Here is a 124,438-nt window from a genome sequence, read left to right as displayed (position 1 = left end):
TCCCCTTCCCCCCCCCCACCTCCCTTCTCATCTCCCCTTTCCCCCCCACCTCTCCTTCTCATCTCCCCTTCCCCCCCCACCTGCCCTTCTCATCTGCCCCCCCCCACCTCCCTTCTCTGTCTCTCCCCCTCCACCTCCCTTTCTCATCTCCCCCCCCCACCTCCCTTCTCATCTCCCCTTCCCCCCCCCCCACCCTCCCTTCTCATCGCCCCTCCCCCCACCTCCCTTCTCATCTCCCCTCCCCCCCAACCTCCCTCTCTCATCTCCCCTTCCCCCCCCACCTCCCTTCTCATCTCCCCTTCCCCCCCACCTCCCTTCTCATCTCCCCTTCCCCCTCCTCCCCTCCAACCTCCCTTCTCATCTCCCCTTTCCCCCCCTCACCTCCCTTCTCATCTCCCCTTTCCCCCCCCACCTCCCTTCTCATCTCCCTTCCCCCCCCACCTCCCTTCTCATCTCCCCTTCCCCCCCCACCTCCCTTCTCATCTCCCCTCCCCCCCCACCTCCCTTCTCATCTCCCCTCCCCCCCCACCTCCCTTCTCATCTCCCCTCCCCCCCCACCTCCCTTCTCATCTCCCCTCCCCCCCCCACCTCCCTTCTCATCTCCCTCCCCCCCCACCTCCCTTCTCATCTCCCCTCCCCCCCCACCTCCTTCTCATCTCCCTCCCCCCACCTCCTTCTCATTCCCCCCCACCTCCCTTCTCATCTCCCCTCCCCACCCCACCTCCCTTCTCATCTCCCCTTCCCCCCCCACCACCTCCCTTCTCATCTCCCCTTCCCCCCCACCACCTCCCTTCTCATCTCCCTTCCCCCCCACCACCTCCCTTCTCATCTCCCCTTCCCCCCCCACCACCTCCCTTCTCATCTCCCCTTCCCCCCCACCACCTCCCTTCCATCTCCCCTTCACCCCCCCACCTCCCTTCTCATCTCCCCTTCCCCCCCTCCACCACCTCCCTTCTCATCTCCCCTTCCCCCCCCCAACCTCCCTTCTCATCTCCCCTTCCCCCCCCAACCTCCCTTCTCATCTCCCTTCCCCCCCCCCATCTCCCCTTCCCCCCCATCTCCCCTTCCCCCCCCACCTCCCTTGTCATCTCCCCTTCCCCCACCCCCCCCACCTCCTTGTCATCTCCCCTTTCCCCAACCCCCAACCTCCCTTCTCATCTCCCCTTCCCCCCCCACCTCCCCTCTCATCTCCCCTTCCCCCCCCCACTCCCTTCCCCCCCCCACCTCCCTCTCATCTCCCCTTCCCCCCCCCCCCACCCCCTTGTCATCTCCCCTTCCCCCACCCCCCCCCACCTCCCTTGTCATCTCCCCTTCCCCCACCCACCCCCCCACCTCCTTGACATCTCCCCTTCCCCCACCCCCCCCCACCTCCCTTGTCATCTCCCCTTCCCCCACCCCCCCACCTCCCTTGTCATCTCCCCTTCCCCCACCCCCCCCACCTCCCTTCTCATCTCCCCTTCCCCCCCCCACCTCCCTTCTCATCTCCCCTTCCCCCCCCCACCTCCCTTGTCATCTCCCCTTCCCCCCCCCCACCTCCCTTGTCATCTCCCCTTCCCCACCCCCCCCCCCACTCCCTTGTCATCTCCCCTTCCCCCACCTCCCTTGTCATCTCCCCTTCCCCCACCTCCCTTGTCATCTCCCCTTCCCCACCCCCCCCACCTCCCTTCTCATCTCCCCTTCCCCCACCTCCCTTCTCATCTCCCCTTCCCCCACCCCCCCCACCTCCCTTCTCATCTCCCCTTCCCCCACCCCCCCACCTCCCTTCTCATCTCCCCTTCCCCCACCCCCCCACCTCCCTTCTCATCTCCCCTTCCCCCACCTCCCTTCTCATCTCCCCTTCCCCCACCCCGCCCCACCTCCCTTCTCATCTCCCCTTCCCCCACCCCCCCCACCTCCCTTCTCATCTCCCCTTCCCCCACCCCCCCACCTCCCTTCTCATCTCCCCTTCCCCCACCCCCCCCACCTCCCTTCTCATCTCCCCTTCCCCCACCCCCCCACCTCCCTTCTCATCTCCCCTTCCCCCACCCCCCCACCTCCCTTCTCATCTCCCCTTCCCCCACCCCCCCACCTCCCTTGTCATCTCCCCTTCCCCCACCCCCCCCCACCTCCTTGTCATCTCCCCTTCCCCCACCCCCCCCACCTCCCTTGTCATCTCCCCTTCCCCCACCCCCCACCTCCCTTCTCATCTCCCCTTCCCCCACCCCCCCCACCTCCCTTCTCATCTCCCCTTCCCCACCTCCCCCCACCTCCCTTCTCATCTCCCCTTCCCCACCCCCCCCCACCTCCCTTCTCATCTCCCTTCCCCCCACCCCCCCCACCTCCCTTCTCATCTCCCCTTCCCCCACCCCCCCCCACCTCCCTTCTCATCTCCCTTCCCCCACCCCCCCCCCACCTCCCTTGTCATCTCCCTTCCCCCACCCCCCCCCACCTCCCTTGTCATCTCCCCTTCCCCCACCCCCCACCTTCCTTGTCATCTCCCCTTCCCCCACCACCTCCCTTGTCATCTCTCCTTCCCCCACCCCAACCACCTCCCTTGTCATCTCCCCTTCCCCCACCCCCCCCACCTCCCTTGTCATCTCCCCTTCCCCCACCTCCCTTGTCATCTCCCCTTCCCCCACCCCCCCCACCTCCCTTGTCATCTCCCCTTCCCCCACCCCCCCCACCTCCCTTGTCATCTCCCCTTCCCCCACCCCCCCCACCTCCCTTGTCATCTCCCCTTCCCCCACCCCCCCCACCTCCCACCTCCCTTGTCATCTCCCCTTCCCCCACCTCCCACCTCCCTTGTCATCTCCCCTTCCCCCACCTCCCACCTCCCTTGTCATCTCCCCTTCCCCCACCCCCCCCACCTCCACCTCCCTTGTCATCTCCCCTTCCCCCACCCCCCCCCCCCTCCCTTCTCATCTCCCCTCCCCCCTTCTCACCCCTCACCCACTATCTTCCCCCTCCCCCTGCCCTGATCCCAGGTTGTTGAGCAGCTCTGCCATTATTGGAGCCGGTGTGTCTTTAAGCAGCAGCAGCGGCGGCGGCTGCTGTTTGAGTTTTTCTGAAGGTCAGAGACAGAGACACAGAGAGGGAGAGAGAGAGGGAGAGAGGGATCGGGATCGGGATCCGGAGCTGCGGCCCGGGGATAGCGCATGCGTTTCCCCCCGCCCCGCAGCGGGCGGACCGGGACCGGGACCGAGCTGGAGCGAGTGGCAATGGCGAGGATGGCTGCGAGTGGCGAGGCGGCGGCGGAGGGCGGCCTGGCTGCCCCGCAGTTGCGCCGCTGTTTCCGCCAGCGCCGCCAGGAGGAAGCGGAGGCGGCGGCGGCGGAACTTGCGCCGGGCGCAGGGGAAAATCCGCCGCAGCCGAGCGGCCGCCTGAGCGAGAACACCCGGCTGGCCACCCGCTACGCCGTCAAGATTTTCCGGGACTACCTGAGCGAGAAGGAGCAGCCGGCCGAATTCGAGAGGCTGGGCAAGGAGGAGCTGTGCCGGGCGCTGCGCTCCTTTTACGCCGAGGCGAGGTCCAAGAGCGGCCAGGTCTACAGTAAATCCTCCCTCATCAGCATCCGCTCATCCCTCAACCGCTACCTGAACGAACCTCCTTACAGCCGCACCCTGGACCTCACCAAAGAGACCCCGAGCTCCGCAGCGCCAATCTTACGCTGGCCGCCGTCATCAGGAAACTGGAGGAGCAAGGAGCGGGACCAGTCATCCAGAAACAAGCCATCAGCAGGTAGAGAATGCGGCCAGGAGCCAGAGTGTAGGGCAAGCCCCTCTTCCTTCATCCCAAAGCACCTCACTCCATCTCCCTGAGGCCTGTCTTTCTTGAATAGATAGAAAAACAAACTACTTTTTAACAAAAAAAAAACATGCAATTTTTCATGTGTACTTCACTCATAACAATCAGAGATAATTCTGGAAACTTCTTTTATTGACCCTGACAGAAAAAGTATCCAAATTGATGTTTTTAAGATTGGCAATTACATGCTTTGAATCTGTTTGGGTGCTGCTTTCATTTTTAAATCACCCTGACTTGATTGTGTATGTATAGACTATTAACACACACACTAATTGCTAACTTTGAACTGTGCAGTAACTCCCCAACCGTAACATTCCTCTATCTTGGGTGAATCTACTCAATTCTGTGCCAGTGCTTCACTCTGAACTTTGTCCCCGGCAAAAAAAAAACTATGACACTGATTGCTACGTCCCTGGATAACCCAGCCCTTTATCCTTTCATTTTTCTTTGATTCTGCTCTTTTCAGACCTTTCGATTCGTTACATGATGAGCACACAACCCCTTACATCTCATCCAATTCACGTTTCGTAAAGTAGGTTCCATAGATTGTAATTTGGAAGGGTTTTTCTGCCCCCCCCCCCAACTGAATCAACACACTTGCTATTTTTATAATAGGAAATGCCAAATTAATTCGTCTGCTTTGTCTCCAGGCGAGAGACAGCAAAACAAAAACATTAATGGTTAAATATTTTGGATATTTTCAGTATTCATATTTGAGAATCTGACCACCTGCACAGTTTTATAACAAGTCTTTAAATTGTCATAGTTTAAGTCCCTCCCAGAATGGTGTCAAGAAGGGAATAGACAGTCTATACTTTTGGCCTTACGGGCGATAGAATGTAAGATAGTATTGCAGGGTCATTTGTACAAAGTAATGTACTTGGAAGTTAATAGTTATGGAAATTATTATATTGCAACTGTTGGTGAGGTGTACCCACAACAGATGCCTAAAATTGGTTGATTATTGATTTTTTACAAATGTCCCAGTAAAATCCATATATTCCAAGATTGTGAAATGACATCTCAGGCTAAATCTTGCTTTCATATTGTGATCACATTTTATGATTAAGATGCCTGATCAATATGAGGTAATGTGTGAAGTACCATGATTTAAAAGTATTCTTTTTAACCCATTAGCACCTGGCCAAATGCTTCTGTTCCATAACTGTAAAATGCAGATGTTGCTGGGAATTCTTGCGAAACTGTGAGGGGTGTCCGTCTATGGTAGCTATTTCAGGTGCTAATTGGTAATATGTAGAGAGTTCTGTTATCATGGCCGTATCACCTGATTGTACAGATAAACAATGCAGTAGTTTAGGCAGAAGAATGCAAAGCCATTTGCAGTACCGTACATGAAGCATTATAATGTTTCCTTTCTACCTGAACACTACCTGGGTCATTGCAGGACAATGAGATGGTGGCAGCCAGTATTGATTAGCGCCTAGTGATTATCTTTTTTTTAAGAAAAAGAAATCATACTCTTTTTCCCAACAATTACTGTATCATGTCGTCAAGAGAAATCATATCGTGACATCCCTATCACCAGGTCCGATCTGAGGAAACTCTACACATCCAGCGCCTTCGATACGAACGCCCCCTTTGGATTACTCAATAAGGTCTGGTTCGAGATCTGCATGTACTTCTGCACAAGGGGGAGGGAGAACCAGAGAGAACTGGAGGAGGACTCCTTTGGCTTGGCCACAGATGAGGATGGGCGAAGATTTGTCTGTTATAAAGCATGTGGACCTTACCATAAATCTCGTTCGGTAACTTGGAGCAAGAAGAGAATGGTTAATGATGAGGAGAACTTCCCTAGGATGTATGAAACGGGCACAGAGTTCTGTCCTTACGCAAGTTTTGTTAAGTATATTTCAAAACGTAACCCTCTCTGTAAGGCTTTCTTTCAAAGACCTAGGGATCATTGCAGTGAAAGTGATGTGACCTGGTATGAAAACAAAGCCATTGGCAAGAACCTGCTGGGCACACGGATGCAGATGTTGTCCAAGGCCGCTAAACTTTCCAAGACTTACACTAATCACTGTATAGGAGCAGTTTCCATTGCCACCCTGAGCAGCATTGCAGGTATCGGCAGCAGGTTGGTCCCTCACAGATCTCCCCAAAGCACAAACGGGTCCCATCAGCATCTCCAGCAATCATGCCCATATACACTCCAAAACCATGACGGAGCGATTGTAGGGGTGAAAGTGGAGCAAGCCATGACCCCCGCTCTTTATGAACCTATGCATTCAGATGAAACCTGTCCACCTTCACCAAAAAGACTATGTATCCGGTCCTCTGATCCTGTAGATTCCCAGACTGTGATTTCAAATAGAAACAACCCTCAGGAATCTATGCTTCAGGAATCCAGTGGCCAGCTTGGAACCATTACGTCAGTAACCATATCAACTAACCAGGTAATGCTTTGCAATCATAGGTTTATTAGATCATCTGATTTCTAAAACCATCTCTTGTACAGTACTTGGAGTTTTATAAAAGTCACTGTCCAGATTTGAAGCAATTTAGGAGGTGAACAAGTATGTTTATGTTAGGGTAATCATTTTGAAGTTTTAAGCTTAAGAATGAGATTGCTTTATTCCATCCTCTGTCAGAATTCAGTTTAACTTTTTCTCCAAGGGGAATTTTTGATTGAAAGCCTTTTCAGAGGGTTTGAGAATATCATAAGTACTGTGTTACATTTTGTAACAATTGGTAACTTGATCGGACAAATGTATTGTGATTTAAATTTTGATGAGATTCTATTTTCAGCTTGTATTTAGATTTGCATGAGGAGAACCTTTTTATTCTGGCTGAGAATACTTGCATAGTAAGTAACAGGAGTAGGCCATTCAGCCCTTTGAGACTGTTCCCCACTATTCAGTTAGATCATCAACCTCCGTTCTGTTTACCCGTCTTTAATCCATATCTATGGCAACCCTCACCTAATTAAAAGTATGTCGATCTCAGTCCTGAAAATGTCAATTGATCCAGCATCCACAGCCATTCATAAGAACATAAGAACTAGGAGCAGGAGTAGGCAATTCAGCCCCTCGGGCCTGCCCCACCATTCAATATGATCATGGCCGATCTCATCTCAGCCTCAACTCTACTTTCCTGCCCGTTCTCCATAACTCTTCAACCCTTTATTAATTAAAAATCTGTCTATCTCCTCAAGTTTACTCAATGTCCCGGCATCCACCGCACTCTGGGGTAGTGAATTCCACAGACTCACAACCCTTTGAGAGAAGTAATTTCTCCTCATCTCTGTTTTAAATCTGATACCCCTAATCCTAAAACTGTGACCTCTTGTTCTAGATTGCCCCACAAGTGGAAACATCCTCTCTACGTCTACTTTGTCAATCCCCTTAATCATCTTATATACCTCAATTAGATCTCCTCTCATTCTTCTAAACTCCAGAGAGTAAAGGCCTAAACTGCTCAATCTCTCTTCATAAGACAAACCCCTCATCTCTGGAATCAATCTAGTGAACCTCCTCTGAACTGCCTCCAATGCAACTACATCCCTCCTCAAGTAAGGGGACCAAAACTGTACGCAATACTCCAGGTGCAGTCTCACTAATGCAGTTGCAGCAACACTTCCCTACTTTTATACTCTATTCCTTTAGCAATAAATGCCAAAATTCCATTTGCCTTCCTTATTACCTGCTGTACCTGCATACTAGTTTTCTGCGATTCATGCACGAGGACACCCAGATCCCTCTGCACAAAGCACTCTGAAGTTTCTCTCCATTTAGATAATTTGCCTTTCTATTCTTCTGACCAAAATGGATAATCTCACACTTATCCACATTAAACTCCATCTGCCAAATTTTGGCCCATTCACCTAACCTATCCATATTCATTTGTAACTTTCTTATTTCTTTATTGCAACTTACTGTCCCACCTATTTTAGTGTCATCTGCAAATTTGGCCATAGTACCTTCTATCCCTGCATCCAAGTCATTAATATAGATTGTAAATAGTTGGGACCCGAGGACCGAACCCTGTGGCACCCGACTAGTTACATCTTGTCAACCAGAAAAGGACCCATTTATCCCGACTCTCTCCTCCGCCTGGCTGAACTTGTTCTCACATTGAACAACTTCTCCTTCAACTCCACTCACTTCCTTCAAGTAAAAGATGTTGCTATGGGTACCTGCATGGGTCCTAGTTATGCCTGTCTTTTTGTGGGATTTGTCAAACATTCCTTGTTCCAGTCCTACTCAGGCCCCCTCCCCCAACTCTTTTTTTCTGGTACATTGATGACTGTATCGGTGCCGTTTCCTGCTCCCGCCCTGAACTGGAAAATTTTATCAACTTTGCTTCTAATTTCCACCCTTCTCTCACCTTTACATGGTCCATCTCTGACACCTCCCTTCCTTTCCTCGACTTCTCTGTCTCCATTTCTGGTGATAGGCTCTCTACTAATATCCATTATAAACCCACCGACTCCCACAGTTACCTCGACTACACTTCACACCCTGCCTCCTGTAAGGGCTCTATTCCATTCTCCCAATTTCTCCGTCTCCGACGCATCTGCTCTGATGATGCTACCTTCCATGACAGCACTTCTGATATGTCTTCCTTTTTCCTCAACTGAGGATTCCCCCCCACTGTGGTTGACAGGGCTCTCAACCGTGTCCGGCCCATTTCCCGCACCTCTACCCTCACCCCTTCCCCTCCCTCCCAGAACCGTGACAGGGTTCCCCTTGTCCTCACTTTTCACCCCATCAGCCTCCATATCCAAAGGATCATCCTCCGCCATTTCCGCCACCTCCAGCGTGATGCCACTACCAGTCGCATCTTCCGCTCCCTTCCCCTGTCAACATTCCGAAGGGATCGTTCCCTCCGTGACACCCTGGTCCATTCCTCCATTACCCCCACCCATCTCGTCCCTTTCCCATGGCACCTTCCCCTGCAATCGCAGGAGGTGTAATACCTGCCCATTTACCTCCTCTCTCCTCACTATCCCAGGCCCCAAACACTCCTTTCAGGTGAGGCAGTGATTTACTTGTACTTCTTTCAATGTAGTATACTGTATTCGCTGCTCACAGTGTGGTCTCCTGTACATTGGGGAGACCAAGCGCAGACTGGGTGACCACTTTGCGGAACACCTCCGCTCAGTCCGCAAGCAGGACCCTGAGCTTCCGGTTGCTTGCCATTTCAACACTCCCCCCTGCTCTCATGCTCACATCTCTGTCCTGGGATTGCTGCGGTGTTCCAGTGAACATCAGCGCAAGCTCGAGGAACAGCATCTCATTTACCGATTAGGCACACTACAGCCTGCCAGACTGAACATTGTTCAATAATTTCAGAGCATGACGGGCCCCCCATTTTACTTTTATTTTTAGTTATTTTTTCTTTTTCCTTTTTTAAATTTTTTTTCTGTGTTTATTTTATTTTATTTCATCTTAGTTTGTTTTTTTTTCATGTTTGTTTGTACTTGCGGCTGTTCAATTTAAGTCCGTTAACACCCTACCTGTACTAATGCTTTGTCTTTCAACACACCATTAACATATTGTTTGCCTTTGCTCCACGACATTCTGGTCAGCTATTCTGTGACCTTGTCCTATTTACACCTCCTCCTTTGTTATATCTTGCCCCACCCCCGCTTTACTTGCTTATACATTTACTTTCTTTACTTTTACATTTCTAATATTTGCTAGTTCCGTAGAAGGATCACTGACCCAAAACGTTAACTCTGCTTCTCTCTCCACAGATGCTGCCAGACCTGCTGAGTATTTCCAGCATTTCTTGTTTTTATTTCAGATTTCCAGCATCCGCAGTATTTTGCTTTTATTATCCCGACTCTCTGTTTTCTGTTGGTTAGCCAATCCTCTATCCAAGCTAATAAATTGCCCCTAACCCCATGTGATCTTACCTTGTGTATTAACCTTTTGTGCGGCACCTTATCAAGTGCTTTCTGGAAGTCCAGATATACTACATCTACAGGATCTCCATTATCCACTTGTTACATCTTCAAAGAACTCTAGCAAATTCGTCAAACACAATTTACCCTTCATAAAACCATGCTGACTCTGATGGATTGCGTTTTGACTTTCTAAATGTCCTGTTATTACTTCCTTAATTTCCCAACGACAGATGTTAAACTAACTGGTCTATATTTTCCTATAGTTTCGGGGGAGAGAGAGCAATAGATTTCCACCACCCTTTGTGCATGGAAAAACTACTTCCTGATTTCACCTGCGAGGTACCACTTGGAGAGGGGAAAAGCAAATGAGCATTGATTTGTATTTAGAATACTGTTGACTGTCTGAAATTCTAATGCTTGTGTTCATACTTTAAAAAATGTGTATTAAAGTGTTCACTCTTCAGACTGTAGAGAGGAGCATTGTTGTTCTAAATGTGAACATGGCTTCGAGGTAGCAGCCTCTTAAGTCAGAAGGTTGTGGCTTTGAGTTCCACTCCAGGACTGCAGCATGTAATCTAGCCTGATTCTTCAGTGCAGTATTGTGGGAGTGCTGTAATGTAAGATGTGCCACCTTTTGGAAAGAGATGTTAAAGCGAGGCCATGCCTGCCATCTCAGTTGACAATGATCTCATGAACTATTTGAAGGGCTGGATGATGTAGAGCGGGAGGAGGCTCGAGTGGAGCAGAAACACCAGGATAGAGCAGTTGGTCTGAACAACCTTATCTTCTGCCGTAAATTCTAATTATCCTGGCCAACATTTAGAGCACATAAACAGATTACCTGGTCTTCAACTCATTTCTGTTAGTGGAGCTTTCCCATGACACTCATTGGCTGCCTCGTTTGCCTACATTTAAAGTGATTACATTTCAGTGGTAATTTTTTTTGGGTGTGAATGGTTTTAGGACATCCTGAGGATGTGAAGGGTGATATATTAATGGAAGTTCTTTTTACTTGTTGCATATGATTACTGATGTGATCATACTAGATAGGGTACAGAGGAGATTATCTAAGAATTTGCCAGGAATGGAGAATGTTAGCCTGAAGAAAGATTGGATAGGCTAAGGTTATTTTCTTTGGAACAGAGGAGGCTGAGGGGAGATTTAATTGAGGTGTATAAAATCATGAGCCTCGATAGAGTGGATAGGAAGGACCTATTTCCATTAGCAGAGAGATCAGTAACCAGGGACGTAGATTTAAAATAATTGGTGGAAGGATTAGAGGGGAGTTAAGGAGTAAGTTTTTCACCCTGCGGGTGGTGGATGTCTGGAACTCACTGCCTGAAAGAGTGGGAGAGGCAGAAACCCTCATCGCATTTAACAAAGCATACTTGGAGAGTCGCTTGAGGTGCCGTAACCTGCAGGGCCATAGATCACGAGCTGGGAAGTGAGATTCGGCTGAAATACTCTTTTTTTCAGCTGGCACAGACACGATGAGCCGAATTTCTATAATGTTTAGGAAAAAAGATTTACATTTATGTAGCGCTTTTCACAACCACTGGACGTCTCAAAGCGTTTTACAGCCAATGAAGTATTTTTGAAGTGTAGTCACTGTTGTAACGTAGGAAACGTGACAGCGAATTTGTGCACAGCAAGTTCCCACAAACAGCAATGTGATAATGACCAGATCATCTGTTTTAATGATGTTGATTGAGGGATGAATATTGACTGAGAACTCCCCTGATCGTCTTCAAAATAGTTCCATGGGATCTTTTACCTGCACCTGAGAGGATAGGCGGGGCCTTGACTTAACGTCTCATCCGAAAGATGATACCTCTGACAGTGCCGCACTCCATCAGTACTACGCTGGAGTGTCAGCCTTGATTTTTGTAATAATGTTTAGGGCCTGTAGTACAATGCAACTTGCATTTATATAGCGGCATTAACGCAGCAAAGCGTTCCAAGTACACCCGAGTGTAAACTCCAGGCCTGATACTATAAAATAACACAGACAGGAGAATATTAACCTTCCAATTCATCATCTGCTTGTTGTTTTACATGATGAAGAGATGTGCAGTTGACTTGTGTCTCTTAAAGTGGTGTTTTTTAACCTTTGTGAAGTCTCTTCCTTCCTAATCATTAAATATGGAGAAAGAAATGTTATTTATATGCCCCCTCTCAGGTTTTGTGTTATATTTTTCCATCCATTGTCAGTAACAGGCATTCCCAGGTGTGGGAAGCTCCTTTTTCTGCAATGGCTAAGACACAGAATATAAGCACGGCCTCAGAGCGAAGAGCAGCGCCAACCAGGCCAAACTATGCCGCTTTTCAGCAATTATCTTTTCCCCTCTGAGAAACGTATGATCGGGTCATCATCACGTTGCTCTGTGTGGGATCTTGCTGTGCGCAATTTGTCTGTTGTGTTCCACTGCATTGCAACAATGTCTACTCTCCAAAATAGTACTTTGTTGGCTGTAAACGCTTTAGGACGCCCTAAGGTCATGAAAAACGCTATATAAATGCATGCTCAGTTTATGGGGATGGGTGGGTCCCATGCTTTAACAGCTATGCTATAATCACTGACAACTTTTCTAAGGCATGCTGAACTGAACTCAATTCAAAGATTTCTTTTCATATCATTAGCGTGGGCTGGATTTGAAATCAAGTAGCAGAAGAGGAAGAAGTTTATTCACTGCAACAGTTAGCCTCTGGACCCATTGGGCCTGATTTTAACTCTGCAAGCGGATGGGTTTTAAAATGGTTAAAATCGGACTCATTTTCTTTCTGGCATATTATTTATCTGTTGCAACAGCTCAGACTGCCATTGAAAGTGTGGGCAAATGTAACTACGCTGAATACTTGAATGAGGAACTTCCTAGAAGTGACTCTGAAAAGGAAGGTGGAATTCCTTTATCCAGGGGAAAAACCCTGTGAACCGAGTGCATGTAATTTGTTCACTTTGTTAGTGATAATGAAAGCTGATAGGAGAATTGGGCATACTCTAGTTGTACAGTGTATTCTAGGATCAACACTTACTGGATGTCACTACTTCAAGTGGCATTTTAAGAATTGTTCCTTTTAATGCTTTCAATAAATACTGCAAATATTGTGAGAATCTAAGTCGGTATAAAGGAGTGTTTTTAATTGGCTGAGGGTCAGTTATCATGTGGAGCAATTGCAAGTTTTATGTTTACTGTCAGCCATGGCTCAGTGAGTAGCGCTCCTGTCTCAGAGTCAGAAGATTGGAGTGGAACTTAGCTCAAAAGTCTAGGCTGGTGCTTTAGTGCCAACACTGAGGGAACTGGGCATCCCCCCGTGCCTGGAGTTGCTGGGCCGTTTATTCATAAATAATGGCGAGCGCCATTAACCTCAGTTATTTGGGCAACCAAATCTGCTTTCTTTAGTTGACTGTTTGCAGCAGCAGATTATAAGGACGTAATTACTTTCAGTGGGGAATATTTTTTTTCTCTCGGTCAGCAAGTGCATTTCACAACCAGTCCTTTTATTTCGAGGGTAATTCTCCTGGTTTTAGATAAGTGACCTCAGCAAAACATCCGTGGACCTTGTCCAACAGAAACTCTTTAGATGTGCAGAGTCTATGTAGTTAATGTGTAACCAGAAGCCATGCTGTTGTTCTTAAAGCAGTCCCCACCAAGTTAAACTCTATAAGCCCATCTACTCCCATAGCTGCCTTCACTAGACTTCCTCCCACCCTGTTTCAGTAAGGACTCTGTGCCAATCTCCTAATTTCTCCATCTCTGTTGCATCTTTTGTCATGATGCCACCTCCGATACCAGCACTTCCAAAATGCCTTCCTTTTTTGTCAACCAGAGATTCCCCTCCACCGTAGTTGAAGGGCCTTCAACTATGTCCGTTCCATTTCATGTACTTCGGCTCTCACCTCTTCCCTCTCCCTCCCAGGATTTCCCTTGTTGTTCATCTTAAATCCTACCAGGCTCCATATTCAACAGATCATTTCCGCCACCTCCAGCATGATGCCACCACTAAACACTTTTTAAATAAATATTCATTCGGGGGATGTGGGCATCGCTGGCCAGGCCAGCATTTATTGCCCATCCCTAATTGCCCTTGAGAAGCTGGTGGTGAGCTGCCTGCTTGAACTGCTGCAGTCTATGTGGTGTAGATACACCCACAGTGCTGTTAGGAAGGGAGTTCCAGGATTTTGATCCAACGACAGTGAAGGAACGGCAAAGTAGTTCCACGTCAGGATAGTGTGTGGCTTGGAGGGGAATTTGCAAGTGGTGGTGTTCCCATGCATCTGCTGTCCTTCGACGTGCTGAAATCATAGGTTTGGAAGGTGGGGGTGGAGGCAGTCGTGTAGTGGTAATGTCACTAGACTAGTAACCCAGAGCCCAAGACTAATGCTCTTGGGACATGGGTTCGAATCCCACCACAGCAGATGGTGGAATTTGAATTCAATTAATAAATCTGGAATTAAAAAGCTAGTTTAGTGATGACCATGAAACCATTGTCAATTGTTGTAAAAAAAACCATCTGATTCACTAATGTCCTTTAGGGAAGGAAATCTGCTGTTCTTACCTGGTCTGGTCTACCTGTGATTCCAGACCCACATTAAATGCCCTCTGAAATGGCCTAGCAAGCGACTCAGTTGTATCAAACGGCTACAAAGTCTCAACAATAACTTGCTCACTGATGCTCAGTTTGGATTCCGCCAGCTCCTGATGTCATTACAGCCTTGGTCCAAACATGGACAGAAGAGCTGAACTCCAGAGGTGAGGTGAGGCATCAAGGCAGCGTTTGATCGAGTATGGCATCACGAAGCCCCAGCAAAACTGGATTCAATGGGAATCGGGGGAAAAACTCTCTGCTGGTTGGATCATACCTAGCACAAAGGAAGATGGTTGTGGTTGTTGGAGATCAATCATCTTCAGTCCCAGGACATCACTGCAGAAGTTCCCCAGGGTAGTGTCCTAGGCCCAACCATCTTTAGCTGCTTAATTAATGACATTCCCTTCATCATAAGGTCAGAAGTGATGTACATTCAGTGAACAATTCGCAACTCCTCAGTTGCTGAAGCAGCCCATGTCCACATGCAGCAAGACCTGCACAACATCCAGGCTTGGGCTGATAAGTGGCAAGTAACATTCACGCCACTCAAGTGCCAGGCAATGACCACCTCAAACAAGAGAATCTAACCATCTCCCCTTGATGTTCAATGGCATTACCATCGCTGAATCCCCCACTCTCAACATCCTGGGGGTTACCATTGACCAGAACCTGAACTGGACCAGTCACACAAATGCTGTGGCTGCAAGAGCAAGTCAGAGGCTGGGAATTCTGCAGCGAGTAACTCCCCTCCTGTCTCCTCAAAGCCTGTCCACCATCTACGAGGCATAAGTCAGGAGTGTGATGGAATACTTTCCATTTGCCTGGATGGGTGCAGCTCCAACAACACTCAAGAATCTCAACACCATCCAGGACAAAGCAGCCCACTTGGTTAGCACCCCATCCAACACCTTCAACATTCACTCACTCCACCACTGACGTACAGCAGCAGCAGTGTGTACCATCTACAAGCTGCACTGTGGCAACTCACCAAGGCTCCTTCGACAGCACCTTCCAAACCCGCGACCTCTACCAACTAGAAGGACAAGGGCAGCAGATGCATGGGGACACCACCAACTGCAAGTTCCCCTCCAAGCCCCACCATCCTGACTTGGAACTATATCGCCATTCCTTCACTGTCGCTGGGTCAAAATCCTGGAACTCCCTTCCTAACAGCACTGTGGGTGTACCTACCCACATGGACTGCAGCGGTTCAAGAAGGCAGCTCACCACCACCACCTTCTCGAGGGCAATTAGGGATGGGCAATAAATGCTGGCCTGGCCTGCGACGCCCTCCATCCCCAGAATAAATTTTTAAAAATCATAGAATATTGTCCAGTTGGTCAAGCTGTCAGCTGTGGGTCAGTGAGTTGCACTCTCACCTGAGTCAGAAGGTTGTCGGTTTGATTCCCACTGCAGAGACTTGAGCACAAAACCTAGGCTGACACTCTGCACTTTTGAGGGAGGGCTACTCAATTGGACGAGTCCTCTTTCAGATGAGACGTTAAACTGAGGCCTTGTCTGCTCTCTCTGGTGAATGTGCAAGTTCTCATTGCACTGTTTCAAAAAGGAGCAGGGGAGTTCTCCCTGGTGTCCTAGGCAATATTTATCTCTCAACGAACATCTCTGGGGGGTAAAAAAAGGTTATCTGGTCATTATCACGTCGTAGTTTGGTGCGAGCTTGCTGCACGCAAATTGATTGCTGCGTTAAAACTGTTACTGCACTTCAAAGGTACTTATTGGCTGTAAGATTCTTTAGGACATCCTGAGGTCTTGAAAGTTGCTATAGGAATGCAAGTCTGTTTTTTAATTGTTTTTAATGATGTGAGTTCATTAATCTCACAATTATACAAGAATGATTTACTAACAGAATGAGGATGTATAAAGTTCCAACCCAGTACAGGGGGCCTGAACTAAAGTTATCCATTACCTCCCGTTCAAATCAGCTTCCAGTATAAACACTGGTAAAACTGCTTAAATCATTGCAGCAAAATAGTGCCTTATCCTTTTTTTAAAGTCAATATTTCAATTAGATTTCACACATTCGAAATGCTCCAGGTATTGTCAAAAGCACCAAGTCTTTGTTGATGCACCAGTAACTACGGGGACTGAGTGATTGTTCTGGTATTTCATCTTTTCTGGAGTCTAACCCAGCCCAGAATAATGGAATGAAAGTCACCTCTCAATAATGGTGTCACAACCTGGTTACCACTGGGCATCTCTGTCTACCTCTCAGTTATGTGGCGTCCAACACAAAGTAAGAAGTTTTATTTGGAAAATCCATTAGGAGCAACAGTGTATGAAATGGTTAAGTGATATTCTGGGTCAGTTGGGGTTGCTCTGAGTGATGTTCATATATTTTTGGTGGACAGTGATCTGACTGGCATTTTAGTTTCGGTATTAATAGCTGGTGAGAGGCTGGATAAAGAAAGCACTGCTACAACAAGGCCTCAGTGTCTTCCAAAATGCTTTACAGCCAGTGAAGTACTGTTGAAATATAGTCAACATGGCAGCCAATTTACGCACAGCAAGGTACAACAAACAGTAATGTGATAATGACCAGTTTTTTTTTTTATTTAAAAGAAATGTTGGTTGAGAGATAAATATTGGCCAAGGCAGCAGGAAGACCTCCCCTCTCTTCTCTGAAATAGTGGCTTTGGGATCTGAGAGGGCAGACAGCACCTTGGTTTAATGTCTCATCTGAAAAACTGCATCTCCGGCATAGAGGCACACCTCCAGTGCTGCAATCGGGACTGTTGGCTTGGATTATGTGCTCACGTCTGGAGTGGGACTCACAACCTTCTGATTTTGAGGTGAGAGCACTACCCACTGAGCCACAGATGAACCAAAAGAGTCTTAACATTATAGTGAAAATGTTCTTTTACACAGGCAGATCACATACTGTGGGACAAGTTTAGAAGTGGTTAGTTATAACTAATTATTCCAGTGTGTTTTAGCCTAGAATATGGGCCCTAGTGCTTTAATCAGCTTTCAATCCTATGATGGAACATTCTTTGTAACATGCGGTTCAGTATAATTTAAGACGTTCCAGCAATCGGCCTTTAATTAATAAAGGTATATTTAAAAATTGAGATTTCGTACAAAATTTTCAGTGGAGGCTGAGATGGAACGATACAGCACAAAAGAAGCTCATCGTGTCTGTGCCGGATCTTTGAATGGTCTATCCAATTAGTCCCACTCTCTTGCTCTTTCCCCATCGCCCTGCAAATTTTTTCCCAAGTATTTAATTCCTTTTTGCAAGTTACTATTGAATCTGCTTCCTTTCGGGCAGCACATTCCAGATCACAACAACTCACTGTATGAAAGATATCTCCTCATCTCACCTTCACACTGGAAGCGCTATCCTCTGATTTCATGCAGTGTTCGTTTCCAAATCTTTCCTTAAACAATAATTCTCTAATACTTGTTTATGTTAGGATGATGACACTCCTGCTAGTGCAGATGTGCAAGCCAGCAAAGTTACTGTTTTCTTTTTAACCACACCCTCCAAGAGCAAGGCTACTTTACCCAACAATGTGAAGGTCAAGTGTGGTCACGGGCTGAGGCCCAGGTAGCTCTCCCATTCGCCACTGTTCAACACTGAAGTAGTTTTAATCCCCCTGGTCTGTACATATCATTTACGATTGGAAATGGCAACAACACTGCTGTAGCTAGTCACAAAGATCAATTCCAGACAGATAATTTGCCGGATCTGATGTAAAACTAAAATTCTCCTTTTCTGAGTACCTTCAGTTGTGGGCAGATTACCAATGATGACATTGGTTCTGTGAGACCCATGGAACCCCCTCCGCTGAGAGATATTCAATTCTATATTCCCTGTGCAGTTATGGACCAGCTGTAAGTGCTACAGTGTCAGCTGCGGTTTAGTGGGTAGCACGATTGCCTTCAATTCAGAAAGTCGTGTGTTCAAGTTCCAATCCAGATATTTCAGCCCACTGACACTCACCCAGGCTGACAGTCCCAGTGCCAGTACTGAGGGAGTGCTGCAGTACTGAGGGAGTGCTGCAGTACAGGAGGGGGCAGTACTGAGGGAGTGCTGCAGTACAGGAGGGGGCAGTACTGAGGGAGTGCTGCAGTACTGAGGGTGCGCTGCAGTACAGGAGGGGGCAGTACTGAGGGTGCGCTGCAGTACAGGAGGGGGCAGTACTGAGGGAGTGCTGCAGTACAGGAAGGGGCAGTACTGAGGGAGTGCTGCAGTACTGAGGGTGCGCTGCAGTACAGGAGGGGGCAGTACTGAGGGTGCGCTGCAGTACAGGAGGGGGCAGTACTGAGGGAGTGCTGCAGTACAGGAAGGGGTAGTACTGAGGAGTGTTTGGGGCCCTGGACTGTGGGAAGGCAGAAAGTAAAAGGGTGGGTGTTCACTTGCACGGGAAGGTGCCATAGGAAGAAGGGGGTGATCTGAGGAGGGGACCAGGGTCGTGGAGGGCCCCAAACACTCCTTCCAGATGAAACAGCGATTTCCTTGCACTCCTTTCAATTTAGTATGCTGTATTTGCTGTTCACGATGTGCTCTCCTCTATATCGAGAGTAGATGCAGCTTGGGTAAGCGCTCTGAATACCTTCATTTCATCCGTAAGTGTGACCATGAGCTTCTGCTCACCTGTTATTTTAATTCTCCGTCCCTCTCCCACTCTGACCTCTCTGTCGTCGGCCTCAACGGTGTTGCAATGAAGCTCAGGGTAAACTCGAGGTCCCTTCAGAATGTTGAAAGGGAGAGGAGGGGAAGATGCGGAACGGTTTGATACAACTGAATGGCTTGCTAGGCCATGTCAGAGGGCATTTAAGAGTCAGGGTTACTAGTCTAGTGACATTACCGCAATGTCATTGCCTCCCCAGATCTATCGATCGATTTTCATAGGAAATAAGGAAGCGGGTAGGGACAGGGAGTATTGTAGTGACCCCTATGAACTGTATTCTCTTCCTGTTAAATGATTGCGTGTACCAGCTGGGCAAGTGCACCTTCTGAACAATGTAAGTGGAAAATTGGCTAAAGATTGCATTTTAGACTTCAAGGTTAAGGCAAACCAGTTTTCTTCCCAAGCTTGAAGTAGTAACTTTTTAGGGTCAGCTGTGACTCTGGGTAGCACCCTCACCTCTGAATCATAGTCATTTCTGGCATAGAAGGAGACTACTCGGCCCATCGAGTGCATGCTGGCTACCCACAGAGGAATCCAGCCAGTCCCACTCCCCCGCTCGATTCCCGTAGTCCTACCAGTTTATTTCCTTCATGTGCCCATCCAATTTCTTTTTGAAGTAATTGATTGTCTCCGCTTCCACCACCCTTGTGGGCAGCGAGTTCCAGGTCATTACCACTCGCTGCGTAAAATAGTTCTTCACATTTCCCCCTGCATCTCTTGCCTAAAACCTTCAATCTGTGTCCCCCAGTCCTTGTACCATCAGTTAATGGGAACAGCTTTTCCTTGTCTAAATTACTTAAGCCTGTCATAATCTTGCACACAGTTAGGATCAGCTTTAGGGTCAGATTATCCGACATTGCAATAATTTTGTGTAAAAATAACTTTTTAACCTATTGTCAGTTGATTTGAGACATGACACTAAAAAACATGCAGAAAATGTCAGTGATCCACAGACACGCAGACATATCAAACATTCAATTACAATTATCTTGAAACCAACAGGTATAAGCCTTCACTTGTCACAGAAGCAGTGGCAGTTTCAGTTAATAACAGTCAGTGGGTGGTGTAATGTCAGACATCAGATTACTCACGAGAGCGGTCAATCACCAGGACTCGGCATAGAAAGAGAAAATGTTCAAGCTCCACACCAGGACTTGAGCACAAAATCTAAGCTGACTCTCCTAGTGCACTGCTGAGGGAGTGCTGCACTGTCAGAGGTGTCACCTTTCTGATAAGTTGTTTAAACCGAGGTGCTGTCTGCCCCCTCAGGTGGACATAAAGATCCCAACGTCACGAAGAAGAGCAGGGGAGTTCTCCCTGGTTTCCTGGCCAATATTTAACCCTCAATCAACGTCAGAAAAACAGATTATCTAGTCATTATCACGTTGCTGTTTGTGGGAGCTTGCTGTGCGTAAATTGGCTGCCACATTTCCTACATTACAGCAGTGACAGCGCTTCAAAAAAAGTACTTAATGGTCTGTAAGGCACTTTGGGATGGCTGGTGGTTGTGAAAGACGCTATAGCAATGCAGCTCTTTTTATGAAGGAAGAATATTGCTGGAGGAAAAGCAAGTGAAAGATTGCTGCTGAGATCAGGTGTGACATCGTATTTACAGCACTGGATCAGACCATTCGGCCCAGCAGGTCGATTCTGCTGTTTATGCTCTAAGTGCTTCGTCTAATGCCATCAACATTTCCTCCTTTACTTCAAACTTACCTGGCTTCCCTTAAATGGATCTATGTTATTTGACTCAACTACTCTACATGGTAGCGAGTTCCACATTCTAAACACTCTTTGGGTAAAGAAGTTTAGTGACTATCTGGGTCAAAATCCTGGAACTCCCTTCCTAACAGCACTGTGGGTGTACCTACCCCACATGGACTGCAGCAGTTCAAGAAGGCAGCTCACCACCACCACCACCTCGAGGACAATTAGGGATGGGCAATAAATACTGGCCTTGCCAATGATGCTGACATCCCATGAAAGAGTAAAAAGAATTATGGCCCCTCGTTCTGGTCTCTCACTGCAAGTGGGAAACATCTTGACATCTACCCTTATCAAACCCCTTTCATAATCTTTAAAACTTATATCGGGTCACCTGTCAGCCTTCTCTTTTCTGGAGAAAAGAGTCCCAGCCTGTTCACACTCTCTTGATAGGTGTAACCTCTCAGTTCTGATATCATTCTGGTCATTCTTATATGCATGAGACACACAAGAGGGTAACCAATCCTCCAGGAATGAAGGATTAATCTCCAGGACATTGCTTTGAGCAAACCCGGGCGATTAAATCATTGGGGGGGGGGGGCATCAGAAATACTGTGATGGAAGCACCAGAAATACATCTAAGCACAGTTGGCAAACCTAACACACAAGAATAGCAAAGCAAATGAATGCCATTCATGGGAGTGCTCCATTCTCCCTGCACCCTACAGGATGACAAAACGTTCATGTTTTGGGGGTACAGTAGCATAATGGTTATGTTAATCCAGAGGCCTAGGCTAATGATCCAGAGTCAGGAGTGCAAATCCCACCATGACTCTATGATAGAGCAGCTGGGGAATTTAAATTCAGTTAAATTAAATAAAAAGCTAGTCTCAGTAATGATGCCATGGAACTATCGTCAATTGTTGTAAAAACCCATCTGCTTCACTAATGTCCTTTAGGAAAGGAAATCTGCTGTCCTTACCTGGTCTGGCCTACATGTGACTCCAGACCCACAGCAATGTGGTGGACTCTTAACTGCCCTCTGAAATGGCCCAGCGAGTCGCTCAGTTGTATCGGGATGGGCAATAAATGCTGGCATTTCCAGTGATGCCCACATCCCGTGAATAAATAAAAAAGTGTTTAAAATCCAAGTCGCTGTGACACTCAAGTGTGACCCCTGTGTCACGTCAGGATCCAGTACACCAGGGAGATTTATTTACAAGTACAATTTGTTTATGGCTAAATAGGCATGAGGTGGTCCCACTGATTAAATTGGCCCCGTTTCAATGTGTCCTTTAAATGTTATTATTGCACTATCCTGCAGACGGCAATAAAACAGAAATAGGCTAGGGACGGAGGGAAAGACTGGTTTGAAAGGGGCTTGATGTTGCTGTACAAATATGGACAAAAACTGGTAATGTATTGTATTATTTTGGGTTATCGCAAATCCCTCAGGTTTTTCAGAATGACAGAATTGTTACAGCACAGAAGGAGGCCATTCGGCTTGTCGTGTCTGTGCTAGCCCTCCAAAGGAGCAATTCACCTCGTGTCACTCCCCCGCCTTCTCCCCGTAACCATGCACATTCTTCCTGTTGGAGAGAAGAGCCGAAGTTCTTCAAGGTAGGCATTCCTGGAAGAGAAGTGACGGTGAATTAAACACTAAAATAAAAGCAAAATACTGCAGATGCTGGAAATCTGAAATAAAAACAGAAAGTGCTGGTAATACTCAGCAGGTCAGGCAGCATCCGTGGAGAGAGAAGCAGAGTTAATGTTGTGCAGTGACCTTTCATCAAAACTGGCAAAGGTTAGAAATGTGATCGGTTTTAAGCAAGTGAAGGTGGCCAGGGGGGTGGGTGAGGGGTGGTTTGGTGGGGAAGAGAACAAAAGGGAAGGTGTGTGATCGGGCAGATGGCAGGAGAGATTAAATGGCAACGATGTCCTGGGACAACGGCAAAGAGTGTGTTAATGTTTGTGGTGAAAGACAAAGCATTAGTCTAGAGAGTGTGTTAATAGCAGGGTGGCTATGAAAGGAGTTTTGGTACACACTTCATCAAACACCAGGAGGGAATGAGAAAGGAATGAAGGTAAACAAGGTAAAAAAGACCAATGGAAATCCCATCGGAGAGAAGGAGAGAAGAGCAGAACTTTGCTCACAAGTCTGTTGTGCAGCACTTTATCAAATGCTTTTTGGAAGTCCATGTACACCAGATCAACAGCATTACCCACATCAACCCTCTCTGTTACCTCCTCAAAATAAAACTCCAGCAAGTTCGGTAAACATGATTTTGTCCTTCACAAATCCCTGTTGGCTTTGTCTAATTAACCCGTATTTGCCCAAGTGACTATTTATAAATTATTGTTTTATTGCTGGAATGAGGGGCAACCGGGCACACCAAAATCAAATGTTCATCCCGGTACTGTTCTTAGTATTTTCTGTGTTCCATTAAGTGCTTAATGTTGACCGGAGGTTTCAAATTGGCTGCATTGTGACGTAGGGAATACAGCAAGATTTATGGAACAGAAGGAGGCTATATGGCCCATCATGTCCCTGCCAGCATAATCCCACCTTCCGGCTCCTGGTCCGTAGTCCTGTAGGTTACAGCACTCCAAGTGCATATCCAAATGTTTTTTAAATGTGATGAGGGTTTCTGCCTCTCCCACCCTTTCAGGCAGTGAGTTCCAGATCCCCACCACCCTCTGGGTGAAAACATTGCTCCTCAACTCCCCTCTAATCCTTCTAACAATTGCATTAAATCTTTGCCCCCTGGCTATTAGCCTGTCTGCTAATGGAAATAGGTCCATTCTATCTAGGCCCCTCATAATTTTATACAGCTCAATTAAGTCTCCCTCAGCCTCATCTTCCAACGAAAACAACCCCAGCCTATCCAATCTTTCCACATAGCTAAAATTCTCCATTCCTGGCAACATCCTTGTAAATCTCTTCCATACCCTGTCCAGTGTGATCACATCCCTTCTGTAATCCAGTGACCCAGAACTGTATGCAGTTTTCTAGCTTTCGTCTAACTAGTGTTTTATATGAAGACAGATAGTAAGAGTTTCTATAGATATTTTAAAAAGGAAAGAGTGAACAAATTGATCCTTTAGAAAGTGAGTCTGGGGAGTTAATAATGGATAATAAGGAGATGACAGATGAATTGAAGATATATTTTGCATCGGCCTTCACTATTGAGGATGCAGGTAACATCCCAGTATTAGCTGTAAGTCAGGAAATGGAAGGGAGGGAGGAACTCAAGAAAATTACCATCACCAGGGAAGTGGTACCGAGCAAATTGTTGGAGCTGCGGGCTGACAAGTCCCTGGGTCCTGATGGACTTCATCCTAAGGTGCTAAAAGAAGTGGCTAGTGAGATAGTTGATGCGTTAGTTTTAATTTTCCAAAATTCCCTAGATTCGGGGAAGGTTCCGTTAGATCGGAAATAATGAATGTAACTTCTTTATTCAAAAAGGAAGAGAGACAGAAAGCAGGAAACTACAGGCCAGTTAGCTTAACATCTGTCAGAGGGAAAATGTTACATTATAGCAGGGGATTTAGAAAAATTCAAGGTAGTCAGGCAGAATCAACATGGTTTTGTGAAAGGGAAATCATGTTTAAACTATTTATTGGAGTTCTTTGAGGGAGTTGCATGTGCTGTGGATAAAGGGGAACCGGTGGATGTATTGTACTTAGATTTCCAGAAGGCATTTGATAAGGTGCCACATCAAAGGTTAGTGCAGAAAATAAAAGCTCATGGTGTTGGGGCTAACATATTGGCATGGACAAAAGATTGGCTAGCTAACAGGAAACAGAGTAGGCATAAATGGATCATTTTCTGGTTGGCAAGATGTAGTGAGTGGTGTGCCATAGGGATCAGTGCTAGGTCCTCAACTTTTTACAATTTATATAAATGACTTTAGATGAAGGGACCGAAGGTATGGTTGCTAAATTTTCTGATGACGCAAAGACAGGTAGGAAAGTAAGTTGTGAAGAGGACGTAAGGAGGCTACAAAGGGATACAGATAGGTTAAGTGAGTGGGGAAAGACCTGGCAAATGGAGTATAATGTGGGAAAGTGGGAAATTGTTCATTTTGTCAGGAAGAATAAAAAAGAAGCATATTATCTAAATGGTGAGAGATTGCAGAGCTCTGAGATGTAGAGGGATCTGGGTGTCCAAGTGCATGAATTGCAAAAGGTTAGTATGCAGGTACAGCACGCAATCAGAAAAGCTTAAAGAATGTTATTGTTTATTGAGAGGGGAATTGAATACAAAAGTAGGGAGGTTATGCTTCAGCTATACAGGGCATTAGTGAGACCACATCTGGAGTACTGTGTACAGTACTGGTCTCCTTATTTAAGGAAGGATGTAAATGCTTTGGAGGCAGTACAGAGAAGGTTTACTGGACTAATACCTGGAATGGGCAGGCTGTCTTAGGAGGAAAGATAGAACACGCTAGGCTTATATCCGCTGGAATTTAGAAGAGTAAGAGGTGACTTGATTGAAACGTAGAAGATTCTGAGGGGTCTTGACAGGGTGGATGTGGAAAGGATGTTTCCCCTTGTGGGAGAATCTAGAACTATGGGTCACTGTTTAAAAATAAGAGGTCGCCCATTTAAGACAGAGATGAGGAGGAATTCTTTCTCTCAGAGGGTCGTGAGTCTTTGGAATTCTCTTCCTCAAAAGGCAGTGGAAGCAGAGTCTTTGAATATTTTGAAGGCAGAGGTGGATCGATTCTTGATGAGCAAGGGGGTGGAAGGTTATCGGGGGTAGGTGGAAATGTGGAGTAATTAGAATTAGCCATGAACTTATTGAATGGTGGAACAGGCTCGAGGGGCTGCGTGGCCTACTGTTGCTCCTAATTCGTATGTTCTTGTGTTAGACAGTTGTAGCATAACCTCTCTGTTCTTATACTCTAGTCCTCAGCCATTAAAGGAAAGTATCCTGAATCCCTTCTTAACCACCTTATCTAACTGTCCTGCTACCTTCAGGGATCTGTGGACGTGAACTCCAAGGTTCCTCTGTTCCTTCACACTCCTCAGTATTTCCTGCCTTGTTTGTCCTCCCTAAACATGTTACTTTACACTTCTCCAGATTGAATTCGATTTGCTACTTTTCTGCCCACTTGATATCTTCCTGCAGTCTACAGCTTCCCTCCTCACTATCAGTCACAAGGCTATCCGGAAACTTCTAAATCATGCTCCCTACATGTAAGTAAATCATTAATATATACTACAAAAAGCAGGAGACCTAGTACTGAGCCCTGCAGAACTCCACTGGAAACAGCCCTCCAGTCACAAAAACACACATCGGCCATTACCCTTCCTGGCCCTGAGCCCGTTTTGGAATCAATTTGTTACTTTCCCTTGGATCCCATGAGCTTTTAATTTTCTAATCAGTCTGAAATGTGAAGACTTGTCAAAAGCCTTGCTAAACTCCATATAGACGACATCAACTGCACTACCCTCATCAACCCTCTTTGTTACCTCCCCAAAAAATTCAATCAAGTTAGTCAGGCATGACCTTCCCGTAACAAATCCTTGCTGACTGTCCATGATTAATCCATGTTTTTCTAAATGACATTTTATACTGTCATAACTTTTCCAATAATTTGCCCACCACCAAGGTTAGGCTTTTTGATGTAGTAATGGTCCCTGTTCTACCATCCAACTTTGCATCTTAGGTAAGCTTCCCTCCTTTGTTCAATAACACTAAAATTACCTGGCATTCCTGAGATATTATAGGATCTACAGCACCAAAATAGGCCATTCAGCTCAACTGGTGTGTGCTCCACACTAATCTCCACCAACCTCTTTTCATCTCATCACATCAGCATATCTTTCTATTGCTTCCTCGTGTACCTGACCAGCTTCCCCTTAAATTCATCTATGCTATTCGCCTCAGCCACTCCGGTGTGGTAGCGAGTTCCACATACTAACAGTACTCAAGATGAGTGGCACGTAAAATTATCGACCCACTGAAATATTTCATCAATGCCTGGGCAAAGCGATTCTTTGTGATATTGATAATACAGCAGGAACATAAAGCTGCTGCAGTCTTTATGATCCTTCTCAATCCTCAAGGGTCTCATTACTGTCCTTTGCCTTGCTCAGCCAGGTAATGAGCACGCCGGGGGTCGCAAAGGCTGGAATGCCCTCCAAAATGACGATGTCTCAGCATTTGTAATGTTTTCTTTTAAATCTGACTTTCAGTTTCAATTTATTTCTGAGTGGCGGGGCAGGAGTGGGATGGGGAGGGGGGAGTGGGGGGGGCGGGGGGAATCCTTTTGTTTGCAAGTGTCGTCAGAAAATTCCACTCATGTTTATGCAGGGCGGAATCAAGCCGTGAATACTCGGTGACAACTGCCACCTTGTAAAATAATAGCAAACCTGAGCCACGATGGAATTTCTACCGGTTTACTGGACCTTCCTTGTCTTTACTTTAGCATTTCCTTCAAAAGCGACCCGTTTGCATGTCGTCTGTATTTACTGTGAAATTAGATTTGAAGAGAGAATTTACATTTTCTTTTGCCGTATCTAATTCAAATAAAACTTGAGGCAGTTAATGGTTTTGCTTGCCGTTTTCAAATAATTGTCTTCTGCACAGTCTGGTGCTTTACTTGGGTTGGAATCTACCAGGGGAGAAAAGAAAAAATACAGTTGGCATTCGCAATCTGTCCTGCAAGTGTATGTTGTGAATGGGAAATCATGCTTTACAGGAAGTGGTACTGCACAGCGTAAATCTCTCCTTTATTTGCTGCTCCATCTCCTGGGGATGTGCTCAACGTATCGTGGATAAGTGTGAGTTATAATACTCCAGCAAGGACACCATAATACAGCAAAACAGTCTTTAAGGAGACAATGCCTCAATTTGTTTTGTTCTTGCAGAAGCGGTTTTCTTTTAATTGTGAAAAATGACATCTATTTTTCATTATGCCTGCTTTTTATAACAATTGCAAAACAGAATGTGTACAACATCCAGACTTTGAAATTCATTTTGTATACATGCCCAAAGGCATGCAAGTAATCTATTGGGTATATAAAAATAAAACATAGACAAGACTGGAGACATTTTGGGGAATGAGTCCCAGCTATCTACATATATATATGTACAGAAATAAGCCATTTGGCCCAACCTGTTTATGCTGGTGTTTGTGTTCCACATGAACCTCCTCCCACACTATTTCATACATTTCTTTATCAATATATCCTTCTATTCCTTTCTCCCTCATGTACTTATCGAGCCTTATCTTACAGGCAATAATTACAGGCTAGTCACTAATAAATCCGATAAGGAATTCAAAAAGAGCTTCTTTACACAGAGAGGGACGAGAATGTGGGACTTGCTACCATATGGAGTAGCTAAGACAAATAGCATAGATGCATTTAAGGGGAAGCTAGATAAGCATGTGAGGGAGAAAGATAAGAGAAGAATATGTTGATAGGGTTAAATGAAGAGGGATGGGAGGAGGTTCGTGTGGAGCATAAACGCTGGCATGGGCCAGTTGGGCCAAATGGCCTGTTTCTGTGCTGTAAATACTTGGTAATACTTTCTCTTAAATGCATCTATGCTATCCTCCTCAACCACTCCATGTCGTAGCAAGTAAATTTAAAGACCTCGATCAGATCATCTTTTGTTTGATAGAGTGCCACACAACAGACTTGTGAGCAAAGTTATAGCTCATGGAAGAAATGGGACAGTAGCAACATGGAAACGGGATTGGCCGAGTGACGGAAAACAAAGAGTCGTGGTTAATGGATGTTTTTCGGGCTGGAGGAAGGTTTGTAGCGGAGTTCCCCAGGGATCAGTGTTGGGACCCTTGCTTTTCCTGATATGTATTAATGACCTAGACCTTGGTGTACAGGGCACAATTTCAAAGTTTACAGATGATACAAAACTATTGTGAACTGTGAGGAGGACAGTGTAGAACTTCAAAAGGACATAGAGAAGTTGGTGAAATGGGCAGACAGGTGGCAGATGGGGAGGCGGTGGTGTAGTGATAGTGTCACTGGACTAGTAATTAATAATTCTAGAATTAAAAAAAGCTAGTCTAATGGTGACCATGAAACCATTGTCGATTGTTGTGAAAACCCATCTAGTTCACTAATCTGCTGTCCATACCTGGTCTGGCCTACATGTGACTCCAGACCCACACTTTAAATGCCCTCTGAAATGGCCTGGCAAGCCACTCAGTTCAAGGACAGTTAGGGAAATCCCACAAACAAATAAGAAAATAGATGAAGTTCAGTGCATTGCATGAAGTTCAGAGAGCGGTTAATAAAGCATCCTGAGCTTTATTAATAGGGGCATAGAGTACAAGAGAAGTTATGTTGAACTTGTACAAGACACCAATTCGGCCTCAGCTGGAGTATTGCATCCAGTTCTGGGCGATAGCGTGGCCAACCCACCAGGAGTTTCCAGGAAGTAAAATACTAATCATGAAAACTGCTGCAAGCATAAACCAAAGAGAAGAATCATTCAGACAATTTAAAAAGTTGAGTTGCTAAAAAAGATTCTTTGAACAATTTGGTTATTAAAAATAAAAATATCTGATTTGGCAGAAAAGGCTGATTGACTGATGGTCAAGAATTATCCAATCGGATAATGACGAGTCTATCTGCTTTCTGATTGGCCACGAGAAAGCGAGACACCGCGGGAATCAGCAATGGCAGGATTGAGGAGGGGAGGGTGACTGGAGACAGCTGGTGACATCTCCAGGAATGCGTCCAACCAGAGTTGGCAACTCTACTGGGATGGTGCATTTTTCGAGATATTTAGAAGCTGGAAACTGGTGGACCAGAGGGTTTTAGGGGTCCAAGGAGAGAAATCACTACGATACAAAAAATAATTAACCAGTCTAATGGAATCTTGGCCTTTATCTTGAGGGTTGGACGCTATGCAACAGCTGAACGGAACTCTGGTTAGTCTCCATCTGGATTGCTGCATTCAGTTCTGGGTACTGCACTTATGGAAGGAGGTTGGGGGAGTGTTGAAGTGCAGATTCACCAGCATGATACTGAGGCTAAAAGGCTTAATGATGAGAGTTGAATAGATTGTTCTTGTATTCCTTTGAATATAGAAGATTAAAGGGTAATATAAATGAGGATTTTAAGACTTTTTTCATTCATTCATGGGCTGTGGGGATCGCTGGCTAGGCCAGCACTTATTGCCCCATCCCTAATTTTCCTTGAGAAGGTGGTGGTGAGCTGCCTTCTTGAACCGCTGCAGTCCATGTTGGGTAGGTATACCCACAGTGCTGTTAGGAAGGGAGTTCCAGGATTTTGATCCAGTGACAGTGAAGGAACGGCGATATAGTTCCAAGTCAGGATGGTGTGTGACTTGAAGGGGAACTTGCAGATGGTGGTCCCATGCATCTGCTGCCCTTGCCCTTCTAGGTTGTAGAGGTCGCGGGTTTGGAAGGTGCTGTCGAAGGAGCCTTGGTGAATTGCTGCAGTGCATCTTGTAGATGGTACACACTGCTGTCACTGTGCGTCGGTGGTGGAGGGAGTGAATGTTTGTGGATGGGGTGCCTATCAAGCGGGCTGTGTGTCCTGGATGGTGTCGAAGTTCTTGAGTGTCGTTGGAGCTGCACCCATCCAGGCAAGTGTATAGTGTTGCATCGCACCCCTGACTTGTGCCTTGTAGATGGTGGACAGGCTTTGGGGAGTCGGGAGGTGAGTTACTCACCACAGGATTCCCAGTCTCTGAACTGCTTTTGTAGCCATGGTATTTATAAAGCTGCTTCAGTTCAGTTTCTGGTCAATGGCAACCCCCAGGATGTTGATGGTGAAGAATTCAATGATCAGAATGCCATTGAATGTCAAGGGGAGATGGTTAGATTCTCTCTTGTTTGAGATAGTCATTGCTTGGCACTTGTGTGGCGCAGATGTTACTTGCCACTTATCAGTCCAAGCCTGGCTTAATCCAGGTCTTGCTGCATTTCTACACGGACTGCTTCAGTTTATGAGGAGCCGCAAATGGTGCTGAACATTGTACAATCATCGGTGAACATCCCCACTTCTGACCTTATGATTGAAGGAAGGTCATTGATGAAGCAGCTGAAGATGGTTGGCCCTGAGGAACTCCTGCAGTGATGTCCTGGAGCTCAGATGATTGACCTCCAACAACCACAACCATCTTTGTGCTAGGTATGACTCCAACCAGCGGAGAGTTTTCCCCCCTGATTCCCACTGACGTCATTTATGCTAGGGCCCCTTGATGCCATACTCGGTCAAATGCTGCCTTGATGTCATGGGCAGTCACTCTCACCTCACCTCTTGAGTTCAGCTCTTTTGTCCATGTTTGAACCAAGGCTGTAATGAGGTCAGGAGCTGAGTGGCCCTGGCGGAACCCAAACTGAGCGTCACTGAGCAGGTTATTGCTAAGCAATTGCGGCTTGATGGCACTGTTGATGACACCTTCCATCACTTTACTGATGATTGAGAGTAGGCTGATGGGGCGGTAATTGGCCGGGTTGGACTTGTCCTGCTTTTTGTGCACAGGACATACCTGGGCAATATTCCACATTGCAGGGATGATGCCAGTGTTGTAGCTGTACTGGAACAGCTTGCCAAGGGGCATGGCAAGTTCTGGAGCACAAGATGGAGCCACCTCCTCCAATTGGTTGTTTAATTGTCCACCATCATTCACGACTGGATGTGGCAGGACTGCTTTTTATTCGTTTGTGAGATGTGAGCATCGCTGGCAAGGCCAGCATTTATTGCCCATCTCTAATTACCTTTGAACTGAGTGGCTTGCTAGGCCATTTCAGAGAGCATTTAAGAGTCAACCGCATTGCTGTGGGTCTGACCAGGTAAAAACAGCAGATTTCCTTCCCTAAAGGACATTAGTGAACCAGATGGGTTTTTACAACAATCGACAATGGTTTCATGGTTGCCGTTAAACTAGCTTTTAATTCCAGACTTATTAATTGAATTCTGCCGTGGTGGAATTCGAACCCATGTTCCCAGAGCATTAGCCTGCACTCTGCATTACTCGGACTGCAGAGCTTAGATCTGACTGCTTCACTCTATCGCATGCTGCTTACGCTGTTTAGCACGCATGTAATCCTGGGTTGTAGCTTCACCAGGTTGACGCCTCGCTTTGAGGTATGTCTGGTGCTGCTCCTGGCAAGCCCTCCTGCACTCTTCATTGAACCAGGGTTGATCCCCTATCTTGATGGTAATGGTAGAGTGGGAGATATGCTGGCCCATGAGGTTATAGATTGTGGTTGAGTACAATTCTGCTGCTGCTGATGGCCCACCGCGCCTCATGGATGCCCAGTTTTGCATTGCTAGATCTGTTCGAAATCTATCCCCTTTAGCAGGGTGGTAGTGCCACACAACACGATGGACGGTATCCTCAAAGTGAAGATGGGACTTTGTCTCCACAAGGACTGTGTGGTGATCACTCCTACCAATAGTGTCATGGACAGATGCATTTGCAATAGGCAGATTGGTGAGGACGAGGTCAAGTATGTTTTTCGGTCTTGTTGGTTCCCTCACCACCTGCCCCAGACACAGTCTAGCAGCTATGTCCTTTAGGACTCGGCCAGTTCGGTTAGTAGTGGTGCTACCGAGCCACTCTTGGTGATGGACATTGAAGTTCCCCCACCAGAGTACATTCTGTGCCCTTGCCACCCGCAGTGCTTCCTCCAAGTGGTGTTCAACATGGTGGCGTACTGACTCATCAGCTGAGGGAGGGCAGTAGGTGGTAATCAGCAGGAGGTTTCCTTGCCCATGTTTGACCTGATGCCATGAGACTTCATGGGGTCTGGAGTCGATGTTGAGAACTCCCAGGGCAACTCCCTCCCGACTGTATACCACTGTGCCACCACCTCTGGTGGGTCTGTCCTGCCAGTGGGACAGGACATACCCGGGGATGGTGATGGTCACCTCTGGGATATTGTAAGGTGTGATATGGTGAGTATGACTATGTCGGGCTGCCGCTTGACTTGTCTGTGGGACAGCTCTCCCAGCTTTTGCACAAGCCCCCTGATGTTAGTAAGGAGGACTTTGCAGGGTCGACAGGGCTGGGTTTGCCGTTGTCATTTCCAGCGCCTAGGTCGATGCCGGGTGGTCTGTTCGATTTAATTCCTCTTCTTAGGCTTTGCAGTGGTTTGCTACAACTGAGTGGCTTGCTAGGCCATTTCAGAGTGCATTTAAGAGTCAACCACATTGCTGTGGGTCTGGAGTCACATGTAGGCCAGACCAGGTAAGGACAGCAGTTTTTCTTCCCTAAAGGGCATTGGGTGGGTTTTTACAACAATCGACAATGATTTCATGGCCATCATTAGACTAGCTTTTAATTCCAGATTTATTAATTAAATTCAAATTCCACCTTCTGCTGTGGTGGAATTCGAACCCATGTCCCCAGAGCAATACCCTGGGTCTTTGGGTTACTAGCCCAGTGACAATACCACTACGCTACTGCCTCCTCAAAGGAGTTAATAAGTTAGATAGAGAGGAACTATTTCCTCTGGTGGGGATGTCTAAAACAGGGGCACATAACCTCAAAATTAGAGCTCGCTCTTTCCAGGGTGATGTGAGGAATTGCACCCCAACATGAAGGGTTGGACCTCCCTCCCAAAAAACTGTTGTGTCTGGGGGTTTATTGAAAATGTCAAAACAGAGACTGATGGATTTTTGTTGGGTTAGGGTTTTAAGGGTTACAGAACCAAGGCAGGTAGATGGAGTTAAGATACAGATCAGTTGTGATCTAATTGAATGTCAGAACAGCCTTGAGGGGCTGAATGTTCCTATTCTGGCCTGGTGCACGTCTCCACCATTGGCGGCCATGCCTTCAGCTGCCTGGGTTCTAAGTTCCAGAGTTCCTTCTTTAAACCTCTGCCTCTCTACCTTTCCTTTCAAGATGTTCCTTAAAACCTACCTCTTCGACCAAGCTTTTTGACATCTTTCCTAATGTCTCCTTATGTCGCTCGGTGTCAAATTTTGTTTGATAATTGCTCCTGTGAAGCACTTTTGGATATTTTACAGCATTAAAGGTGCTATACAAATGCAAGTTAGTGTTGTTGATGCACCTGTGCTTTTTCAGGCAAACCAAGACAGAACAGCCAGATTTTTAAATTTGAGTTTACTGACTTTCCCCGGCTTTCGAGCAGGCTCTCGGGAGGCCTCCAAGATCAGACCCCAAGGTCATTACTGACAGTATAAAATATTTACAGTCATGCATGCTACTCATTGGAATTAAGCACAAAATCTAATCCTAACAATGCAATGCCACTTTGGGATTGCTGGTTGAATGTGCTTTTTTTGTGCTCTTTGTACAATGATGTACTTTACCTTTGCCCAAATTTGGAAATGTTTCAAGTACGTTGGGTATCGCAGTTTTCCTCATATTTTTAAAATCTAATACTGAAGTGAAGACTTACATCATTGAGTCTGCAGGCCATTCAGCCCATCTGGTCCATGTCAGTGTTTATGCTCCACATAAGTCTCTTCTTGCCCTACTTCATCAAACCCCATCAACATATCCTTCTGTTCCTTCTCCCTCATGTGTTTATTCAGCTTCCCCTTAAATGCATCAGTACTATTCACCTCAACTACTTCATATGGTAGCAAGTTCCACTCTCTGAGTAAAGAAATTTCTCCAGAATTCCCTGTTGGCTTTATCAGTGACTATCTTATCTTAATGGCCTCTAGTTTTAGACTCTCCTTCAAGTGGAAATATCTTTCCTACATCTAAAAGAAAAAGAAGACTTGCATTTCTGCAGCACTGCTCACAACCCGGGACGTCCCAAAACGCTTTGCAGACAATGAAGTACTTTTGAAGTGTAGTCACCCCTATCAAACCCTTTCAGTATTTTAAAGACCTTTATCAGGTCACCCTTCAGTCTTTTCCAGAGAATAGAGCCCCGGGCTGTTCAATCCTTCCCGATAGTTACAAACTGAGTCCTGGTAACATCTTTGTCAATCTCTTCTGCACCTTCTGCACTGCTCTTATATCCTCCTTATAATATGGAGAGCAGAACAGTTCACAGTACTCGAAGTGTGGTCTAACCAAGGTCTGATACAAGTCTAACATAACTTCTCCGCAGACTTGCATTTGATCTTCCAGATTGCAAATTCTAGCCTTTAATGATTTGATTTAATCTGGGGTTATTTTTTCAGATTCTTTCTGTGCCACCCGATGTTCCCACACATGTTCATTTCAATGATTTACCTCAGTGATGGTGCAGTGTATTTGAATTCGGATCATTTAGTGCAAATTAACCCAAATTGGTAACTGTTGAACAAAAACTTGAAAACTGTTGAAGGGATTCAACTGCACAGAAGAATTTACTGTTCGGTAGCACTCAAAAGTTCAAAACCATTCACCAAAATGTATTTTGATATCAATTTTTAAAAAAATGTATTGCAAAGAAGGAAGGGAGGACTACGGAGATAGAGCGAGGGAGTGGGACTGGCTGGATTGATCTACGAAGTGACAGCATGGACTGAATGGGCCGAATGGCTTCCTGTGTCGTAAATGACTCTTAAAGAAATTTGCAGAACTTTTATCTCAATTTCCTGTTCAGCTGCTAACAAGCAACAACTTAACAATATAACAACAACTTACATTTATATAGCAGCTTTAATGTAGTAAAATGTCCCAAGCAGCTTCACAGGACTTGCTGTCAAAAATCACCAATTGTGCATCCTGTCAGTACTGCGGTAGGTATGTTAAGTGTTGAGAATTATGACTGATTTTGCCAAATGGAGAGAAACACTTTCCATTGGCAGAAGGGTCCGTAACCGGAGGACACAGCTTTAAGATAATTGGCAAAAATCCAGATGGGGGTGGGGAGGCCAGGAACGATAAGAATTTTTTTTTTACACAACAAGTGTTTTTTTTATTCGTTCCTGGGATGTGGGCATCACTGGCTAGGCCGGCATTTATTGCCCATCCCTAAGAGCCCTTGAGAAGGTGGTGGTGAGTTACATTCTTGAACCGCTGCAGTCCATGTGGGGTAGATTGTGATCTGGGATGCACCGCCTGAAAGGGTGGAGGAAGCAGATTCAGTCATAACTTTCAAAAACAAAACGGTGAAGGCAGGGGAGTGGGACTAGGTGAGTTGCTCTTGCAGAGAGCTGGCACAACACGACAGGCTGAATGGCCTCCTTCTGTGCTATAACCTTTCGATATATATTTGAAAAGAGGAAATTTGCAAGGCTATGGGGAGAGAGCAAAGGATTGAAACTGCATAGAATTACATAAAATTTACCATGTATTCGGCCCAACTAGTCCATGCTGCTGTTTGGGCTCCACACGAGCCTCCTCCCACCCTTCCTGCTCTATTCCTATCTGTTTAATCCTCTCCTTCTTTCTCCGTCACGTGTTTACCCCCTTAAATACATCTAGACTATTCACTTCAACTACTCCCTGTGGTAGTGAGTTCCACATTCTCACCATTCTCTGGGTAAAGAAGTTTCTGCTGAATTCCCTATTGGATTTCTGGGTGACTATCCCATATTGACGGCCTTTAGTTTTGCTCTTCCCTACAAGTGGAAATATTCTCTATCCACTCTATCAAAACCTTTCATAATTTTAAAGACCTCCATTAGGTCACCCCTCAGCCTTGTCTTTTCAAGGGAAAAGAGACCCAGACAGTTCATCCTATTAATTCCATAGCTCTTTCTAGGAGCCAGCACAATGGGCTGAATGGCCCCTTTCTATGCTGTATGATTCTATGAATTGATTTCCAAAGAAAGCTCAGCCGCCCCACACTGATTCTGTAAATGGTTTTCCAAATGTCCCTCTTAATGTGTTTTGCTAATCCAACACATTGTGCAGGGTTTTACCACAGGCTTTGGGGCTCCGACACGGGAACCAAAAGGGGGACCCGAGCCCACAAGTTGCCAGGAGTGAGACTGGCGCCGCAATCTTCTGGGAGGCGACATGCTAATTGGCCGCTTCTGTGTTTGCAGTCCCATTAAGGACGGAGGGTGGGCTATTGATCCTGCAAGCCCAATTAGAGGAAGAGGTGGGCACAGCTGAGGCGAGTCTGAGAGCACGAGGGTGCCTCGACATGGAGGGGCCCTCGGAGTCGTACAGGTAAATAAAAAAGAAACCCCTCTGGGCGGATCGTTTGGTCAGCAGGTGCAGCCTTTTCTGCCCGTGGCCCCATCATTTGGACATGGACTCTCCGGTTCCGATGGATGTCCCGCCCCACTGTGCCAAGCCTGCCGCAGGGAGGCCCCCTCCATTCAGCTGGCGGCCGCCGCACATGTCGGGTGGGAGTTGAGGGCGAGGGGGGGGGGTGGGGGGGTGTTCACTGCCCTACCGGCAAAATGCCAAGGCTGCAAAATCGCCCCTAATTGGGGCTTTAACTACGTTAATGGGCAGCCCGTTCCATTCCCTGCCTGCACACGGAAAGTTGACCCGCGACACGAATGTGTCAGGGAGCCGTCACGGCTTCCCACCTGTTTTCCCAACCCCGCTCCCCACCCCCCCCCCCCCCACGCCTCCAACTCTGCCACCCCGGGGCCGGGAAAACTCTGCCCCTGTTATTTGGTCAGGGCAGTATGTGGGATCATGACTTGAGAGCTGAGAAATAAAAGGATGAAAGTCTAAAGGCTGAAAATCTGAACTAAAAACAGAAAATGCTGGAAATGCATCTGCAAAAAAAATAATGGATTAATGTTTCAGATAGACTCTTAATCAGAACTGGGATGAACTGGCTTTGCTGATGCATTGAACATCCTACTAACCTCAATAATTAATGCCATCATCTCACATGAAACAGAAGTGCTAAAAACTGTCTTTCAGAATCAGACATTTATATCTGATTTACATTTTTAAATTTTCTGTACTTCCTATTTAAAAATTGGACTGTCAAACCTTGTTGGATAGTAGCCCTGCTGTGTATATTTGCTCTTACTGTCAGCCTTGTCTTAGTGTGTAGCAGTCTCACCCTCAAGTTAAGGTTCCACTCCAGGGATTTGAGCGCGTAATCCAGGCTGACACGCCCCGTGCCGGCATTGCGGGAGTGCTGCGTTGTCAGAGGTGCCGTCTTTGTTTGAGGTGGTAAACCAAGGCCCACTTAGGCGGACATTAAAGATCCCACCGCCACTCTTTCAAAGAAGAGCGGGGGGCATTCATCCCGGAGTCCCAACCGACATTTATCCCTCAACTGTACTCCGAAACCGTATTATCTGATCACTATCACATTGCTATTTGTGGCATCTTGCTGTGCGCAAATTGGCTGCCACGTTTCCTACATTACAACAGCGACTGCACTTCAAAAAATATTTAACTGGCTGTAGAGCACTTTGGGAGATCCTGAGGTCGTGAAAGGCGCTATATAAATGCAAGTTCTTTCTGTCTCTTTTTTTTATCTGCTTTTCATTTACAGTACCCTAGTTTATAAATTTGAAATCGAGCCAATATTTAGGCTGTTTAGTATTCCCTTAACAGCCTGAGCCTGTTCCCAGTCTATCCATATTCGAACTGTAACAGAATAAACATGTTTACCTCAGACATTTTGATAAGCTTTTGTTTGGGATAAAAAAAAAACAGAAACATTCTGTTTCCATTATCCCATAAACTGCTGAATGTGAAAATGTTCTTCTCTCCAAAGGGCATTCCTCCCTTCAGGCCAAGTAGGCTTGTGTGCCTGTGTTCTCTTAGACTTGGAGTAACAAAGCTAACGGGTTATGTGCACAGAAACCAGCATTTACAACTCCGTCCCCTTGGCAATAAAAGCATAAGTTGGATTAAAGTGCAGTGCAATCGATGCAATAAGCCATCTCTGGAGAGCAAAGTGGGACTTTTTAAGGAGGCTGGGGAGAAGGTGGTTTTAGGGCCATTTGGGACTCAGTGGGTAGCATTCTCGCCTCCGAGTCAGGAGGTCCTGGGTTCAAGTCCCACTCCAGAGATCTGAGCACATACTCTAGGCTGAGGTTCCTAGTGTGGTACTGAGGGAGCAGTGCACCTTTCAGATGAGGTGCAAAACTGAGAGCCCTTCTGCCATCGCAGATGGATGGAAAAGATCCCATTAGCACTCTTTCAAAGAAGAGTCGGTGAGTTCTCCTCGGGGTCCTCACAAATATTTATTCCGCAACCAATATCTCAAAATCAGATGATCTGGTCACTGTCTCATTTCTGTTTGTGGGAGCTTGCTGTGCACAAATTGGCTGCTGCATTTCCTACGTTACAACAGTGACTACACTTCAAAAAGCACATTACAGCTAGAATTAAAGGGACTGCCTGTCTATTGTGTAATTTGAAAGGATATGGAGAAAGAGTGACAAGCAGGGAGTGAGACTAATTTGATAGCTTTTTCAAAGAGCTAGCACTGGCACAATGGGCTGAATGGCCTTATTCTGTCCTGTATGGCTCATAATGAATGAATATAGACTTGCATTTATCTCCAAAATATCGATTTCAACTTTTTAAAATTTAAAATAGAGGGGGGAGTTATTTCATAGTCAGAAATGTATGAACTAGTCCGTTCCACGAAAAAGAAAATGCATTGGAAATTGGCAGAATGTGTTTTTTTTTAAAGTGCATGATGCTGTTCATTGGGGTTGATTTTCCCCCATTAGCTGCCCAGAGCTCAACAGACACGGTGAGACAGCTCCTGTGTTTCGAGACTGGGTCTCGTTGGCAATCTATCAGTTGGGTCTGGGTGAAAATGAGTGACATCTTTAACTCGCCTACTGTCGACCACCGCAACGTCAAGCGGTACAGCTGACCTTCCATCTGGGAGAAGGTAAACAGGTGCGCACCTGCTCTGCTCTCCTCTCCTGTACCCTTTCTCGCACTAAATCCCGTTCACTGATTGCCCCCTGTCCTCGCTGACCTACCTTGGCACCTGGTCCAGCCGCACCTCAGATTTAAAATTCTCATCCTTGCTTCTAAATCCCTCCAAGGCCTCACCCCTCCCCATCTCTGTAATCTCCTCTGACCCCTACACCCCTCCCTATCTCTGTAATCTCCTCTGGCCCCTACACCCCACCCTATCTCTGTAATCTCCTCTGGCCCCTACACCCCTCCCTATCTCTGTAATCTCCTCTGGCCCCTACACCCCACCCTAATTCTGTAATCTCCTCTGGCCCACACACCCCACCCTCTCTCTCTAATCTCCTCTGGCCCCTACACCCCACCCTATCTCTGTAATCACCTGTGGCCCCTACACCCCACCCTATCTCTGTAATCTCCTCTGGCCCCTACACCCCACCCTATCTCTGTAATCTCCTCTGGCCCGCACACCCCACCCTATCTCTGTAATCTCCTCTGGCCCGCACACCCCACCCTATCTCTGTAATCTCCTCTGGCCCCTACACCCCACCCTATCTCTGTAATCTCCTCTGGACCACACATCCCACCCTATCTCTGTAATCTCCTCTGGCCCACGCACACCACCCTATCTCTGTAATCTTCTCCAGCCCCACAACTGCCCAATATATCTGTACTTCACAGAATCACAGAATAGTTGCAGTGCAGAAGGAGGCCATTCGGCCCATCGTGTCCGCACCGGCTCTCTGGAAGAGCACCTCCCTCAGTTCCACTCCCCCGCCTTCTCCCCGTGACGCTGCAAATTCTTCCTTTTCATATAACAGTCTAATTCCCTTTTGAATGCTTCAATTGAACCTGCCTCCACCATGTTCTCAGGCAGTGCATTCCAGACCTTAACCACTCGCTGCGTGAAAAAGATTTTTCTCCTGTCACTTTTGCTTCTCTTGCCAAATCCTTTAAATCTGTGTTCCGAAGAAGGGTCACTGACCCGAAACGTTAACTTTGCTTCTCTCTCCACAGATGCTGCCAGACCTGCTGAGTATTTCCAGAATTTGTTTTTATTACTTAAAATCTGTGCCCGCTCGTTCTCGATCCTTTCACGAGTGGGAATAGTTTCTCTCTATCTTCTCTGACCGGACCCTTCATGATTTTGAATATCTCTATCAAATCACTTCTCAGCCTTCTCCTCCATGGAAAACAATCCTAACTTCCCCAATCTATCTTCATAACTGAAATTCCTCATCCCTGGAACCATTTTCGTGAATCTTTTCTGCACTCTCTCCAATGCCCTCATGTCTTTCCTAAAGTGCGGTGCCCAGAACTGCACGCAATACTCCAGCTGAGGCTGAACTAGCGTCTTATACAAGTTCAACATAACTTCCTTGATCTTGCACTCTATGCCTCTATTAATAAAGCCCAGGATACTGTATGTTTTATTAACCGCTCTTTCAACCTGTCCTGCCACCTTCAATGACTTATGCACATATACACCTACGTCCCTCTGCTCCTGCACCCCCCTCAGAATTGTGCCCATTATTCTATATTGTCTCTCCATGTTCTCCCCACCACAGTGAATCACTTCACATTTCTCTGCATTGAACTTCATCTGCCACCTGTCTGCCCATTCCACCAACTTGTCTATGTCCTTTTGAAGTTCTACACTATTCTCCTCACAGTTCACAGTCCTTCCAAGTTTCGTATCATCCGCAAACTTTAAAATTGTGCCCTGTACACCAAGGTCTAGGTCGTTAATATATATCACTTCTCCAATTCTAGACTCTTGCGCATGCCCGATTTTCATCACTCCACAATTGGCGACCATGACGTCAAATTCCTGGGCCCTAAGCTCTGGAATTCCCTCCCTAAACCTCTCCTCCTCCTTTTAAGATGCTCCTTAGAACTTACCTAAGTCCCCTGGGCCAGATGGGGTTTATCCTAGGATTCTCTGGGAAGCTAGGGAGGAGATTGCAGAGCCTTTGTCCTTGATCTTTATGTCGTCATTGTCGACAGGAATAGTGCCGGAAGACTGGAGGATAGCAAATGTTTGTCCCCTTGTTCAAGAAGGGGAGTAGAGACAGCCCTGGTAATTATAGACCTGTGAGCCTTACTTCGGTTGTGGGTAAAATGTTGGAAAAGGTTATAAGAGACAGGATTTATAATCATCTAGAAAAGAATAAGTTCATTAGCGATAGTCAGCACGGTTTTGTGAAGGGTAGGTCGTGCCTCACAAACCTTATTGAGTTTTTCGAGAAGGTGACCAAACAGGTGGATGAGGGTAAAGCAGTGGATGTGGTGTATATGGATTTCAGTAAGGCGTTTGATAAGGTTCCCCACGGTAGGCTATTGCAGAAAATACGGAAGTATGGGGTTGAAGGTGATTTAGAGCTTTGGATCAGAAATTGACTAGCTGAAAGAAGACAGAGGGTGGTGGTTGATGGCAAATGTTCATCCTGGAGTTTAGTTACTAGTGGTGTACCGCAAGGATCTGTTTTGGGGCCACTGCTGTTTGTCATTTTTATAAATGACCTGGAAGAGGGTGTAGAAGGGTGGGTTAGTAAATTTGCGGATGACACTAAGGTCGGTGGAGTTGTGGATAGTGCCGAAGGATGTTGTAGGGTACAGAGGGACATAGATAGGCTGCAGAGCTGGGCTGAGAGATGGCAAATGGAGTTTAATGCGGAAAAGTGTGAGGTGATTCACTTTGGAAGGAGTAACAGGAATGCAGAGTACTGGGCTAATGGGAAGATTCTTGGTAGTGTAGATGAGCAGAGAGATCTTGGTGTCCAGGTACATAAATCCCTGAAGGTTGCTACCCAGGTTAATAGGGCTGTTAAGAAGGCATATGGTGTGTTAGCTTTTATTAGTAGGGGGATCGAGTTTCGGAGCCACGAGGTCATGCTGCAGCTGTACAAAACTCTGGTGAGACCGCACCTGGAGTATTGCGTGCAGTTCTGGTCACCGCATTATAGGAAGGATGTGGAAGCTTTGGAAAGGGTGCAGAGGAGATTTACTAGGATGTTGCCTGGTATGGAGGGAAGGTCTTACGAGGAAAGGCTGAGGGACTTGAGGTTGTTTTCGTTGGAGAGAAGGAGGAGGAGAGGTGACTTAATAGAGACATATAAGATAATCAGAGGGTTAGATAGGGTGGATAGTGAGAGTCTTTTTCCTCGGATGGTGATGGCAAACACGAGGGGACATAGCTTTAAGTTGAGGGGTGATAGATATAGGACAGATGTCAGAGGTAGTTTCTTTACTCAGAGAGTAGTAGGGGCGTGGAACACCCTGCCTGCAGCAGTAGTAGACTCGCCAACTTTAAGGGCATTTAAGTGGTCATTGGATAGACATATGGATGAAAATGGAATAGTGTAGGTCAGATGGTTTCACAGGTCGGCGCAACATCGAGGGCCGAAGGGCCTGTATTGCGCTGTAATGTTCTAATTCTAATTATCTCTTTGACTGAGCTTTTGATCACCTTTCCTGACATCTGCCTCAATGTTGAATTTTGTCTGATAACACTGAAGCAGTGGGATGTTTTGCTGCATTAAAGATGATATATAAATGCTAATTATCTTCCTCAGGTGCAGTGTACTTCTAATGCACCATGCTAATATTGCACCTGAACAGCGTCAGGCGCATAGTGTCGGACACTACTTGTGCACCATTATACGTCATCACCTCTATACCATAATATTAAAACTCAGGCTGTGCTAACCCTGGGAAGAGATTTATTTTTCAAAAGAGAAATAAATTGATCATACTGATTCAATAAAGCTGTACAACCTTTTCATGCCATTGTTCTCCCCATCACAGTTGGTACTTAACTTCAGTAGACTCCAGTGCAGTGACTCTGTTACGCTGTTCATAATTTTAGGTGTACTGAATAACATTTGAGGGAATGGATCCTCACATTGAATCTATGTCGCAGAAACAGGCCATTCGGCCCATCTGGTCTATGCCAGTGATTATGCTCCAAATGAGCCTCCTCCCACCCCTTTTCTACCTCTTTTTCACTGAATCCTACCAGCGGATACTTCTATTCCTGTCTCCCTCATGGGTACATCTAGCTTCCCTTTGATCCTTTTGCAGTTGGGTGCTGGAAATACAGACAGTTGGAAAGAAAGAACAAATTTATTTTTATATAACCTCTTTCGCATCTTCAGAACATCTTGAAGAGCTTCAAAGCCAATGATTTACTTTCTGAAATGCAGTCGCATTTTTGTTATTTGAACAAACGCTGCAGACTGTTTATGTGCAGCAAGATCCCACACACACCAGTTGGAATATGTTGATTTTTTTTTTCTGCTGGTGGTGATTCAGGGAGCAGTGTTGGTCGCGACACCAAGAAACCTCCTTGATGTTCATGGAATAATGCCGTAGAATCTTTTACATCCACCTCACTATTGCACATAGAGCCTTCAGTTTACTTGAAATGAACAGGCTTTTGATCCCTGAATGGTCTACCTTAACTCCACTTTGCTGCCCTTTCCCCACATTCCTTGATTCCCTTAATATCCAAAACTTTAATGAGTTGATTATTAGAGGACAGATGAGTTTTGAGCCCTTGCGAGACCAAACTCTTGAATGGGGTAGATCTAAATGTAAACAACCTCGAATTTTCTCCAAGGTTTTCCTTGTTAATTGTATAGTAATTGAGTATTTAATTATATTCAGGTGGTGGGGATTCACTTGATTCATAGGAACAGACTGAAACTGTGTTTGTTGAGGTAGGAGGTGCATGTTTGCAATATGTATCTCTACAACTAAAAGCTTATAAGTGTGTCAAGATTAGGCTCTAGTCCTGTCCTTCACCACCTGGCAATCTAGACTAGAACACTCCCAATCAGTCATCGTGACTTCACATGGCAGCAGATTGGAAGAAACCTCATGTAGGCATATTCATGGGGTCATTGCACCAAAGTTACAGTGGCCAATCACCAGAGACCCCAAGGAAATTTCCCAGTGAAAATGTCCAGGTGTCTTTCCGCCAAAATCCTGACCAGCTGACGGAGACATTCTGTGTCCCATCAAATGTTAAATCAGAGGGGGGACCGTATTTTGCAAAGTAGAAATTGACTTTGAAGTGAAAATGAATGTTTGGATGTGGTGTATTTATAGTTTCTGTTTTTGCTGTATGCATCGCTTTGAAAGTTTTTTGCTGCAGATTTTGCTTAAAATGTAACAGTGCCTGAACGACGCTTGTCGTTATTAATGTGCAAATCGGCCCGCATCCTGTGGCGAGGAAGAGAAAGTCTGTCAGTTGCAATTCACCACAAGTTGCTGGACCAATTGCAACATTCTGCCATTAGCCGCACAAAGGTGACAAACCTCTCCGTGAGTTTCACGCAGTTGCTATGCTTGCGCACTAATCTCACATTAAACTCACCACAGAGTGTTAAGTCTTGGAATTAACAGTATAAGTGCTCAGAATAAGGGGCAGACCATTTAGGACAGAGATGAAGAGGAATTTCTTCACTCAGAGGGTGGTGAATCTCTGGAACTCTCTGCTCCAGAGGGCTGTGGAGTTCAGTCGTTGAGTATGTTCAAGACTGAGATCGATAGATTTCTACATATTAAAAACATCAAGGGATACAGGGATAGTGCAGGGAAATGATGTTGAAATAGATCAGCCATGATCTCATTGAATGGCGGAGCAGGCTCGAAGGGCTGAATAGCCTACTCCTGCTCCTATTTCTTATGTTCTTATTTAACAACGTGATAATTGTTAATGACTGTTAATCAGTCTCTCTGGTCCAGAAAGTAAATGTGAAGGCTTAGTTCTTCAGGTTGTGAATTGTTGTTGGAGGTTTTAAAAAATGTCAGTTTTTAATTTTTTGTTCTTATTCCTTTATTTCTCTTTTGTCACTCTTAGACTGTTTTTTTTCCTTCCCTTGCTTTATTTCTTTTCCTGAACCTGATTTCGCTCTAATTCATCCTCCTTTTCTGTTTATTTCGCAGTCGTTAAATCTGACAGCTTGAGGGGATAGACTGTTGTCCCGATCAGTCTCAGTTGCCCCATTGCCCTCGCCACTATCAGCTCGCATGTCCCGCAACTTTATGGGGAAAACATTTCAAAGCCAAGTCGAACTCACGGGACAGGCTGCGGAATGCCTTACTCCAGCTGAATCTGGGGCAGTACTCTTCCACTGAAACCTCAGAAGCACTGTTGGTTAGATTAGAAATGCATTTTATGGCAAATCATGTATGCCACCTGGCATTGTTGCTAATCTGCAAGCTTTTTACTTGTGGGAATGTTTTTTGTGCCGTCAACCGGAAAGAAAATGGCTTCTTTCAGCATCATCAAGGTTCACCTGCTTGCCACATTTTTTTTTTAAATCGCCCTGTGCATCTGTTAAGTTTAGCCCTTAACATTGCAGACATCCACCAGTCCATGCCACTGAACATCACTGACTCTCAAAGCCCAGCAGGCCAGTGCACAGCTGCCAGATGATTTACTTAGTGGAATTCTAAAAGTGTGTGAACATTTTGCAGTTGTGGTGTCTTTCAGAATGCTAATACTTTCAGCTAATGGTGGAAGCAGCAGAGGCCCCTTTGGGCTCATTACATTTTATCTGCAAGAATATTTCCACCCTGCCTGCAGAGATTAAGAAGTGGTTCGTGCCAGTCGGTTGGGTCGGGGTAGCACGTTACAATGAGAGATGTTGCTTACAAGTGTTTTAAAAAAAAAAAGTACTGTGCATTTTATCTGTCCCCTCAACGCTGCATCTCTATCTTTTGATCTCCCTATTCAATTAAAAGAGTTGATGAATCATATGTATCCTGTTTGTCTCGCTGTATCCATCCAGTCAGAGACTGGGTATGCGGACATCTCCAAAAATGTCCCTTCAAATGTCAATGAACATTCTGTCGCTGTAGTTTTAATGGGAGGGGGTGCAATTTTCATGTTTCTTTTTTCTGCCGTCGGTTTCTTGCTTTCTTCCAAAACTGTTCACGACTGAAACCATTATTGGGCCTTGCCACAAATTGCTGTTCAAGAATGATCATTTGTGCTTTATCGCCATGGTTACATTTTCGCCAAACTTGGTCAGTTGCATCCTCTTTATCAGACTCCCGGCTTCTCTCAACTCATAGCTTACTAAAACTTTAAAGTGTTATTATGCAAATGGTCATCTTCATCGAGTTACGTTGAATGTACAGCTCAGAAACAGGCCATTCGGCCCAGCTGGCCCATGCTGGTGTTTATGCTGCACGCGGGCCTTCTCCCGCCCCAATTCATCTCACCCCATCGACATATCCTTCTACTCCTTTCTCCTTCTTGTGCCTATGTCACTGCCCCTTAAAGACATCTATGCTATACACCTCAGCCACCCCATTCGGTATTGTGATCCACATTCTTTGAGAAGAGAGCTCCAGTCTGTATTATTTAGTTATCAGGCTCAGTTGACACATTGTGGGTTCATCGCATTCTAAATTTGAACACAGTCACTCCCAGTGCAGTATTGAGGGAGTGCTGGGCTGCCAGAGGTGCCATCTTTTGGTTACGCCGAGGCCCTTTGTCCCTCTTAGGTGAACAAAAAGATCCCACTTCATTCTCCCTCAACCTAGAAACAGATCATCCATTCGTTATCACTCTCCTGTTTGTGGGATCTTGCTGTGTACACATTGGCTGCTGTGTTTCCTACGTTACAACAGTGACCATACTTCAAAAGTGCTTCATTGGCGGTAAAAAGCTTTCGGATGTCCTGAGGTTGTGAAAGGCACTATATAAATGCAAGCTCTTTTACTAATGTTCTTGGATATTGTTTTAATTGACTCATTTTTCTCCAAAAATGATTTCAAAAGGTACAGTTATCTTGCGTTTGTCCTGAAAGTTGCTGAGACATCATGTGGGAGATGACATCATTTCTGTTCCTCATTTTAAAACTTTGCTATTTTTGTGTTGCATGTCTGTGTATTATCAGTAATTCGGCTAAAGTTTGCTATTTGCAAAAGTTTCCACAATTCTAAGGCAGTAAACCTTTACTTTTTTAAAAAAAAAATTAAAAGGTTTAATGTAAATAAAAAGTAAGAGACAGCTTTTGAGTTAACATTGCTCAGTTATCGAGTGAGCGTAGTCTGCATTTTTGCTAAATGCCACTTCTAGCTATGGGTTAATCCCGCCTTAAAACTCTTTGCTGTGAATTTGCAATTCTGACTTCGCCAAGCGGGTTTGACTGACTGATGTGACCATTTCCTTACAGGACAGTCGACACAACATGTCAAGACCCCTGCTGACCAGGTCTCCCGTATCTCCACTGACTAATCAGGGGATCCCGACCCCAGCACAGCTCACCAAATCCAATGCCCCGGTGCACATTGATGTGGGCGGTCACATGTATACCAGTAGCTTGGCAACGTTAACTAAGTTTTCTGATTCAAGGTAAATGTGGTGTATATTTGTTTCTTCACCTTCATTATAAAGCATGTTTTGGGGTGAACCACGCCACCCTTTGAATGAAATTAGGAACAGAGGAATAGGACGAGGCCATTTGGCCCCTCAAGCCTGTTCCACCATTCAATGAGATCATAGCTGATTGGTGAGCTAACTCCCGTGTACCCGCCTTTGCCCCATATCTCTTAATATGTGCGGTTATCAAAAATCTATCAGCATCAGTTTTCAAATTTACAATTGATCTAGCATCGATTGCTGTTTGTGGAACTGAATTCCAAATTCCTACCACTCTTTGTAGTAGTGTTTCCTAATTTCACTTCTGAAAGATCTGGCTGTAATTTTTTAAACGATACCCACTAGCCCTAGACTCCCCAACCGGCGGAAATAGTTTCTCTTTATCTACCCTGTCTGTTCTGATTAATATCTTAGAGTTACAATGGCAAAGAAGGAGGCCATTTCACCCATCGAGTCCATGCTGACTCTCTCTAGAGCAATCCACTCAGTCCCATTGCCCTGCTGTATCCTTTTGTTCTTTCATGGGATGTGGGCATCGTTGGCAAGGCCAGCATTTGTTGCCCGTCCCTGATTACGCTTGACGACTAAGTGACTTGCTAGACCATTTCAGAGGGCAGTTAAGAGTCAGTCACATTGATGTGGGTCTGAGTGGCATATAGGCCAGACCAGGTAAGGACGACAGATTTCCTTCCCTAAAGGACATTCGTGAACCAGATGGTTTTTTTTTTACTACAATTGATAGTTTCATGGCACCATTATCCACTTTGGTGGAAAAAACCGAAAGGCAGATTATTATCTGAACGGCAATAGATTGGGAAAGGGGGAGGTGCAGCGAGACCTGGGTGTCCTTGTGCACCAGTCGCTGAAAGTAAGCATGCAGGTGCAGCAGACAGTTAAGAAGGCAAATAGTATGTTGGCCTTCATAGCGAGAGGATTCGAGTACAGGAGCAAGGATGTCTTACTGTAATTATACAAGGCCTTGGTGAGACCACATCTGGAGTATTGTGTACAGTTTTGGTCTCCTTATCTGAGGAAGGATGTTCTTGCTATGGAGGGAGTGCAGAAAAGGTTCACCAGACTGATTCCTGGGATGGCAGGACTGATGTATGAAGAGAGATTGGGTCGATTAGGCTTGTATTTGCTAGAGTTTAGAAGAATGAGAGGGGATCTCATAGAAACCTACAAAATTCTAACAGGACTGGACAGACTAGATGCAGGAAGGATGTCCCTGATGGTGGGGGAGTCCAGGACCAGGGGTCACAGTCTAAGGATAAGGGGATAAGCCATTTAGGACTGAGATGAGGCGGGATTTCTTCACCCAGAGAGTGGTGAACATGTGGAATTCGCTACCACAGAAAGCAGTTGAGGCGGTGCAGGTGACAAGGACCGAATGGCCTACTCCTCCTATTTTTCTATTACGGAGACTAGCTTTCAATTCCAGATTTTATTAATTAATTGTATTTAAATTCCACCAGGGCCATGGTGGGATTTGAACCCATGTCCCCAGGTCATTAGCCTGGATCTCTGGATTGCCAGTTTAGATACATCACCATTACTCCAGCATCTCCCACCATATCCCCATAGTCCAGTAAGTTTATTTCCCTCCAGTGCCCATCCAATTTCCATTTGAAATCATTCATTGTCTCTGCTTCCATCACCCTCGTGGGCAGCGAGTTGCAGGTCTTTACCACTCGCTATGTAAAAAAAAAAGTGTTTCCTTACATCCCCCCTGCATCTCTTCCCCAAAACCTTCAATCTGTGTGCCCTAGACCTTTTACGATCAGCAAAAGCTTTTCTTTGTCTACCTTATCTAAAACATGTCATAATCTTGTACACTTCTATTAAATCTCCCCTCAATCACCTTTGCTCCAAGGAGATCAACCCCAGCTTTTCCAACCTAACCTTGTAGCTAAAATCCCTTCATCCCTGGTAAATCTCCACTGCACCCTCTCAAGGCTCATGGAACAGGAGGGACAGTGTCGATTTGGATACAAAATTGTCTTAAGAACAGGGAAAACAGTGAGGGTGATATGAACCACTTGCAGGAGGACACAAACTAGCAGAATGGGCAGATGAATTTAATACTGACAAGTTTGTGGTGATGCATTTTGACAGAAGGAATAGGGAGAGGCAATATATACTTAATGCCACAGTTCTAAAGAGTGTGCAGGGACAGAGGGACTTGGGGATTCATGTGCATCGATCTTGAAGATGTGAGAACACGTTGAGAGAGTGGTTAACAAAGCATATGGGATCTTGGGTTTCGTAAATAGAGGCATTGAGTACAAAAGCAAGGAAGTTATATTGATCCTTTTTATAAAGCTCTGGTTAGGCTCCAACTGGAATATTGCATCCAGTTCTGGTCATCGCACTTTAGAAAGGATGTGAGGGTCCTTGAGAGGATGAAGAGGAGATTTACCAGAATGGTTCCAAGGTTGGGAGATTTTAGTTACATAGTTAGGTTGGAGAAGCTGGGGTTGTTCTTCTTGGATCTAAGGAGATTGAGGGGAGATGTGTCAAGATTATGACAGGTTTAGAAAAGGTAGACAGAGAAAAGCTATTCCCGTTAGCTGATGGTACAAGGACTAAGGGAGACGGATTGAAAGTTATGGGCAAGAGATGCAGGGGGAATGTAAAGAAGAACTTTTTTACGCAGTGTGTGGTAATGACCTGGAACTCGCTGCCCACAAGGGTGATAGAAGCGGAGATAATGAATGATTTCAAAAGGAAATTGGATAGGCATTTGAGGGAAATAAACTTGCAGTGCCACAGGGATTGAGCTGGGGAATGGGACTGATTGGATTGTTCCACAGAGGGCTGACATGGATTCAATGGGCTGAATGTCCTCATTCTGTGCCATAATGACCCACAAATCCTTCCTAAAGTCTGGTGAGCAGAACTGGATGCAATACTCTAGTTGGGGCCTAACCAGAGCTTTATAAAGGTTCAGCAAAACCTCCCTGCCTTTGTACTCAATGCCTCGAAGATGAAGCCCAAGATCCCTTATGCTTAGTTAACCACTCTCTCACTATGTTCTGCCACCTTCAAAGATTGATGCACATGAAACCCCAGGCTCCTCAGTTCCTGCACACTGTGTCATTAAGCCTATATTACCTCCTTATTCCTTCTGCCAAATTGCATCACCTGACACATCTCTGTATTAAATTCCATCTGCCACGAGTCTGCCATTCTGCTGGCCTATCTGTGTCCTGTTGCAGCTGATTGGTATAATCCTTACTGTTTACCACATCTCCAGGTTTGATATCATCAGCAAATTTTGAAATCTTACTTTGTATTCTAATATCCAAGTCGTTTATATATATATTTATATATATATATATATGTGTATATATATAAAAAAACAGTGGTCCCAGCACTGACCGTTGGGGAACACCACTGTCTTACCAGCCTCCGGTCGGAAAAACAACCATTTACTGCGACTCGCTGTTTTCTGTCCATAAGCCAATTGAAGACTTTGATCAAATCACCCTTAACATTCTAAAATCCAGAGAATGCCACCCTAGTTTGTGCAATCTCTCCACATAATTTAACCCTTGGTTTTCAAGTATCATTCTGGTAAATCTACACTGCACTCCCTCCAAGGCCAATGTAATCCTTCCTCTGTGATTGTAAAACCCAGGCCCATTTTCTTATCCTCTCTGTGAGCATGAAATTTATAACAACTACTACTTGCATTTATATAGCGCCTTTAGCATAATATACCCAAGGCACTTCATGGGAGCAATTATCTGACATTTGACACCAAGCCACGCAAAGAGATTTAGGACAGGTGACCAAAGCCTGGTCATAGAGGTATATTTAATGAGGAAAGGAAGGCGGAGAGGTTGGGGGGGGGTTGGGGGTTGGTGGCAGAATTCCAGAGCTCAGGGCCTTGCCAGCTGAAGACAGCACTGCTAATTGTGCAGGGATTCAAATCATGGGTGTGGAAGAGGCCAGAATTGGAGGAGTGCAGATGCCTCATAGGGCTGAAGAAGATCACGGAGATGGGAAAGGAGAAAGGCTATAGAGGGAATTGAAAACAAGGATGAGATTTTAATATCGAGGGGTTGCCTGACTGGGAGCCAATGAAGGGGTGCAGAGGGGGGGTGATGGGTGAACGGGAAGGGGTGCAGAGGGGGGTGATCGGTGAACGGGAAGGGGTGCAGAGGGGGTGTGATGGGTGAACGGGAAGGGGTGCAGAGGGGGTGTGATGGGTGAACGGGAAGGGGTGCAGAGGGGGTGTGATGGGTGAACGGGAAGGGGTGCAGAGGGGGTGTGATGGGTGAACGGGACTTAGCACAATTTAGGATATGGGCAGCAGAGTTTCAGATGGACTCGCGTTTAAGGAGGGTGAAGGTGAGAGGCTGGCCAGGAGACCGTGAGTGCAAACTTGTAGTTCATAGTCCAGTTAGATTTCCCCTATTGATTCCAGAATGGTGTTTACCACAAAAGAGTAAATGTGGAGTTTATATAAGGCAATTTTTTTGCAAATGTTTCTCGCGTGAACCTATGCCACAGCTGAATCTAGACATATGTTGGCAGATGGTCAGTCTATATAGTGTCAGCTGTGGCACTGTGGGTAGCACTCATGCCTCTGAGTTTGGTGGTCATGGGTCCAAGATCCACTTCAGAGACTTGAGCATGTAATCCAGGCTGATGGTCGCAGTGCCAGTACTGACGGGGGTCCCCGGAATCCTGGCCAATACTCACACATTTCTGTTTGTGGGATCTTGCTTTGTATAAATTGACTGCTGCATTTCTTAAATTACGACGTTGAATACACTTCACAAGTACCTCATTTGCTATATAGCTCTTTGGAACATTGAGGCCGTGAAAGTCGCTATACAAATGCGAGTTCATTCTTTGGCTTTACCCAAGTGACTTATTTTAAATATTTCCTTTTTAACAATCAACGTCAACCCGAGTTCATTCTTTGGCTTTACCCAAGTGACTTATTTTAAATATTTCCTTTTTAACAATCAACGTCAACCCTATCGAACTCTTTCATAATTTTAAGACCTCTATCAGGTCACCCTTTATGTGGAAGCTATCTCGTGATAGAGTGGGAGAGAGTAATTTAGGTTTTCAGCATTAGAATCATAGAAATTTGGACCCAGTTACAGCACATAAAGTGTCAGTGCTGGCTCTCCACAAGAGCCTAGTCCTACACCCCTATCTTTTCCCCATAGTCCTGCTCATTTTTGTCTCTTAATTATCTGTTTCCCTTTTTAAGTTAGCAGGCAAGGCTTTAAAAATGGCGCCAGCGCCTGCACACATGTACAGGCCGCCATTTTCTCCACCTGCTGCTTCGCCTGGCAGTGGGAGCATAAAACCCAGTCCGGGCAGTGCATTTCAGATCCTGACCAATCGCTGCACAGAAAATGTTTTTCCTCATGTTGCTTTTGATTCTTTTGCCAATCACCTTAAATCAGATTCCTCTGTTTTTTGACCCTTGTGCTCATGGGGACAGTTTCTCTCTATCTACGCCCCTCAAGATTTTCAACACCTCTATCAAATCTCCTCTTAATCTCTTCTCTAAGGAGAACAGCACCAGCTTCTCCAATCTGTCCACGTAACTGAACTCGAGTCATAGAGAGACACAGCACTGAAACAGGCCCTTCGGCCCACCGAGTCTGTGCCGACCAACAACCACCCATTTTTATACTAATCCTACATTAATCCCATATCCTCTACCACATCCCCAACATTCTCCTACCACCTACCTACACGAGGGGCAATTTACAATGGCCAATTTACCTATCAACCTGCAAGTCTTTGGCTGTGGGAGGAAACCGGAGCACCCGGCGGAAACCCACGCGGTCACAGGGAGAACTTGCAAACTCCGCACAGGTAGTACTCAGAATTGAACCCGGGTTGCTGGAGCTGTGAGGCTGTGGTGCTAACCACTGCGCCACTGTGCCGCCCAACTCTCCCACCCCTGGAACCATTCTCGTGAATCTTCTGCACCCTCTCCAATGCCTTCGCATCCTTCCTAAAGTGTGGTGCCCAGAATTGGACGCAACACTCCAATTGAGGCTGATCCAGTGTTTTATAAAGATTTACCAAACCTTCCTTTAATGTGCTAACCCAGACCAATGCGAGATGCAATACACACCATAGTCATTTTTAATGAGTCTCCTTTTTGCTTTGCTTTCTTACTGAAGAATGCGTGGCAACACCTGAGATCAGCTTAAACAGTTACTCATGCAAAACAGAAGATGGATAAATAATTTTGCACTAGTCCATCATCTTGCATAAATGTCTCTCTCTCTCTCCCCCCCCCTCACTCTCTCTCTCTCTCCCCCCCCCTCACTCTCTCTCTCTCTCTCCCCCCTCACTCTCTCTCTCTCTCTCCCCCCTCACTCTCTCTCTCTCTCTCCCCCCCTCACTCTCTCTCTCTCCCCCCCTCACTCTCTCTCTCTCCCCCCTCACTCTCTCTCTCTCCCCCCCTCACACTCTCTCTCTCCCCCCCTCACTCTCTCTCTCTCCCCCCCTCACTCTCTCCCCCCCCTCACTCTCTCCCCCCCCTCACTCTCTCCCCCCCCCTCACTCTCTCTCTCCCCCCCTCACTCTCTCTCTCCCCCCCTCACTCTCTCTCTCCCCCCCTCACTCTCTCTCTCCCCCCCTCACTCTCTCTCTCTCCCCCCCCTCACTCTCTCTCTCCCCCCCTCACTCTCTCTCTCCCCCCCTCACTCTCTCTCTCCCCCCCCCTCACTCTCTCTCTCCCCCCCCTCACTCTCTCTCTCCCCCCCTCACTCTCTCTCTCCCCCCCTCACTCTCTCTCTCCCCCCCCTCACTCTCTCTCTCTCTCCCCCCCCTCACTCTCTCTCTCCCCCCCTCACTCTCTCTCTCCCCCCCCTCACTCTCTCTCTCCCCCCCCTCACTCTCTCTCTCCCCCCCTCACTCTCTCTCTCCCCCCCTCACTCTCTCTCTCCCCCCCTCACTCTCTCTCTCCCCCCCCTCACTCTCTCTCTCCCCCCCCCTCACTCTCTCTCTCCCCCCCCTCACTCTCTCTCTCCCCCCCCTCACTCTCTCTCTCCCCCCCCTCACTCTCTCTCTCCCCCCCCTCACTCTCTCTCTCCCCCCCTCACTCTCTCTCTCCCCCCCTCACTCTCTCTCTCCCCCCCTCACTCTCTCTCTCCCCCCCTCACTCTCTCTCTCCCCCCCTCACTCTCTCTCTCCCCCCCTCACTCTCTCTCTCCCCCCCTCACTCTCTCTCTCCCCCCCTCACTCTCTCTCTCCCCCCCTCACTCTCTCTCTCCCCCCCCTCGCTCTCTCTCTCCCCCCCTCGCTCTCTCTCCCCCTCCCTCGCTCTCTCTCTCTACCCCCCTCGCTCTCTCTCTCCCCCCCTCGCTCTCTCGCTCTCCCCCTCGCTCTCTCGCTCTCCCCCTCGCTCTCTCTCTCCCCCCCTCGCTCTCTCTCTCCCCCCCTCGCTCTCTCTCTCCCCCCCTCGCTCTCTCTCTCCCCCCTCGCTCTCTCTCTCCCCCCCTCGCTCTCTCTCTCCCCCCCTCGCTCTCTCTCTCCCCCCCTCGCTCTCTCTCCCCCCCTCGCTCTCTCTCTCCCCCCCTCGCTCTCTCTCTCCCCCCCTCGCTCTCTCTCTCCCCCCCTCGCTCTCTCTCTCCCCCCCTCGCTCTCTCTCTCCCCCCCTCGCTCTCTCTCTCCCCCCCTCGCTCTCTCTCTCCCCCCCTCGCTCTCTCTCTCCCCCCCTCGCTCTCTCTCTCCCCCCCTCGCTCTCTCTCTCCCCCCCTCGCTCTCTCTCTCCCCCCCTCGCTCTCTCTCTCCCCCCCTCGCTCTCTCTCTCCCCCCCTCGCTCTCTCTCTCCCCCCCTCGCTCTCTCTCTCCCCCCCTCGCTCTCTCTCTCCCCACCTCGCTCTCTCTCTCCCCACCTCGCTCTCTCTCTCCCCCCCCTCGCTCTCTCTCTCCCCCCCTCGCTCTCTCTCTCCCCCCTCGCTCTCTCTCTCCCCCCCTCGCTCTCTCTCTCCCCCCCTCGCTCTCTCTCTCCCCCCCTCGCTCTCTCTCTCCCCCCCTCGCTCTCTCTCTCCCCCCCTCGCTCTCTCTCTCCCCCCCTCGCTCTCTCTCTCCCCCCCTCGCTCTCTCTCTCCCCCCCTCGCTCTCTCTCTCCCCCCCTCGCTCTCTCTCTCCCCCCCTCGCTCTCTCTCTCCCCCCCCCTCGCTCTCTCTCTCCCCCCCTCGCTCTCTCTCTCCCCCCCTCGCTCTCTCTCTCCCCCCCTCGCTCTCTCTCTCCCCCCCTCGCTCTCTCTCTCCCCCCCTCGCTCTCTCTCTCTCCCCCCTCGCTCTCTCTCTCTCCCCCCCTCGCTCTCTCTCTCTCCCCCCCTCGCTCTCTCTCTCTCCCCCCCTCGCTCTCTCTCTCTCCCCCCCTCGCTCTCTCTCTCTCCCCCCCTCGCTCTCTCTCTCCCCCCCCCTCGCTCTCTCTCTCCCCCCCCCTCGCTCTCTCTCTCCCCCCCCCTCGCTCTCTCTCTCCCCCCCCCTCGCTCTCTCTCTCCCCCCCCCTCGCTCTCTCTCTCCCCCCCCCTCGCTCTCTCTCTCCCCCCCCCTCGCTCTCTCTCTCCCCCCCCCTCGCTCTCTCTCTCCCCCCCCTCGCTCTCTCTCTCCCCCCCCTCGCTCTCTCTCTCCCCCCCCTCGCTCTCTCTCTCCCCCCCCTCGCTCTCTCTCTCCCCCCCCTCGCTCTCTCTCTCCCCCCCTCGCTCTCTCTCTCCCCCCCCTCGCTCTCTCTCTCTCTCCCCCCCTCGCTCTCTCTCTCTCTCCCCCCCCTCGCTCTCTCTCTCCCCCCCTCGCTCTCTCTCTCCCCCCCCTCGCTCTCTCTCTCCCCCCCCTCGCTCTCTCTCTCCCCCCCCTCGCTCTCTCTCTCCCCCCCCTCGCTCTCTCTCTCCCCCCCCTCGCTCTCTCTCTCCCCCCCCTCGCTCTCTCTCTTTCCCCCCCCCCCCCGCTCACTCTCTCTCTCTTCCCCCCCCCCCCACCTTTTCTTTTGCATTTAACGCAGTGTGATTTAAATATAGTGTTTTCTTTCTCAGCATTTGGAATAATTCCTCAATTGCTGGTTTTTCAGTGCTGAGCAGAACACAGAAGGGTTCTTCAGAAAAATGTTTCCTCAAATAAAATCCAGTTAACTTGGTAACTCGGCTAGAATATCCAGATATGAATTATCTTTATAAATCAATGGTTACACCACCACTGGAATATTGTGCCCATTTCTGGGTGCCACACTTTAGGAAGGTTGCCAGTGCCTTGTAGAACATGCAGAGGAGATTTACTAGAATGTACCAGGGATGAAGACGGCACAGCAAGATTTCCAAATAGATTATGACCAGATCATCTGTTCTGTTGAGGCACAAATATGGGCTGGAATGTTCCTTCCTCCTCTTCTTTGAATTAGTGCCATGTGTTCTCTTGCGTCCACCAGAGAGAGCAGATGGGGCCTTGGTTTAATGTCTCCCTCAGTATTCGACCAACAGCGCAGCGCTCCCTCAGTACTGCCTCCCTGACAATGTGGCGCTCCCTCAGTACTGCCCCTCCAACAGTGCAGCGCTCCCTCAGTACTACCTCCCCGACAATGCAGTGCACCCTCAGTACTGCCCCTCCAACATGCCCTCCAATGCATCTCTCCCTTGGTACCTCGACAGTGCAGCTGTCCCTCAGCACTGCGCCTCCGACAATGCAGCTCTCCCTCGGTACTGGCCCTCTGACAGTGCAGCTGTCCCTCAGCACTGCCCCTCCAACAATGCATCTCTCCCTTGGTACTGGCCCTCCGACAGTGCAGCTGTCCCTAGCACTGCGCCTCCGACAATGCAGCCTCCTGTACTGCCCCTCTAACATTGCAGCGCTCCTCAGGGACCTGCCTCCCTCCGACAGTGCAGCGTTCCGTCAGTATTGACCCTCCAACAGTGCAATGCTCCCTCAGTACTTCCTCTCCGACAATGCATCTCTCCCTTGGTACTGGCCCTCCGACAGTGCAGTGTTCCCTCGGTACTGGCCCTCCGACAGTCCAGCACACTCTCAGTAGGGGAGTTTCAGCCCAAATTTTGTACTCGTCTATGGAATTGGACTTGAATCCATGACGACTCAGAATTAAGTATGTGACCCATTGAGCCACCGATTTTAGACCGACAGGGCTTAAAATTGCAAGGCCCCTTTCTGCCTTGCTGAAGCAATCAGCCTACTATGGCCACGACTTTGTCCCAGTCACGTGGTGGGGATGTTTTACATAACTGATGGGTCATTTCTGACATCCCTTGACCATCTATCCATGGGGCTGAGGAATTTCGAAATGGCAACTTGTTGCTAATTTACCGGCCAGAATTTACTTGTGCAGGGCGTGAGAGTCCCCTGCGGAATTTCATTTAGATTCAGAGCTGTACTTTCAACATAACAGGAATGAATTATTCAACACCAAATAGTGTGTTAAAACAATAATTTTATTGAACGATTATTAAGTAATTATTATACAATTAGTAATGCCAAAAAAGGAAAGAAAAGTAACTTTATTAAAAAAGAACGGAAGGAAAAGTGTATAGAAAGACAAAAAAACTTGCAGCACACTGCTGTAACTTCAAATTAGTCTGTTCACGACAGCTCCCTAAAATGGTACTGTTTCCCCCTTGGTACATACGCCACCAAGTCTCTGGAGAACCTTACACGGGGATGGGCTCTCCAGTCAGTCACTCCGTCGATGTCCTTTCCACCGTAGTCTTCAGTAGTTGACTGGTCCACTCCGGCCACAGCTCCCAATGTTGGATGCTGTTCCCCTTTAAGTCCAATTTCTGGCTCCATTCCAGCTTTGAGGTTTCCATCAGAATTTCTCAAGACAAGAGTCTGACAACCATGAATCCTTATCAAATTCTTCTCAGAGACACTCCGAGGCCGTTCAGGCTGTTGACACTTCCTTTGATGGCGTCTCTCACCTGCCATCAATTAGATAATACTGTCCATCAATCAAACTCCATCTGCTGACTCCACACCGTAGTGGACCACCCCATGTGCAAGGTTATCCATCATCCTGGCTTGTAGTTCAAGGGTCATCGAATCCCGTAAGAACTGACTTCTGTTGAAACAATGGGAGACAACCATTATTTTTACGAAGAGAAAAACAGTTTAGACAAAACAATAGCTGAGCATGACTTGGCCTGACCAGCGTGAAAACAAAAGGATAAAGTTTGGGAAAAACATGTTCATACTTCATACTAATTGCCATTGATTACATAATTGATTAATTACGTGACTTAATCAGAGCACAATCACACTTGATTTTAAATCAGTGTCTACAGAGTAACCTTTAAAAATTCTCTACAGGTTTAATACAGGTTTTTGAAAAATCAAAAGCAAGGCAGAAGTAAAATGCAAAAACATACAAAAAGTAGTGGCTGCAGACCTCAGGCGTACTCTTGAATGCAAGGCAAATTTCTCAAGTGATTCCTCTGTTAGGAAACCAGCCATTTGCAGCTTTTGTGGGTCCCATTTCCAGATCAGGGGAGTTGAGTATTTTTCTTTGCACACTGTGAGTTGTTGTGATCTGGAAGGCGCTGCCTGAGAAGGGCGGTGGAAGCAGATTCGATAATAACTTTCAAAAGGGAATTGGATAAATACTTAAAAAGGAAAATAATTTACAGGGCTATGAGGAAAGAGCAGGGGGGAGCAGAGCTAATTGGATAGCTTTCTCAACGAGCCGACACTGGTCTGATGGGTTAAATGGCCTCCTTTTGTACTGTACCATTCTATTAATACAATAGAAGGGTTTAAGGTTTTACAAAAAAGTAAGTCGTGATGTGGCCTGACATTAAATTAAGAGCATCGTTTTTGCAACTCTGTGCCATTGCACATTTGTTTTTTCTGAAATGTTATGCCTCATTTGTGTTGCCTGCAATAACTTGTCATCAGTTTAAAAATGTGTCTTTGGGTGTCCAACACTTGAGTTTTCTGTTGCCTTGTTGCAGAATTGGTCGTCTCTTTGATGGCACTGAACCCATTGTCCTGGACAGCCTCAAACAACATTACTTCATTGACAGAGATGGCCAGATGTTCCGTTACATTTTAAACTTCCTTCGTACTTCAAAGCTCCTTATTCCTGACGATTTCAAAGTAAGTTGGCACGTTCAAAAAAAAAACTCCACAAATATCTCATGTTGCAATTTAGAGTCAGGAAATGGTAGTGAAATTCTCCCCAAAATTTCCAATGAGCAACGGCACTGGAACTACACTGTTTGGGGCAATATTTGACTTTGTTTTATTCAGGATGTGGGCATCGCTGGAAGGCCAGCATTTATTGCCCATCCCGAATTGCCCTTGATCAGATACTGGCGACAACCAATTGGCTTGTTCGGCCACTTCAGAGGACAATTAAGAGTCAACCACATTGGTGTGGGTCTGGAGTCACATGTAGGCCAGACCGGGTAAGGATGGCAGATTTCTTTCCCTAAAGGACATTGGTGAACCAGGTGGGACAATTCAATATGTTACCACTATTGATACTAACTTTTTCCAGATTTATTTAATTAACAAATTCACAAACTGCCATGTTGGGATTTAAACTTCTGTCTCTGGATTTTTATCCACAGGCCTTTGGATTACTAGTCCAGTGACATAGACACATTGCTGTCGTACTCTTTAAATACCATGCCCTATTTTGTGATTGTGTGATATGAATGAAAGTTAATTGGTTTCAGCGCAAATAGAAATCGTGAGACATGTCTAGAATGAATTGGTTGAAAAGGGTGGAAGCATATTCAGGACTAACTTTCAAAAGGGAATTGGATAAATGTTTGAAAAGGAAAAATTTGCACTGTTGTGGGGGAAGGGCACAGGGGACTGGGACTAATTGGATAGCTCTTTCAGTGAGCCAGCATAGGCCTGATGGGCTGAATGGTCTCTCTCTATGCTGCAGGATTCAATGTAAAGCAGGCTGTTGATTCAGCTAGCACCTGCACAATATTGCACACTTTTTGCATGAGTAAATGAGTTCTGGTCAACTGAAAGTTACCATTATGATCAACAGTGCTTTGCAGAATTAGACTTGTACCAGTTGTGAGCTTTTAATTCTGTTTCCTCTCCTTCCTTTACCTGAGAAATTAGGAGACGGAAGCAGATATTCTTATTAGGGTTTTCTGTCTATACAGGAATTAGCCAATCAAAATGACATGTAACCGCTAACATTAACATGCATACCCTGGGAAAACGACAGACAAGAGCAGCAATCCACATAGGCAGCAGTTGAGTGGTTAGCGAGATGGAAGCTCAGTATTCCAGAAAGAAGAAGGTTGAGAGGAAACCTGTTGAATTATATAGAATCAGACATGTTATGATCCCCGTGGAGATCAACTAACCAAAAGAACTGAATTTATCGAACAACCCCAGTAAAAAAGAACAAATGGACAAGATTTCATTTTTATAACTTTTACTTTAACAAACCAAAATCAACATAAATTAAACATGAATTAACAGACAAATCACGGTCAATATATATTGGGGAGACTGTGACACAGTGGTAATGTCACTGGACTAGTAATCCAGAGCTCAGGCTAATGCTCTAGGGACACGAGTTTGAATCCCACCACAGCAGAAGGTGAAATTTGAATTCAATTAATAAATCTGGAATTAAAAGCTAGTCTAATAGTGACCATGAAACCATTTTCGATTGTTGTAAAAACTCATCTGGTTCGCTGATGTCCTTTAGGGAAGGAAATCTGCTGTCCTTACCTTGTCTGGTCTTACCTGTGACTCCACCCCCACAGTAACGTGGTTGACTCTTAAATGCCCTCTGAAATGTCCTAGCTAGCCACTCAGTTCAAAGGTAGTTAGGATGGGCAATAAATGCTGGCCTAGCCAGTGATGCCCACATCCCACAAAAAAAAAATTACACATTAACTATCGGATGCAACAATGTGTCACAGATGTCACAGATTTACTGGGCAGTCCAGTCAGCATATATTACAGCCAATTACAGCCACAAAGTCCTTCAAAAGTCTGAACTTCTTCAGGTAGATTTCCAGTTCCTGTCTCCCAAGATGCATTCACTGATCATCCAACAGCAGTTCCCCTTCAATCCCTAGCTCCACGGGTATGGTCTTCAGCGAACTGGTGCACTTCTTCAGAACTTCCTCAGCTCTGCTTCCTCTTCTTTGGCCTCCTTATCTCGAGAGACAATGGGTAAGCGCCTGCAGGTGGTCAGTGGTGTGTGGAGCAGCGCCTGGAGTGGCTATAAAGGCCAATTCTAGAGTGACAGACTCTTCCACAGGCACTGCAGATAAAATTGGTTGTCGGGGCTGTTACACAGTTGGCTGTCTCCTTGCGCCTCTGTCTTTTTTCCTGCCAACAGCCAAGTCTCTTCAACTCGCCACACTTTAGCCCCGCCTTTATGGTTGTCCGCCAGCTCTGGCGATCACTGGCAACTGACTCCCACGACTTGTGATCAATGTCACAGGACTTCATGTCTCATTTGCAGACGTCTTTAAAGCGGAGTCATGGATGGCCGGTGGGTCTGATACCAGTTACGAGCTCGCTGTACAATGTGTCTTTGGGCATCCTGCCATCTTCCATGCGGCTCACATGGCCAAGCCATCTCAAGCACCGCTGGCTCAGTCGGGTGTATATGCTGGGGATGTTGGCCGCCTTGAGGACTTCTGCGTTGGTGATACGGTCCTGCCACCTGATGCCAAGGATTCTCCGGAGGCAGCGAAGATGGAATGAGTTGAGATGTCGCTCTTGGCTGACATACGTTGTCCAGGCCTCACTGCCATAGACCAAGGTACTGAGGACACAGGCTTGAAACACTCGGACTTTTGTGTTCCGTGTCAGTGCGCCATTTCCCCACACCCTCTTGGCCAGTCTGGACATAGCAGTGGATGCCTTTCCCATGCGCTTGTTGATTTCTGCATCAAGAGACAGGTTACTGGTGATAGTTGAGCCTAGGTAGCTGAACTCTTGAACCATTTCCAGAGCGTGGTCGCCGATATTGATGGATGGAGCATTTCTGACGTCCTGTCCCATGATGTTCGTTTTCTTGAGGCTGATGGTTAGGCCAAATTCATTGCAGGCAGCCGCAAACCTGTCGAGTCTCTGCAGACACTCTTCAGTGTGAGATGTTAAAGCAGCATCGTCAGCAAAGAGGAGATCCCTGATGAGGACTTTCCGTACTTTGACCTTCGCTCTAAGACGGGCAAGGTTGAACAACCTGCCATCTGATCTTGTGTGGAGGAAAATTCCTTCTTCTGAAGACTTGAACGCATGTGAGAGCAGCAGGGAGAAGAAGATCCCAAACAGTGTAGGTGCGAGAACACAGCCCTGTTTCAGGCCACACAGGATAGGAAAGGGGTCTGATGAGGCATCGCTATGCTGAATTGTGCCTTTCATATTGTCTTGGAATGAGGTGATAATACTTAGTAGCTTTGGTGGACATCCAATCTTTGCTAGTAGTCTGAAGGGACCACGTCTGCTGACGAGGTCAAAGGCTTTGGTGAGATCTATGAAAGCAACGTAGAGGGGCATCTGTTGTTCGCGGCATTTCTCCTGTACCTGGCAAAGAGAGAACAGCATGTCAATGGTGGATCTCTCTGCTCGAAAGCAGCACTATGCCTCAGGGTAGACACGCTCAGCCAGCTTCTGGAGTCTGTTTAAAACAACTCGAGCAAAGACTTTCCCCACTATGCTGAGCAGGGCGATTCCACGGTAGCTCTGCTCTGCTTACGACAGTCTTAATGGCGTGGATCCAACAGTTTTACCTTGATCCGAGCTCTTCAGTGACAACCCTGTGCATTGTATAGTCGCGTCTGGTTAATCAGTTACTTTAAGTAACAGAAAACAGCTGCATCAACTTGTATTTGTCTATGGCCAGCTCCCGGGCCCAGTCCTCACTTTCTTCAGCCTCTGACACACTGCAAACTTGTAATCTGAGCTTGGATGGCTCTGTGTCTATTTTATCTGGTTCCAACCAGTTCTGTCTCCCCAGAACCCTGAAGATTTAGTTCCACTTTTAGTTGGGGTCTATCTCAAAAAAGCAAGCTTTGAAACCAGGGTCAGTGCACCTAACAGAATATTCAACAAGTCATCTGTTCAGACAAAAGCTCACACACACTCCCCCACTGATCTTGCAAGCCACGTATTTCATCGCCGAAAGAGACCATTCGGCCCAACGTGCCTGTGCCGGCTCTTTGAAAGAGGTATCCAGTTAGTCTCTCTCTCTTACTCTTTCCCCATAGCCTTGCAGTGTTTTTCCCTTCAAGTTTATGTCCGACTTCCAATATACATATAAATGGTATAGAAAACGCAAATTCAGAATGTTACTTCTGACTAAGTCAAGAAAGTAAGAAAGTGGGGCCCAACAATGTGAGTAGTTTAAAATAGATTTTAAGAACTTATTTAATTAAAGTCTGATGCATTTTTGGAATAAAGTGAATTTACAATGTCCAACAGGCATTGAAAAGTAGAAACATGGAATCTGGCTTTGAATCTAACTACCATAGATTGCAAAAGCAAGGAAGTTACGCTAAGCCTTTATAAATCACTGGTTAGGCCTCAGCTGGAGTATTGTGTCCGATTCTGGGCACTACATTTTAGGAAGGATGTCAAGGCCTTGGAGGAGGTGCAGAGGAGATTTATTACACTGGTACCAGGGATGGACAACTCTCATGCCTGTTTCGTAGACTATGAAAAAGTGTTAAGTGTTAATCGGGTAAGATGGACAAAACCACTCGAAATGTTGAAAGATATAGGGGTGGACCGGAGGGATCAGAAAATGATCGTGGCATTGTGTATGAACCAAGAGGTCAGAACCAGGCATTGTTGGGGAGGCGTGCACCAGGGATGCCCATTGTCACCCCTACTATTCAACAACTATGCGGAGGCGCTGGTGAAGGATTCACTCAATGGTGGAGGCAGGAGTATAAGTCAGCAGTCATTTCGGACAGAAAGTCCAGGCAATGACGACTAGCACTATGGAAGGCATCAACGGATGATGGATTCCTTGAACAGGGTGGGGTATGGGATGAAGATTAACATCAAAAAGACAAAAGTGATAAAGGTGGGGAAAAAAAACATATTGGAGATAGACTTTAAAGTAAATGGATAACAACTGGAACAGGTGTCAGAGTTCAAATACCTTGGTACCATACTGACGGACGATGGGAGATGCACGCGAGAGATATGATCGAGAATTGCAATGGCAAAGAATGCATTGAGCAGACGAAAGGAGTTGTTAACCAAGGGGCTGCGCATCAACCTGAAAGTGGGAATTGTCAAACCAGTTATATGGAGTGTGCTCCTGTACAGAGCAGAGACATGGACCCTGTGCAAGGCAGACATCAAGAAGTTGGAAGCGTGTGAGAAGTGGTTCTGGAGACGAATTTTGAAGATTAGATGGTCAGAGAGGGTGAGAACTGACAACGTGCTCAGAAGTGTCAAGGAGAGTCGTTCCATCATCAAAACCATCATGAAGGCGAAAGTAGAACTGCACTGGTCACGTCATCAGACATGAAGGCCTACTGAAAAAGGTGATTGAAGGTAGAATAGAGGCTAAAAGACAAAGAGGAAGGAAGAGACTAGCAATCCTAGATATGATGAAGAAAGGATGATGCGAGTATCTAAAGAAAAGGGCCAGAGACAGGCAGATGTAAGAATGGGGAAAGAACCTGCCCAAAGGCAGAACATCCAGAAGAAGACCAGTGATGAGGGACTTCAATTACGTGGAGGGACTAAAGAAGCTGGGGTTCTTCTGCTTCGAGCAGAGAAGATGAAGAGGAGATTTGAAAGAAGTGTTTACAATATTGAGAGGTTTTTGTTGGGTGAATGAGGAGAGACTGTTTCCACTGGCAGGAGGGTCGGTAACCAGAGGACACAGATTTAAGGTGATTGGAAAGAGAACCAGAGGGCAGATGAGAAAATTTTTTTTACACAGTGAGTTGTTGTGATCTGGAATGTGTTGCTTGTAAGGGCAGTGGAAGCAGATTCAGTAATAACTTGCAAAAGAGAATTAGCTAAATACTTGGGAAGGTAGAAATGGGCCGAATGGCCTCCTTCTGAGCTGTCATTCTATGATATAATTGCAAACCTTTAGGCTGAAAATCTCCTTTCTCTCCTGTGCCTAAAAGTCCTAAACAGGAAATAAGCTGAGGTGGTCTCAGCGGAAATATTAGCAAGGTGCAGAGCTATCGAACATAGAGTCATAGAGTTATGTAGCACAGAAACAGGCCCTTCAGCCCATCATCTCCATGCCGGCCATCAAGCACCTATCCTAATCCCATTTGTCAGCACTTGGCCCGTAGCCTTGTATGCTACGGCGTTTCAAGTGTTCATCTAAATACTTCGTAAATGTTATAAGGGTTCCTGCCTGTACCACCCCTTCAGGCAGTGTGTTCCAGATTCCAACCACCTTATGGTGAAAAAAGTTTTCCTCAAATCCCATCTAAACCTCCTGCCCCTTACCTTAAATCTATGCCTCCCTGGTTATTGACACCTCCGCTAAGGGAAAAAGTTTCTTCCTATCTATGCCCCTTATAATTTTGTATACCTCAATCAGGTCCCCCCTCAGCCTTCTCTGCTCTAAGGAGAACAACCCTAGCCTATCCAGTCTCTCACCGGTAATACAACAACAACCTATAAAACATCCCAAGGTGCCTCACAGGGATATTATAAAGAAAAGACAGACACAGAGCCACATGCGGAGATATTAGGGCAGATGGCCAGAGGTAGATTTTAAGGAGCGTCTTAAAGGAAGACAGGTGGAGAGGTTTGGAGAGGGAATTCTTTAGCTTAGGGCCCAGGCAGCTGAAGGCACGGCCACCAGTGGTGGAGTGTTTAAATTGGTGGAAGCTAAGAGGACAGAATTGGATGAGTGCAGAGGTCTGAAGAGAGTTGTGGGACTGGAGGAGCTTAATTGTGCACTTGTTATGGGAACTTGAAAGATTTCAACTGTTGGGTTTGTTAGAAGCAGGGGTTTTGTGCAATGTTGAAGCAATGTAGATGGCTCTTCACTCTGCATCTGCCCACGCTATAGCTGACCTGGGAGCACCTGATGTTATTATAATAAATATTTTAACAGAATTTTTGCACCATTCTGGAACATGCAGGGAAATTGTCAACAAGACAGTTTTACGATGGAGATAAATACCTAGGAACAGATGAAGGCCATTCAACCCATTGTTCCGTCACTCAACTAGATCATGGCTGATCTGTATTTTAACTCCATCTACCCGCCTTGAACCTGTAACCCTACATACCCTTAAGCAACAAAAATCTCTGTTTTGAGATTTTCATTGGACCGCCCCCCCCCCCCCCCCATCAGTCTAAACAGTTTTATTGTTAGAGAGAGTTCCAGATTTCCACTACTCTATATGTGAAGAAGTGCTTCCTGACATCACCCCTGAATGGCCTGGCTCGAATTTTAAGGTTATTCCGCCTTGTTCTGCCGCTCCCCCCAAGAGGAAATAGTTTCTCTCTATCTACCTTATCAAATCCTTTAACCATCTTAAACACCTCCATTCGATCACCCCCTTAATCTTCTATATTCAAGGGAATGCAATCTCGGACTATGCAACCTGCATTCATGGCTCAAGGCTTATTGCCTGGTATCATTCTGGTGAATCTCTGCTACTCCACCTCCTGAGGCCAGTATAATCCTTCCTGAGGTGCAGAGTCTAATCAGAGCTTTACACAACTTAGTGTAACTTGTACCTCTTCGTATTACAGCTCTCTTGAGATAAAGGCCAACGTTTCATTCGTCTGTATTCATTAATTTTTCAACTGTTCACTAGGTTCTAGTGATTCATTTGCATAGACTCCTAAATCTCCCTGCAGATCTTAGTTTCTCTCCACTTAGAAAATACACTGATCTATCTTTCTTGAGTCCAAAATGGATGGCCATGCAATTTGTAAGATAGTATTGAGCATGATTGCAAAGTAAGATATTTCCACAGCTTTGTTTTTATTTCAGATTTCCAGCGTCTGCTGTATTTTGCGGCCGCTCATAGATTTTTGTTAGGCAAAGGTATTAAGGGTTAGGGAAATAAGGCGGGTAAATGGAGTTAGGGTTCAGATCTGCCCTGATCTAATTGAATGATGGAACAGATTTGAGGGGCTGAATGTCCGCCTCCTGTTCCTATTCCTATATGGACTTTGAGTTCACCTTTGCTAGTTTATAAAGGATACCGTTTTGACTCTAAGCAGAATACAGTTATATTTTTCTGCCCATGGGTAGGGGAATTCTCCCAGATGTTCTAGCCAATATTTATTGCTCAACCAACATCTCTTTCAAAACAAAACAAATTATCTAGTCGTTATGTTTGTGGGATCTTGCTGTGTGCAAGTTGACTGCCTCGTTTCCCACAGTGACTACACTTCAAAATGTACTTCATTGTCCCGCGGTTGTGAAAGACAATATAAAGAGTTCTTTTGGCACCATTGTGTCAACCATTGAGTTGAAAGTGAGGCAGGACACTTGGTTATTTGCTGAGTCTACTGAAGATTCTGCAGTAAACATGATCGAAACTCCAGCAACCTCTTCAAATGGTGGTGACACTGTAAGCAGCCATGGATAATATTTCTCCAGCAAAGTGCAATGTGTGGGTAACCTGTAGAATCAATTCTGGTCACTTACAACAGTGATTGACGAGGCAAATAAGAAATAGGAGCTGCAGTAGGCCATTTGGCCCTTTGAGCCTGCTCTGTCATTCAACATGATCATGGCTGATCTTCTACCTCAACTCCACCTTGCCGCACTATCCCCATAGCCCATAGTTCCCTTAGTACCCAAAAATCTATCGACCTCTGTCTTGAGAATACTCAATGACTGAGCATAGACAGCTCTCTGAATGAAGAAATTCCTCCTCAGCCCAATCCTAAATGGCAGACCGCTTATTTTGAGACTATGACCCCGTGTTCTAGATCCCTCGGGTAGGGAAACATTTTCTCGGCATCTTCTCCATCAAGGCCCTTAAGAATTTTAGATGTTGAGTTAGATCCCCTCCCATTGTTCTAAACTCCAGGGAATGTACGTCGAGTCCACGCAATCGCTCCTCAGAGGACAATTCCCTCATCCTAGGAACCAGACTAATGAATCTTCATTGCACTCGCTAGGGCAAGCATGTCCTTCCCTAGGTATGTAGATCAACACTGCACACGGTACTCTAGGTGTGGCCTCACCATTGCCCTGTGTAATTGTCGTATGGCCTCTTTACTCTTACGCTCCAGTCCCTTTGTAACAAAAGCTAATATACCATTTGCCTTCCTTATTGCATGTGATTCATGTACAAGAACAACCAGGTCCCTTTGAATGTAAACATTTCCTAGTCTCTCATCTCCATTCTGGCCAGGACCAGTGATGTCACAGTATGCAGCCTTAACGTAAATGCAAGTCTTTTTTTTTTTGCTATCTGTGTATATCTCGCCGAGTGTAGTGCAAACGCCTGAGGATGTATTTTAGTATTGGCCAACTTTTAAAGCACCCTTTGTTGCTTGTGTTGTGTTCAGGATTACAGCTTGTTATACGAAGAGGCCAAGTACTTCCAGTTGCAGCCCATGCTGGTTGAGCTGGAGCGGTGGAAACAGGAGAGGGAGCTGGGCCGGTTTTCACGGCCGTGCGAGTGTCTGGTGGTACGAGTAGCCCCCGACCTAGGGGAACGGATTACTCTGAGTGGAGACAAAGCCCTGATCGAAGAGGTGTTCCCGGAAATTGGGGACGTGATGTGTAACTCTATCAACGCAGGGTGGAATCATGATTCAACACACGTCATCCGGTTCCCTCTCAATGGCTACTGCCATCTCAACTCTGTCCAGGTATGGTTAGAACTAGTGATTGGCAAGTGTTGTATGTTAAAAGGAGTAATGGTAAATTAAGGCCTTGCAATTTTAGTCATTTCTATAAACTTGAGCTCACTGAAAACACTGCTGCCTGTATCCTAACTTGCACCCAAGTCCCGTTCCCCTATCACCCCTGTGCTCCCTGACCTACGTTGGCTCCCGGTTAAGCTCCTCCCTATCTCTGTAATCTCCTCCAGCCCCACATGCCTCCAAGATCTCTGCCCTCCTCTAATTCCAGCCTCTTACCATGCCCAATTTTAATCCCTCCACCATTGGCGACCGTGCCTTCAGCTGCCTGGGCCTTAAGCTCTGGAATTCCCCCCCTAAACCTGTCCACTTCTCCACCTCTCTCGCCTCCTTTAAGATACTCCTTAAAACAAGCTTTTGGTCATCTGCCCTAATATCTCCTTATGTGGCTTGGTGTTACACTAATGTGAAGGGCCTTGGGACACTTCATGTTAAAGGCACTAAATATATGTTGTTGAGCAAGCTGAATAAAGTGTTTGTGAGGTGGAATAAATGGTAATATGGTAACTCCCTGCTGCATGATTTTTTTACTTGCACATTCTATAGACATCATTTAAGGAATACTTTCACACAACTGAAAAGATATTGGCCTAGAAATTGGGCCACCATTTTCTCGGGCACTCCCCGGCCTCCTAATTCCCCAAAATGGCAGACAGGAAGTGGTGGTCAGTTCGAACAAGATGTGCGCCGCCCACCATAATGGGTAAGAACCAATGCGCTGCGTCCTTTATGTGCACCAGATCAGACTTTAAACCCTTTGCAAGCGCCTTGGGCTATTCTATGATGATAGAGGCGCTATGTAAATGCCAGTTATTGGGGGCGCGTGCACTAAGATTTCCATGCCGTTAGGCTGCATTTTCCTTCTTTACAGTGGCCAGAAGCAGGCAGTATAGCAAGTGGAAAAGGAAGAAAAATCCATCTCCAACACAGGGAATTCAGACACCCACCCAACCTCACAAGTGATGACAGGGAGGAAGATCCCAGGAACCCACTCAATTTTCCTCCCTTATACCGCTCGCCCCAGGGATTGCCAGGAGAGGGTCGGCCGTAGATCCTGACACAGCTGCAAAAGGACATTGTTTGGACTGAGATGTCCAATATTGTAAAGAATTACACAGGAGTTACAGCACAGAAACAGGCCATTCGGCCGAGCTTTTTTTTTTATTCATTCATGGGATGTGGGCGTCACTGGCCAGGCCAGCATTTATTGCCCATCCCTAATTGCCCTTGAGAAGGTGGTGGTGAGCTGCCTTCTTGAACCACTGCAGTCCATGTGAGGTTGGTACACCCACAGTGCTGTTAGGAAGGGAGCTCCAGGATTTTTACCCAGCGACAGTGAAGGATTGGCGATATAGATCCAAGTCAGGATGTTGTGTGACTTGGACGGGAACTTGCAGGTGGTGGTGTTCCCATGCTTCTGCTGCTCTTGTCCTTCGAGGTGGTAGAGGTCGCGGGTTTGGAAGGTGCTGTCTAAGGAGCCGTGGTGCGTTGCTGCAGTGCATCTTGTAGATGGTACACACTGCTGCCACTGTGCGTCAGTGGCGGAGGGAGTGAATGGTTGTAGATGGGGTGACAATCAAGCAGGTTGCTTTGTCCTGGATGGCGTCGAGCTTCTTGAGTATTGTTGGAGCTGCACCCATCCAGGCAAGTGGAGAGTATTCCATCACACTCTTGACTTGTGCCTTGTAGATGGTGGACAGGCTTTGGGGAGTCAGAAGGTGAGTTACTCGCTGCAGGATTCCTAGCCTCTGACCTGCTCTTGTAGCCACGGTATTTATATGGCTACTCCAGTTCAGCTGGGCTGAACGAGTGTTTCTGCTCCACACAGGTTTCTGCCTACTTTACTTCATCTTGCTCCATTGAAACAACCTTCTATTCCTTTCTCCCCCTTGTACTTATCCAGTTTCCCCTTAGATGTATCTGTCCTATTCACCTCAACTACTCCCTGTGGTAGCGAGTTCCACATTCTCACCATTTTCTGGGTAAAGTTTCTCCTGAATTACCTACTGGATTTTATAGTGACCATCTTATATTTATGAACCCTAGTTTGGTTCTCACCCTTTAGTAGGAACATTTTCTCTACGTCTACCCGATCGTACCCCTTCATTATTTAAATCAGGTCACCCCACCTCCCCCGCATGCTTTCTCTTTTCTAGAGAAGAAAAGATGTCACTCCATAAAGGCCGTAAACATTGGACTTTTGAAGCCCTGGGCGCAATCTTATCACCTTAGTTCGGAAGCCCCATCCAATTAAGAGCGTCGGGCTGCACATGCTGGAGGACCAGTGGGAGCGCTCAAGGCCCTGAGCCACTGGGAGAGGAGGGTGCTGCCCCAATAGGTGGGCGACCACGGATATGCCCTCTGAACACTTCAAAAACAAGTTAAATAAACTCTGGCCATAGCTGCCAGGCCAGCATTGCGGAGGGGACCCCCTCCTGTGGCCGCAGCTGTGACCCTCTGCCATCCCAGCTCTGGGGGCGGGGATGGGGTGGTGAATTAGAGGAGGACTTTTATTCATATATAAGGAGCAAGAGGGTAACTAGAGAAAGGATTGGCCCACTCAAGGACAAAGGAGGAAAGTTATGCGTGGAGTCAGAGAAAATGGGTGAGATTCTAGACGAGTACTTTGCATCGGTATTCACCGAGGAGAGGGACATGAAGGATGTTGAGGTTAGGAACAGATGTTTGATTACTCTAGGTCAAGTCGGCATAAGGAGGGAGGAAGTGTTGGGTATTCTAAAAGGCATTAAGGTGGACAAGTCCCCAGGTCCGGATGGGATCTATCCCAGGTTACTGTGGGAAGCGAGAGAGGAAATAGCTGGGGCCTTAACAGATATCTTTGCAGCATCCTTAAATACGGATGAGGTCCCGGAGGACTGGAGAATTGCTAATGTTGTCCCCTTGTTTAAGAAGGGTAGCAGGGATAATCCAGGTAATTATAGACCGGTGAGCCTGACGTCAGTGGTAGGGAAGCTGCTGGAGAAGTTACTGAGGGATAGGATCTATTCCCATTTGGAAGAAAATGGGCTTATCAGTGATAGGCAACATGGTTTTGTGCAGGGAAGGTCATGTCTTACCAACTTAATAGAATTCTTTGAGGAAGTGACGAAGTTGATTGATGAGGGAAGGGCTGTAGATGTCATATACATGGACTTCAGTAAGGCGTTTGATAAGGTTCCCCATGGTAGGCTGATGGAGAAAGTGAAGGCGCATGGGGTCCAAGGTGTATTGGCTAGATGGATAAAGAACTGGCTGGGCAACAGGAGACAGAGAGTAGCAGTGGAAGGGAGTTTCTCAAAATGGAGACGTGTGACCAGTGGTGTTCCACAGGCATCTGTGCTGGGACCACTGTTGTTTGTGATATACATAAATGATTTGGAGGAAAGTACAGGTGGTCTGATTAGCAGGTTTGCAGACGACACTAAGATTGGTGGAGTAGCAGATAGTGAAGGTGTTTGTCAGAGAATACAGCAGAATATAGATAAACTGGAAAGTTGGGCAGAGAAATGGCAGATGGAGTTCAATCAGGGCAAATGCGAGGTGATGCATTTTGGAAGATCCAATTCAAGAGTGAACTATACAGTAAATGGAAAGTCCTGGGGAAAATTGATGTACAGAGAGATTTGGGTGTTCAGGTCCATTGTTCCCTGAAGGTGGCAACGCAGGTCAATAGAGTGGTCAAGAAGGCATACGGCATGCTTTCCTTCATCGGACGGGGTATTGAGTACAAGAGTTGGCAGGTCATGTTACAGTTGTATAGGACTTTGGTTCGGCCACATTTGGAATACTGCGTGCAGTTCTGGTCGCCAGGAGGTGGATGCTTTGGAGAGGGTGCAGAGGAGGTTCACCAGAATGTTGCCTGGTATGGAGGGCGCTAGCTATGAAGAGAGGTTGAGTAGATTAGGATTATTTTCATTAGAAAGACGGAGGTTGAGGTGTACAAAATCATGAGAGGTATAGACGGGGTGGATAGCAAGAAGCTTTTTCCCAGAGTGGGGGATTCAATTACTAGGGGTCACGAGTTCAAAGTGAGAGGGGAAAAGTTTAGGGGGAATATGCGTGGAAAGTTCTTTACGCAGAGGGTGGTGGGTGCCTGGAACGCGTTGCCAGCGGAGGTGGTAGACGCGGGCACGATAGCGTCTTTTAAGATGTATCTAGACAGATACATGAATGGGCAGGAAGCAAAGAGATACAGACCCTTAGAAAATAGGCGTCATGTTTAGATAGAGGATCTGGATCGGCGCAGGCTTGGAGGGCCGAAGGGCCTGTTCCTGTGCTGTAATTTTCTTTGTTCTTTGACTTGCTGACTCCCTGTTCTGCCGCTGCCGGGTTTCTGCCTCAGCAGGGGGCCCATCCTCTAGCGGTAAAATCCTGACAGCATTACCAATTTGCCCCTGCGTGGGCACCTAATTGCTGCTGATTAGCTACCCGCTGGTGCCAGGCAGGTAACATCCCGCCTCCCAACAAGATCGCTGGGCGGTGGGAACAGGTCAGCTAGATGACCTGAAAGGCAAATTTCAAAAATTCCCCATCTCCAAAACAGGTAAGATTCTGCCCCGAGTCCAGTATTCGAGGACTCATCGGAAAACACTCCAAGTATAAAGCCACGTCCTCCTCCTTCAAATCGGCTCCCTCCTCATGTACGAGTATCCTGCTGAACATCTTCCTCAACATCAGTGGAAAGCTTCCCACTGCATCTTGCCCAGCTTGCTGAATCAGTCTGACCCAAGAAATGGATTGGGGTGACAGCAGGGTCAGTCCCAAACTCTCCACCCGATCCCCAAATTCAGGGCAAGGGGGACATCTGGACTTAAAAGCAAATATGGACAATTACGGCGACTGGATTTTGGATTATTGTTATCCAGTAATTTCCAATGGAACCATTGCTGATCGAATTGATGTGCTGATGGGATGAGATGAAGAGGGGTGGGCGGAGGCTTGTGTGGAGCATAAACACCAGCATGGACTAGTTGGGCCGAATGGCCTGTACAAAGAACAAACAAAGAAGAGTACAGCACAGGAACAGGCCATTCGGTCCTCCAAGCCTGCGCCGATCTTGATGCCTGCCGAAACTAACACCTTCTGCACTTCCAGGGCCCATATCCCTCTATTCCCTTCCTATTCATGTATTTGTCAAGATGTCTCTTAAACGTCGCTATCGTATCTGCTTCCACCACCTCCCCTGGCAGCAAGTTCCAGGCACTCACCACCCTCTGTGTAAAAAACTTGCCTCGCACATCCCCTCTAAACTTTGCCCCTCGCACCTTAAACCTATGTCCCCTAGTAACTGACTCATCCACCCTGGGAAAAAGCTTCTGACTATCCACTCTGTCCATGCCGCTCATAACTTTGTAAACCTCTATCATGTCGCCCCTCCTCCTCCGTCGTTCCTGTGAAAACAATCCGAGTTTTTCCAACCTCTCCTCATAGCTAATGCCCTCCAGACCAGGCAACATCCTGGTAAACCTCCTCTGTACCCTCTCCAAAGCCTCCACTTTCTTCTGGTAGTGTGGCGACTAGAATTGCACGCAATATTCTAAGTGTGGCCTGACTAAGGTTCTGTACAGCTGCAACATGACTTGCCAATTTTTATACTCTGTGCCCCGACCGATGAAGGCAAGCATGCTGTATGCCTTCTTGACTACCTTATCCACCTGCGTTGCCACTTTCAGTGACTTGTGGACCTGTACGCCCAGATCTCTCTGCCTGTCAATACTCCTAAGGGTTCTGCCATTTACTGTATACCTCCCACCTGCATTAGACCTTCCAAAATGCATTACCTCACATTTGTCCGGATTAAACTCCATCTGCCATTTCTCCGCCCAAGTCTCCAACCGATCTATATCCTGCTGTATCCTCTGACAATCCTCATCATTATCCGCAACTCCACCAACCTTTGTGTCGTCCGCAAACTTACTAATCAGACCAGCTACATTTTCCTTCAAATAATTTATATATACTACAAACAGCAAAGGTCCCAGCACTGATCCCTGCGGAACACCACTAGTCACATCCCTCCATTCAGAAAAACACCCATCCACTGTTACCCTCTGTCTTCTATGACCGAGCCAGTTCTGTATCCATCTTGCCAGCTCACCTCTGATCCCGTGTGACTACACCTTTTGTACCAGTCTGCCATGTGGGACCTTGTTAAAGGCTTTACTAAAGCCCATATAGATAACATCCACTGCCCTTCCTTCATCAATCATCTTCGTCACTTCCTCAAAAAACTCAATCAAATTAGTAAGACACGACCTCCCCTTCACAAAACCATGCTGTCTCTCGCTAATAAGTTTGTTTGTTTCCAAATGGGAGTAAATCCTGTCCCGAATAATCCTCTCTAATAGTTTCCCTACCACTGACGTAAGGCTCACCAGCCTATAATTTCCTGGATTATCCTTGCCACCCTTCTTAAACAAAGGAACAACATTGGCTATTCTCCAGTCCTCTGGGACCTCACCTGTAGCCAATGAGGATGCAAAGATTTCTTTCAAGGCCCCAGCAATTTCCTCCCTTGCCTCCCTTAGTATTCTAGGGTAGATTCCATCAGGCCCTGGGGACTTATCTACCTTAATGCTTTGCAAGACACCCAACACCACCTCCTTTTTGATAATGAGATGACTGAGACTATCTGCACTCCCTTCCCTAGGCTCATCATCCACCAAGTCCTTCTCTTTGGTGAATACTTTATATATGTATAAAAAACCTTGGGATTTTCCTTAATCCTGTTTGCCAATGACTTTTCATGACCCCTTTTAGCCCTCCTAACTCCTTGCTTAAGTTCCTTCCTGCTGTCTTTATATTCCTCAAGTGCTTCGTCTGTTCCTAGCCTTCCAGCCCTGACAGTCTTTTTGACTAGGCTCACAATATCCCGCGTTATCCAAGCTTCCCGAAACTTGCCAAACTTGTCTTTCTTCCTCACAGGAACGTGCTGGTCCTGGATTCTAATCAGCTGACGTTTGAATGACTCCCACATGTCAGATGTTGATTGACCCCCAAACAGCCGCCCCCAATCTAAATTCTTCGGTTCCTGCCTAATATTGTTATAATTAGCCTTCCCCCAATTTAGCACCTTCACCTGAGGACTACTCTTATCCTTATCCACAAGTACCTTAAAACTTATGGAATTATGGTCACTGCTCCCGAAATGCTCCCCCACTGAAACTTCGACCAACAGGCTGGGCTCATTCCCCAATACCAGGTCCAGAATGGCCCCATCCCTAGTTGGACTATCTACATACTGTTTCAAGAAGCCCTCCTGGATGCTCCTCACAAATTCTGCCCCATCCAAGCCCCTAGCACTAAGTGAGTCCCAGTCAATATAGGGGAAGTTAAAATCACCCACCCCCACAACCCTGTTACCTTTACATCTTTCCAAAGGTTCTATGCAGCCTGAATGAGGATTTGGATTGAAAGGGTCGATGCAATTTCCCCAAGTCCCAGTTCCCAAAGGTTTTTGAATACTTTGAACTTTGAAACAATTTGCCTTCCTTGGTCAGCAAGGACATTTTCCAATTGAAGTAAGTTTTCAACATTTTAAGGATTATGTTGATTTGTTACCCCAAACTACACAAACTGTATGAGCTGTTATAAAATGCTCCAACGTCTGTGCAAGTGCACAAAAAGCACAAAGTTTATTGATATATCATTGATTTAAAATCTTTCACCAGTTTTTAACCAAGCCTCATATCCATCTCTCTATCATACAGGGGGCTCAATTTTTGGTTATGTCATCTTCCTTACACGCTCCATTATGTTATACAGAGTCTTACTGTTTCACAACACCAACTTTCTATTCTCGTATTTAGATAGTGCCTTTAATGTAATAAAATATCCCAACAGGAGCATTATTAAACAAAATTTGACAACAAGCCACATGAGATATTAGATGATTTGATTTTAAGAATCATCAGTTTTAATGGAGGAAGGAGAGCTGCAGAGGTTAAGGGAGGGAATTCCAGAGTTTAGGGCCTCAACAGCTAAAGGCACGCCTGCCAATGGTGGGGAGATTAAAATCGTGAATGCTCAAGAGTCCAAAATTGGAAGAACACAAGTATCTTGGAGGGTTGTGGAGCTGGAGGAGGTTTCAGAGATAAAGGGGAGTGAGGCCATGGAGGGATTTGAAAACAAGAATGTGAATTTTCAAGTCAAGGTGTTGCTTAATCCAGCATCATTCTTGGTCAGCAAGCACAGAGATGATGGGTGAACGGGACGTGGTGCGAGTTTGGATATGGGCAACAGAGTTTTGGATGACCTCAAGTTTTGAAGGTGGAAGGCTGGCCAGGAGTAGAAAAGTCTTGAGGTTAACAATGGGAAAGGTAGGAGTTTTAGCCGCAGATAAGCAGTGGCAGGGCAGAGTCGGGAGATATTATAGAGGCGGATGTAAGTAGTCTTAGTGATGGTGGATGTATGGTTAGATGCTCATCTTTGGGGTCAGATGTAACATCAAGGTTGCGAACAGTCTGGTTGAGCCTCAGACAGTTGCCAGGGACAGGGCTAGAGTCAGTGGCGAGGGACTGAAGACAATTGGTTTGGTGTTCCCAATATTGGAGGAAATTTCTGCTGATCCAGTATTGTATGTTGGACAAGCAATCTGTCAATTTGGAGACCGTGGAGGAATCAAGAGAGGTTGAGGTGAGGTGGAGCTGGGTGCCATCAGTGTACATGTGAAAATTGATGCTGTGTTTTCAGATGATGTCATTGAGGGGCAGCATGTAGATGAGAAATAGGAGGGGACCAAGGATAGATCCTTGGGGGACACCAGAGCTAATTGTGCATAGAATCACACTGAATCTACAACGCGACAACAGACTATTTGGCCCATCCACTCTTTGCTAATGTTTATGCTCCACTTCAGCCACCACCTATTTCCCACCCTAATCCTGTATCCCTCTGTTCCCTTCTTCCCATCGTTAGTGGTGGGGAAATTATTAGAGAGGATTCTTTGGGACAGGATTTACTCCCATTTGGAAACAAATGAACTTATTAGCGAGAGGCAGCATGGTTTTGTGAAGGGGAGGTCGTGTCTCACTAATTTGATTGAGTTTTTTGAGGAAGTGACAAAGATGATTGATGAGGGAAGGGCAGTGGACGTTATCTATATGGACTTCAATAAAGCCTTTGACAAGGTCCCGCAAGGCAGACTGGTAGAAAAGGTGAAGTCACACGGGATCAGAGGTGAGCTGGCAAGATGGATACAGAACTGGCTTGGTCATAGAAGACAGAGGGTATCAGTGGATGGGTGTTTTTCTGAATGGAGGGATGTGACTAGTGGTGTTTAGATTAGATTAGATTAGAGATACAGCACTGAAACAGGCCCTTTGGCCCACCGAGTCTGTGCCGAACATCAACCACCCATTTATACTAATCCCATATTCCTACCAAACATCCCCACCTGTCCCTATATTTCCCTACCACCTACCTATACTAGTGACAATTTATAATGGCCAATTTACCTATCAACCTGCAAGTCTTTTGGCTTGTGGGAGGAAACCGGAGCACCCGGAGAAAACCCACGCAGACACAGGGAGAACTTGCAAACTCCACACAGGCAGTACCCGGAATCGAACCCGGGTCCCTGGAGCTATGAGGCTGCGGTGCTAACCACTGCGCCACTGTTCCGCAGGGATCAGTGCTGGGACCTTTGCTCTTTGTCGTATATATAAATGATTTGGAGGAAAATGTAGCTGGTCTGATTAGTAAGTTTGTGGACGACACAAAGGTTGGTGGAGTTGCGGATAATGATGAGGACACCTTCCATGAGGGGCATGGACAGAGTGGATAGTCAGAAGCTTTTTCCCAGGGTGGAAGAGTCAGTTACTAGGGGACAGAGGTTTAAGGTGAGAGGGGCAAAGTTTAGAGGGGATGTGCAAGGTAAGTTCTTTACACAGAGGGTGGTGAGTGCCTGGAACTTGCTGTCGGGGGTGGTGGTGGAAGCAGGTACGATAGCGACGTTTAAGAGACATCTTGACAAATACATGAATAGTATGGGAATAGAGGGATACGGTCCCTGGAAGTGCAGAAAGTTTTGGACAGGCATCAAGATCGGCGCAGGCTTGGAGGACCGAATGGTCTGTTCCTGTGCTGTACTGTTCTTTGTTCTTTGTTTGTTCTTTGTTAGCAACAAGCCTCAATGCTGTCTACTTTTCCAATTCTACATTATGTAGTATTTATAGCACAGAAATAACCATTTGGCCCAACTGGTCCATGTCAGAGTTTATGCTCCGCATGAGGCTCTTCGTCTCACCCATCAACATATCCTTCTATTTCTTTCTCCCTCATGTAATTATATAGCTTCCCCTTAAATGTACCTATACTGTTTGCCTCAAATACTCCCTGTGGTAGTGAGTTCCACATTCTCACCACTCTGGGTAAAGAAGTTTCTCCTGAATTCCCTATTGGATTTACTGTTGACTGTCTTACATGTCTCCCCCACAAGTGGAAACAGCTTCTCTATATCTACCCTATCAAGCCCTTTCATAATTTTAAAAGCCTCTATCAGGTTACCCCTTGCCTTCTCTTTCCCAGCCTGTTCAATCTTTCCTGATAACTTGCTTTCACAGAGCTCCTTTTGTGACCTTGGGATGTCCCAAATCGCTGGACAGCCATTGAAGTACTTTTTCATTCTCACCACTCTTGCTTGATAAGAGACCATCAAAACTTCAAACCTCAAAGTTTTTGCCAAATGTTTTGATGGAATCATAGATTAACGCAGCACAAAAGGAGGCCATTCAGCCCATCGAGTCTGCACCAGCTCCCTCCAAGAGCAATCAGTTAGTCCCACTGCCCCACTCTTTCCCCATATCCCTGCAATTTTTATGTCCTTTGAGTATTTATCCAATTCCCTTTTAAAAGCTGCAATTGAATCTGCTTCCTTCACCGTATTGGATAATATTATCCAATTACCCTCCACTGGCAGCGGGGCAGAATACTGATGATTTCGGGGAAATAGTCGGTAAAGTGGCTAATTTGGAGAGGTTTTAATCAAAATAATTCTGTATTGGAAGGTGTTTGTTTTGTAACATTTGTTAATCTCTGGGGAAGGCATTGAGAAGTCTTATGCGATTTCTCAAATTGGGACTTTTTTTTATTACAAAAATAGCAGCTTGAATTCATTATATTCTGTGATTTGCCAAAAGTCAGTTTAAAGCAACTTCTTTCCCAAATGTTAAATGAATAATAGAAATTGTTAACATAAGCCAATCTTTTGGGTGGCCCAGAGCTTTAATGGTGGTCCTGGCAAGGCCAAGCTGGTTTGGAGATGTGCAGTGTTTCTCTGGTGAGATGAGGACATAAAAGTTTAATGTGGTCTGCTCGGTTGTGTGTTTCATGTCTCTAATTTCCTTCTGCAGGTCCTGGAACGGTTACAGCTGAAGGGATTTGAAATAGTTGGCTCCAGTGGCGGTGGTGTTGACTCTTCCCAGTTTTGCGAATATGTACTGAGGCGGGAAATCAGGAGATTGTCCCGTATGCCCCCTGTTATTCGAATAAAACAGGAACCACTGGACTGAACAGACCACACTCATCAACAGAGAGAGAGCAAAAACTTAAAAAAAAAAGTTACAAAAAAAAAATAAATTTAAAAAAAAAACATATTTCCTGTGCATTTGGTTAAAGGTATTGACTTTTGGTCACCAAACTGAACATAGCAACATGCCATTTCCAGGGACTGCGTCTCCATCCACTTTTGAAGCTTGTGGGACATCCTTGAAATATTTTATCATTCTGTTGGAAGACTTTTTGTTATCTTGAAAGTGACTTGGCATGACTTCAGGCAACATTGCCCCAAATTCAGAAATCTTTGCATTGAAGAAATTCATTCCTGAAACCTTTTTTTAAAAAAAAAAATTTTTTTTTTGTCAATTTGACTGCCTCAGAATAAAACGGTTTGCTTACTGTGCATTTTAACAAAATGGAAACCTGTGTACATTGATCTTGGGCACATTAGTCCATCTGAAGGTTCACTTTGGAAGTTGGGTCTTGTTTCCTCAGATGTAGTAATAATGCTTGACTGCATTCTGCCTGAAGGGAATCAGCTGGGGTAAATGTCATTTTAGAAAATATCACCAATCTCATCCAGGTCTCAGATTTAACTGATGGAGGCTGGTTGTTGCATTTTCTTTGCTAATAGCAGCACCCAATTTATTGAATTTTAACGCATAGATAATTTTTTTGAAAAATTACTATCGGATTTCCAAATACGAGTAGTCTTTTACTGTTGGTGCTCAGAAGTCTTAATTGCAGCATAGATAGGAGCCCTGTCTCAACGTTTTGCTATTTCAGTGAGGTAAGGTACATTGACACACACAATGGGGGTGCTGTTTTAACCCTGTGCTCCTATTGTTGGGATTGGTGGTGGGGTGGGGAGAGGTGATGGACAGTGGAAGTGTGAGTGACGCTGATTTCACAGCCCACCCAATCTCACTCTCAGTGGAAGTCAACAGAAAGCACTGTCGGAAAGAGCGTAAATTCAGCCTTCTACCCAATCCCGTGGGTCTCCCATCCAACCATTGCCTTCCAATGAGTCATTCCCTGAAGCACTCTGTGATTGAGTAGCTTTGGTTAAACACCTTGCCCATTGTGCTGAAGACTTCGCATTCTTGGAAAGAAAGAATTGCAGTTCCAATAATATACCAGCCCTTCAGTTTTTTTTTATAGACCTACCAGGATTTGCTATGGTGAGGCACTGTAGTCAAATAGGCAAGTAAGCTGTGTGCGCTAAGAAGCATGCTGTGTGGTGATGTAACTTGCAATTCCTTCTTGATGCAGTGTCACCCACGCTTTTCCCCCTCCCCCTGCAGCCATTCCCAACAACAGGGGGGCGAGGTTAAAATTGCACCCCCATTGTGTGTGTCAATGTACCTTACCTCACTGAAATAGCAAAATATTGAGACAGGGCTCTTATTATGCTGCAATTAAGACCTCTGAGCATCAATGTTAAGCTTTCTTGAGAATAATTGAAGGACAGCTCCCTAGTAGTCTAACTTTCAATTTGGATAGAATCATAGAACAATATAATACAGAAGGAGGCCATTCAGCCCATCTATTCTGTGCCAGCTCTTTCAAAGAGCAATCCGGTTCGTCCCATGTCCCTGCTCGTTCCTCATATCCCTGCAATTTTTTTGCTCCTTTAAGTATTTCTTCAGTTCCCTTTTGAAAGCTACTATTGAATCTGTTTCCACCTCTCTATAAGGCAGCACATTCCATTTCCTAACCACTTGTGGCATGAACCGGTACTTCCTCAGGTCACCTCTTGTTCTTTTGCCAGTCACCCTAAATCTTTGCCCTCCTCCAGCTATTGGAAACAATTTCTCTTTATTTACTCTATCTAAACCCATCATGATTTTAAACACCTCTACCACACCTTCCCTGCTGTAAGGAGAACAACCCCAGCTTCTCCAGTCTATCCATATTAGTCTGAACACAGGCAAAACCATACAAATTGGTTGAAAGAAGCATTATATAAAGATGAGATTAAATCCAGCACTGGCACAATGGGCCAACCTTTTCTCTAAGGTTCTATGAGTCTATAAATATACTATGGATAAATAACGAGGAGAAGCTTTGTTTCTCCATTTGCATTTAGAATTTGTTTTAAGAAATGTTAAATGAAGGGTATATCTTGCAAGTACTGGAGGGTAGGAGCCTCTCCTGGATTATTACTGTGGGTGGGAGCTTACTGTGTGTGAGTTCACTGCATCATTTCCCTACGTTACAGTATATCAAAATTACTTCATTGGCTGTAAACCACTTTGGGGCATTCTGAGATCAGGGAAGCGAGCTCTATAAATACGTGAGTCTGTGAACTGAATCTCATGATTTGTTATGTCTTTCAGAAAGGCTTTTTTCTTCCCTGCATCCCATTTTTAGTCTCTCTCCATCATGGAGCATTCAGTCAACAAGCGGTCAAGTCATCGGAGCAGTCAATAATTGGCCACAAAGAGTCGAACTGATGAGCTCTTTGTTATTCTTTCTTCCCCGACATCAAGCCACTTCCCTCTAGTGAAATAGGAACAGGAGTGGCCATTCAGTCCCAGGAGCCAGTTCGATTAAATGACAACATGGCTGATCTGCTGGTCTATATCTTATATCTACGTACCCATCTTAGTTTCATAACCCTTAATACCTTTGCCTAACAAAAATCTATCAGTCTCGATTTTGAAATTTTCAATTGACCACCCCCCAGCTTCAACAGGTTTTTGCGGAAGAGAATTTTCAGATTTCCACTATCCTTTGTGTGAAGAAGTGCTTCCTGACATTACCCCTAACAGCCTGGCTCTAATTGCTTACTTCCTTTCAGCCAGCAACTCCTGACTGCGACTGAGATCAGAGAATAGTTCAGCACAGAAGGAGACCATTTGGTCCGTTGATTCTGAGCCAGCTGTTTTGAAGAGCAATCCCACTCCTTTTCCTCTACTCTGCTCTTTCCTCATATCCTTGCACTTTGTTCTCATTCAAGTGTTTATCCAATTCTGCTTAGAAGTCTACCATTGGAATCTCTATCTCCCATCCTATCAGGCATTCCAAATCATAACGACCTGTTGTGTAAAAAAGTTTTTTCTTATGCTGCCTCTGTTTCTTTTGACAATCATCTTAAATCTGTGTCCTCTGGATATCAACAGATATTGGAAACAGTTTATTTACTCTATCTAAACTCCTCATGATTGTAAACACCTTTATCAAATCTCCTCTTAACCTTCTCTGCACTAAGGAGAACCCCAGTTTTCCAGTCTATCCACATAACTGGAATCCCTCATCCCTGGAACCATTCCAGTAAATCTCTTCTGTATCCTCACCAAATCCTTTATGGCCAGAGATTTAACCCTCTGCAGGATTGCAAGCACTATGGTGCATTCTACCCTTGAGTAGAACCATGCACTGGAGCTCGATCAATGCATTGCAGTACATTGCAATTAGATGGGCACTGGAATTTTCTGCGGTATTTAAAGCTTAAGCTCACATGACTTGGCTTTGGGGATCTGATATTAATGACTACTTAAATTTAACAGTCAAATTAATTGAAAGCAGATTAGAAGAACGTTCTGTTTACCTAGAACAGATTACAAGGCTGTTTTAGACCTTTGTTGCACTTCGCACAAAGAGGAAAGAATTGGGGCCAATGTTGGTGTCACCATTTTCACATTCACTGGTATCTTCAAACTTACGTCTTGCCTGCCTGCATATTGAAATGGATAATTGTTATTTTATTAGGTATAACATATACTTTGAACCTGAAAAACAGGTTATTAGGGAACTGACTCCAGTGCTATTAAATCATATCTTATCACTAGCAGCCCAACATTAGCGAGTAAAGTAGTACATTGATTTACATAGAATATTTAGCACAGAAACAGGCCATTTGGCCCAACTGGTCCATGATGGCACTTATGCTCCACGTGAGCCATCGCCCAACATACTTCATCTCACCCCCCATCAGCATATCCATCTATTCCTATTTCCTTCATGTACTTATTATCTAGCTTCCCCTTAAAGGCGTCAACCGCTCCCTGGGGTAGCAGGTTCCACACTCTCACCCCTCTCTGGGTAAAGAAGTTTGTCCTGAATTCCCTATTGGATTTATTAGCGACTAACTTATATTTATGGCCCCTGGTTTTGGACTCCCCGAGAAGTGGGAACTGATGTGTGTTGGTCATTGAACTGAAGATAGCTTTCATACAACCGTCCATCAAGCCAGCAGAATCATATTGAAATGCATATTACACGAGCAGCACACTACCTGGGTTGTATTTATAGGACCAAATCCAGCTAGCTTTCAGTCCTGTTGTGCATTAACTGCTGTGATGTTAATCAGTGTAACTGTCAGCCACCAATTAAACCAGCCTCTCTAATTTATACCACCCCCTCTGTTGTCAAAAATGACTGGCTAATTTTCTTTGTTCGAAAGAATGATGTATACATAACAGAATAACTTTCTACAATAGTTCTATAATTCATGTTTTGGAATTCTTTCCAGCGAAAATGGAATAATTGGATAAAATGCTCACATTTGTAGAGTACAAAGTGCTGTCACATCCAGAAAGCATTCAAAGGTGTTTTAACTAAAAAAATTTGTCCTTTTTTATTCATTAAATATTGTAAGTTGAGCTCAGTTTAATTAAATGCACACTAACTGCAAATCCTCTATGTCAAAAGATCTTAATGATGAAAGGATTTGAGCTTTAAGATTTGCAGTTCTGTAACCTCTCACTAACCTAAAGTGTCCTGCACTGAAAGGACACAAGTTGTATGATTGGGTTTTAGTTTCCTTGTTTTTTTTTATATGTCTCAGCAAATGCAAAGCTTCTTACCGAATATGCCAGGACACGCCAGTGAATTAATTGTGTATCATTATCTAACGTTCCAACTGAAAAATAACAGACAGACCACAGCCAAAATACTGTGGATCTTGAACAGATTTTCAAAGTGGATTGACAATGCATTTTCATAGTTTTATGACAGCTTACTTTCCCATCTCAACAGCATCAAAACTATATTATATTCACTATTTCAATTTTGAATTTAAAAACCAGGTAGGAGTATATTATTAGCAGTCAATAAACATACTTGGAATATTCCGCCTCTTGTTCTGCAGTAGAAATGCAGATCCAACACTTGCCATATTTAGCAACCAGCAACAAACTCTGCACTTTGTAAAGACTCCAAAGATGTGTAACAAGTTATTATTCTGTCATAGTCACTACGTATTCTTAATAAATGTTTCATTTGACTGAACATTTTGGGTAACAGTGCCAGCACTGGTTTTATATGTGAATGAGGTACAGGGTTGACAATTATTGGCAAGGAAAAAATGATAAATCACCTCCCACCTTCTCTGTCAATTTGTGCAAAATCCCATTTTGCAAAGTTACTAAGACTTCATCATAAAATCTTAAACTTTAATATCTCTCAAGTCACAATGATCTCCATTAGCTAGTAATATATTTAAAGAGAAACGCCAGGAAAATGTTCATTGAGAGGATACTCCCCCATCCCAATCACTCAACGCTTTAAATGGAAAACTTTTTTGGAGCCTTATTTTATGCCAGCAATTAGCACGTGACTTCATTAACAATGTCATCACTGAGACAGCTCAAATAGATTTATCTGCCTCCCGCTCGCATTGTAATGTTTGATCAAATTATTTGCCTCTGTAACTCCCTCCATTCTTCAATCTGCTAAAAGTACCAAAGCAGTTCATTGATCTGTTAAATGAGTTGGGAAACTCTGGACCTGAACTGCTGGTGTACTGCCATGAGATATTAGGCTGAGACCCTCATCTGCTGCTGAAGCCCTTATCCATACTGTTGATTCCTCCAGACTTGACTTTTTCAATCTGTTCCTGGTCAGCCTCCCACCTTCCGTTAGCTTTTTAAAATTCTTTTCTGCGATGTGGGCATCACTGGCTAGAGCAGCATTTATTGCCCATCCCTAATTGCCCTTGAGAAGATGGTGGTGAGCTGCCTTCTTGAACCGCTGCAGTCCATGTGGTGTAGGTACACGCACAGAGCTGTGAGGAAGGGAGTTGCAGGAATTAACCCAGCGACAGTGAAGGAACGGTGATATAGTTCCAAGTCAGGATGGTGTGTGGCTTGGAGGGGAACTTGCAGGTGGTGGTGTTCCCATGTGCCTGCTGCTGCCCTAGGTGGTAGAGGTCATGGATTTGGAAGGTATTGCTGAAGGAGCCTTGGTGCAGTGCATCTTGTAGATGGTACACACTGCTGCCATTGGGTGCTGGTGGTGGAGGGCGTGAATGTTCAAGGGTGAATGGGGTGCTGATCAAGCAGGTTGCTTTGTCCTGGATGATGTTGAGCTTCTTGAGTGTTGTTGGAGCCGCACTCATCCAGGCTACTGGAGAGTATTCCATCACACTCCTGACTTGTGTCTTGTAGATGGTGGACAGGCTTTGGGAAGATAGGAGGTAGGTTACCGCAGAATTCCCAGCGTCTGGCCTGCTTTTGTAGCCACAGTACTTTTATGGCTGGTCCAGTTCAGTTTCTGGTCAATACTGGTTGCCCCAGAATGTTGATGCTCATCCAAACACTGCACCCCCACCCCCCCCCCCCCCCCCGCCCCATATCCTAACTCGTACTGTCCTGTTCACCTATCACCCCTGGGCTCACTGACCTCCCAATCTGGCAGTGCCTCGATTTTAAAATTGTCATTCCTATCTCAACCACCTTTAACTCTCCACGATCTCGGAGCTCCTCCAATTCTGGCCTCTTGTGCATCCCTAATTTTAATCACCTAACCATTGGCAGCCATACCTTCAGCTGCCTGGGACACTGCCTGCCCATTTAGATGGATGGAAAAGAGCTGGGGTGTTCTCCCAGTGCCTACACCAGCACTTAACCCTTAACCAACCCCACAAAAAATAGATTATCTGGTTATTTAACTCATTGTGGGATTTTGTGGTGTACAAATTGCCTGTCGTGTTTCTTTGCATAGCAAGTGATGGAACCTCAAAAGTAATCCATCAGCTGTGAAATGTTATGGGACACCCTGAGGATATAAAAAGACACGAGAGAAGTGCAAGCTCTTGTGTTGATTTCATTGTTCACCCTTAGTTGGATCTTTTGAAAATGACAGACCCTAAACATCAGTTCGTCGTCTTTCTGTGACGTAAAGAAAAATAAAACGTATTCTCCCCAAGTTGGAAAATTGAGTTGAGTAGCAAACTTAGAAATCTGTGGCAAATTTTCAGCAAAGTCAGTTTGTATCTGTTCTTGGCTTTTTGTCTAAAACACGGTTACTCCCAGGAAAATTGAATCCAGTTGCCCACACAGACTTTTTTAATTTAATTCTCAGGATGTGGACATCACTGGCAAGGCCAGCATTTATTGTCCACCCTAGCTGCCCATTCAGTAGGTGGTGGTGAGCTGCCTTCTTGACCCCACTGTAGTCCTTCCTCTGTCAACTCTGCTTCTCCCGCCACAGAGGTTGCCAGACCTGCAGAACACCTCCAGCTCTTTCCACATATCTTTCTATTCCCCTCTTTGTCATGCTCGTATTCAACTTCCCCTTTCTATTCGCTTCAACTGCTCCATGTAGCAGCGCAATCCACATTCCCACCTCTCTCTGGATAAGAAAGTTTCTCCTGAATTCCCTATTGGATTTATTACTGGCTATTTTATGAGGTTTATCAAAAGACTGAGATTAGTTATAGAACAGTACAGCACAGTACAGGCCCTTCGACCCACAATGTTGTACCGAACCTTTAACCTACTCTAAGATCAAACTACCTAGCTACCCTTCATTCTACTATCATCCATGTACCTATCCAAGAGTCGCTTAAATGTCCCTAATGTATCTGCTTCTACTACTACCGCTGGCAGCGCATATCACGCACACACCACTCTCTGTGTAAAGAACCTACCTCTGACATCTCCCCGAAACCTTCCTCCAATCACCTTAAAATTATGCCCCCTGGTGATGGCCCTTTCCACCCTGGGAAAAAGTCTCTGGCTATCCACTCTATCTGTGCCTCTCATCATCCAGTTATGGGGAAGAGTAATGAACAATCTAAAGTAGAAATTCTAAATTGGAAGAGGGCTAACTTTTTAAAATTCTTTCATGGGATGTGGGCATCACTAGCAAGGCCAGCATTTGTTGCTCGTCCCTAATTGCCTTTGACAACTTTCTAGGCTATTTCAGCAATTAAGAGTCAATCACATTGCTGTGGGTCTGGAGTCACATGTAGGCCCAACCAGGTAAGGACAGCAGATTTCCTTCCCAAAAGGACATTAGTGAACCAGATGGGTTTTTGCGACAATTGATCATAGTTTCATGGCACCATTACTGAGACTAGCTTTTAATTGAATTTAAATTCCACCAGCTGCTGTGGTGGGATTTGAAAATTTGCCCCCAGGGGATCTAGCAAGCGTAAAATGGAACCAAAGATTGGCAGGAAAAACGGTAACAGAACAATGGGTTATCTTTAAGGAGGAGACACTTCAGGTACAGGCTAGGTACATTCCAACAAGAAATGCAGGGGAACCAAAGCCATGACTTCTTGGCTAACGAGGGAGATAGAGAATATGATGCAACAAAAAAAAAAGAGGGTTTCTGATACATGTCAGGTGAATTCTTCAAGTGAGAACCAGACCAAATACAATAAGTTGAGAAGAGAAGAGGAAAATAAGACCGGCAAAGAGAGGTCTGGCAGTATCTGTGGAGAGAGAAACAAGAGTTAACGTTTCAGTTCAATGACATAAGAAACATAGAAAATAGGAGCAGGAGTAGGCCATTCGGCCCTTCGAGTCTGCTCCACCATTCATTGTGATCATGGCTGATCATCCAACTCAGTAATCTATTCCGGTTTTCATCCTTTGATCTCTTTAAACCCAAGAGCTATAATCTAACTCCTTCTTGAAAACATACAAACATACATAAGAAATAGGAGCAGGAGTAAGCTGTAAAATCCCTCAGGCTTACTTCACCAATCAATAATCATAACTGATCTTTGACCACAACCCCACTTCCTTGTTTGATCCCCATATCCCTTGAATTCCCCTACAGTCCAAAAATCTGTCGATCTCAGCCTTGAATATACTCAATTATTGAGCATCCAGAGCCCTCTGGGGTGGAGAATTCCAACGTTTCATAACCCCCTGAATGAGGAAATTTTTCGACTCCGTTTTAAATTCTTTTGACCAACAAAAATCTAGCTTTCATCAGTAATAGTGATTGTGAAACTATTGGCTTGTTATAAAAACCCATCTGGTTGACTTCATCCTTTAAGAAAGGAAATCTGCCATCCCTACCCGGTCTGGCCGATCTGTGATTGACTCTTAGTGGCCCAGCTTGCGACTCAGGCGTCACAAAGCCAGCTCACCACCACCTTCTGAAGGGCAATTAGGGATGGGCAACAAATGCACTCATATGAATAAGTAACAAAAATCTATCAATCCCAGTTTTGACATTTTCAAAAAACCACCTCACGCCACTATCCGCCGCCCTAGCCTCAACAGGTTTTTGGGGGACAGCGTTCCAGATTTCCACTACCCTTTGTGTGAAGAAATGCTTCCTGACATCACCCCTAAACAGAATAGATCTAATTTTAACATTATGGCCTCTTGTCCTGGACTCTCCCCACCAGCAGAAATAGTTTTTGTCCACCTACCCTATCAAATCTTGGAAGATATTACAGACAAATGGCATTAAAGAAGGGACTGAACAGAGAAAAGGGGAAATGCAGCAACACTAACCTGCATTTATATAGCACCTGTAATGTCGTAAAACATCCCAAGGTGCCTCACAGGAGCAATTATCAAACCAAATTTGACACTTGAGTCACCCAAGGAGATATTAGGACAGGTGACGTAAAGTTTGGTCAAAGAGGTAGGTTTTGAGGAGTGTCTTAAAGGAGGAGAGAGAGGTTTCGGGAGAGAATCCAAGAAATAAACCAAAGAAGCTAAGGAAAGGAGCGAATAAACAAATATATTTAAAAGATTAGTAGCAATGTAGCATTTAGGAGTGAGGATTCCTTGGCTACACCAGTGATCAGGGGCATCAAGGTTGATTGTCGTCCTTTGCCCCCCCCACCAAACTCAGATATTTAGCAATTTTGTGTTTTCTTTTTTATGTCTTAAACAAAAGAGTGCGTCTGCTCTCCTGAGGTTGTAAGAGCAGCATATGAATAATAATTCTAATCTTTAGCCCCAAGGTAGGTGATAACAGCAAATGGAAAATGAAGAGATTGGATGCAAAATGGCCAGACTGGAGGTGTATGCATAAGGGGGGAGTTCTGTAGACCCAATGTGGGAGGGGAATCTGGGCTTATGCAAAATTACACACATTTAAAAAATGGATAAATGTGCTCTTGCTAAACAGTACAGTGATACACCAGTTTAAGCCCACATTGCTTTGAATGTACTAATATAGATTTCTTTTGGCAAAGAATTCTTTATGGTTGATGAGCTAACAGTTCCAGGCAATTATTTGCAAAAACGGTCTTTTATTTTATTCACATTTGACATTCGTGATAGGGCTAGCCCACAGAAATTGGGTTGCCAACCCTCCAGGATTACTTGGAGGCTCCAGGAATTTTGCAGTTAATCTCCTGGAAACTGCTGCAAGCTAAAGCCCAGGAGAAAAGAATTATAGCAGCATTTAAAAAAAAACGGTGTAGTTTTTATTTTAAATTTCTTGGTACACTTTTATTAGTCATAAAAATATTGGAGATGGTGGGGGTTGGGTGGAAAAGGCTGTTTGACTGGGTGAGGTGAATGGAGGTGGGGGTGGTCATGTGATGAAACCTCCAGAAATACGCCCAACCAGAGTTGGAAATCCTTGTGCAACCACCATCCAAACAACACGAACACAAGTTAGTCTCAACCCCTATGCAGTTTCTTTAGACATAAGAGCAAGAGGACTCGGATGGCAAGAATGATCCAGCTGTTTGGATCGCTGCATAGAATTACTAAGAAACAACATGGAAACAGCCCATTCAACCCAACTGGTCCACACGAGCTTCCTCCCACCCTTCTTCATCTCACCCTATCAATAGTTCCCCCTATTCCTTTCTCCCTCATGTGTTTATGTAGCTTCCCCTTAAATGCAGCTATACTATTCACCTCAACTACTCCACCTGAATAAAAAAGTTTCTCCTGAATTCCTTATTGGATTTATTAGTTATTGTCTTACGTCTATTGCCTGTAGTTCTGGTCCCACCCATAAATCTTCTTTACATCTACCCTATCGAACACCTTCATAATTTAAAAACCTCTATCAGGAAATCCCTTTCTGGAGGAAAAGAACACCAGTTTCTTCAGTTTTTTAAATTCTTTCTTGGGATGTGGGCATCGCTGGCAAGGCCAGCATTTACTGCCCGTCTCTAATTGCCCCTTGACAACTGAGTGGCTTGCTAGGCCATTTCAGATGGCAGTTAAGTGCCAACCACATTGCTGTGGGCCTGGAGTCGCATGTAGGCCAGACCGGGTAAGGACAGCAGATTTCCTTCCCTGAAGGGCATTAGTGAACCAGATGGGTTTTTACATCAATAAAATAGTTTCACAGCCCCATTACTGAGACTAGCTTTCAATTCCAGATTTTTTACTAATTAATCGAATTTAAATTCCACCAGCTGCCCTGGGATTTGAACCAGTGTCCCCAGGGGATTAGCCTGGCCCTCTGGATTACTAGTCTAGTGACCTCACAACTACACCATCATCTCCCTTAACAGGTATAACCGCTCCGTGCTGATATCATCCTTATTAATGTATTTTGTTTGCAGTTTCTGCAGAACTTCACAGCCTCTCTTTACTACTCTCCCACTCACAGTCTGACCATGACTCACTGTGGTTCTGTTTCTCTGATGAGGCTTTGTCATACGCTCGCTTCTTCAGCCACCCTCCTCTTCCCCACCCTGCCCCACACCCACCCAACCCCAGTCTCTCTCCCAAACAACACAACTGTGGAAGATCTTAGTCTTCATCCATCTTCCTGACAAACTAGCATCTAGTGTACCCAAAAATACATTTTTAATTACCTCTCAAATAATTGGAAACATAATATGGCTGCAGTGTTCTGCATCTGCACTTCTAATCTTACTAGACTTAACCAAATATTTAATTTGTTTAAGTGAAATATATATCATACATATATGCATCTGTGTATAATAAAAGCAAAATACTGCGGATGCTGGAAATCTGAAATAAAAACAAGAAATGCTGGAACCACTCAGCAGGTCAGGCGGCATCTGTGGAAAGAGAAGCAGAGTTAACGTTTCGGGTCAGTGACCCTTCTTCGGAACTGACAAATATTAGAAAAGTCACAGGTTATAAACAAGTGAGGTGGGGGTGGGGCAAGAGATAACAAAGGAGAAGGTGTAGATTGGACCAGGCCACATAGCTGACCAAAAGGTTATGGAGCAAAGGCAAACAATATGTTAATGGTGTGTTGAAAGACAAAGCATTAGTACAGATTAGGTGTAAACGGACTGAATATTGAACAGCAGCAAGTGCAAACCTGAAAAAAAAAGTGGGTAAGCAAACTGAACAAACTAAGATGAAATGAAATAAATGCAAAAAAAAGATTGTAAAAAATGTAAAAAAGAAAAAATAACTAAAAATGAAAGTAAAATGGGGGGCTGTCATGCTCTGAAATTATTGAACTCAATGTTCAGTCCGGCAGGCTGTAGTGTGCCTAATCGGTAGATGAGATGCTGTTCCTCGAGCTTGCGTTGATGTTCACTGGAACACTGCAGCAATCCCAGGACAGAGATGTGAGCATGAGAGCAGGGGGGTGTGTTGAAATGGCAAGCAACCGGAAGCTCAGGGTCCTGCTTGCGGACTGAGCGGAGGTGTTCCGCAAAGCGGTCACCCAGTCTGTGCTTGGTCTCCCCAATGTAGAGGAGACCACATTGTGAGCAGCGAATACAGTATACTACATTGAAAGAAGTACAAGTAAATCGCTGCTTCACCTGAAAGGAGTGTTTGGGGGCTGGGATAGTGAGGAGAGAGGCGGTAAATGGGCAGGTATTACACCTCTTGCGATTGCAGGGGAAGGTGCCATGGGAGGGGGACGAGGTGGTGGGGGTAATGGAGGAGTGGACCAGGGTGTCGCGGAGGGAACGATCCCTTCGGAATGGCTGATAGGGGAAGGGAGGGGAAGATGCGACTGGTCGTGGCATCACACTGGAGGTGGCGGAAATGGCGGAGGATGATCCTTTGGAGATGGAGGCTGATGGGGTGGAACGTGAGGACAAGGGGAACCCTGTCACGGTTCTGGGAGGGAGGGGAAGGGGTGAGAGTAGAGGTGCGGGAAATGGGCTGGACACGCTTGAGGGCCCTGTCAACCACAGTGGGGGGAAATCCTCGGTTGAGGGTGTAATTGAGTTCAGGAACACTTTTTTTTTAGGATTAGAACATTACAGCGCAGTACAGGCCCTTCGGCCCTCGATGTTGCGCCGACCTGTGAAACCATCTGACCTACACTATTCCATTTTCATCCATATGTCTATCCAATGACCACTTAAATGCCCTTAAAGTGTAAAAGGTCTAAAAAAGTGAGGGAGAGCTGAAGCAGCTGTTTAATCCTGATTCTTTCTGACACAAGAATCTCCGAGTCTGCAGATTGACCTGGCGGCCAACAATTAACCTCTGGTTGACCTCAACATATCCTATTGACTGCAAAGTAGTCCATGTGACCTTACAAGGACAGAGTAGGTAAAGCACAGCTGTACCTTAGCAGCAGAATAATGCACTGTCCGCAGTGCAGCATTCCTGGTACTATGGAACATTGGATCATCTCTCTTATCTCAAGCACAACCACAGAGGAACTGCTGGAAGGCTCTCAAATACTAGAACATTACTCAATTCAGACAGAAAGAAAGATTTGCATTTATATAGCGCCTTTCACAACCTCAGGACATTCCTAAGTGCTTTACAGCCAATGAGGTAGTTTTGAAGTTTAGTCACTGCTGTAATGTAGGAAATACAGTAGTCAAACTGCACACAGCAAGATCCCACAAGCAGAAATATGATCATTTATTTTAGTGGCATTGGTTAAGGAGCACTGTGGAGAATGCCCCATTCATCTTTGAAATAAGTGCCATGGGATCTTTTGAGCTATTTGAGAGACAGAGCCTCAGTTTAACATCTCATCTGAAAGATGGCATCTCAGACAGTGTAGCACTCCGTCAGCACTGCACTGGAAGGTTTAACCCTTGTTAATGTTAAATTGAAGGGTTCTTGTTCAGTGACTCTGGGCAGCAGTGGTATATGACCCACTTAATGTGGGTTTTACTCTTTGCTAAGGCCATCATCCCTCACAAACTAAACCTGAGGAAATGTGAGGAAAATTATAATAATCAAAAAGATGCATGAGTCAGAGTACTGTGCACAGTTCCAGCTCCATATTATATACAAGATATAGAGAAACTGGAGAAGGTACAAAAAATTCGGAAGGATGATATCAGAACTGAGCGGTTAGATATATCAGTACAGACTTTCTCCAGAGAGATAAAGCTGAGGGATGACCTGATGGAGGTCTTTAAAATTTTGAAGGGATTTAATAGGGTAGATGTGGACAATATGTGGGGGAGACCAAAACTAGGGTCCATAAATATGAGATAATCACTAATAAATCCAATGGGGAATTCAGGAGAAACCTCTTTACCCAGAGAGTGGTGAGAATGTGGAACTCGCTACCACAGGGAGCGGTTGAGGTGAATAACAGATGTATTTAAGGGGAAGCTAGATAAGCATATGAGGGAGAAAGGAATAGAAAGATATATTGATAGGGTGAGATGGAGAAAGGTAGGAGGAGGCTCATGTGGAGCATAAACACTGGCATAGACCAGTTGGGCCGAATGGCCTGTTACTGTGCTGTGAATACTATGTAGTTGAAAAAATAAGTGCAATGGTATCTTTAAAAAATTCTATAAATAAGCCTCAGGTTAATTGTTGATGGCGGAACTCGCTCTCCCTCTCGTCTACATTCAGTCACCAACTGCATCAATCCAATTAGGCTGATAACTTCTGGCACAGGTCTAGCTCTGTCTGCACAATGGAAATCCAAGGATATTACTATTGATGCCCACAGGATAAAATGCCTTTGGAGAAAGAAATAATGAATCAACTCATGTTACAAACAGATTATCACCTGCTCTCCCACATGACACCATTTCTATTCCCACTTGTGAAGCTGAGTACGAGTCACGTGTCAGTTTAGTATATGGAAATAAAACTGATACTGTGCAGGAGATGAGGGAGTATCTCACACTGCACTATTTTTGTCTTTTTACCTGTTCAATTTTCTTCGCCAGAACTCCAGCTGGAATCCCAGCACAGTTGCACAACAATCAATTTGTGTCTAAATTGAAGCCTTGCATTAGGCAAAAAAGTGAAGACATTGAAGAACCAGATCGTAGAGTCACAGAATGGGTGACAGCACAGAAGGAGGCTGTAGTGTTTTGAAATTGCATTGTGCCTTGTGTACTCTAGAGGCTGCTGTAGAACACACATGCTAGCAAAAAGAGAAAGTGAAACTCAGACAGAATAAGAGAAGCCTTTATGTTCAGCTGCTGCAGTCTTTGTCTCTCTACTTTTGCCTCATATGCTATACCAAACTCAACTAAACCTCACTCGATGAGGACATCACAGTGGCGACGTCATAAACAGAAAAAGGATTTTAAAAAATGGAAACATTGCTTTCAGGAATGAAAATTTTGCAAGGTTTTTGTCTACTTTCACAGACAGCATTTTAACTTGGAGACTGTGTTATTGACACACAGGAAGCTTGCACAGTGTATACTCACCCATTGATCTCTCCAAAATAACCACCCAATCAATATCATCTCGGATCATTGCAGAGAAGTTTCCTCTGAAAGGACTGTGACCCTGGATCCTTTATCACTGCATTGCTGATCAATAGGGCATTGTCTATGCCCTACCTACCACCTTCTGATGTGCATTCAGGGCCGTCATCTGTATCCCCACATTGGCAAAAGTGGCTGCAACGTTTCAAAGCGCGATGGCAAGTTTCGCAATCACAGACGACACAAGGGAAAAGGCCCTATGTCTACACTAGAAACACTTCGAATCATGGAACCATCCAGCAGAGAAGGAGGCCATTCGGCCTATCATGTCTGTGGCGACTCTTTGAAAGAGCTATCCAATTAGTCCCACTCCCCACCCCCCCTCCCCCTCCCCCGCTCTTTCCCCACAGCCCTGCAAATTCCCTTTTAAAAGTTACTATTGAATCTGCTTCCACTGCCCTTTCAGGCAGCGGGTTCCAGATCACAACAGCTTCCTCATCTCTCCCTCTGGTTCTTCTGCCAAAGAGCATAAATCTGTGTGCTGATGCTGGCAACTATAGCCATAGAATTGTAAATTTTACAGAACTGGACGGGGCCATTTGGCCCATTGTGCTAGAGCTGATGGTGCTAGCCCATCAGCTTGGATACTATAAATTCCTTTCATGAAATCGTGTTATATTTTTACGTATTTATCCAATTCCCTTTTGAAAGTTACTATTGAATCTACTTCCACCACAAGTTCAGGCAGTGCGTTCCAGATCATAGCAATGCTTCTCAGTAAAGCTCATCTTTGGCTACAGTTTTTCCCAAGTTGTGACAATTTCAAATAAAGGGTTTACATTACATGTCAACGAGTTTATAGACTCATTGCATTAGACTGTACACTTTCAGATATTATCTTGCAAGAACTTTGGGTTGCTTTCCTTATTGAATTTCAGGCGTTTTGTTAATTTAAAGAAACCCATATGTGCTTTTGATCTCTAACTTCAAATTATTTTTATTTCATCCATTTTCTGATGTAATCAATAACATCATTTAGTGTCTGTCCAAAATATACAGTAAAATTCTATCCGCTTCATATAGGTTTGGACATGCTGACTACAGACTGTTAAAAAGATTATATTCCTATTGTGTACAGCAAAAACAAAAGGGTTCTTATATCACTTTGGTATCAATTCTCACAGGAGATTTCAACGAATTTTAATCAATTTTAAAATTCTCATCCTTGTTTTCAAAACCCTCCATGGCCTTGCCCTCCCTATTTCAATAACTTCCTCCAGTCTTACAACCATCTGAGGACCCACAACAGAAAGCCAGCAGAGATTTGTTAAGGCAAATCACGTTTGGCTAACTGGATTGAGTTTTCTGGTGAGGTAACAGAGCGGGTGGATGAGGTCAGTGTGGTTGTTGTGTAAACGGACTTTCAAAGGCATTTGACAAAGTCCCACATGGTTAGTAAAGTTGAAGCCTATGGGATAAAAGTGGCAGTAATGGCATGGATACAGAATTAACTAAGAGATAGGAAACAGAGTTGTGGTGAATGAGTTTTTTGGACTGGAGGGAGGTATACCACAATTGGACCAACCAGAAGGTTGTTAAAAAAGAGGAGCTAAGTTGCCCCTTCTGAAAGAACACACTAATAACAGGGGAAAAAAAGACCCAAAACATTAAAGGAAACTTAGCTAATGAGACTGAAGTGGCATCACCAGGGAGGATGATGCACTCCAGTCCCCCCATCAGTCTGAAGCTTACCGGCGGATACCACGTGCGCCCTCGCCAGGAATAACCGGGCGCAGAAGTAGCCGTGGAAGGAAGGCAGGCAGTCGGGCCCAATGGTCCCCTCAACCTGTTGCTGTCCACCCAGGAGCAATCCCATGAGAAAGTCCTCCGATCTTCGAGGGAGGTATATTTTGGACAGACACTAAATGAGGATATTGATTATATCGGGTGCAACAAGAAATTAGGAAGGTAAATGGCATGCTGGCCTTTATTGCAAGGGGGTTGGAGTACTCTCTTTGGGCCTCCTTATCTCGAGAGACAATGGATATGTGCCTGGAGGTGGTCAGTGGTTTGTGAAGCAGCGCCTGGAGTGGCTATAAAGGCCAATTCTGGAGTGACAGGCTCTTCCACAGGTGCTGCAGAGAAATTTGTTTGTCGGGGCTGTTGCACAGTTGGCTCTCCCCTTGCGCCTCTGTCTGTCCTTTTTCCTGCCAACTACTAAGTCTCTTCGACTCGCCACAATTTAGCCCTGTCTTTATGGCTGCCCGCCAGCTCTGGCGAATGCTGGCAACTGACTCCCACGACTTGTGATCAATGTCACACGATTTCATGTCGCGTTTGCAGACGTCTTTATAGCGGAGACATGGACGGCCGGTGGGTCTGATACCAGTGGCGAGCTCGCTGTACAATGTGTCTTTGGGGATCCTGCCATCTTCCATGCGGCTCACATGGCCAAGCCATCTCAAGCGCTGCTGACTCAGTAGTGTGTATAAGCTGGGGGTGTTGGCCGCTTCAAGGACTTCTGTGTTGGAGATATAGTCCTGCCACCTGATGCCAAGTATTCTCCGAAGGCAGCGAAGATGGAATGAATTGAGACGTCGCTCTTGGCTGGCATACGTTGTCCAGGCCTCGCTGCCGTAGAGCAAGGTACTGAGGGTTGGAGTACAAGAACAGGGAATTCTTGCTACAATTGTACAGGGCTTTGGTGGGACCACACCTGGAATACTGTGTGCAGTTTTGGTCTCCATATCTAAAGAAGGATGTTGGTCTTCTTTCAAGGTAAAGATGATCATGATCATCCTAGAAATATTTGTAATTTTTTTTTATTCGTTCATGGGATGTGGGCATCACTGGCTAGGACAACATTTATTGCCCAACCAGAATTACTCTCAAGAAGGTGGTGGTGAGCTGCCTTCTTGAACCGCTGCAGTCCATATGGGGTGGGTACACCCACAGTGCTGTTAGGAAGTTCCAGGATTTTGACCCAGCGACAGTGAAGGAACAGCGATATAGTTCCAAGTCAGGATGGGGAACATGCAGGGGGTTACCATTGACCAGAAACTGAACTGGAGTAGCCATATAAATACCATGGCTACACGAGCAGGTCAGAGGCTAGGAATCCTGTGGCGAGTAACTCACCTCCTGACTCCCCAAAGTCTGTCCACCATCTACAAGGCACAAGTCAGGAGTGTGATGGAATACTCTCCACTTGCCTGGATGGGTGCAGCTTCAATAACACTCAAAAAGCTCAACACCATCCAGGACAAAGCAGCTCGCTTGACTGGCACCCCATCCACAAACATTCACTCCCTCCACCACCAACGCACAGTGGCAGCAGTGTGTACCATCTACAAGATGCACTGCAGCAACTCACCAAGGCTCCTTTGACAGCACCTTCCAAACCCACAACCTCTACCACCTAGAAGGACAAGGGCAGCAGATACATGGGAACACCACCACCTGCAAGCTCCCCTCCAAGCCACACATCATCCTGACTTGGAACTATATCGCCGTTCCTTCAATGTCGCTGGGTCAAAATCCTGGAACTCCCTTCCTAACAGCACTATAGATGTACCTACCCCACATGGACTGCAGCGGTTCAAGAAGGTGGCTCACCACCACCTTCCCAAGTGCAATTAGGGATGGGCAATAAATGCTGGCCTAGCCAGCAATGTCCACATCCCATGAATGAATTAAAAAAAAAGACGTGTCTAGACGGCTGGAGATAGATCTGGATGCAATGGGTGACCATGACATCTTCTGTGTCTTGTCGAGCTCTACATGTTCCATAACACGGTGCTGAACCGCCTACAAGGCCATTGGACCATAGACTGGGCTCATCCACCCAATCCACCGGAATCAGTCTTCGCCTGCCAGGATAGACAAATCCTTACTGGCCAAGGGTTGGCGACCTGATGGTTACCCTCGCCTGGTTCGATCCGCCCATTGAAGTGGTTTACCGGGGTGTGGCCGCTGTTACATGCTAACAGTTGCTTGGAGTCACAGTTAAGAGCTGGGTGAATGTGTGGAGCAACATAGGACGAGCCACTCGAAGGAGTGCGGCGAGACTGCCTGTGAGAGGTGCTCCCCCTCACTTACACTCCTTACGCCCTAAGGAAAGATATACTTGCACTGGAGGCGGTACAGCAAAGGTTCACTAAATTGGTCCCTGGGAATGAGGGGGTTGTCCTATAAGAGGCTGAGTAAATTGGGCCGATATTGTATGAAGTTTAGAAGAACGAGCGGTGATCTCTTTGAAACATTCAAGATTCTGAAGGGGGGCTGGATAGGATAGACACTGGGAGGTTGTTTCCCCTGGCTGGGGAATCTAAAACACGAGGCACACAGTCTCAGGATAAGGGATCGATCATTTAGGACTGAGATGAGGAGAAACTTCGTCACTCAAAGGGTTTGGAATTCTCTACCCCAGATAGTTGTGGATGTTCCTTTGTTGAATATATTTAAGGCCGGTTAGACAAATTTTTGCCTTGTCAGGGAATCAATGGAGAGTGGGAGGGAAAAGAGAGTTAGAGCCCAAGATCAGCCATGATTGTACTGAATAGGGGAGCAGACTCAATGGGTCATATGGTCTACTCCTGCTCCTAGTTCTTGTGTTCTTAAGTGTTCTCTAAGGTTCAGTACGAGAACTACTGCTATTTTTGATGTATATATTAATGAGTTGGACTCGGAGGTACAGAGTAAAAGTTCAAAATTTGAAGATGACAAAAAACCTCAAAGTGTCGCAACCAGCGTGGAAGATAGTGATAGAATCAAGAGAACATAGATAGGCTGGTGGAACGAACGGACAAGTGGCAGATGAAATTTAATGCAGTGAAGTGATACATTTCGGTTGGAAGAATGAGGAGAGACAATACGTAGTGAATGGTACCGTTGCAAAGGGAGTGCAGGAAGGGAGAGACCTGAGAGTGCTGTGCACAAATCTCTGACAAGTTAACAAAGCAATTAATAAAGCTTATGGGATCCCGGGGTTTACAAACAAAGACAAAGAGTGGATGTCAAGATCCATTATGGTCTGCTACATGCTGCACAACATTGTCATTATGGAGGAGCAGCCCCTGCTACCAGCCATATGGTGAGCAGTTCAGAAGTAGAATCATAAGAGGAGGAGGAGGAGTGGAGGAGGTGACCTTCCTGTCCGTGAAGAACTCATTCTAGTGCGATACCAGTGAACAAAACCCCAATTCCCCATTCACCAACAGTCCCACACCTTCTCTCTGTCACGGACCATCACAGCGTCCACTTGACCACACTGTAAAAATGGAAAACCACCACAAAATGAAGACTCCAAAATCAAATTTATAAATAAAATCATTCCATATTGCATACAAACATAAACTAATCACCCTTGTAGAACAAAGAACAAAGAACAAAGAAAATTACAGCACAGGAACAGGCTCTTCGGCCCTCCAAGCCTGCCCCGATCCAGATCCTCTATCTAAACATGTCGCCTATTTTCTAAGGGTCTGTATCTCTTTGCTTCCTGCCCATTCATGTATCTGTCTAGATACATCTTAAAAGACGCTATCATGCCCGCGTCTACCACCTCCGCTGGCAACGCGTTCCATGCACCCACCACCCTCTGCGTAAAGAACTTTCCACGCATATCCCCCCTAAACTTTTCCCCTCTCACTTTGAACTCATGACCCCTAGTATTTGAATCCTCCACTCTGTGAAAAAGCTTTTTGCTATCCAACCTGTCTATACCTCTCATGATTTTGTACACCTCAATCAGGTCCCCCCTCAACCTCCGCCTTTCTAATGAAAATAATCCTAATCTACTCAACCTCTCTTCATAGCTAGCGCCCTCCATACCAGGCAACATCCTGGTGAACCTCCCTAGTATATTCCCTAGTATCCACTTCCCGGTGCCTTTGCCTGTCCTAGTGCTCCTACACAGTGATAACCCAGTAGTTGCAGCGTGACAGCTGGAAGACTGCTGATTTTCAATGGAGGAGACTGCAGATGGCCTTGGAGGACGGCCTTGAGCGGATCTGGGTCTAGAAGGCCCGGCTGTGGACTGCAGCGTCTCATCATGGGCGGCAGCAGACTGGGCTGGGCTGGCAGACAACAGCAAGGCTATTGTCAGAGTAATAGGGGCAGGAGGACGAGTGCAATCATCCTGAGAGGGAACAACAGGTTCGTGCTCCATGGAGCCACTGCCACTCCCCTGGGGCGGTGCCTCAGCAATCCTAGTAATCTGCTGGAGGACAGACTTCTGGATGGATATCAGACCCTGCAAGCCTCTGTGAACACAGTGATCCACAGCCATGAAGGCAGTGGTCTGACTTTGCAATGGAACAGTCTGTACTTTCACTGCTGTACTCAAACATTGAGTGAAGCTGCCATGGTGGGATTTGAACCCGTGTCCCCAGGACATTGGCCTGGGCCTCTGGATTACTAGTTCAGTGACATTACCACTACGCCACCATCTCCCCAGTTGAATATTACATAATACCGACAAGCAGGCTGTATCTAAAGAATAATTGCTCCTTTACCAACATTCTCTAAAATAACCAGATTCAAATGTCAAATTGGAATTTAAGGGAGAGTGGGTGCGTGAATGATATTTTGAAGTTGGTGTTATTAAGAACGATTGGTGATAGATTTCCTCTACACTCCTAGCCACAAAAGTTTAGATGTGTTCTTTATACTTTATTATTCAATATAAAGGGATGCTAGATATGTAAATGAAAGAGAAAGGAATATGTTGATTGGGTTAGATGAATTAGATGACTTAGGGTGGGAGGAGGCTCTTGTGGAGCATAAACTGAAACCCCAAAATGTTGAACTCTTCATGGCTTTCACCTTGTGAACGCTGAAGCGAATGTTGTATTTTATTTTGCTCATGGGATATGGGCATCGCTGACAACAACAACTTATATCTATACAGGGCCTTTAAGGTAATAAAACGTCCCAAGACACTTCACAGGACTGTTTTAAAACAAAATTCGACATGAGGTGTTGCAAGGTCTTCAGTTGTCCATCATTGTTAGTTTGTCAATGTTACATCTCTGCACCAAACCTCTGGTCTACAAATAATAACTTTGCAAAGGAAAGAGGGAAACAGTGGACGTATAAATCCCAAAGGGTAAAGAAAGCCCAGCTCGATTGCATCCCATTACAGAAACCGTGTCAGCAACGTTGAAGCTTAAAACTCATCTAATAGCGGAATATCAGACTATTGTAACGTGACGGCAATAATTCGTCTTAGCTCAAGGGCTCCAAGAACAAACAGCAGAATGCCAGGAGAAATTTAGACTAGCATAGAATGAATAAGGATGATTACAAGAAAAGCCAATTTGCTAGCAAAGTCTCAAACAGATTTGCAGAACTTTGCAGTGGGAAAAGAAAAACAACCATCAGAAAAATACTTGCTCCCAGTAAAAGCTGTCGTCAAAACACCATCAAAGATAATCCCAAATAAAATAGTTTGAAGAAACCCAATCTGAAGAATCATTCCCTGGTGACAATATCACAGCAAGCGTATGGTCTGCAAATGGTGACAGTCTTTTCATAAGAAGACTTGCATTTTTAATCGTGCTTTTCACCACCTTGCTTTGGAGACAGAAATGTTGTGGGCTCCAGCCCCACTCCAGAGATTGTAACACAGGATTCAGGTTAACACTCCAGTGCACTACTGAGGCAATGTCATCTTTCCAACAAAATATTAAACTGAGGCATGCTCTGCCCGATCAGGTGGGTAGATAAGATCCCATGGCACTATTTAGGAGTACGGAATTCTCCTCAGTCTCCTGGCCAATATTTATCCTTCAATCAACCTCACTAAAAATAGATTAACTGACCATTATGGGAGCTTGCTGTGCATAAATTAGCTGCCATATTTCCTATATTACAACAGTGACTACACTTCAAAAGTAATTCATTGGCTGTACAGCACCTTGGGGCATCCTAAGGTTGATGAAAGGAGATATAAAAATGCATTGTTTTCTTTCTAGTAACTAATTAGTTTGCTTTTTAAATAATTTATAGGCTCAGCCTCAACGATGGTTTGTGACAGAGAACTCCACATTCCAACCAAGCTAATCCTTTAAATCTTCTTGTGATTATCTTAAATTTGTGTTCTTTCATTACCACATCCTTACTTACCCTATAACCTTTATAATCGTGTAGACCTTGCTCCAGTTACTCCTTAACCTTCTTAGCTCCAGGGGAAAAATTCCTATCTTCTCAACTCTTTTCATAACTGTAATCTGCCAAACTGGACAGCTTCCTACTGCATCTATAAATATCCCTTGCTTTCATCCCCTTCGTATAATGTATTGTGCAAACTGCATAGAGCACTCAGCATGGGAACAGGAAGAGGCCATTCAGCCCTTCGAGTCTGTTCTGCCATTCAATTCAATCCAGGCTGATTGGTACCTTAACTCTATCCACCCGCCTTGGTGTGTAACGCATAGTTGGGTTGACGATAGGAAAGGATATTAAGGTCTGGTACAACTCCAATGTTACTTTGCTTGCTTTCATATTCCATGCCTTTAACTACACAATCTTAGTTAATTGAGCAACCACCTTTAAGGATGTGTCTGCACATCAAGATCCCACTGCTCTTCCACACCATTTCCTATGCAAGATATATTTCCTTTACCTATCCCAACTTCCAAAATGCTTACATGCCAATGATCTGTCCATACTACTAACCTAGATATGTCTCAACATCTTACATTTAATGTTTAGCATTCTCCCACTTTGTTGTCATTGGCAAATTTCAATAGTGTTCCCTCACTTCATAAGGACATAATTATTTATGTGTATGATGACTAAGAGTGACCCTAACAAAGATCACTTTAGAACCTAACTCACCACATCTGTCCTGTCTATTAATTTCTTTGAATCCTACCCTCTGCTCTTGGCCTCCCCAACCTCTCAGCCACCTCTTTATTCATGTGGAAAAATTACTCTTAATTCTACATGCAATTGCTTTCTTTTATTTGTTTGTGGGATGTGGGCATCACTGGCCAGCATTTATTGCCCACCCTTAATTGCCTGTGACATGTAGGCCAGACCTGGTAAGGACGGAAGATTTCCTTCCCTCAAGGACATGAGTGAACCAGATGGGTTTTTACAACAATCAATAATGGTTTCATGGGTCACTATTAGACAAACTTTTTAATTCCAGATTTATTAATTGAATTCAAATTTTACCAGCTGCCATGGTGGGATTCGAACACGTGCCCCTAGAGCATTTGCCTGGGTCTCTGGAACACCAGTCCAGTGACATCACCACTACGTGATACTTCATAAAATGCTTTTTGAAAATACATATAAAGCAAACCTACCACACATACAAACATGAATTAGCAGGAGTAGGCCATTCAGCCCCTTGAGCCTGCTCCGCCATTCAGTAAGTTCATGACTGAACTGATTTCTCCACATTACCACCTACCCCCGATAACCTTTTACCCCCTTGCTCATCAAGAATCTATTGACCTCTGCCTTAACACTTCCTTAATCCATGCATTGATACGATTGATGGAGAATGATTTGCCTTTTATAAATCGTCTAAATTCATTCCCAGTTGCCCAAGTTAGCTTCTTTATGGTGCATCTGCTCTCTCTTGCAGTGCGGACCACCCCGCAAATACTGGTGAGTTTCGGCAAGAGCAGACAAAGCAAATTTGGTGCCGACGTTTAAAATAAAAACCAGGAAGCGCGATACAGGTAATTACTGGCTCACTAACTGAGCATTAGCTGTAGCTCAGTGTGTAGCACTCCCACCTCGAAGGCAGAAGATTGTGGGTTCAACTTCCATTCCAGAGACTTGAGCACAAAACTCTAGGTGATGTTCCAGCATTTAGTTTTGTTTTTTAATTCTTTCATGGGATGTGAGCGTTGCTGGTAATGCCAGTAGTTGTTGCCCATCCCTAATTGCCTTTGAGAAGATGGTGGTGGGGAGCTGGCCACCTTGAACCGCTGCAGTCCATGTGGTGTAGGTAGTGCAGTACTGGTGGAGTGCTGCTCTGTCGGAGGTGCCGTTTTCAGATGAGGCATGAAACAGAGGCCCTTTCAGATTTTTTTTTTAAATTTCCAAAATATATTTTATTCATAAAATTCTGTCAAAATTACATTGGCAAACAGTTTCAAACAGCACCAAAAAATACAACCATTGCAAGGGAGATCAGTTTCCTTCAATACTATCATGAGTTTCTTCACAATCCTTCCATTTCACAATTGTCATGCCAATTACAGTTTTACATTTACAGCAAATGAAAATATTAGCGATACAGTTCGAGGGGTTTCCTATGGATCCAGCCCCTCAGTTCAGCTTGGTGGGGGGTCCTTACACTGTGGTCTTTCCCCATTGAGCCTTTGCTGCTGCTGCCCCAAGCTTTAGTGCATCCCTCAGCACGTAGTCCTGGACCTTGGAATGTGCCAGTCTGCAACATTCGGTGGTGGACAACTCTTTGCGCTGGAAGACCAGCAAGTTTCGGGCAGACCAAAGGGCGTCTTTCACCGAATTGATAGTCCTCCAGCAGCAGTTGATGTTTGTCTCGGTGTGCATTCCTGGGAACAGCCCATAGAGCAGACTCCTGTGTTACAGAGCTGCTTGGGATGAACCTCGACAAAAACCACTGCATCTCTTTCCACACCTGCTTTGCAAAGACACATTCCAGGAGGAGGTGGGCGACCGTCTCTTCCCCACCACAGCCACCGCGGGGGCATTGCGCGGAGGGGGTGAGACTTCGGGCGTGCATGAAGGATCTGACGGGGAGGGCCCTTCTCACCACCAGCCAAGCTACATCTTGGTGCTTGTTTGAAAGTTCCAAATGACTTTGGCGGTCTGCTCGGGGAACCTTTCAGATGAATATAAAAGAGGTGAATTGGCCATTATAAATTGCCCCTAGTATAGGTAGGAGGTAGGGAAATAAAGGGACAGGTGGGGATGTGATAGGAATATGGGATTAATGTCTTTCTTTTGGGCCTCCTTATCTCGAGAGACAATGGATACGCGCCTGGAGGTGGTCAGTGGTTTGTGAAGCAATGTAGGATGTAGGATTAGTATAAATGGGTGGTTGATGGTCGGCACAGACTCGGTGGGCTGAAGGGCCTGTTTCAGTACTGTATCTCTAAATAAATCTCATGCCACTATTTCAAAGATGAGGAGTGTTCTCGTCCAAGTCCGGGGGAGTAGTTATCACTATAACACATCACATTGCTGTTGCTTGGAGTTTACTGTGAATAAATTGCCTGCAGTGTTTCCTACATTACAATAGTGGCTACAGTTCAAAAGTGCTTCATTGGCTACTACATAAATGCAAGTCTTTCTTTCTATCAATAACAAGCAACATAATGGAGTACATTGTGAAGTGACGTCCTATAAGTACATAGCAAAGAAATGGTCAACAATTTAGAAAAGAACGACTTTTCTTGACTAGCCTCTTTAACTCAATGTTACAAATACAGCAGACAGTGGCACTCCCTCTAACAAAGCTTTTCACACCCAATATTTACTTATAATGGCCAGTTTTATTGTTTAAAACCGTCAACTAGTGGTAATTTCAGAAACCCCACAGGGCATGGAGAAGGAACCAGCCATACTCCAGAAACACACTTACAAGATGTGTCTGGATCTGCCTAAAGAGAGGTGGGAGGGAGGAATTAGAATTAAAGGGCAAGATTACAACACTACCAATTCTTTCAGTATGAAGGAAGTGGTTTAATACATGACTAATAGTTGTTCTGACAAGAGTATTGAAGGACACAATTCAACTGGAGGGAAAAATTGCAGAATGAGAGAGATTGGGAGAAGCCAGGAAAATGGTAGTGAGGATGGGGAGGAACAATAGTTAAAAGTGTGCAGCTGTTGAAGTCAATATTACACAGAATAGTACAGCACAGAAACAGGCCATTCAGCCCATCTGGTCTATACCGGTGCTTATGTTCCACACAAGCTTCCTCCCACCCAACTTCATCTCACCCTATCAGCACATCTTTCTATTCTTTTCTCCCTCATGTACTTATCTAGCTTCCTCTTAAATGCAACTCTGTTATTCACTTCAAACAATCCAATTACCGAACCTCCTTCATAATTTTACAGCAGGTCAGTTTTCTCTGTAAGAGCCCCAGCCTATTCAGTCTTTCCTAGCGAGCTATTCACCTCAACTACTCCCTGTTAGTGAGTTCCACATTTTCACCACTCTCTGGGTAAAGAAAATTCTCCTGACCTCCCTATTGGATTTATTCGTGAACATCTTATTTTCATGGCCCCCAGTTCTGGTCTTCCCCCACATGTGGAAACATTTTCACTATATCCACCCTATCAAACCCTTTCATAATTTTAAAGACTTCTACCAGGTTATCCCTCAGCCTTTTCTAGAGCCAAGAGCTCCAGCCTGTTTAATCCTTTCTGATATAACCTGTTAGCTCTGGCATGTAAATTCTTTTTGCACATTCTCCATTGACTCTATATCCTCTCGCTGTGAACACCAACCTGAAAACCATTCCGTCCCCTTGCACCAGAAGCTAACTTTTTCTAGTTCTGACAAGAGGTCATCGACTTGAAACGTTAACTCTGTTTCTCTCTCTGACATGCCGAGTATTTCCATCATTCTGTTTCCCTGCCAAACTTTGGCTTCTGCACAACTTACTGTGCCTCTGAACTTAGTGTCATCTCTATGCTTGCATTTATAACTCCCTATTTATTCCTTCAAATGATATTGATATTGCCAAGAAAACACGATAGGCCAAATGAGAAATATTAATTGGTTGGAAACTTACATTAAACTTTTAATGGAAAAAATCCTACAGTTAACTTATTTAAAAAACTGACAACCAAGATGGCCATCACAATTTGCATCTGAAATACCAGGAGATCGAATTGGAGAGACAAGTCTAAACTGAGCAGATTATCCAGATGAAAACAGTGAGTAGAGACGTCCCTCCAGGAGGTGAACAGTGACAATACCACCTGAGACACTTTGGACCTCATTAAAAACAAAGGTGGGTTGAGAGAACCATGTGACCATTTCCCCAGGCTGTGCAAAACCAGGAGTTTTGTTACACACACACACAAAAAAAAAGAGACAAGCAGTAACTGAGTGTGCAACAGCAGAGGAGGCGGTGTGCCTCCCTTTCTTTCTCCAGAAAACATCAAGTTTGAAAACCGTCTGCGGCTGTGGACCCTCCAAGCCTACAGACTGCTACAGAGACCACGATAAGAGAGAGCTACCCACAAAACTGCCTCCAAGAAAACCCTGAGCTAAGTGGACCAGCTACAAAGTGCACTTTGGCCAGGCAAAGACTTCAAGAACACAACTCCAGCTGGAAGACCATTGAATCATCCAACCTCAGACTCGGTGTATTTAACTTTTATTTATTCTGTATTTTAATCCTACCAATAAACCTACTTTCCATTGTGTAATCCATTTGTGTGTGTGCGATTCTCGTGTGAATGTGTGCTTGAATGTGTAGCTTATTATTCTTAAGTCAGGTTTAGATTGTTAAGTGTAAAAAAACTCACCTCTTTCTTGTTTAAACTCAAGAGAACCTGTCTGATTGGTTCTTTCACGATCACATTAAAAGGTAAAAGAATCATGGAGGTGGTAAGCACAACCAGTTTAAAAAGGAATAAACCCTGTTGCGGTCAAGTAAGAGGAAGGACAAGAGGGGAGCCTGTGACCCCTCCTCACCTGGCTGCAACAATATATATGGTGAAAGGCTGAGGCCCCACTGCAATGTATAGTAATCCCATACATCCAGTTGTATTGGAATGCTATTCCCCTCCCACCCATCCTCCAATAACCAGCAATAAGCTCCTTTTTTATTCATGCATGCGACATGGGCGTTGCTGGTAAAGCCAGCATTTATGGACTGGAAATCTCAAATCTGGGCAGGAGCTCACAATGAGTAGCTCATAAGGTAGAGCTCAGGAATGTGTGACTCAGCTTCAGTGCTGAGACTAGAAAATTTACACTCTCAAGTATCCCACCAGTATTAGTTCTTAGCTCATTCCCTTACTTCACATCCTATCATTGAAATTTGCTGCAAATTCTTCGGTTTTATAAAGAATAGCATTTCTGCCTTCAAGACACCTTAATCAAGACTCTTTTGGGCAACAGCTGCTTGAAAATGGCAAGCAGCCATGACACGCACTCCTTTCACAACAATGCAGAACAGTGAATATACAGAACCCCTTCAAAAGGTGAAAAAATGTGACTGTTCAATCATTCGAGCTGTGACAATTTGACATTGCATCATCTCGTCCCCTCTCCTAATGGTGGTATTTTATGTTCTCCCCCGTGGCGAGTTTGACGGTGGGAAGGGCATTTAATCAGGCTCGTGTACACCCCACTACCTTCCCACCTTCACCCCAATATAGTCCATGGTGGGAAGGCCTGTGGACGGCCTTCCCGCCACACCATCAATTGAGGTCCTTAAGTGGGCAATTAATGACCAATTAAGAGCCTCATCCCATGTCCACCTGTAGGCAGGCCTGTCACCACATGGGGAGCACCCGTGATGGTTTCTTGCCGGCTCCCAGGGTGGGGGCCTTGTTCAAAGGCACTCAGTGCCTGATCAAGGGACCCGGCCTCAGGAAGGGGTGGAAGGCCGCTGAGAACCACCCAACCTTCCTTTGCTGCTGACCCCTCTACACCCACCCCCCGAAACCTGTCCCATCATTGTTCACCTGTTGCCTGGGTCCATCGACAATCCTGGGCCATGAGTGGGGACATTACTGGCAACAGCCACCATTTCCCTGGTAGCACTGCTGATTACAAGAGCTGCCAGACTCTGATTGGCCAGTAGTGGGCGGGATTTTCATCACTAGTGTTGGCCAGGGGCTGCAAGAACTACCGAGTCTGTTACGAACTGATGACATGTATGAAAAAGAGCTTGTGAACTAAAGTAACCTGAGTTCAGACACTGGCCTGTGCTGGTAAAAACCAGTTCGAATTAATTAAGTTATGGGAAGATTGCACAAGCAAAGATGTCAGGTAGGAAATTTTTAAAAATACAGAAGTCAGTAGCTAGCGGCTGTTTACTTGAGGAATGGATAGAATGCCAACAGTAGGCTAAAAAAGAGCAGAACAGACTAGAGGAAGAGATTAAAAAACTCCGTGAGGAGGCAGCCCGCCTTAGTGAAAAAGTAACTGATTTGCAGGGACAGAGAAGTGAGGATTTGATGCATATGAACCAATATTAGTTACAGTGTGAAAAACTAGTTACGGAGAAAAGTAGGCGAGAGGGAGAAGCCCAAGCAGCTAAAGCTGAGGTGGAAGGATGGAAACAGCAATGTAGTGATTTAAAAACTGCCATGAATGTGATTCAGAGAGCAGCTCAGGAAAAGAGAAGGAATTCAGGTGATCACACAAAGTGTCAAAAATACATAGCGAGACTGCAAGAGCAGCTAGCCACGCAGAGGTATAATCTGTGCTTTTGCACCCGAAGGAAGTGAGGAGAATGGTGAAGGGGGTATAGATTGGAATGAGTTAGCAGACGAAGCGGCTAGATACGGCCATGATGACGGAGACCCTCTACCCGAGGATCCTCCGCCAGTGTATGAGCCAGAGCCAAAGGAGTCATCGGCCCCCATGGCCCCCCTTGTGACCACTAGGGCAGCGATAGGGGCAGATGGCCAGGCGGCAGCTGGCCCGCGTATGACATATTCCACTCCAATGGGGGTACAGCAATTGAGGGATATTACGAAAGATATTGGGACGTGTGCACCAGGGGATGATCCTCGGGAGCTGTTCCAAGCGGTCAGTCAACAGAGCGGAATACACAGCTTAGATGATGCTGAAGAAAGAAAATTATAATGTGCCTACACCCACACATACACTCCGCCCTACCGGAGGAGCAAAAACTCGGTAGAGGCACAAATGAGGCTTTAAAAGATCAAGTATTAAACGTCATGGGTGCTAATAGAGGGGACCCAGTGGAGGCGCTAACGAAATGCTATCAAAGAAAAGGTGAACACCCTGTCGCGTTTGCGGCTCGCATCTGGGCGGTGTTTCAAGGGGTATATGGCGCAAACCTAGATAGAGCCAATCCAACAGCAGAGATTAGAAACCGATGGCTGAGAACGTTGGTGTCGCATGGCACTGAGGAGTCAAGAAGGGCACTAGATCAATTTGATCCCTCTGATGATACACACACAGAGGCTTGGGTACTCAGGAGGATGGTTAGAGCATGGGAGAAGGAAATAACAAAATTCTCCAAGGTCACTGGGGGAAAGGCAATGCCTGTCGAAGATCAGACAATAACCTGGAGAAATGAAGGGAGGAGAATTACACAAGGGGCACCCCACCCAGCCTTTCAGACAGGAGGAAGGGGTAGTGGCATCGGGAGAGGAACCATCCCAGGAACAGGGAGAACTCCGGGCGGGCCGACCCACTGCTATAATTGTGGTCAGGAGGGACATTTCAAAAAAGAATTCCCAAACCTGAAACGAGAAAATGCAGGTCGGGGAGGAGGCCAGAACAAACGCCAGAGCCTACCCGTGGAAGGACTGAATAGGTCAAATCCTCAATGTGATATACTAGAGATAGCACCGTCTTCGGGGTTGTACCCTGAACCACAATGACGGTCGCAGGCCTCTCCGTTATGGGTGTGTGACACGCGGTGGGATCACACAGGGGGACCCCTAGTGAATGGTAGGGTTGGAGGCCGCCCTGTCACATTCCTTTGGGACACTGGAGGATCCCGAACCACCGTAAACACCACCAATGTTAGTCAAGTAGATTGGAAAATTCAAAGTAAACTTGTTTTAAGCGGATTCACAGGACATTCACAAGTGGGTTATGTGAGCGTACCGTTGGAAGTCAGTGTGGGGGATGTAGCAATAGAGCACTCAGTGGTTCTCATTAAGTTACCCAGAGAACAAGAACATATATTAGGGTGTGATTATATGGCTAAAGCAGGACTCTGTTTTGACCCTGTTAATTGCGCGATTTGGCAAATGCCTTTGGGCATGGATAGTATAGATCACACATCCGTCCCGGTGGGGGAATATCAGGATAGGATATGCACGTTCGAGGAATTGTGGATAAAATCAGAAGATGAGTAGCGATCGTGAAGTACAACAAATTATCACACGGAATTCAGTAATATTTGCTCGACATAAATATGATTGTGGGAAAATGACCGGGAGTGTGTATATACAGGGTCCAGACCCCAAACCACAGAAGCAGTATGGTTTTCCGAAACAGGCAGAAGAGGAGGTGGGAAAGGTGATAGAGTTTACTGCTACAATGGATACTAAGACCGGTAGCCTCCACTAACAACTCGCCTATTTGGCCGGTGAGGAAACCGGACGGTAGCTGGCGACTAACGATAGACAACCGAGAATTAAATAAGGTAACCCCGTTAACGACCCCTACCGTAGCAACTAGCCCAGAGACGATAATTAAACAAAATGAAGACGCACAGTGGTTCACAGTTTTAGACATAAGTAACGGTTTTTGGTCTATTCCACTGGAGACAGAATGCCAATATAAATTTGTGTTTACCTTCCAAGGACAACAATATACATGGACCGCCCCGGGGCAGGGATTTCATAATTCCCCGTCTATATTTCAACAACGTCTAAGGGAAGGGTTAAAAGGGTTCTCAAAGCCTGAATGTCTGGTGCAGTATGTGGACGACTTACTTCTACAAACTGAAATGGAACAGGAACATTATCAATTACTAAGTGAGTTACTACAATTGTTACACGAATTGGGACTAAAAGTAAACCCTAAAAAAGCGCAAGTTATGAAACAGAAGGTTACTTACCTGGGAATGATCTTGACATCGGGAAAGAGAGAAATTGACCAATGAAGGGTAGTAGCGGTTGGCAGACTCCCTGTCCCGAGGGATGTAAAAGGGTTGAGATCCTTCCTGGGGTTGGTGGGATATTGCAGGGACCACATTGATGGATTCGCTACAAATGCGGCCCCATTAATGGAGCTATTGAGAAAGAATGTGGCGCGGGAGTGGAAAACTGAACACACACAGGCCATTTCAGATTTAAAGCAGGCACTAGCTGCTGCGCCTGCTCTGAAAACCCCAAATCCAACTGAGCCATTTTCATTGGAGGTAGCTACCACAGACACCACCCTCTCGGCAGTTCTGTTACAGGAGACACATGGGAAATTGAGACCAGTAGCGTATGCCTCGCGTATGCTTTCACCGGTAGAGCAGGGGTATACGACGTGTGAGAAACATTTGTTGTTAGTTTTTTGGTCAGTACAATATTTTACTTACATAGTGGGACTGAATCCACTTACAATATTGACAGAACGTACCCCCGTACAGTTACTATTAGATGGTAGGATCAAAGACGGGTCAGTAAGTCAGAACCGAATTGCTATGTGGACACTATTGCTGCAAGGAAGAAACATAAGTGTAAAAGGGGTAAAAACTACCACCATGTTGGCAGACAACCTAGTGTATCAAGGAGAGAAACAATGAGTGTCAAGTCATGATAGCAAATGATCCCAAGGGACCATTTGTATCAAAACAAAGAGGAGGGGGTAGGAGCGGATCGGAGAAAGCAACGGGGACAGAAAGTAAAGATGCAAAGGAACAAGAAGAACCCCACTTAAAAATTTTTGTGGATGGTTCCTCATCAGTACAGGACGGCGAGTGGAGGACTGGGTGCGGGATATATGTAGAAGACGAACACGGTCAGGAAAATTTTAGCGCAGCCTTAAAATTGCCTAAAACCATGAGTGCACAGGCGGCAGAATTAGCATCTGTCGTATATGTGGTTGGCCACTCAGAATACTTCCCGCCTGGATCAGTGATATATTCTGATAGCATGTATGTCTGTAATAGCCTCACGGAACATTTGCCCTTATGGGAGGAGAGAGGTTTTGTCTCAGCAGATGGGAAGCCCCTTCCATCGGCTCCATTATTAAGATACATCTTTGAAGGAGCACAGGGGAAAGGATGTGGGATCACGAAGGTAAAAGCTCATTCAAAACTTACTCCGGAAGGTAACAGGAAAGCGGATGAGCTAGCCAAACAAGGTGCTGTTAGTGGGCAGGAATGGCAACCACCGATTGAGGAAATTGGGGAACAGAAAGGGAAACAGGTTAAGGTAATGGATTTAACAGAGGAGCAGAAGAAAGATGGAGAATTGAAAAAACTGATAGAAGGAGTAGATTCAGACACATACAAATAGTACAAGGGGATATATATTCAGGACGGAGTGGTTTTATGTGAAGGAAAATTCGTTGTGCCAGAGGGGGGACAAAACCAAATAATCCACTGGTACCATGACTTATGGGGACATAAAGGGACAGAGAGTACCCTGGAAAAGATAAAGGAGGTGTGCTGGTGGCCTGGAATGAAAGGTGACGTGGAACACTATGTCAAGAATTGTTTAATCTGTGCACAACACAACCCCGATAGGAATGTCAAGAAAGGGGCCCTCCGACATACTAGACCAGTAGAAGGGCCTTGGACTAATTTACAGATAGACTATGTAGGACCCTTACCCCCCACTCCAGGAGGGTTTAAGTACATTCTAGTAATAGTAGATAAGTTTACCAAATGGGTGGAATCTTTCCCAACCAGAACGAATACAGCCAAAGTCAACGTGAAAATTCTGTTAGAAAGGGTGTTCACTCGGTAGGGTTTACCCCGAAGCATAGAATCAGATCAGGGAACACATTTTACAGCCCAAGTAATGCAAAATGTAATGACCCTCTTTGGGGTCAAACAGAAATTCCACATACCCTATAGACCACAGTCGAGTGGAATTGTGGAAAGGATGAATCAAACATTGAAAAACATGATAGCTAAAATGGTACAGCAGCACAAGACAACCTGGCAGGTTGTTTTGCCCTATGTGTTGATGGTAATCAGGAATACCGCGGCTTCATCAACAGGTTATACTCCCTATAAACTCATGATGGGAAAGGACGAGAGGAATGGAGGGGTTGGTAGGTTTGGACTTGTCCGAACCCGAGGTGGACAGTATTATATCAGAAAAATGGATGCAACAACTAGTAGAAACAGTGAGAGAAGCAAATTATGTAGCAGCTCACCAACAAGGAAAGAAGAGACTGCAAAGCAAGGCTTATTTTGATGCGAAAGAGTTGAGCCCCGGACAGAGGGTAATGATCAGAATATACCAGCCCACCTCATTCCTGAGTCCAAAGTTCACCGGTCCCTATGATATAGTAGATAAAGCTAGTCCATCTGTATACAAAGTATTGACGGCACCAGATAAGAGTGGCTGGTATCACATTAATCAGTTAAATGTTAGTAGGAGAAAAACAAGATAATCACAGTTGGCATGTGATGCTTGATGCTACCGATGTTTCGACCGAAGGTCAGGGAGATCAAGAGCAGGATCAACTGCGGATGCAAGCGGACGTGTTTGAAAGACAACCTGAAGTTGTCCGTCCACATACAGAGGAAAATCGAGGGAAAAAACTAAAGAAAAATAAAGAAAACAGGGGAAGTAAGTGGACTAGGATAAATGGACGGTTAGCATCAGAAACAAACTGGGAACATGATGTAGACAGTCTGGCTCAGTGTATGGAGAGACTGGACTTCAAATAGGATAAGAAAGAAACTGTAAATAAGAGCAGAAATTACACCTCTATATTACAGGTCCAGCCCACAATGAAGAGGGTGATACATTTCATTGCAATTGGATTGACCATATTTGGGACTATAGGTGAACCCGCATCGGAGCTATCATGACAAATGAACACGCCTGAAGCAGTGTTGACGCGGGAAGACTATCCCGTGGCCAGAAACAACTTTGCTCGGCAGATCAAGATAGTTCGAATCAACAAAGGAAAACAAGAAGATTTAAATTTGTATTATGCGGGAGTGGATGGGTTGGCGTGTGCGGGAAAAACATTGGGTAGACCGGAGGGAACAGAAGTTTGACCTTATTTAACAGAGTGTTAGGTACCTGTGACGAGGATAGAGGAAGATATTATGTTGGGGCAGTGTTTCATATTCCCCGACACGGAAACAATTTGACCTACCCTTTAAAGAGAGTCCATAACGCGGGCAAGTACCAGGAGGGTATTTGGATATCTTTAAGTAACCCACCATCTCATGCCATTGTAATGGATGGTGTTGAGAAAGGGGTAGATTTATCAAAATGTCATCAAGGGGGGAATCACTGGGCCTGTCCGGAAGAGGTAACGAGACAGAAACTTACAAATTGCGGGCTCAGCACCTATGAAAATTGTTCATTGTCCATTCTGCCTGTTAATAACCAGACCTTTTTATAATATGCCCTTGTGGGGAAAACGTATTACATAGCCATGGCTGCTATGAACTACAACAAGGGCTGGAAACAGTGCCCTCTGGAGGGACACAATGTAGCCATTTACAATGTAACCTCGGATTTAGTTGTTGGTGGACAAGTCCTGACTCAGCCAATAACGAGGATAGTGATAAAGGAGAACCTCACGATCCAACGTACTGATACAGATCAAGAGGGACGGGAATATATTGCCACCAAATTACCACCCATCCCACACCTAACAGCGGATTGGGCACAAATAGCAGAAGAGGCAAAAGAGATAATTCATCAATGGAATAAACACACTAAAACAATTAGAACTCGTGCCGACAAGGCAAATGAACTGTTACGCGACCCAGGGTTTTGGAGTAAGTTTTGGAATTGGGGATCTAATGTTCAAATACATCCATGGGTCAGAATTGTATCACATATTTCTGTCATAGTGATTCTATGTGCGCTAATAATTGTTGTACTCAATGTATATCAGCTTAGAAGGTGGAAAAATGAAACTTTGCAAAGATTGAATCATGGGGCTACAATGAAACAGAAGGAATGATTATCAATATAAAAAAACTGTATATGCTAAGTTTTATAAAACGTATCATTTTGTCTGTAATGTTATAACACACCCATTCAGACACTGGCCTGTGCTGGTGAAAAACAGTTCGAATTAATTAAGTTATGTGAAGAACAAGGGAGATATCACAAGAATGGAGCCTTATATGGACAAGGAGTGATACCAGGGTCCTTGGGCCTGGTCCAATAAGGAGAAGATACGAACGAGGTGAGCAGGCCTAAACCAACGGGAAAGAGACAGCACAGCTCAAAGAGATAAGAAAGAGAATAAGTCTGGAGAAACTTGGGCATACAGCCAGCGAAAACTCCGGAGACCAACCATCGCGGAAGTGGAAGACCCTGTGTCAGCTACGCGGAGGCGACGTGAGAGAGAGAGAGAGAACGGAACGCCTGGCCAGCATCAGCTCTCCCCTTTTCGGGTTAACCTTTATTTTCTGTGACTAGGTCAGGAAATGTCAGAGGAACCTAGTGGGTGTGCGTATAGATTCTAGTTTTGTCATAAACTGTATAACTCAGTTTGAGTTGCAGGCTTTTGTCTAACCAAGTGTATAAGCCTTATTCTTACATTGTATAACGTGAATAAAGTAAATTGATAGTTAAGGAAAGGACTGAGTTTCCTCCTCTTTGTACTAAGCCATTAACTGTAGCTGGTGGATTAGGTGGAGGGTGGCTCTCCTGTGACCCCGATATCCCAAACACCCAGCCTGAGCCTGAATTAAGAGGACTTAGTCCCACGTGACGGCCAGGACCAAGTGGGCGAAGGGAAGAAAGGGGCCAGAGTGGGGAGTTGACTCCCTTCCCTGGTCTACACCAGGGTCCTTAATGCCAGGAAAGTCCCGCTGCTACCCACTTCAGTACCCAATTGGCATGTGATGCAGTGGGCCTTCCTAAAAAGGGGCAATGCTGGACTCTCGCCACCCTTTGTCTCGTAAGACCCCCTTTGCCTCCATTAAATACCGCCCTTTCTCTGTAACCTCCTCCAGCCTGACATCACTCAGGGTTCTGTGCACTCCCCCAATTCTGGTCTCTTGCACATCTGTGGAAGTTAATCCCTCCACCACTGGTGGTTGTGCTTTCAGCTGCCTGGGCCCAAAGCTCTGGAGTTTCCACCCTGAACCTCTCCGTCTCTCTTTCCTTCTTTAAGATCTTCCTTACAAGCTACCATTTTGACCAAACATTTGGTCATCTGCCCTAACAGATGGTGTCACACCTGACAACCATACCATCACAGATTAAGTGAGCTGTATACAATAAGATCACTATTCCTGACCCAAATGGAGACGATTGTCTGCTTTCCCGGTCAATCACACCTGGCAACCACACTGCTGTAAGTGACGAGGATTGATTTTACACACACAATTTGTATTATGCAAATATCCTCCACTCACTAATTTCTTTTTATTCTTTCATGGGATGTGGGTGTCACTGGCAAGGCCACAGCATTTATTGCCCATCCCTAATTGCCCTTGACAACTGAGTGGCTTGCTGGACTATTTCAGAGGGCAGTTAAGAGTCAACCACATTGCTGAGAGTCTGGAGTCACATGTAGGCCAGACCAGGTCAGGAGGACCAAATTCCTTCTCTGAAGGGCATTAGTGAACCAGATGGGTTTTTAACGACAGTAGATGATAGTAATGGTGCAAGACACTGAGACTAGCTATCAATTCCAGATTTTTATTAATTAATTGAATTTAAATTCCACCAGCTGCCGAGGTGGGATTTGAATCTGTGTCCCCCAGGGCATTAGCCTGGACCTTTGGATTACTATTCCAGTACCACCGTCTGCCCACAGGTTTGAGGAATTGGGGTCCAAGTAAGATGCAGAACCTCAAAGGTAATAATCTGATTGTTACCTGAGCCACGTGCCAATTGGCATAGCGTCAAACAGATTAGAGAATTAAACATGTGGCTCAAAGATGTTGGGAAGAGGAGGTTTTGATTCATGGGCACTGACACCAGCACTGGGGAAAGTAGGAGCTGTTCCTTTGGAACGGCTTCCACTTAAACTGGACTGAGATCAGCTGTCTGGCAACATGTATAAGGCCATGGATAGGACGTTGAACGAAAAGGTGGTGAGGGGCGGGTTCACGTGAAGGGAAATTTAGAAATGTAAAGATAAAAGTCAAGGCAATAGAACAGTGTAGTAATTTAGGTAACACAAGCAGAGTGGGGCAAGAAAGGACAGGGTTTAATGGAATGAAACCAAATGGACCACCCGGCATCGACCTAGGCACCAGAAATGACAACGGTAAACCCAGCTCTGTCGACCCTGCAAAGTCCTCCTTACTAACATCTGGGGGCTTGTGCCAAAGTTGGGAGAGTCCCACAGACTAGTCAAGCAACAGCCTAACATAGTCATACTCACGGAATCATACCTTACAGACAATGTCCCAGACACTGCCATCACCATCCCCGGGTATGTCCTGTCCCACCAGCAGGACAGACCCACCAGAGGTGGTGGCACAGTGGTATACAGTAGGGAGGGAGTTGCACTGGGAGTCCTCAACATCGACTCCGGACCCCATGAAGTCTCATGGCATCAGGTCAAACATGGGCAAGGTAATCTCCTACTGATTACCACCTACCGCCATCCCTCAGCTGATGACTCAGTACTCCTCCATGTTGAACACCACTTGGAGGAAGCACTGAGGGTGGCAAGGGCACAAAATGTACTCTGGGTGGGGGACTTCAATGTCCATCACCAAGAGTTGCTCGGTAGCCCCACTACTGACCGAGCTGGCCGAGTCCTAAAGGACATAGCTGCTAGACTGGGCCTGCGGCAGGTGGTGAGGGAACCAACACGAGGGAAAAACATACTTGATCTCGTCCTCACCAATCTGCCTGCCGCAGATGCTTCTGTCCATGACAGTATTGGTAGGAGTGACCACCACACAGGACTTGTAGAGACAAAGTCCCGCCTTCACATTGAGGATACTGGAACTCCCCAGGAACTGGGGAGCATAAATTGGGAACAGATGTTCTCAGGGAAATGCACGACAGAAATGTTGAGGTTGTTTAAGGAGCACTTGCTGCGATTGCTGGATAGGTTTTGTCCCGATGAGGCAAGGAAGGGATGGTAGGGTGAAGGAACCTTGGATGACAAGAGATGTGGAACAGCTAGTCAAGAGGAAGAAGGAAGCTCACTTAAGGTTGAGGAAGCAAGGATCAGACAGGGCTCTAGAGGGTTACAAGGTAGCCAGGAAGGAACTGAAGAATGGACTTAGGAGAGCTAGAAGGGGACATGAATAAGTCTTGGCGGGTAGGATTAAGGAAAATCCCAAGGCGTTCTACACTTATGTGAGGAACAAAAGGATGGCCAGAGTGAGGGTAGCGCCGATCAGGGATAGTGGAGGGAACTTGTGCCTGGAGTCGGAGGAGATAGGGGAGGTCCTAAATGAATACTTTGCTTTAGTATTCACTAGTGAGAGGGACCTCGTCGTTTGTGAGGACAGCGTGAAACAGGCTGTTATGCTTGAACAGGTTGATGTTAAGACGGAGGATGTGCTGGAAATTTTGAAAGACATGAGGACAGATAAGTCCCCGGGGCCAGACAGGATATACCCAAGGATATTAAGGGAAGCGAGGGAAGAGATTGCCGCACCTTTGGCGATGATCGTTGCGTCCTCACTGTCCACTGGAGTAGTACCAGATGATTGGAGGGTGGCAAATGTTATCCCCTTGTTCAAGAAAGGGAATAGGGATAACCCTGGGAATTATAGACCAGTCAGTCTTACGTCGGTAGTGGGCAAATTATTGGAGAGGATTCTGAGAGACAGGATTTATGATTATTTGGAAAAGCATAGTTTGATTAGAGAGAGTCAGCACGGCTTTGAGGGGGGCAGGTCATGCCTCACAAGCCTTATTGAATTCTTTGAAGATGTGACAAAACACATTGATGAAGGAAGAGCAGTGGATGTGGTGTATATGGATTTTAGCAAGACGTTTGATAAGGTTCCCCATGGTAGGCTCATTCAGAAAGTAAGGAGGCATGGGATTCAGGGCAAGTTGGCTGTCTGGATACAGAATTGGCTGGCCCATAGAAGACAGAGGGTAGTAGTAGATGGAAAGTATTCAGCCTGGAGCTCGGTGACCAGTGGTGTTCCGCAGGGATCTGTTCTGGGACCTCTGCTCTTTGTGATTTTTATAAATGACTTGGATGAGGAAGTGGAAGGTACCAATCTAGTAAATCTCCTGTGCACCCACTCCAAGGCCTGGAGCCTTTCTAAAAGTCACACGTTATTAACATATCAGAATGTGTTGATTTGATGTACTTTTAAATGCTCTGGAAGGTCGAATTTGAATGCAGAATACAGGCTTAAAGACAGGATTCAAGACAGGATTCTTGGTAGTGTGGAGGAACAGAGGGATCTTGGGGTCCATGTCCATAGATCGCTCAAAGTTGCCACCCAAGTTGATAGGGTTGTTAAGAAGGCGTATGGTGTGTTGGCTTTCATTAACAGGGGGATTGAGTTTAAGAGCCGCGAGGTTATGCTGCAGCTCTATAAGGCCATGGTTAGACCACACTTAAAATATTGTGTTCAGTTCTGGTCGCCTCATTATAGGAAGGATGTGGAAGCTTGAGAGGGTGCAGAGGAGATTTACCAGGATGCTGCCTGGACTGGAGGGCGTCTTATGAAGAAAGGTTGAGGGTGCTAGGGCTTTTCTCATTGGAACAAAGAAGGATGAGAGGCGACTTAATAGAGGGGTACAAGATGATGAGAGGCATAGATAGAGTGGATAGCCAAAGACTTTTTCCCAGGGCGGAAAGGGCTATCACCAGGGGGCATAATTTTAAGGTGATTGGAGGAAGGTTTCGGGGAGATGTCAGAGGTAGGTTCTTTACAGAGAGTGGTGGGTGCGTGGAATGCACTGCCAGCGGTGGTAGTAGAAGCAGATACATTAGGGACATTTAAGCGACTCTTGGATAGGTACATGGATGATAGTAGTATGAAGGGTATGTAGGCAGTTTGATCTTAGAGTAGGTTAAAGGTTCGGCACAACATCGTGGGCCGAAGGGCCTGTACTGTGCTGTAACGTTCTATGTTCTATGCCTTCCATTGTGTTGTGTGGCACTATCACCGTGCTAAATGGGATAGATTTCGAACAGATCTAGCAATGCAAAACTGGGCATCCATGAGGTGCTGTGGGCCATCAGCAGCAGCAGAATTGTACTCATCCACAATCTGTAACCTCATGGCACGACATATCCCCCACTCTACCATTACCATCAAGCCAGGAGACCAACCCTGGTTCAATGAAGAGTGCAGGAGGGCATGCCAGGAGCAGCACCAGGCATACCTCAAAATGAGGTGTCAACCTGGTGAAGCTACAACATATGACCATCTGCGTACCAAACTGCATAAGCAGCATGCGATCCCATAACCAACGGATCAGATCTAAGCTCTGCAGTCCTGCCACAACCAGCCGTGAATGGTGGTGGACAGTTAAACAACTAACTGGAGGAGGTGGCTCCACAAATATCCCCATCCTCAATGATGGGGGAGCCCAGCACATCAGTGCGAAAGATAAGGCTGAAGCATTTGCAACAATCTTCAGCCAGAAGTGCCGAGTTGATGATCCATCTCGGCCTCCTCCTGAAGTCCCCAGCATCACAGATGCCAGACTTCAGCCAATTCGATTCACTCCGCGTGATATCAAGAAACGACTGAAGGCACTGGATACTACAAAAGCTATGGGCCCTGACAATATTCCGGCAATAGTACTGAAGACCTGTGCTCCAGAACTTGCCGCGCCCCTAGCCAAGCTGTTCCTGTACAGCTACAACACTGGGATCTACCCTGCAATGTGGAAAATTG

At 45.7% G+C, this 124,438-nt stretch overlaps 1 protein-coding gene across 1 annotated transcript; it reads left to right on the top strand.

The window, feature by feature from the left end:
• Nucleotides 1-2,965: 2,965 nt before the first annotated feature.
• LOC137369734 (uncharacterized) lies at nt 2,966-86,287 on the top strand. The gene is given in 7 exon segments (XM_068031119.1): nt 2,966-3,614; nt 3,617-3,717; nt 5,330-6,197; nt 47,527-47,705; nt 59,680-59,824; nt 69,200-69,505; nt 80,908-86,287. Coding segments are annotated over 7 exon segments (2,238 nt in total). The 5' UTR covers nt 2,966-3,134; the 3' UTR covers nt 81,067-86,287.
• The last annotated feature ends 38,151 nt before the right edge of the window (nt 86,288-124,438 follow it).

The sequence above is a fragment of the Heterodontus francisci genome, chromosome 5 (genome assembly GCF_036365525.1).
Source record: "Heterodontus francisci isolate sHetFra1 chromosome 5, sHetFra1.hap1, whole genome shotgun sequence".
In the NCBI taxonomy this organism is placed as follows: domain Eukaryota; kingdom Metazoa; phylum Chordata; class Chondrichthyes; order Heterodontiformes; family Heterodontidae; genus Heterodontus; species Heterodontus francisci.
Note: the sequence above shows the minus strand (reverse complement) of the source record. Positions and strands in the feature narration are given on the sequence as shown.